The sequence below is a fragment of the Prionailurus viverrinus genome, chromosome C1 (genome assembly GCF_022837055.1).
Source record: "Prionailurus viverrinus isolate Anna chromosome C1, UM_Priviv_1.0, whole genome shotgun sequence".
Lineage (NCBI taxonomy): Eukaryota > Metazoa > Chordata > Mammalia > Carnivora > Felidae > Prionailurus > Prionailurus viverrinus.
Genome location: NC_062568.1, coordinates 143,279,008 through 143,411,829, shown reverse-complemented (window position 1 = coordinate 143,411,829; position 132,822 = coordinate 143,279,008). Strand labels below are relative to the sequence as shown.

General features: G+C 40.3%; 3 protein-coding genes across 7 annotated transcripts; 2 read left to right on the top strand and 1 right to left on the bottom strand.

The window, feature by feature from the left end:
- The first annotated feature begins 11,183 nt into the window (after positions 1-11,183).
- Positions 11,184-53,693, top strand: SAMD13 (sterile alpha motif domain containing 13). Its single transcript, XM_047868875.1, has 5 exons — positions 11,184-11,220; positions 13,221-13,382; positions 18,128-18,212; positions 36,426-36,537; positions 52,552-53,693. Exons 1-5 carry the CDS (start codon positions 11,184-11,186, stop codon positions 52,693-52,695), a joined length of 540 nt encoding a protein of 179 aa, XP_047724831.1. The 3' UTR covers positions 52,696-53,693.
- Positions 16,679-111,748, top strand: DNASE2B (deoxyribonuclease 2 beta). 5 transcript variants are annotated; one of them, XM_047873575.1, is made up of 9 exons: positions 16,679-16,713; positions 18,128-18,212; positions 36,426-36,537; positions 70,200-70,263; positions 99,285-99,462; positions 102,809-102,890; positions 105,688-105,849; positions 107,400-107,597; positions 111,273-111,748. In XM_047873575.1, exons 5-9 carry the CDS (start codon positions 99,397-99,399, stop codon positions 111,611-111,613), a joined length of 849 nt encoding a protein of 282 aa, XP_047729531.1. In that variant the 5' UTR covers positions 16,679-16,713; positions 18,128-18,212; positions 36,426-36,537; positions 70,200-70,263; positions 99,285-99,396; the 3' UTR covers positions 111,614-111,748. The 5 variants fall into 5 exon arrangements, with proteins under 5 accessions (XP_047729531.1, XP_047729532.1, XP_047729530.1 ...); XM_047873576.1 differs by lacking the exons at positions 16,679-16,713; positions 18,128-18,212; positions 36,426-36,537 and adding an exon at positions 47,516-48,357; XM_047873574.1 differs by lacking the exons at positions 16,679-16,713; positions 18,128-18,212; positions 36,426-36,537; positions 70,200-70,263 and adding an exon at positions 85,298-85,365.
- LOC125173919 (uricase) lies at positions 64,686-95,119 on the bottom strand. Its single transcript, XM_047873579.1, has 8 exons — positions 95,012-95,119; positions 84,917-85,135; positions 82,072-82,188; positions 81,893-81,971; positions 71,061-71,247; positions 69,225-69,348; positions 66,982-67,065; positions 64,686-64,851 (listed from the first exon to the last, which is right to left on the bottom strand). Exons 1-8 carry the CDS (start codon positions 95,117-95,119, stop codon positions 64,777-64,779), a joined length of 993 nt encoding a protein of 330 aa, XP_047729535.1. The 3' UTR covers positions 64,686-64,776.
- Positions 111,749-132,822: the final 21,074 nt, after the last annotated feature.

Sequence of the window (132,822 nt, the reverse complement as noted above, 5' to 3'; positions counted from 1 at the left end):
TGGGTGGCTCAGTCGGTTAAGCGTCCGACTTCAGCCAGGTCACGATCTCGCGGTCCGTGAGTTCGAGCCCCGCGTCAGGCTCTGGGCTGATGGCTCAGAGCCTGGAGCCTGCTTCCGATTCTGTGTCTCCCTCTCTCTCTGCCCCTCCCCTGTTCATGCTCTGTCTCTCTCTGTCCCAAAAATAAATAAAAGTTAAAAAAAATTTTTTTTAAACTGTTTTTGCAGAGTTTTGCATCTATGTTCATGAATGAGGCTCATTTGTAATTTTCCTCTTTTATATTATTTTTGTATATTTTATTATGTAAAATACATAGGCTTTTTTCTTTTGAAAGAATGTGTTTTAGATTAGAATTATGTTCCTTGGGGGTGTGTGTGTGTGTATATATATATATACATATATATATACACATACAGTGTGTCTGTATATACATATATATACACATATATATGCATACATATCTATATATATACAAATATATATAAACTATATATATGAACAAATATATATGAACATTATATATGTATGAACATATTTATCTATATATGGCTATGAAGCCACCTGGGCCTAGTCTTTTCTTTGTGGTAAGATTTCAAAATTGTTGAACCAATACCTTTAAGGGCCTTCAACTTATTCAGAGTTACTATTTTTTTCCTGAGTCAGTTTTGGTAAGCTGCATTTTCTAGTAATTTGATATTTTTGTCTTAATATTCAAATATGGCATCAAATTGCTTTTACTTTACATTTTTTTGTATCTCTGCATTTTTAAAATTCCTAAAATTGCTTATTTCTGCCTTCTCTTTTTTTCCCCTAAATCAGTTAAATTAGAGGTTTATTTTATTCACCTCTTCAAAAACCTAATTTTCAGTATTTGCCTTATTTTATCTTTGTTTTCTATTACATTAATTTCTGGGCTCATCCTTATTATTTCCTTTCTTCTGTTCTCTTTAAATTCATTCTATTGTTCTTTTTATAATTTCTCATGGATGCTTAGTTCAATAATTTTAAGGCTTTCTTAGTTTTTAATATAAGACTTTATGGCTTAAATTTCTCTCTCAGCCTTGTTAAACTGCATTTAAGATTTAGTAAAGTTGGTGAAGTTTTTGGTTTTATTATTATTTAATTCTAGAGATGTTCTGTTTTCCACTGTGATTTACTCCTTGGTTGATGAGTTATTTGGAAGTGTATTTTTCAATTTTCTAAATGAATGTTTTCTAACATTATCTTTCAGTTAATATCTATATTAATGAATTTTAGTCATAAAATATAATTTTTTAAAAGTCCATTCCTTAAAATTGGTTGAGATTTGTTTTATGGCCTAATTCACAACAAATTATTATAGCATCCCATGCATGACCCAAACTAATTTGTGTACTTTAATTTAGACTGCAAAATTCTATATATTCATTAGGTCAAGCACTCTGTATCACCTAATCATATCTTTAATGCTTTTTGGAATATTTTATCTATCAATCACTGAGAGAGATACATTTAAATGATTCCTTGTAGTGGAGAATTTGGCAATTTCTCTTTGTAATTATGTCACATTTCCTTTTATGATATTGAAGCTACACTATCAGGTATGTAAAAATAGAGTCATTTTATCCTCCTAGTGAATCAAGTCCGTTATAATCACTGAATGATCTCCTTTGTCTATCAAGTTTTTTGCCCTAAAGTCTATTTTATATAATATATAAACTGCAACTCTTTTGGTTAATATTTGCCTAAAATATATTTTTCTGTCCTTTTACTTTCAGCTGTTCTTTATTTACATTTTAGGCATGTCTCTGTAACCAGCATATACATAGATTTAACTTTTTAATTCAATCTCACAATCTCACTTTCAACGGGAAGTTTAGTCCATTTATTTTTATTGATATATTTTATTTTATTTTATTTTATTTTATGAATATAATTTATTGTCAAGCTGGCTAACATTCAGTGTATACAGTGTGCTCTTGGTTTTGGGGGTAGATTCTCATGATTCATCGCTTACATACAACACCCAATGCTCATCCCAACAAGTGCCCTCCTCAATGATATTGATAATTTTAATTTATCTCTATCATCAGTTTTTTTTTTGAACATTTGATGTTTATTTATTTTTTTTTAATTTTTTTCAACGTTTTTTATTTATTTTTGGGACAGAGAGAGACAGAGCATGAACGGGGGAGGGGCAGAGAGAGAGGGAGACACAGAATCAGAAACAGGCTCCAGGCTCCGAGCCATCAGCCCAGAACCTGATGGGGGGCTCGAACTCACGGACCGCGAGATCGTGACCTGGCTGAAGTCGGAGGCTTAACAGACTGCGCCACCCAGGCGCCCCGATGTTTATTTATTTTAAGAGAGAGAGAGAGAACGTGAGCTGGTGGGGGTGGGGGGGAGGAAGGGCAGAGAGAAAGAGAGAGAGAGAATCCCAAGCAGGCTCCAAGATGTCAATGCACAGCCAGACGCAGGGCTCGATCCCACCAAGGGTAAAATCATGACCTGAGCTGCTCAAAGGACTGAACCACCCAGACGCGCCTCTATCACCAATTTTTAAACTATCCAGTTTAAAATTTTTGTTCTGACTTCTCTGTTGCTTTTTTCTCCTTCTTGTCTTGTTTTAATGGATTCAATTTCTTAGTTCCAAAATTTTCCCTTCTCTAGTTTTGGAATTATAAACTTTATTTTTGTTCATTAACTAGTTCCTTTGAAATCAGAGTATGCATACTTAACCTAACAAAGTCAGTACTTGTTATCTTTACAACCTTCCCAAATACATAATGACCTGAGAATGTTTTAACTCTTATCATCACTCCATCTTAAAAGCCATTATTTTTTAATTCTACAAGCTGTACTTTATTATTTATTATTTGTATTTTTTGTATTGTTCAGGTTGACGCAACCATTTGCCTTTTCCTTTACTTGACATTAGTTTTTGTCACTCAAACTTCCCTTCTAGATCATTTTCCTACTTCTTTTTTTTTTTATTTCTTTTTAAGATTGTTTTTAAAGTGATCTCTACACCCAACATGAGGCTCAGACTTACAACCCTGAGATCGAGAGTCCTATGCTCTACCAACTGAGCCAGCCAGATCCCCCTCATTTTCCTTCTTCTTGAAGACATCCTTGGAAGTTCTTTTATTAAGAGGTTATTGATGTTAATTTTTCCCAGTGTTTGTTTATCTAGACTACCTCTATTTTATCCCCATTTTGAAAAACAGTTGCAGCAGAGAAAGTTAGTATTTACTAAAATACCCACGTGATTCTCTTCATTTCTCACTCTCTTGCAGTTAGTTTGGGACTTGGGACGTATTCTGGCCAAAGGACCACGAGGAGAAGTAACATGTTTCCCTTCTAGAAAAAGGTCTTTCAAATCTGTGTTCCTCTATGTCCCTCTTTCCCTCCTGAAATGACCTGATAGCTCCTGTAATTCTGGGAGATGCAGCTAGAAAGATCAGAGCTTCTTTTGGCCTGGGTCCCTGAGTGACCAGGCGGAGCAGGGCACCCTCTGACCTATCCTTGATGCAAAGCGCAAGAGATAAACTTTGATTATGTTAAGCCACAGAGGTTTCAGAGTTAATTTGTTACCACAGCCTAATAACTTATTCTGACAGGTAGTTTTAATGGGTAAATAATTCTCTTTCAGTTACTATCCCTCAGCACATTTAAAATATTTTCCCACAATCTTTTGTCCCATTTTTGCTGCTCAGAATTCACCTGTCTCATTGTCATTCCTTTACAAGTAATCCGTATTTTGGGGGTTTTGGCTAATTTTAGTATCTTCTCTTTGTCTCTGGCATTCTGAAGTTTTACAACAATGTGTTTAGGTGTGTATGTGTCTGCATCTGTTTAAGTTTATGTTTGAGGGTCCTTTGGGTTTTAGAATCTGAGGTTACTATCTTTCATCAGTTCTATACATGCCTCGTTTACTGAGTCCTCAAATATTGCTTTGTCCTCTTCTCTATTATCTCCTGAAATTCTGATTACAGGCATACTGAGCCTTCTCCTTCTATCCTCCATGACTCAACCTCTCTGTCATATTTTCTAGTGATTATCTCTCTATGCTGAGAACACAGGGACATGGTAAACCTCTACAGATTCTATGCTGCATTTTGTGTAAGGTTTTCCAGTCTATGCTTCCCACTCCCTAATTCTCTGTCTATGGTTTCCTCCACTCTAAATTCTTCCACTGGGTTTTTAATTTCAATCTTTTCATCTTTCATTTCTAGAAGTTCTGTTTTGTTCTTTTTCAAATGTGATGGATATTTTTATGGTCTCTTTTTCTTTCCTCAGTTTTTATTTCGTTCATAACTTATTTTACCATATTAAACATTCATTTTACTTTTAAATTTATTCATGCATTTAAAAGATGATTTATATATTTTATCACTTATGTTAAGTGCTTCAGAGTAAGAGAAGTCCTCTGTATATTTTTACTTAATAATTTTATTATTTCAAATTGCTTATACCTTAGGATATAAGAAACTTAATACTGGATCCTTCCCTGCCCCTAGATATTTAATTGTGTCCAGCTATCACATTGGGCCCAGATATCACTATATAACCCCCACTACTGTAGGTAAACCAATCACCCTAACTCTGCTGTTTAGTGTGTCTGTCCTGTCACTGAGTCTGTCTCCAGCTGGCCATATCTCTACTGCAAACTTCCTGATTTTAATTCAGGAGTTTAAGATTATTTCTAACTCTCATGACCTACCCCCTCCTTTCCATATCTCTAGACTGCTGCTGTGTTTTGGAGAATGTCCAAAAGTTTGACCTTTAGATAAGGAGATGAGACTATACAAACTTTTGCTTCTTAATACCATCTGCCTGGGAATAAAAAGTCTCTGGGCAGGAAGAAATAAGAAAGTAAGGAAGACAATTTTCGGAAAGTCTGTATATACATCCTTTCCACTATGGAGGGACATATGTAGGGAATGTGGGGGCAGGTATCCTGTATTGCAATGATGAATTTTCATAATTAGAGGTAGTTTCAACAACAATTTGATCTACTATCTACTCATTGTTATAAATCCTGGCTTATCGATTATGCTAAAATTATCCTGCATTTTCTTTCTCTTTTGAAAAGTTTATTTTTATTTATTTTGGGAGAGAGAGAGAGAGAGAGAGCAATCAGGGGAAGGGCAGAGAGAGAGAGGGAGAAAGAGAATCCGAAGCAGGCTCCACATTGTCAGTGCAGAACCTGATGCAGGGCTCAAACTCACAAACCGTAAGATCATGACCTGAGCCGAAATCAAGAGTCAGATGCTTAACCGACTGAGCCACCCAGCCACCCGCTATCCTACATTTTCTAACTGATACGGCTTGTGATCATGTGTCAGTCCAATTCTTACAGTAAGGGACAGGTATTACCTGTTTTATAAACTTTCTAGACTAAATCATCTCAGCAATTGTTTCTTTATTTCATGTGATAAAACAGATCCCACGTTGTTAAAAACAAAAACAAATTTAAAAAAACACGTGGATTTGTTTTCAAGTGTACACTTGACCCTTCATACAGATAGGTGTTATGGGTAGCACTCTAGGTGTGAATTTCAGGTATAAGAATGTTCTCAAGGAATGTTTACCTTACCAACATTTACAAGTTTTTCATTTAAAGCATATAGACCTATCCTCAATATCAGCACATAAAACCTCCTTGAGTCTCTTAACAAACTTTCTACTGTCTAACACCAAATGTCGATATCCAATCTCAAATTGCCCAATACCAAAAATTGGTTGGGAGAACTAATGTTTATAAAACACCGTTGAACGAAATGCGGTCTATTTGTATTAGCTGCCTAAGACTGCTGTAATAAAATACCACAAACCGGGTCCCTTAAAACAACAGAAATTTATTATCTCATAGTCTGGAAGCTGGAGTCTGAATCAAGGTTTTGGCAGACCCATCTAGGACAGGGTCCTCCGTGCCTCTTCCAGCTTCTTGCAGCCCAGGTGATTCCTAGCTTGAGGCAGTTTAACTCCAATCTCTACCTCCATCTTCCCTCTGTGCCTCTGTCTTCACATAGCACCATCCTCTCCCTGTCTCACTTCTCCTTACAAGAACACCTCCTACTCCAGTGCGACTTCATCTCAACTAATTACATCTGCAATAACTCTATTTCCAAATAAGGTCACATTCTAAGGTACTGGGTATTAGAACTTTAACATATCTTTTGGGGGGGACACATTTCAACCCAGTTAACATCATTTGTTTCTCCAAAGAGAAGATTTTATCTTCCAAATAGGTTTGGATCCCACTATCTTTGAACCAGAGGAATTCACTTTCTCTGGACTCTGTTTAGATGCCAGGTTTTTATCTTTCATTAAACAATGCTACGAGAAATAGCTTAATGAATGCCACTATTGTATTTACTAATCAAGTTCATTAAGAACCTTGCCCCCTTTGATTTTGTTTCCCCGCTGGAAGCAAATGCCACAAAAATTTTCCCCCTGAATAACCCATAGGTTTTCATTTAGAGTCAATGAAAACCATATATCTAATTATGTGGGGGGGGGGGGGGTTGTTTGTTTGTTTGTTTGTTTGTTTTTGCTTTGGTTGCCAGGAAGCTTAAAAATTCAGTCACAATTTCATTTTAACAACTTTGTAGAATGCTGCAGCTACTAATTTTCATTTTTATTTCTCCTCTGGTATTGACATTTTATTTTCATGTGGATATTAAACAGTTTTAAAAATTGCCTCTTATATTATTACAAGGCACTTGAATACTTTGTTCAAAAATGTTAGCAATAAGTAGAAAAAAAAGCCAAAGAAATAAGTAAATCTCTTTCTCTTCCTCCCCCTCCCCCACTTTCTTTCTCCCTGTCTCTCTTCATTCACAGCAGATTTTCCTCCTGTCCCAGCTCATCCATCACTGAATGACTGACCAAAGACTATGAACCATCAACACTCAGTACTCTGGTTTACATTTTCGATAGATGATTCAAACGGTACACAGGCAAAAAGGGAAGGGGAAGCAAGACACTCACTTTATTCTTGAGCAAATCAACTAGATCTCACTGATTTCCTTCAAAGATTAAAAAAGAAAAATCAGAAAAAAAAATACCATGGGACCCATGCAGCAGTAAAAATAAAAGAAATCTGGAAAAGCAGAGGAAATAAACAAGGAGAAGAAACTAAATCCCTGAAAATCACACTAAGAGCAACAGGAGTAGAATTTAAACTAAAGAAAATCGGATATGGAGGGCACGCTATTGAAAAAAATCACATAGAATTTAGTGGAAAATGACACAGAATGAAAGTGACGAGGGAGGAGCTGGAAGAGGCAGAAAACAAACAATAGAGAACCGGCACATGAATGCCTGCTATCTTTGAAGATGTGAATGAATACATGGAACCAAAAAAATTTACATAATAGAAGAAATTTCTGAGATAAAGCAGATCTTAAAATTACATTTTGAAAGGGCTCACCGCATTCCAAGAAAATTTAATAAAAGCTTTTATCTGAAACTTCAAGGACTGTAAAAAAAAAATCCTATAGTCATCTAAGCAGAAGGAAAAAGTCATCCTCAAAAACAAAGAAATCAGACAATATTAGATGCTAGAAGAAAATGGAACTGTGGTTAATGAATATTAAAGGAGAAAAAGTTTCTATACCTGGTGGAAAATTTCTAACCACCTTTCATATGTAATGGTAAGAAAAAGAAATTCTCAAATACATGAGAATTCAAGAAACATAACATTTATGAGTTTCTGGAAAATCTCTCAGGAAAAAATCAAGACAGTGAACAGATGAGTAACAATAATAAGTTCATGAATGAGAAAGACATGAGGTAGAAAAGGTTTAGTGATGAGCTTTAAACCTCTTCGTCCATAAAACTATATTTAGGTAACTAAAATTCTAAGTCATAAAATGAAAAATAATTGCTATAATGCTTAAAGAAAAATTACATAATATAAAGAATAATATTTTAATGATAATAGACAGGGACAAGAATCAATATTTGCTCTCCAAACTAACAGAAAGTTGGGGAGAGAAAAAAAATAGTCTAAATAGATTAATTTCATCATCTTTCATCATCAATTCATTTCTAAGGTAAATTGAGAAATATAAATATATTATTTAATATACTTTACAACTTCTAAATTGCTAGAGTATAGTAGGTGGCCTTCTAAAGGGGCTCCCAATGATCCCCAACTCCTGGTATCATGCCCTCATGTGTAGGCTAGACATAATGACTCCTCTCTAACAAAGAGAATGTGGCAAAGTGAAGGATTTCACTTCTGGAATTAAGCTATTAAAGACTGTGATATCTGGGTCGCCTGCGTGGCTCAGTCGGTTGAGCGTCGGACTCTTGGTTTTGGCTCAGGTCATGATCTCACAGTGTGTGAGTTCGAGCCTCATATTCGGGCTCCGTAGCTGGTATATTGGAGCCTGCTTGGGATTCTCTCTCTCTCTCTCTCTCTCTCTCTCTCTCTCTCTCTCTGTCCCTCCCCCCCACACACTGTCTCTGTCTCTCTCAAAATAAAGAAACTAAAAAAAATAAATAAAAAATAAAATAAAATAAAAAGACTGATTTCTGTCTTGCTTATACTCTTTCTCTGCCTTTCCTCCCATGGCTTGCTTTGATTCAGCCAGCTGCCATGTCATGAGCTGTCCTGTGGAGAGGCCCACATGACAGGAAACTGAGGCTCTCTAGGGCCCATGAGGAACTAAATCCTGTCAACAGCCATGTGGTTAAGCTTGAAAGTGGTACAACACCTGTGAAAACTGAACAGTAAAAATTCTGAAGCAGAGTACTCAGCTAAGCCATGCCAAGATTCGTGACCCACAGAAAGTACAAGGTAAACACGTGCTGCTTTAAGCTGCTAGGGTTGGGGGTAATTTGTTACACAGCAAAAGATAACTAATACCTAGAGGAAGGTAAAAATAAAAACAGAAAAAAACAAAGAAAACAGATTATAAAGCAAAAAAGAAAACAAAGAAACAATAAGCATTCAAAATGTAACACATAACAGATAAGGTTAAACATATCTAATTAAAATAATTTCAAGTAGAATAAACTATTTTTTAAAAATTATTCCATGGGACAAAGACAGACACTATAATGGCAAAGGGTAATAGGTCAGATGCTTCTTTTTTTTTTTTTTTTTTTTTTTTTTAAGAGAGAGGGAAAGATTGAGTGGGGGAGGGTCAGACAGAGAAGAGAAAGAGAGAATCCTAAGCAGGGCTCAATACCAGGAACCCTGACACCCTGACCTGAGCCAAAATCAAGAGTCAGGCACTTAACCAACTGAGACACCCAGGTGCTCCTATAATGGCAAGGGATATACAACTCACAATGAAGTTATCGCTAGTATGAATCTTCATATATAAAATAATATAGTATTCAAACACGTAAAGCAAAACTTCAAGAAATAAAAAAATAAATAAAAGAAATGTTAGGAGACTTCTCCCAAAGTCTCCTTCCCATAAGGTTCCAACATCCCATAATCTGTCTCCATCTTCCAGCCCTCCCCTACCCCTGAAACTCTACCACTGAGCTTTCTGGAATTCATGATTCTTCTCCCATATCAGTTTTCATTGCTATGACTCTGGTCAAGCCACTATTACTTCTTGCCTGGATTACTACAATATCTCTTTGTCTCTTCAGCCTCTACCATTGCTCTATCTATTCTAGATAGAGAAGCCAGGATAATCCTTTAAAAATATGCCTGATTATGTCACTTCTCTGTTCTAAACTCTTGAGCAGCTGCCCATTTCATTCAGCATGAAAGCCAAAGTCCCCGCAATGCCCTATAAGCCCTACATCACTTGTCCCAACCACTTGGTTACCTTTAGTTCTCCTCCTACTCACCCTGGCTCTCTCCAATCCAGCCACAATGGCATCCTTACTGTTTCTTAAAAACTCTAGCCAGACAGCCACCTTCTGACCTATGCCTAACTGTTCTGTCTCCCTGGAATGTTCTTCTCTCAGAAATCCACCAGGTCATTCCCTTACCAATTCCAGATCTTTTCTTGAATGTCATCCTCTCAATACAATTTATCCTGATCACTATATTTAACGTTTCAACCCACACTCTCCTGTATTCCCAATCTCCTTTATCCTGCTTTATTTTTTCAAAACATTTTTGGGGCACCTGGGTGGCTCAGTTGGTTAAGCGTCCGACTTCGGCTCAGGTCATGATCTCGCAGTCCGTGGGTTCAAGACTCGCGTCGGGCTCTGTGCTGACAGCTCGGAGTCTGGAGCCTGTTTCGGATTCTGTGTCTCCCTCTCTCTCTGACCCTCCCCCATTCAAGCTCTGTCTCTCTCTGTCTCAAAAATAAATAAACGTTAAAAAAATTTTTTTAAAAAACGTTTTTAATTTTTTTAACGTTTATTAATTTTTTTTGAGAGATAGAGACAGAGCATGAGTTGGGGAGGGGCAGAGAGAGAAAGAGACACAGAAATCTGAAGCAGACTCCAGCTGTCAGCACAGAGCTTGAACCCATGAAATGTGAGATCATGACCTGAGCTGAAGTTGGACACTGAACCAACTGAGCCACCCAGGTGCCCCCAAAACACTTCCTAACATACCATAGAATTTACTTACATAGTTTATGTTTATTATTTATTGTCTGCCTCACCCACGCTCACATTAGAATGTGAGCTCCCTAAGGGCAGTGAACTTTTTCTGTTTCACTTATTTATGTAGATCAAGCATCTAGAAAGGTGCCTAGCACACAGTAGGCATTCAAAAGACATTTGTTGATGGACCGAATAAATGATTCTTGGCCTTATCAAACCTAACGCCCTTTTTAAATACAAATACGGGGCAATCTGCTCTTTAACATTGTGAAAGCAAGGTTGTAAACTACCTATGCTTGTAAGCTTGTAATTTTTTAAAAAATTCAAAGTGATCCCTTAACTGAAACATAAAGGAAAAAGTAAATGTGTGATTCATTATGGAGCTACTCAGGCATCCCTAAACTAAAAGGCACAAGGAAGTAATCAGATGCTTGCATTCATCTGTAGAATCACCATGAAATGGACAGCCATTAAATGAATCGTATTGGTGATTCAAATTCCAAAAACTGTATTGCCATTCAACGTCCTGCATTCCAGGAAAATTCAATATATCTTAAAACTGTGTGAAAAACACTGTATGTTTATATATAAAATAGATTCTAGGCTCAGATAAATATAAATAGCTTTTTCATCTACACAAATGAACAGGAGAACAGTCAAGCAACGCAGAATGCAGGACAATTCTTTGCTGTGCTGTACTAGCCTGGGTACTGCATGATATCTAGCATCTTTCGCTCCATTGACTACATTCCAGTAGTTCTCCCTCCCCAATCAGGAGACAAGCAAAATCACTCTGGTAAATTTCCAAAACAGCTCCTGGAGGCAGATCCATCCCAACAGACTAGATCTGTCATTCCAGTGGCCCAGTCACTGGCTCCCTCTCTATAGTGTTTGACCTGTTAATGAACAACTCTTCACTTCTCTTTCCTTTCTTGGCTATGTGTCACTGTACTCCTGCAGCTTCCTCTAGTCTCCTTCCACAGCTCCTGCCAGGTGTCACTGTCTGACTCCTCACTTCCCCTTGCCCACCTCGGCTGCCCTTCCTTTTCCCACTCCAGATGATCTTCAACTCCTTCTTCTAAGTCATCCACTCTCAAAGTTCCGTTTCTACACAGGATATCCAAGTCCACACTCCCAACTGACATTCTGTCACTCATACACAGAAAGCCTCAAGTTATACATGTCCAAAATCAAACTAGTCATCTTCCTCGAAAACCTGTTTTTCCACCAGTTGTACCTATTCATGTGAATGACAACATTATTTACCTACTCAGTCTAGAAATGACAACCATCTTTCTTTCCCGCCCCTCACGCCCACGTCCAATTGATTGCACTGCTCTGTCTAGTTTGCCTTGGAAGTGTCTCATATCCGCTTCCTATTACTGTAGTTCAAGCTATCATTACCTGTAAGTTAGAATATGGTCACAGCCTCCTAATTGGTACTTCTACTCCAATTTCTTTCGGTATTTCCACAAAAGGAAGTAATAATAGTATGATTAGTATTATAAATAGTATTATAAATAGTATTATTTACACTTAGTATAGTGCCTGGCATATAATAAGCACTTTATTAATAAGCACTTTATTAAAGGTCCTATTATATGCCAGGCACTATACTAAATGCTTCCCATCTCTTTTAATCTGCACAACCACATCACAAAGTAGGAGTTATTACTATTTACATTTTAAAGATGAGAAAAAAGGGGTTTGGGATGTTAAATAACTTACCTAAGGTCACAGAGCTAGCCTTGAAGTGACACCAGGATGCCAGATCTATCTGGTTTCTAAAATTCCATTGTTTTGCTTTTTTTTTTTATACAACTTTTTCATTTCATTAGACCTATAGTCTAACCACAACCTTCTATTCAGTCTCTATATTTATCCTGTCATTTCCTTCCTACCCTATCCAATATTCAACTACCATGTTTCCATATGACCTCTAGCCTCTATCACAGTCTTCCCTTCTGTCTCTATCCCTATCCCACCTGCCTTTTCTTTCCCAGTCCATTCTTCCAATCCATAAGTTCCTTTGGTCTTACTTATCTCCTTATTTAGTGAGGATTTATTTACTAGCTATTTCAAGAAAGTCCCTCACAGCAGGCTCGTCTTTCACTGCGCCCACCACATCTGCCAGCAGCCTTCCTTCTCCCCACTCTCTTCCCAGCTGCTAAGAGCAGGGTTAGAAGAGGAGATGAATAGAGCGGATACAAAAGACTCCCCACATCTTAAGTTTTCTCTGCCTAATTCAGTGTTGTTTTATGATTCCAACATAAAGAACCAAGGGAGAGGGGCTCTGTAAACTGCAGAGTGCTCTGCAAATGTAAAGTGCAATTTATTCACCCTACCTTTGCATGCCCTAAGTTATTCTGTGAGTGACAGCACAGGTGCTCCAAGCAGAGAACTCCACGTTTGTGTTCGGGGCGAAGGAAGCGTAAGGCCCCATATAATATGAATTTGGCCGAGGAGATGTCTACTTGTCATTACTGCCCAAACCCAGCCTAACACTTCATTGGGACGTGAGCGAGTAAGACAGGGCGGTAATGGTATTAGCCTGAAAACCCCCAATTTAAAACTCTCTCTAGGAATGTTCCCCTCCCCGCCAGCTCCCTGGCGGTTTTTAAGTTCTAGCAAACGTCCTCCCAGGCTTTCGCAGGGCCCCCGCCTAGTCCCCTCCCTTCCTGACCTCTCCGCTTCCTGGTGGCCCCAGCCCTCGGACCCCCGCCCCGCCCGCTCTCCCGCCCGCCCGCGGAGAACTACAAGTCCCGGCGTGCTCCGCGCGCTCGGCCGGCCGGCTGCACCGGGGCTGGGCGCGTGGCGGCCGCCGAGCTCTGCGCGGGGGAAAGCCTCCCGCCGCCGGCCGTGCGGGGAGGTAAGTGATCCGCTCGTGCTGCGAGGGCACTGGGAACGCGGCCACCCTCTCCCCTCTCCAGGATGGAAGGAAGCGAAGAAAACCACAATAAACACCGCCCTGCCCTCCCTCGTCTCTGCTGTGTGTCCGGTGCTCCTGCAGCTTGTTGCACCCATGAGCGTGGAATCTGTCACCCCGGAGTGGAACTGGGGACAGAGAAGCGTGCCGGGCTCCGGCGGAGAGCTGCGGCTCGCCGTGGCTGCGGGGCAAAGCTCTCAGGACGGGACCCGGTGGTGGCACGGCTCGGCTGGGCGCCCAGCGAGCGCCACACCCCCACGCTCCCTTCCCACAGACGGGCTCCCTGGGGAGCCCCCAAACTCAAAGACAAACAGTTTCTTCTTGAAAGTCTTAGAAACTTTTCCCCTCTTGTCGTCGGTGCCACCAGCGAGTCGTTTGTCTATCGGACGGCGCCGTTCGTCCGAGGGGCTTCCTGGCGTCCCCTCTCCTGCCCTCAGTCTTGCCCCCACCGGTCGCTCTCCAGGTCGCTCCCCCTTCTCCCCTGGGACGCCCTTAGGGAGGCGGTGAGCTCCGCCCTGCCCTCCGGCGACTTCTCGAGATTTCTTCTGCAGCCACGTGGACCCAGGTCTGCACTCTGCGATGCGGGCTGGACACTGTGCTGGCCGATTCCCTGACGGGAGGCCAGGGGCGAGTGGTTCCTTTGGGACAGCTCTGGTCCTCGGGGTGGAGGGAAGGAAGGAGTGCTGCGCAATAAAAGAAGCCCCATCGGAGGCACCCGTTCCCCACACTTCCTGACCCATCCTCTCTCCTAAGCCCATGCCCAAGTGTGCCCAACAGTTCTGCTTCAGAATCCCAACATGAGGATCTCCCAAGTGATTCTAGCAAGCACATCCCATAATGTCCTGGATCAGAAGCTCTTGTTTGCAGCTCTATCACCCTACACGTACACCCTACACACACGCGCGCGCACAAAAACACACCACGTACGCTACACACGCCACACACACGCCGTACACCTTACACACAGCATACACATTCATCACACACATACATTACATACACACACTTCATTTAGGCTGTAGGCTACATACACTACATACATACACATCATTTTTATTAGCAGAGAAGAGGGTTAAATCAGTTAGTTGGAGAGAGTGAGGAGGAAGTGGGTGAGAACTAGTGTATATACTTACACCCGCAAATGTCAATTTATTCCTAAGTTAGAAACTAGCTGATAAGTGAAACCTGCTGTGGTTAAAATTTAGAATGCTTTCGTGGCTTTTTCTTTTTTTTTTTTTTTCTTTTTTTTTTTTTCTTTTTTTTTTTTTTTTTTTCATAAAATGGAATTGATTTCCTACATCACCTTCTGAAACCCTTACCTTTGTCTAACAGGAAAACTTTTGATCACAGCAGGGGAGACAGAAGGGGATGTCCTCTATGTATAGGAAGAAAATCTTGGAGAAACTTCACAGAATCCTTCCTCCTGTGAGGGTGTCTAAGGAAAAGCTCGGTGTAACTACATTTTCTTTGCCTCTCCTTTCAAGAGTGCTGAGCTGGACTGATTTTGTTCTGAGCAACTGCTTGAGAGTGCTATGAGACACCTTGCCCCCAGGACTCACAGCCCAGCACCCTTCCATTTGAATTTGCCTGGAGCACATTTCAGGAATTTCAGATCAAGTCCCAAAGCATTATGAAATCTGTTGGTGAAAGGGCTCTCTATATCCAGAAGAGTTCATCATTTTGATCAGTGGTGATAAGACTCCCCTGTTTGACCAGACTCAAAAAATGGTGCTCAAAAATAAATAAACACTTAGGATTTGTCCCTAAATTATTGTTTGCTTTTTCGAGGGAGTAATGGTAAAGATGGGCAGAGAGAACACTTGAAATCTTTCTCAGTGACGATCTTTCAAGAAGCACATTTCTAATATCATTCTTGGAATAAGTAAGGGAACAAATTTTTGACTTTGAAATTCAGGTTGCAAGTTTAGATTATAGTTGCTGATCTAGGGCCCTTAAAAATTACCAAAGAAAAAGGAGACCTTCTGCTTTCTCCTCAATTTTGCCTGAATTTTACACAGTCATACAGCAACAGGTGCCTTTTTCTAGGATCCTTCTTGGGAACCTGTATTCTTTGCCCTGTCTTGAGTGGTTTAGTTGACATCTTGACCTGAAAGTGTCCAAATATTTGTTGGTGTTTGTTTCGATGACAGCTATGCATGCTTCCTGTGTATCTACAGCATGTTTGTGGAATGGGAATGTTTTCCCTCAGTAGTGGTTCCCAGCCATGCAAGGAAACGGAGATTGACCAGGGTATCTTAAAAGATCAAGCCTAGTCTCTCCACACCACCTTCCCATTTCCTGGATGGTGGGAGATTCTATGAATTTGGGGGTTGGCATAAAATACCTTCTTTTTCACATGTAACTAATCTAGTACCTGGTGCTCATAGACAGTGTTAGTTAACTTTGTTGAATTATGCTTTTTGTACAACTGGGATAAACAATTAAGATTAAATCTCCCAGAACTAATTGTTTTATAGAATGAGGTTTGTTTCATTTTGAATTTTTGCTGACTTCATCTGGCAGGTTGAATGCCAAAATAAAAGAATGTAGGTGTTCTCAGGAGATCTGGCCATCCACTTTGCATCCCCTGAAATATGTTTCTTCCTGCATAATGAAGCCAAGGATTTTATGCTGGGCAGTACTTTCCTTATTCTCACAAAGAGATTACTTAAAAGCCAGCCCTGGGAACTTTGTCCATGAGTCTCTGTAAGGAAGAAAGAGTAACACAGGGCGGCAGCTTCTGAGTATTCACTGGGTATAGCCCCTAAACACTAGGGTTTGGTTTTTTTCCTTATTTTCTCTTGTGTTTTTTTTTTTCCTCCCACAGGGGAGAAAAATAGTTTTCGAAACATGACATCTGTGCTCAGAACAACAGTAAAGACATACCATGCAGCAACAATGAAGGGGAGGGGGGAGATAAGAGGCTATTGATACAGCTTGTTTTTCTTTACAAGACAGGTGCAGGGAGAATTCTGCAGTTTTTGGACTCCTGATTCATTCACTTGTACTAATTGTGCCGAAGGTAGTTAGCAAAAGTGAACAGGCACACTGTAGCTTTAAAAAGTCAGCCATGAACCAGAAGGCAGTTGGTGCAGCTTGTGTGTGATTCCTAACGTCATGTTGGCTGAGAGCCAGCCTGGTTTTATTTCACTGTGTCAAATTGTACCTCCTTATTGAATTCCTTTGCCAGCCTACTTTGTGAAAGAAAACATTGGGGTTTCTTTGGCTGTTCTTGATAAGCCTATAAAAAATGACATGTTTTAGTTGCTTCTAGGTAGGTTTTCTTTTTACTCTTCCACAAAAAAGAAAATAATAATAATAATAATAATAATAAGACAATGTGGTATGGTGTTACAGAGTATCATTGTGAGTGTTTTGTTTTGGTTTTTTTTTTTCTGAGATGCTTAGAAAATGGTGAATGTGTAACAGTTTCCAACTGAAGTGAAATCATTCTTTTGGCATGGAGCAGCAGCACTATCTTCTGTCTACTCTGTAACGGTGTGTGAATGTATGTTAATATCTATATGTATATTAAATGTTGGATTTCTCTATGAATGATCTAAGTGGTTTAGCAACTGGAAGTTTGTGTGTGTGTGTGTGTGTGTGTGTGTGTGTGTGTGTGTGTGTGTCAGGAGAAAGATTATCCCACACTTAACAGTATTATTTGTTAATCATCTACTTCTCTAACAGTGATAAAATCTTGTGAATATACTAAATGATGCACTTGTCATGTCAGAGTAATCCCTAGAGAAGGAGTGCCGAAGTATAAAGTAATTTGAGAGGAAATGTATTTAATTTATGGCTTCAGCTGTAGAACAAGCACGTTTCAGAACTAGTTTTTTAAAGCAGTTTTGTTCATAGCTTTTTCATCTTGCTAATTGCATATTAATTGTGGAGGGTTTTTATTTTTTCACAGTCCTCATCCTACTAAACAAAAAGACAAAGTGATGGATGCTACTATATTTCCTTGGATGTTTTGGTGATTTTTACATAAATCTAATGAGCTGCCTCCCCTCTCTTACACACACACACACACACACACACACACACACACACACACCAGCACCACCTTTCTGTGCTAAGGGCTATCTGACATTTTTGTAAGCTTCCAGCTTTACCACAGCATGGCCATCTCACAGACAGGTTTTGAGGCTTTCGTTGAGAATATGTGAGGTAGGGGAATACTTGCTGACAAAAGCTTTAAGTGTTCTTTTGCATTGCAATGAAAAAATAGAAGGTTTGTGAGTGGACAAAAAAATGCAATTAAAAAAAGAAGAAGAAAAGAAAGAAATCACAGCCCGTGGTCTGAAGGGGCAGGAAAAGGGGGATTGTTTTTCTCGACTTTGACTCATTTATGAGTTGCAGTGTCTTAAGTGAGAGCTTGGCACCCAGGGGAAGCTGTGCCAGTTCACACAGCACTTGTTTTGAACGAGGATTCAATTTCATTTGCAAATGCTTATTGTCAAGGCAGGGAGTGCCAGTACAGATGAAAGCACCCCAGTCCGTCTCCTCCAGTGCTTTAGGTTTAATCACATCTCTCCAATCGCTGAGGGAACCGGAGGTTTAAACAAACATACGTGAACTGGTGTGAAGCTGGAAAAAGGGACCATTATATTTCCGTTTCAGAATATATATTCTTCTCTCACTTTCTAAGAATTAAACACAAGCTTTTCTCCCTTATTGATTAGTTGCTGAAGTAAAGGAACCCTGCAGCCTTCCCATGCTATCTGTTGACATGGAAAACAAGGAAAATGGCTCTGTCGGTGTAAAAAAGTAAGTGAAACTGGCTTGTGAGTTCTGCTTCTGCAAACAACAGAGGGACTTGGTTTCTATTTTTATACTTCTTGCTTATCTACTACATTACACTGTCTGGGGGTTGTTTTGCTTGGTCTATACTGGCCACCACACTCCCTTCTCGCCCCAGCCCCAGTTGCCTTTTTCTTTATTCCATTTCTAAGACAGAGATGACTCAGGCATCAAACCGTGCATAAAGGGTTAGTGTATCAGGCTTTGGAACAGGGACGGTGGAGGATCTCAGCCCTGCATTCTGTATATTGAAACAAAACACCGAGCAAACAGACTCTGTCTTCCAAGTCCATAGGCTTGTAAGGTGCGGGTGCAGAACAGAGAATTTGAGTCTTTTTAAGTAAAATCACCTCTGTCAAAACTGAGACCTGTAGTAAAAAAAAAAAAAAAGGAAAAAGCTTTAGTTAGAATACTAAGTTGAACAACTCTGCCCTAACTAATTTTATAAACTGATCCTCGAATGTGAAACATTCCGGCACATAACATAGTGTTCTGTTTTCATGTCCGTTCTCACATTTGAAACTTTATATTTGTTGTGAGTTATAGGCTTGATTGTTTTAAAAAGGAAAATTCCGTTGCATTATGTAGCATATTCTAAAACATGCTACATATTTCAGGGTAACTCATAAGATTGCTGTAAGTATATGAAAAATATGTATATTCCTATTTCAGTGTTATTGTGAAGTTATAACCACTTTGGCTACAAGGAGAAAGTAAGTTCCAAGAGAGTGTTATCTGTTTTATCTTCCTTGTCATTTAGTTTAAAATTGCCCTGAAGTTGAACTTTGGAGGAAACTAATTAAATATAATCCATAGAAGTTATGGTATCTATATGAGGAAGGAGTATGCTATCTATTTGTGAATAGAAGGTATATTTTGCTTCACAGCAAAGTTACATTAAAATAAACTTAATAAAATCTGCTTTTAAAATTCCCAGGTAATTTATGTATCAGTGCCATGCTGGCATGCTTATCCCATTCTTGAAGTTTAAGGTAGATAAATGTAGGAGAAATGAAAGAAACAGATGCACTTTTTTTTTTTTTTTGTATGAGCAGTCCTGTCCAGTAGGACTGGAAATGTTGTACATTTTGCGTCCAAAATGGTAGCCGCTGGCCACATGTGGCTATTTAAAAATTTGAAATGTTACTAGTTACTAGTGTAACTAACTGAACTTTTAATTAATTTTAAAAGTTAACAGCTTTATGGAAATATAATTGGCACATGATAAACTCCATGTGTTTAAAATATAAAGTTTGTAAGTTTTGACATTTGTATACATTTGTGAAACCATTACCACAATTAAGATAACCCCCAAGTTTCCTCATAACTCTTTATAATCTCTTCCTCCTGTTCTTCTCTGCTGCCATATCCCTGGGTGACCACGGATAGGCTATGTGTCACTATAGATTAATTTAATTTTTCTACAATTTTATATAAATGAAACTGTTCAGAGTGTACTTTTTTGGGGGGGGGGTGGGGAGAGTATGGCAGTCTGGTTACTTTCACCCAGGATAATTAATTTGGGATTCGCCCATGTTGTAGTGTCTATCAGTATTTCATGATTTATTATGACTGAGTAGTATTTCATTGTATGGATATACAACAGATTGTTCACTGTTTATCCATCCACTTGCTGATAGACATTTGACTTGTTTCCATTTTTTTGGTATTACAAATAAAGCTGCTTTGACCATTTGTGTACAGGTCTGTGTGTGGACATATGCTTTCATTTCTCTTGGATATATATTTAAGAATGGAATGGCTGGGCTATATAGCAGGTATATGTTTAACTTTTTAGGAAACTGTTTTCTAAACTGGTGGTCCTTTTACATTCCACCAATGGTATGTAAGTGTTCTGGTTGTTTTATATCCTCATGAACTTGGTGTGATCAGTCTTTTTCATATTAGGTATTATATTAGGTGTGGTTTTCATTTTTATTTCCCTGATGACCAAAGATGGTGAGCATCTTATTGGTATGCCATCCATACCTCTTTCATAAGTAAAATATTGTTCAAATATTTTGCCCATCTTTTTATTAGGCTAGTATTTATGTATTATTTTATAGACAGTTTTTGTATATTCTGGGTGCAAGTACCTTATATACGTAATTTGAAAATATTTTCTAGTGGTATGAGACTTGTCTTTTTATTCTCTCTACAGCATCTTTCAAACTGTAGGAGTTTTTAATAACAGTGAACTCCAGTTTATCCATTTATTATTTCATGAATAGTGCTTTTAGTGTCGTGTCTATGAAGTATTTGCCTAACCTAAGGTCACAAGGATTTTCTCTTACATTTTCTTATATTTGGGACTGTGATTTGGGGGTTAATTTCTGTGTATGGTGTGAGATAAGGATTAAATTGTTTCTGGTGGTGGGGGGGATGGTAGGGTTTTTTGCCTATGAATATCCAATTGTTGTAGCTCCATTTGTTGAATTGTTCTTGCAACTTTGTTGAAAAATAATTGATTACATGTGTGTGAATGTATTCCTGGACTATTTTATTCCATTCATAATTTTGCATATATTTATGCCAATATAACACAGTTTTGGTAACTATAGCTTTGTAACAAATCTTGAAATCAAGTACTGTTATCTGTTTGACTTTGTTCTTTTTCAGACTTGTTTGGTCTCTCCTAGGTTCTTTGCATTTCCAAATGATTTTTAGAATCAGTTTGTTAATTTCTACAAAAATCAAAACCAAAAAAAATGGCTGCTGGTGCTTTGATGGCATTGCATTGAATTATAGATCAACTTAGAGAGATTGATCTCTTAACAATATTGTGTCTTCCAAGCCATTGATGCAGTATTTTTGTACTTTTACTTAGGTCTAATGTAATTTCTCTAAGTGGGGTTTTGTAATTTTCCATCTCTAGGTCTTGTACATCTTTTGTCAGATATATCCCTACATAATTTATAATTTCAGGCTATTATAAATGGTATTGCTTTTAAAATTTTAATATCCAATTGTTGATAGTATATAGAAATATAATTGATTTTTTTATTGACCTCATATTCTACAATCTTGATAAACTCATTTATTACTTCTAGTAGCTTTTGGGTAGATCCAATTAGATATTTGACATAGACAATTATGTCTTGTAAGTAGAGACAGTTTTACTTTTTCCTTCCAGATGTGAATATATTTTATTTCTCTTACTGCCCTTATTGCACTGAGTAGGCTCTTCAGTGAAAAGTTGCATAGAAGTGGTGAGATTGGACAAACTAGTTTTGTTTCCTTAAGGGAAAACATTTAGTCTTTTTCTTGTCTTTGGCTTTCTATATATAATGTGCCACTTTTTGTCTGCTTTTAAGATGTTTTTCTTTATCATTGATTTTCAAGCAATTTGAGTATGAGATTTGGTATAGTTTTGTTCATTTTTCTTGTGCTTGGGGTTTTGTTTTGTTTTTCAGCTCTATGGACTTTGTTTTCATCAAGTATGGAAATTTTCCAGGCATTCTTTTTTGGTTCCCCTCACTTCTCCTTTGGTGATTCCAAATATGGTGTATTTGATCACTTGATACTGTGCCACAATTCACTAATGCTCTCGGTTGTTTTGTTTTGTTTCGTTTTTTGTTCTTTTTTCTCTGTGTTTCATTTTGGATAGTTTCTATTGTTTTGCCTTCAAGGTCACTAATCTTTTCTTCTGAAGAGTATGATCTTGTTGTTAATCCCACTCATTGTATTTTCCATTTCAGACAGTGTAGTTTCCATCTCTAGAAGTTCAAACTGGGTCTTTTTTTTTTTTTTATGCCTTGACATCTCTAATTAACATATTCATTGATGCCTCTAGCTTCTGAATATATGAAGTATAGTAACTTCATAATATATGAAGTAACTGTTTCAGTGTCTCTACTAATTCTATCATTTCTCTGTCCATTTCAGTTGATTGATTTCTCAGTGAGAATGGGTTATGATTTTCTGCTTCTTTTCATACCTGGTAATTTTTTTAAATGTTTATTTACTTTTGAGAAAGAGAGAGAGTCGGGGAGGGGCAGAGAGAGAGAGGGAGGCAGAGAATCTGAAGCAGGCTCTGAGTTGTCATTGCAGAGCTGGATGTGGGGCTTGAACTCATGAACTGTGAGATCATGATCTGAACTGAAATCAGAAGCTTAACCAACTGAGCCATCCCAGGCACTCCCATACCTGGTAATTTTTGATTGAATGTCAGATACTGTGAATGTTACCTTGTTGGGTGCTGGATATTTGTGGTATTCCTACAAATAGTCTTTTTTTTTTTTTTTTTTTTGAGAAGAAAGTGCAAGTGTGAGTGGGGGAGAGGGGCAGAGGAAGGGGGAGAGAGAAAGAATCTCAAGCAGGCTCCACACTCAGCCCCACAAGAGACTCAATCCCATGACCCTGGAAACATGACCTGAGCTGAAATAAAGAGTCAGAAGCTCAACCAGCTAAGCCACCCAGGCGCCCCTCTATAAATATTCTTGATCTCTGTCCTGGATGCAGTTAAGTTACTTGCAAACAATCTGATCATATTAAGTCTTGGTTTTAAGTTTTGTTAGGCAGGACAAGGGCTGCATTTAATCAAAGGGTATTTTCCCCCTCTTACTGAGGCATGGCCCATCTTGTACTCTAGCCAATGCTCTTGAATTATGAGGTTTTCCTCTCTGGCAGATGGAGACAAGCACTATTCCCATCCCTGCATGATCGCCAAGGATCATGCTCTCTAATTTTTATGTTGGGTGGTTCTTTCCTCAGCCTTGGTTAGTTTTCTCACATGTATGTGATAATCAGTACTCTGCAAAGCACTTGAAGAAGTTTCTGCAGATCTCTGGGGTCCTCATGCTGAAAGCTGTCTCTTCTCTCGTCTTAGGAACTCTCCTCTGTACACAGCCTAAATTCTCTTCAGGCAGTGATGGGATAGAGCTTATCTTGCTTGTTTTCCATTCCTTGGGCATCAGTGCCCTTTATTACATACGTCCAATGTCTCAAGTGCCATTCTTTCATATACATTTATTTTCCTATTTTTCTAGTTGTTTTAGGCAGAAGAATAAATCTTGTCCTCGATACTCCATCTTGACCAGAAACAGAAGTTCCAGTTAATTAATCCAGCCACAAGTGGCCAGTGGCTAACCTGTTGGACAGAGTAGAGTTAGATTATATAGAATCCCAAAAGGCACAAAACATAGGATCTTATGGTTGTTTCTGAGACCTACCAAAACTGGGGCTTGTGCTGCTCTTATTTCCAGGCATGAAAAATAATAATTGTGTTACTAGGGAGTATACTGTCACAAACGGTCAGTTCCAAAGAAGCCTAAGATAACAGTCCTTGTTCATTGGCCACATGCTTCTGATCAGAGCTTTAGTTTTGCAAGGCTGCTGTTTATGGAGTCCCTACATATATCTAGTACTTTGTGTGAGACTTGTCAGTCCTCACAACCATATTTTGAGGTACTGTATATGTTATTATTCCCATTTTATAGATGAGAAAACTGATGTTCCAGGAAGTTAAAAACATATTACTAACAAGGCATTTTACATCTTTTGTACTCAATTTTCTAAATTCATTTTGTATTTTATGCTTTATATCTCAATTTGGATGCAAAATTTTCATTGGAAGTATTTGATCTGTGTTAGATTTCATAAGATTTACAATTTAAAAAGGTAGAATCACATACCCAAATAATTCCAAACATACTTAAAAGTTCTAATAACTGAATCAAATACCAAAAAATTATTTTTGTATTATATGTATATACATTGACACAACTGGTTCTTCTTTTTTAGAAGATTTGATTTGACTTTGAAGCAAATATGTATCAGTTTCAAAATGTCCAAGTTAAATAAATTTACTAAGACTTTGTCAGTTCAATCTCATTAACATTGAATTCAAAGTGGTGTATACATTTATAAACAACTATAAGTTTATCCATGTCAATATATCATTTTTTCAAATTTTTCTTAAAATTTGTTAGAAAATTACAAAATTATCATTGTATACTTATGGTATATTATTATTGCTCTATTGTATGTATACTCTGAAAGGTTTCAATTTCAAATTTTATGCCAGTTTAGCTTGGTCACAAACCAGCTTTTCCTTTTTTTGGGGGGTGGGGGAGGCAGGTCCAAATTTAGTTCATTCACATGTAGTGTGATATCAATGAAAAAGTATAATATACTTTGCCATTTTTTGGTCTTCATTGAATATTTGGCAAGCATTCATTTGATGTAATAAAATCTTGAATTGGATTTAACAGTATAGTAGATCTTTGTAAAATTCTTCTAGGACTTATCCAACAAGAATTGGCAAAGAACACACATCATTAAATTCATTGTGTTCTGTGTGTGTGTGTGTGTGTGTGTGTGTGTGTGTGTGTTTAACAGTTCCATTATCTGGCATTGATCCATAGCATTTGCAAATATATAATGAATGATTTAACAATGGTATCTATGACATTTCAAGAATTTGCATTAGAAAACTGAACATGGATATCATACAGTAGAATAAAGCGGTGAGGGAAACATCAGTCACTTGTTTTTGAATTACATTAAATCCAGATTTTGTTTTAGTTAACATCCATCAGAATAGAGTTTAATTTTTTCATATCTAGTTGAAATATTTCTTTGACAGATGTAAAAGATTTAAAAATATTTAAAGTATGAGTTCAGTTTTTCAGGCCGTAAATTGACAATATTTCTTCAAAAATTTGGAAGTTTTTTGAGACAAAGCATACTGCAAGTATCAATTGGGCAGTGTCTTTTATGTTGCACTATTTACGTAAAGCTAAAGAAAAGTAATTGTGTTTTTCACATTTTTAACCAGTTGATCTTTGATATTGTTAAAAAGATTTTGTCTTCTTCAGGCAATTGTTGGATGGCTTGACTGAAAACTCTTTCACTTTTTGTGAAGTACCTTTTTAGTCTTTTCTCATAATATTCTAACAACACTAAATATAACCAGATGTCTATGGAAAAATTGTTTTCTTTTTTGTGCAAGAATCCAAGCCGTATATAGCTATACAAATTTATAAGCTCAGATTCTGTTTAAAATCACTTTAAAGCATTTTGTTGGACATTTAATTTTGAATTCAAGTGGCTAATGTCATTAGTTCCTTTTTGGTTGTTGAAAAGAAAGTTACCAAATCTATATGTTCAATGAAAATTCTCTTAATACTGTACAGTCTCTTAATACTGTACATTTTATTATCTTTATCACTTTTTTACACAACAGTCTGCTTTTTCTCCTTTTGCTCTGCTCCAGCAAATTGCAATTGCTATTCATTGTGAAATTTACAATATACTTTCAGCCAGCCTCCTTTTTTCTTTATTCTTCTGGTTCTAATGCTAATTTCTACATCTCCTCTCAATTCTGCATGAGTAGTATGCTACCCTTTTAAACTTTCAAATTTATCCATACCTATTTAAAAAAAATTTTTTTAATGTTTATTTATTTCTGAAAGAGAGGCAGATGGAGTATGAGCAGGGGAGGGGCAGAGAGAGAGGGAGACACAGAATCTGAAGCAGGTTCCAGGCTCTGAACAGAGCCTGATAATGGGCTCGAACCCACAAATTGTGAGATCATGACCTGAGCCAAGTCGGATGCTCAACTGACTGAGCTACCCAGGCGCTCTGTATCCATTCCTATGTTTAACTAAAACATATTTATTATAATTAAAGTAGTTAGGAATGTCAACTTAATTACCAAATGTAACATACAAAGAGATTCTTATAACTTGAGCTGTTTGCATCAAATACATTACAGTGCTACATGCGTGTGTAGGAAAAAATCATTTGAACTGAATCACTCCGTTGATACCAACCTGATTGGTTGTGTGTTTGTGTATAATACTAGAGAGGACGCATGCATCTGATAGGGGAACTTCAGCAAAGTATCCTAGGTGATGCAGCATTTAAAGTGATATGTTGTCACACTAAAACAATGAAGTTGTGTTTAAACATATTTTGTACCTGTTCAAGTTTTTACATTTAAATTTAAACTAATTAAAATTAAATACAATTAATACTTCAGTTCCTTGGTCAAATGGCTACCATATTTCACAGGTATATAGCCAGGTGAAACTCTCGCACATATGTTCTAGGAGGAAGGTTAGGAGGGAAGGTTAGGAGGGAAGTGAGGGGGTATGGATGTAGTCATTGTCAAGATCCTAACTTTTATTTAACCTGGTGGGTTCATGGCTGTTTATTAAGTTTAAAAATAACTAAATAAGAGGGAACCATCTTAATAATTTGGACTAGATCCTATACATTTTGTATACAAATACTTTTCTGATCCCATATGTATAAACATAGTCATACAAGAACATACACGTATATTCACATGTGTTCAGGAATATACACATACATACATAGGGATGTGCACATATACTTAAAGGATACATAAAATAAGCTTTTATTGAACAAGTGGGATTAAAGTATTGTGTTTTTGTGGGTTGTAGATGCACAGATTTTAGATTAATCGTAAACATTGATACATGACACTCTTATTGACCTATGTTTGAACATGTTGGATCCATGTTAGAATTTTTACTAAATTCTAAAAAAAAAAAAACAAAAAGAATTCTAGGTATTTTACATGTATGTGCCTATCTGTACAAATCACAAGTATTCAATATCAGTTTTTTTGTGTCATTTACTTAGTCTTACTCCCTTTTTCAACAGTGAGTCTTTTTTCCCTTCTTTGGTTTTCTTCTAGGATAGAAGAGGAACAAATGTTCCCACACAATAGACACATAACAAGTTAGCAGCTTTTCAACAGGAAGTGGTTTATTTCCCTACCATCACCATGTCCCTCACCCCTCAGTGGAGAACTCTAATGCAATAGAAAATTCACAGTAGCAAAGTTTAGCAAGGATTTTGAAAAGAAGCTATTTCTTATTAATGCTGAGCCTTTTCTTGCACGCATATCTCACCATATCCCCTGCCTTTGTGGTCAGTATATGGTTTCATTTTGAAGCATAGACTTTTTTTTTTAATTTTGAAACTAAAATTCCTTTTATAATTTTAATATGATACTTTTATTTGTGATGAGTGCTATAAAGTTTTAAGCTTGCTTTAATAGTATAATACTGACTTTTGGGAGGCTGTTAACTATAATAACTATTAAGCTAAGCATTAAGTTAAAGAAATTAACATTTTTGCCCATGTGAATTAGGGTTAACAGGTGAACGGTGGAAGTAAATATTAAGGTAGAGTTAGAAGTTATTGTTAGTATTGTTAGAATTTCAAAATTCTGATCTCATTGTAGAATTATCAGAGAGGCTTTTTATATAACAGTAACAACAATGGCTACTATTATTTAACCTTATAAAAATTATCTAACAATGCTTGTGTGTACAACAATCCACCATTCAGGTCCCCATCTCTAAGGGAAGCAGTCACATCTAGGGTTAAATAAATAACCTAATGGGATATAGGATACTTGGTTATTTGTCTGGAACCCTTGCCTGGCTCCTTAGCAAAGGAGGAAGAGGAAACTGATAGAAATAATTGTGTGTCTGATCACTGGTTTCAGCTTTTGCTCATTTGCTCCTAATCCTGTCCATTTGTGGTGCCCCATAAATAATCAGTAGTCCTTAGATGTATTTTCTTTGAAAGCCATGAGGAAATTATATCCATCTGCTGGGTAGTTCCTGGGTACTCTCTCCCCATTAGGCTCCTCTTGTCTGTTTTTACCTTTCCCAGACCCCACAACCACACTCCTTGACTCTACGTGAACACAATGAGTGATGTTTCCCACCATGCTATTCTTTCCAGGGAATAGCAATCTGAAACAGAGGGTCATTATGATGGTAAGATACCTCTATACTAAAAGCAGAGGAAACAGAACTCCTAAAACATTTTAAGTGGCTAAATACCAAATGCTTCTTAATGGTTTGGAAGGACGGAAAGAAGGAAGGATGGAAGGAAGGAAGGGAGGGAAAGAGGGAGGGAGGGAGGGAGAAAAGAAGGAAGGGAAGAAGGAAGAGAGGGAGGAAAGAAGGAAGGAATGGTGAGAAGGAGGGAAGAAGAAAAAAGAGAATAGGAGGGGAGGTAAACTGAGCCCATAATTCAAACTTGAAAAATAACCTTTCTAATCAGGATCTGATGTTGTAACCCTTCTGCAGATATTTTTGGTGGATTAAGTTAGGGTGCTATATGGTTTCTTGAATACAAATAATATATGGGAGTTAATAGTGATACTTGTAACTGGTACAGTTTTATTTTTCTTAGTGAAGCTAAAATTCATTCCTTAATATTTTATGGTGTCTGTTCACTATGATACTCAGATGGCATATTGGCTCAGGCTACCATAACAAAACACCATAGACTAGGTGGTTTAAACAACAGAAATCGTTCTGGAGGCTGGGAAGTCCAAAATCAAGGTACCAGCAGATTCAGTTCCTGATAAGACCTGTGTTTCTGGTCTTTATGTGGACTTCCCACAGTGCATGCATGCTGGCTGATAAGGCCGCCAGTCCTATTGGATTAGGATCTTACCCTTATGACCTCATTTAATCTTAATTGTCCTATCTACTAAAAGCCCTATATTGAAATGCAATCATATTGAGGGTTAGGGCTTCTACATATGAATTGGTAGGGGGGGCACAGAATTCAGTTTAATCATAGTGTCTTATGACAAATATTTGATTATTCCCTTAAATTAAATGATAACCTGAGTTAAGAATTGAGTTTGTTTATTGTGTTTATTTGTATTGTGTCCATTGCAAACAACTACCTTAAAGAAGTGTACATTTCAGGGGCACCTGGGTGGCTCAGTCGGTTAGGCGTTCGACTTCAGCTCAAGTCTGATCTCACCATTCGTGAGTTCAAGCCCCGCATCAGGCTCTCCGTGTGTGTGTGTGTGTGTGTGTGTGTGTGTGTGTTTCAAAAATAAATAAACATTAAAAAAAATTTTTTTAAAGAAGTGTACATTTCAAAAGCATAAAATGCATAAAACCAGAGAGTCAGCCAAGCATGTCATCATTTAAAGCATGAAAACAACAGGAGTTTCAGTCAAATCCAGCAAAATTCACACACATGCATTATATATCTTTCATACGTTAGCGGCTCTGATGGGTTGCTGTTTTCTACCTAGTTTCTGGCACGCTACTGATATCCCTACAGAAGGAAAGCCGAGCTTGTCTAATAATAAAGCCATAGTTAAGTCCTTTGGAATAGTGACCTCTGGGCTGTGGCTCAGAGCAGGGAGGGAAGGCTCGTCTGGTGGTGCTTGCACAGTTGTCTTTAGTGTTGACTGGGATATGAAACATAAGTGTGTTTGTGTTTCACGGGAATTTTGGCATGAATTGTATCTGATAGTGAATAAAAAATTAATTCGTTGCGTCCTCTTGAGAGGAGTGTCCTTATTTACACTTGTTCAGAGGTCTTTATTTGTACAAATAAGTTGAGAACAGGTAGGGAAAGAGGCAGTTACAGAATCCCTTGTTTTTGGAAAGATGGGGTGAGGTGCTGGGGAGACATTCCCAGCAGAGGTATGTCAAAGACAGAATGCCGTGTGATTTTGGAGGAGAGCCATCAGCCTGAAGGAAGAGTCTAGTACAGCGGAAAGAAATACAGGAAGATGCCCTGTCTGTCCCTGGGGTCTGCTCCTGTGTTGCTTCTGATTCAGACCCCCAAAGTCTCTCTCCACACCTAGCACGGCCTGACTCACCTTGCCATGGTGACTTTTACTTCTCTGCCCTCCTTCTTCCATATGTCGACTCCTCCTGTTCCTTAACCACTTGTGGAATAAGGCAGGGATCACACATAACCCTTTTCATCAGTTGGCTGACTTGAGATTTTCCCCTTCGCTAGACAGAGTTCCCAAGGCTCATCAAGTGCCTGGCTTAGAGTAGGCAGGTTAAAATTAATTAATGATTAGAATAAGAGCTTTGGGATATTAGGAATAGGACGTTTAACCAGTACCTTTAAAAAGTGATTAGGATTCTGATCTTTGTCGGCTGAACCAACAGAGCTTTGAATGGCGTGACCAAACTGTGGATATGGGAAAATCCAGGATGTTGCCCAGTTGGATTTCAGTACAAACTTAGAATGGGAAATAAGCCTGGAAAGTTACGTTTGAATCAAATTTCTGAATGCCAAACTAAAGAATTTGAAATATACAGAAGGCTTGAAGAGTTATTTGTTTTTTTCAGTGCTTTCATTGCTTGAATGTGCTGCAGCTAAGTGCAGTCAACTCTTACTTATCAGAGTTTTAAAAAAATGAAAAATGGCCTGTCAAGAAACTTTGAATCATCCTTTTTTTTTAAGCCTTCCTTTTAGCCAGATCCCTGCTAGTTTGGTTGAAGGGAGAGGGAAGAAGGAGTAGAGATAAAACTAAAGCTCATTTAGTTGCTGTGTTGTGAGATACGTCATAGGCAAAAAAAAAATCAATATTAATTTATTATAATCAGAATTATATTGCTTTTAGCCAAAGGCTGTTCTAAGATATGGGCAAAGAGTAGTTTAATTTCATTTTGAAAATAAGTTATAAAGATCAAGGCACTACAAAGTTAGAATGCATTTCTGAATGGAAACATAAGTAACATTGAGAATTAGCTGTATAAAAGGAGTATAAATATAAATAAATATATTACTATATTACGTTGACTACTGTCTAAAATAGCTTTTGCTCTGAACTTTAAAGCAGAAATGCAATTAATGAGTATAATGGGGTTTTGAAATCTCATATGGATTATATTTATGCACAGTTTCCTTTTGGTCTGACCAACCCTCAGAGTCGAGAATATCATGAGTACTATAAAATACACACATGCTAGATTCTGAGAAAGGGATTCAGCTATTTTCCACCTGCCTTCACTAATGTGTAAAGGAGAAATGGAGATTTATGCTGCCAGCACTTAAAATTATAATGTGCCAACATGAAAAAAGCTTATAATAAGGTTTCCATCTGCATGTATGTGCCAAATTTGTTATGTATTGCATTTCTGTCCCAATGATTGTGTCTCTAGATCTCTTTAAAAGTGAGGTGATTGTTTAATTAAGGTATAATTGCTTCCCAGTGTGAATTATCCACGCATGATATAATTTTTATCAATATACGTATGATGTACTTAACCCATATACACAAGGACTAAATGGTGACTGTGTTAAATGATTTGATTAAGTGATGGGATTGTAGAAGATTCTACCCTTCATTTCTTGCTAGTTTTTTGTAATAAGTTAAAATAAATATATATTTTTTTAAATATCCCATGCCTGGAAAAATATTCCTGAATTTGTCATCTTTATACATTATATTTTAAGAAACATTTTGCTATGATGATAGTGAATAATAAATATCAAATGGATAATGGAACTTTTGTATCTGCCATCTCATTTCATCAGCACAAAATTAGCAGCCACAATGGGGACCACCATCTGGGAGGTGTTTTAAACAGCGCCATTTAAATTCCTTCTGGAATTTGACATGCACAAGTTATAAGAAAAGATTTGGAGAGAATGGTCCATTTAAAAGGGAACAAAGTGTCTTAGTTTGGCCACAAAGAGCAGTCCTTTAGGAGATGTATGGCTTTCCTAGTGGGAAGAGGTGACCCTTAAATCCATTGTCTGAAATGTAGTCATAATTTCATGTGGCCTTGGCACTTTGGGTCCCCCAGCCCCCACTTTCATGTTGCCCTTGATCATCTCCAGTTTTCTTCTTAAAACTGTTGCCAGAAAACACTGGAAGGGCCCAGCAAAATTATCCATCATACTCTACCATAAACAACCTTGAAGTGACAACATGTGCCTGCATGTGCCTGCCTTTGCAAGCCATCCTCTCTCAAGGCCTAACTTAGGATGTGTCTGGAGCAATAGATGCCTTTCAAAATTGCCATTGAAAATCTTAAGGTGTCCTAGTCAGGCAGAACTTTCTGGGCCCTCCAGCACGTGTGCCTTCAATAGCACTTGTTTACCTCTCTCTCTATCTCTCTCTTTTTTTTTAAGTGTATGTATTCTATTTTGAGAGAGAGGAGAGGAGTAGGAGAGGAGCAGAAAGAGAGGGAGAGAGAGAATTTCAAGCAGGCTTTGTGCTGTCAGTGCAGAGCCAGATGCAGGCTCTGTCTCATGAACCATGAGATCATGACCTGAGCCAAAATCAAGAGTCAGGTGTTTAACTGACTGAGCCACCTAGGCACCCCACCTCTCAATTCTAGTGTTACTTAGAGTTAGCTGTTTACATGTCTGCTTCCCTCATCAGATTGCTAGCTCTTGAGGGCAGGGACTATGTATTCCTATCCTTGTAACCTTGCATCTAGGCCTGAGAAGTCAGTGGGCTTTTAGTAAATCTTTGTTGCATCAGTGAGTTAAGGAGAGTAGAAAAGCACAGATTTGGAAGAAATATATATGGAATCCATTCCTGATTTATCTACTCTGTGGTTTGGGGTGAGTTTCTTAACCTTTCTAAGCCTTAGTTTCCTAAAAACAGGTTATTACAGTAGCCAGTTGATAAGGAGCTGGGAGGCCGTTAATAGGAAATGTATAAAAAGTGTATTACAGACTCTATGTACTCTCTGGTTCTTAGTCCACAAACGTTTTGCTCTGCATCAGCTGTGCACCTCAGACCTATGCCAGATGCAGGAGAGCTGAAGAGATGCAGATAGATAGGTTGTCCTCTTGGGATGTGAGTAGTCTAACACTGTGATTTTTCTTCTAAGTTATTTGGGGGCTTTTTGCTGCTAGGCCTAAACTGAGGATGGATCCATCACCAAATGCACTGATTGGTTTCATGCTGCTTGTTTCTTCTGTGTGGATCCCCTTGCCCTAAATATGAAAGCACGCCGGTTCTCCATGGCTCCTCTTCTTCGTGGTACGCTACCCACACACAGTGTTGTAAAGTCTTTGTTCTCTGCTGCATTGCTAGTACTCAGGAATATTTCACATTTATGGAAGTGATGATGTCATATCCCAGAAGAATAAGAATCAGGAAAGCCTCCCATCCTAACATGACAACGTAGCATGCTTTTTTATTACAATTAGATAACTATTCTTTATGAGGAAAGGCAGTTAATTGAAGTCAGCCATGGGGAGAGTGAATTCAGATGTTTTCTGGTGCATTTAAAAGTATATCTGATGGGACTTTCTGCTCACTGCTAGAAGTGAGCTCGTTAGAAAACTTAAAAGATTTGTTGGAAAATGAACTCCTTTCTAAACATTCTTCAAACCCACCTTAAGCAAGAGAGGGAAGAAAAATGGTACCTTAAAGGGAGTGCCCACTGTCAGCTCGTGATTGTGTACATTAATGGGATGATGGAAAATCCCAGCATGTGGACAATGTTTTAAAAAAACATTTAGCTTTGACTTTAAAATACATAGTTAATGTTTGCCAAGGTTAGGTTGAAGTAGCTTTTTCTCGGGGCGCCTGGGTGGCGCAGTCGGTTAAGCGTCCGACTTCAGCCAGGTCACGATCTTGCGGTCCGTGAGTCGAGCCCCGCGTCGGGCTCTGGGCTGATGGCTCGGAGCCTGGAGCCTGTTTCCGATTCTGAGTCTCCCTCTGTCTCTGCCCCTCCCCCGTTCATGCTCTGTCTCTCTCTGTCCCCAAAATAAATAAACGTTGAAAAAAAAATAGAAGTAGCTTTTTCTCTGTGTATATTGCCTGTTAAATGGTAGGAAGGTGTGTGTGTATGTGTGTGTGTGTGTGTGTGTGTGTGTGTGCACGTAGTGAGCATGCATGTATATGAGTGCATGTGTACATGGGCATGCAGTGTTTATAGATTCAAAATCTCTAAGCCCCAAAGGGAAAACACTACTAACTAGTAAGCATTGTCTCTAAATGTTTTTTAAATCAAGTGTTGTGTTGATAAATCATTGATCATGTGTGCCATTGATTAAGGGCTGTCTTCTCTTAAGACAGAATTTTGGTTTTTTAATCAAATATTTTAAGTTCCTACTATGGGCAAACCATTATGCTAGGGATGAGGAAGATGTACAGCTTGACTTATGAATATCCAAATGTTTTCAGGAATCCCCAAAGTCTGCGCAATTTCATTTCCATTAAAAGTAACATGAATGCTTTCAACTTGTGCTACATGTTGTTAGTTCTAGGCCCAGTTTTCTTCTCACCCTCTCCCAAGTTTTCAGTTACTCTCTAAATGCTTCTGTCTCCCAAATGTATACCTCTTGCCCACTCATCTGCTTTGACCACCAGACACATATCCCACATTCAGTCTCTGCTTGTATATAGATGGTACTCAAAATTTAGTGTGTCCAACTAAACCTAGCAGTGGCATCTAAGAGAAGTTACCACTGTCCTTTCAGTTCCATGACACTTCCATCTCCCTCATTCTCTATGTCTAGTCCACGACTAAGTCATGCTGATTTTCTTGGTTAAAAATCTTTCATATCCACACGCTTCCTCTCCTGTCCATAGCCACCACTCTAGTCTGGATCACCATGACTTTGCTTGGATGACTCCAGTAGACCACCTCTCACTGGCACCCCCTTCTTCCCCTCTGGCTCCTCTCTAATTCTCTTTTTCAAAATGCGAATCTGATCTGGTCACCCTCTTTTTTTTTTTAACGTTTATTTATTTTTGAGACAGAGAGAGACAGAGCATGAACAGGGGAGGGGCAGACAGAGAGGGAGACACAGAATCTGAAACAGGCTCCAGGCTCTGAGCTGTCAGCACAGAGCCCAATGCGGGGCTCGAACTCACGGACTGTGAGATCATGACCTGAGCCGAAGTCAGACACTCAACCGACCAAGCCACCCAGGCGCCCCTGGTCACCCTCTTTATATCAGACCATTTACCAAGTCCCATTGCTCGTAGACAAAAATCCAGACTCCTCAATGTGGCCTCCAGATCTGCATAGCTCCTCTGACTGTATATATTCCTATGAAAGAGCCTGAAATAATCTTCACCTGACTTCATACAGTTAACTTCTGGCTGCTTTCTAGACCTTACCTCAAAAGAAACTTCCACGGGAAAGTATCTTCTTGCCCTTTAAACTGTCATAGCACAGTGTACCTGTCCTCCATAGCATACAGCTAGCTGTGCATTTAGTTGTATGATTACTGATCAGTGTCTACCCCCACAGAACTATGGGTCCACGAGAGTAAGGACCATGTCTGTTTGCTCATTAGTATATTCCTAGTTGGAGAGCTGGCAGGAGCTTTGTCCTGAGGATCTCCCAAGCCAAGTTAAGCTATTTGAAATTTATCTCAAAGGCAATGGAAAGCTTTTGATGGATTTTAAGCAGGGAAACAATGCGATTAGATGAAGAATCACTTTGGATGAGATGTAGAGAAATCCAGACAAATACTCCTAAAACAGAAATGAGGCAAAGTCACAGTATGAGCTGGTTCTTGCCATTCTACTTTTCCTATCCCTCCTTTCTAAATCCACCGAGGCAGGTTACCCATAGACCCTTTCAGATTCTTGATCATTGTCTAGTCATTGACATTGACTAGATCATTGTCTAGTCATTTGCACATTGGTTGAGTTCCTAATACATGCTTGACACTAAGAATGCTAAAATGATTCAAGCCCAGATGTATATTCCTAGCCCTCATCTCCCACTCTGATGGGAGAGACTGTCCAGTAAGCAGAGAGTATAATCCAGTGTGGAAAGTACCGCAATGGAGTTTGAATGGAGTTCTCAAGTGCATAGGAGATTATAACTAAAACAGTTCCCTGGGGGAGCCAGAAAACGCCTCACAGAGGAGGTAGCATGGGAACTAGGTGGAACCAGGTAGGAATGGCAGATTTTGTCAAGTAGAGACAAATGAGGGGGCATTGTAAGCGGCTGGAAAAGCATGTGAAGGGCACAGAGCTGTGAAGGGAACAGCATATTGGGGAATGGCTTTAGCCCTGCAGTTTCACAGCTGCAGAGAGGGTGTGTGGGGATGGGAATGGGGAAGGTGGTAGGAGATGGGAAAAGACAGGTATGTGGGGCCATCCTGTACAGGGCCTGGTGTGTGTAATCCGGGAGTATAAATATAATTCTGTGAGTTGCCAGAAATCATGGAACCACTCATGAAGGGTCTAATGGTTTATCAGGAAAGCAATGACTGAGCCAGCAAGAGTAATGATCTCCTGAACCCAAGAAACACAAGAATGATTATGGTCCTGAGAGAGGTAAACTGAGATCTGGGCCTCTGAGGGAAGAGAGGGCCATGGTTCTAGCAAGCTGGCTGGGGCCCGCCCCTGGGAGTCTGAGTAAGTGAGCCCGGTCACACACTCTTGCATGTTCCACCATGACAAATGTCCGGATTTGTGTTTTGCAGTTCCATGGAGAATGGGAGGCCACCAGACCCTGCAGACTGGGCTGTGATGGATGTCGTCAACTATTTCCGAACAGCGGGATTTGAGGAGCAAGCTAGTGCTTTTCAGGAGCAGGTAAGTTGGTCTAGAGAGACACAAATGAACACAGTTACCTGTTCCCCACAGTGGGCACAGGGAATGAGGGGGGAGAGGACCAGTGAGCAGTGAGGGATCTGTGAGTCTGTGCGTGTCCTCCACATCACACACTGATCATACCAGACCCTAAGATACTGAGGAGGGTGGGGAAGGGCAGAAGGAAAGTGACAAGCTAATGATTCCTTCCTGCCAGAGGAAGCCCCAAGCCCTGGGACATAGTCACAGCTGCAGGAAGGAGGGCTAAAGCTCATTTACATCTGCATCCTCTGAAAGATGGGACAGCCCTCCCTTCAACACAGACACCCTGGAAAGGAGAAGACAGAAAAGAAAGGAAAATGAGGGATGGATCTGACTAGAGACATGCAGCACCATGTACTACTGGCCTCAGCACCAACTGAGCTAGTAAGCCCCCTCCAGTTTGCTTTCTGGGTGCTTAGCAAGGTAGAGGGGAAAGAGTACGGATTTAGAGTTAAACTCTGCGTGACCTTGGGCAAGTTACTGTATCTCTCTGAGTCTTGCTTTCATGTCCACAACATGCGGCCATCAATGCCTCACTCAATAGGGTAGTGGTGTAAAGATTAAAGGACTGTGTATGCACAGGGCCTGGGGTAGGCCCTGCGCAATGTTTTTGCCCCCAGATTGTTAATTCTCTTCTCTCAGGTCCAGGGTTGGTATTGGAAAGAGGGAAAGAGAAGCAGGGCCCCTCTCCATTGTCTGCATGATTTCGGACTCCATTTTTAAGGCTGTGCCAGCTCTTGTAGGGATGATGCTCAAAGGGCCTTGACCATGAGGAAGCAAATTGAGGGGGCATGTTTGGTCTACACCAGACCAGCCCTGCAGGGAAACAGAGATCCTATCTCCCAATCAGTGAAGGATGCAGTTTTCTTAGCATTAAATTTACTTTTTAAGTATTGTAATATAATTGATAGAATTATAAGTTGAAGAATGTGTCTGGCTGCTTTTTCCATATCTGTTTAGCCATCTCTTATTCTCTACACTAGGTTTGGGTAGGTAAACTTTTCTAATATATTAATATATAAATCTCTAAATCTCCTTCAATATTTTTTTCAAACCTGATCTCTGTCTCTCCCTCTTTCTCTCTTAATCTCTGTCTCTTTCTCTATCCCCCTCCCTCCCTCCTTTCTCTCTACATATGTATATATGTGTGCGCGCGTGTGTGTGTGTGTGTGTGTGTGTGTGTGTGTGTGTGTTTGTATGTGTGTCTATTTGTTGTTGTCATTAATTTGGAAAATTTGCCAAAATAGCTGCTTAAATCACTTCACACTCATCAGAATAGCTAAAATTAGAAAGATCAATAAATTTAAATGTTCATGAGGATGTAGAACAAACACATTCTCCTACAGTGTTGGTGGCGGTGTAAAATACTCAGACATCTACCCCATGATCCAGCAGTTTCATTCCTGAGAATTTACACAAGGGAAATGAAAGCATATGTGCATAAGAGATTTGTACAAAACTGTTCTCAGTAGCCTTATTCATAACTGTCCCAACCTGGAAGCCTAACTGTCCATCAGTAGGAGAATGTAGTATAGTCACACAACGGAATACCACCCACTAACACAAACTAACTACTACTAATGTAGAGCAGTTTGGATGAGTCTCAAAGGATCACACTGAGTAAGAGAACCCTCACACAGGAGTTCATACTGAAGAGTGCCTATCTTAGTCCATTTGGGATGCTATAACGAAAATACTAGAAACTGGTGGCATAAACAACAAACATTCATTTCCCATGGTTCTAGAGGTTGGGGATTCCAAGATCAAGGAGACTGCAGACTGGGTGTCTAATGAGGGCCCTCTTCCTAGCCAGCTGTCGTTTAGCTGTGTCCTTGGATGGAGGAAGGGATGAGAGAGCTCTCTGGGGCTCGTTTTGTGAGGACACTAATCCTTATAATCATATCTCAAGGGCCCTACGTCCTAACACTATTACCAATTACCTTTACTACCCCCTGGAGATGAGGTTTCAACATATGATTTGGGAGACACACAAACATTCAGACCGTCACAATTCCATTTAGATAAAGATTGAGAACAGGAAAATGCATCATTGATAGCAAGAATTAAAACAGTGGTTGCCTCTGGATAGGTGGGAGTGGAGAATGACTAGAAAGCGGCACAAAGGAACTTTCTGGATGATGATAGCATTTCGTGTCTTGATGAGGGTTTGGATTATACGTATACGCATCTGTAGATGCACTGCATATGCACAGGTTTATGATGTTTCAGATTTGTGTGTTACATAGCGTCTACCTTTTACTTCAAAATCAAAAGAACTATATAAAAAAATTAAACAATTTGGAATATGCAAGCTGAAATATTTAGAGAAATATACTGATGCATGCAACTTACTTTGAAATGCATCAAATATGTATTGACAGTTGGATAGAGGAATGAGTAGATGGACAGACATTATAAAGCAAGTATAGAAAATGTTAATTGTAGAGTCTTGGTGATGGTCATAAGGGTTTTCACTATATAAGTTCTTACAACTTCATGTTTGAAAATTTTTATAATAAAATTGTGGGGGAGAATAGCTCAGGTTGAAAAGCGAAGGCTGATTGGCTGGAACATATTTTATTTTCGGTTTTAATGGAGTGATATCCATTTGTGTCATTACAGTTGAATAACTCCCTTCTAAAATTAAATTTAAACAATATTGTGAAAGGTTAACCAAAAAAAGGACTTAGCTAAAAGGTCTCTTGGCCAAATTCCCAGCTGCCCAAAAGTGTTTTTCAGATTGCACTTTTACTCAGACTCCTCGGAGGCAGATGTCCCAGACTGGGGGCAGAGGGGGGTGTCCTTTGGGCCTTCCAGATTCTGTGCAGGACCTGAGAATGGAGCTGGCCAGCTCTGAGTTTGGCCCAGGAGCAGGCCCTTTCTCCCAAGGATGACATCACTGTGGTACCAGCAACACCGGGAGGCAAAAGGGAACAAATTCTCCCAAAGCATTTCATTCAGAAGTCCTTCAAGGGGGAAAGGGCATCATCTTGCTACTGTGCTGAACCCAACTCAGGAGCCTGAGAAATGGTCTAGAAGCTCGAGTTCCTTCATTCTCATGGAAGGGTGGTTGGAAAGAGTCTGCCTTGAATTATTCTCTGGAAGTAATCCCCGTCTTCCTCCTGCGTGTAATTATCGTCATCTTCCCTCCTGTCATTAAAGGAGGTAGAAGAAGGGAAAGGAAGGAATCACTGGTCAGGCCCCGCTGATAAGACAAGTAGCTGCTGTGATTTCCATGAGAACTGAGGATCAGGATCCTTTACTATGTTAGCCTGCCTCTTCCATCATCATGCCTCAGAAGGATTCATGTTGAGGCACCTGGGTGGCTCAGTCAGTTGAGTGTCTGACTTTGACTCAGGTCATGATCTCATAGTTCATGGGTTGAAGCCCTGCATCAGGCTCTGTGCTGACAACTCAGAGCATGGAGCCTGCTTTGGATTCTGTGTCTCCCTCTCTCTCTGCCCCTCCCCCACTTGGACTCTCTCTCTCTCTCTCTCTCTCTCTCAAAAATAAATAAGCATTACAAAATAAAAAATAAAAAGAAGAAGAAGAAGGATTCATGTTTCACCTCCAAGGATCTTCCTGCAGTGAACCTCAAAAGTCAGCAGTCACTCTCCAAGTTCATCCTAGATGGGAAGACTGAGACCACCCCCAGCCCAAACACACGTCCCTTCCAGGTACATCTTCCAGGTCTCAGCAGCTAAGAAACAATAAGAAGCACCACAGTGTGAAATCTCCTGGGGGAAAGCTTTTCTGCCATTGGACAGTAGCAGGACAGGACTGGAGAGTACCCTCTAAACCACTTTGGAAAGAGCAAGTCTGGAAAGGATAGTACAGTTGTCAATAATGTGGGGAGCTTAGTTTCATGGCTGACTGTTATGGACTGAATGTCTGTGCCCCTCCCAAAACTCATATGTTGAAACCCTAACTCCCAATGTGATGGTATTAGGAGGGCTTTGAGAAATAATCAGATTTAGATGAGGTCATGAGCATAGGGCCCTCGTGATGGGATGAGTGCCCTGGAAAGAAGATACCAGAAAGCTTGCTTGTCTCTCTCTGCCATGTGAGGGTACAGCAAGAGGATACCACCTGGCAGCCAGGAAGAGGACCTCACCAAGAACCTGCCCATGCTGGCACTGTGAGCACTCCCAGCCTCCAGAACTGTGATCAGAACTTAGCGCTGGCTAAAATAGTGACATTGATGCCAGACATGTCCACCTTCAGCTGGGCTGACTTTCAGATATCCATCTTCGTGATATGGTCTCACAGTACCATACTGGATATTCTGTTGCTGTAGCAACCAGACACAGATGTGGCTTTCTAGTAGCATGCCTCCTTGGAAGATGTCAGGCCATTGAGTAAGGTTTGTCCAAAGGGCAGAAATGGTGTCCCATGTTCCTGGGGTATGAAGCATCTGGTTAAGCTGGTGATTTTTGCATGACTGCCTTTTCCCTGTGCAGACACATTGCGCTGCCACATGACAATGGTTTCCATTAAGTTTCCTTCTGGTACAGTGATCTCTATCAAGTTTTCTTCTGTAAAATTGTTTTGACCCTTCTGCGTAAGCCACAACTGTAAGCCAAAAGAACTGTCCGAAGGGAAGGTCTAAGCCCCTGCCTAGCCCCTTGCCCCACCCAGGATGACCCAGTGTCAATAGTGTATGTGTGTTTCAGGTTGTTTACTGTTCTGGTCAGTCCCCTTTAAGACCAGTGATATCACTCACTCTTCCTTGGTTCACTGGCCCCATTAACATAGTGTTCCAGAGGGTTCACTGACCTGTAAGAACAGCAGGCAGTGGGAGTCCTTAGTGGAGGACACAGTGATGACAACTCTGTCAGTGCTCTCTTTCCTATGGACACCATGGTGTGGTGACTATTTTCCCAGGTGTCTTCTGGCAGACAGATCTCTCATGCTGTGGTGAAGAGTGTTAGTTAGAGTCATGACTCCAAGTTTCTTTTCTCCTGATTGATATTGATCACTGGAGGATCCTGAAGAGTCTGCCCTTTCTAGGACACAGGTTTCTATAAAGTGAATGTTGATGTAAACAAGCAGAATATTGCTCAAGCTGCTGCATTAATAGTCAGGTATTAGTTTAGAACTGGCCTTGATGAAGCATGCTTTCAATGCACAGCACAGAGCACAAAACCACTTGAGATATTGGGTATACAGTGTTGAATTTTGGTGACTAGATGATATGGCACTTGCCCTTAGATACAAGTTGCCTGGTTTTCAAGAGTCAAAGGTACTTATGAAGTTAAAGGACTTTTACTTTCCTAGCATTAGTTTTTAAGAGAATCCTCTGACTAATCTTACTCAAAAGCATCTCCGCTTCCCTCACAGAACATTTGGGATAAGGTTTACTCTGTCAGACTCTGAAGGCTAAATGAGCACCATTCTCCGGTATGAAGCCATTTCTACTGAGAGTGCTTTTAGTTGCCATTTAAGGAATTCTGGCAGTCCAGTTCATCACCACTCAGACTGGACCCTAATGTGGGTCACAGCCAGCTCTGCCGCTCGTCATGTAGTCACTACACCTCTGTGTCTTTGTCTGTCTGACTCACATAGTCACATTATATATGAAGGAGTTGGAAGACAGCAGTCTGCCACTCAATCAGTGTCCTATAATTCATATTGTTCAGGTTCCTCAAGCTTACAAGTGAGTAACATCGGTGATTCTGTTTCTAGAACAATATGTATCACTGAGATTTTTTTTTCCTCAGAGTATCATAACAATGTAATGTGCAATTCATGGTGACAAATTAATTTTACTCTATTATCTCCTCACTGTCCCCAAACCACATGACTAAGAGCAGTATTTTACTCTGAAATGCCCAACTGGTTGTTTAAACCATTCATTTGGAATGCATTTCTTTTCAGATGGCTATTTGCTAACTTTCTGAAGCCACTGACTTAACAAATATGAATACAAATTCTCACTGCTACAAATTGCCAAATAACATTATTTCCAAATGGAGCAGTCAAGTAGGGAGACCAATCAGAGAAACTCTGAGCATAGTGGCTGAAGTCATTGCCAGATGGATTTCAACTGTAGTGATTCTGGTGGATATTTCTAACTAGACCCAGGACCAATCTAGGTTTTGGGAAGCTTTTTACAATTTTAAGAGCCCTCCTTGTGGAGAAAAATCAGGAAATATGAATACACAATTACTAAGGCAAAAGTTAAGCTTCACTAGCTCCATGGTACATTCAGCTCTGAGTTAGATTAGTTAAGTCCCCACAAATTAGAAATCACTTTTATTACTTGTTAAGCATTTTATAATACCAACTACTGAAAATATTTAAGGTGCTTTGACACCTTAAATTTCTTTACAGTTGGAGGCTCCTGAAATGCTTAAAATATTTTATAACATAATCAACAGAGGAAGTGGCAACTCAGATTCTGCCGCTGTGTCCTTCCAGTCCACGAATATTTGGGAAATAGTTAAAAAGTCAGTGGATGATGCTAACAATAAGAAATAGTCAAGAGAATTGAAAGCAAAACTGATAAGGAAGAAACCATTTGAATTTTTGATTGAAATAGAATATATTTCTATAAACCCAAAATCCCAAATGGTTGTTTAAGTCATTTATTTGAAATGAGACCAGTTATAAGACATTATCACATAGCCAGGTACATTCATGGTGCTTCTTTGTCTCATTCACTTGTTCAGTTGTTTCAATAGTTATTGTAGCTTTTTCTAAGGCTTATTAAAATAAATATAAAACTGTTGAAGTAATTAGTGCTCATCATTACAAGTATTATTTTACTTTAACAAACCACCTGAAATGATTGTAGGTGTGGGAACCATTTGAAGGAAGCACAGAATATTCCTGGCAGGGGAAGATCAAATACAAAGGCATGAGGACACGAGAAAAGTATGATTTATCTTGAAAATTCCAAGTACCTTGTAGTTAGAGGTGTGGAGCAGGGAACATCAAGGGATAAGCCTGAAAGATAAACAGGGGTCCAGGGTACAGACAATCTGGTTTGCCTGGCAGACGGAAGACTTCACCTGAAAGGCACTGGGAAACCATGGAAAGATATTAAGTGGGAAGCAAGTGCCAGGATGAGATTTGTGTTTTTGAAAGATCAGTCTGGTGGCAATGTGGAATGTGGCTTGGAGGACAACTAGATGGAAGTTGGGAAAGCTGGCTGTAATAAAGGAAAGGAAAAGATGGCTTCGAAAATATGGGAAGATGGCCAGAAAAATTTAGTGGATCATTGGCAATAGAGGATGAAGATTTGTCCCATCTCTGTTCTCTGCTGTAACCCAAGACCGAGCTCACTGCCCACAGATGGCAAAGAACGGGACTTGGGTGACTGCCAAGTTTCCAGATTGGGTGGGTTGTAAAGTGGTGCCATTAACTAGGATGTTTGTGGGAGGTAAGTTGTAAAAGGGCTAAAATGAGCACAGTTTGGGACACATTAAATCTGAAGGCCTGTAGTACCTCCAGGTGGACATATCTAGCAGATGGTTCAAGGGAAGAGTAAGACCTAGGGGCAGAGATATGAGGTCATCAACAGTCATAAGAAGGATGAGAATGAGAGAGGCATATAGGAGGGGGGGGGAGAAAAAGGTCAAGGTCAGCACCCTGGGGAACACCAAGGTTTTTAATTGTTGGGACAAAAAAGGCAACTATGGAAAGCAACTGAGAAAGAAGTCAGGGAGGTGAGGAGAGAACCAGTAATGAGGGGTTGTACAGAAACCAGTGAAGGAGGAAGTTTTAAGAAAAATGAAATGATTGACAAGGTCAAATTCCTCAAAAAGGTGAAGCCCCAGTGGAGTCTGCGAATGATGGTGGGGTTTCAGTGGAGTTGGGGGCGGGGGAGTATTGGTGACTATTGAGGTGGAGGACCCTTTCCTCCAAGCTGAGGAATGAACAGGAGATAGGCAAGTGGAGGGAGAACCGGTAGGTGGGGGTAGGGGTGGTGGCGGTATATAGACATGAGAGCTCTTTTCAGAGAGAGGAGACACTCAAACTTATTTACATGCAGGAAAGTAGCCAAAAGAATTAGACAGGTTAAAATTCAATGAAATTGAGGACAGTTAAATAAAGCAAACTCCCCGAGGATAAGGAAAAGGATGGGATGAAAGAGTATGGAAAGGCAAGGATAGGAGAAATTGGAACCCTCATGTATTGCTGGTGGGAATATAAAATTATGCGGCCGCTATAGAAAAGTTTGGTAGTTTTTCAAAAAGTTAAGCATAGAATTACCATATGGCTCAATAATTCCCCACAAAGAATTGAAAAGAGGGACTCAAATAGATACTTGTACACAAATATTCACTGCAGTATTATTCACAACAACCAAAAGGTGGAAACCACCCAGGTGTCTATGAACAGATGAATGGATAAACAAAATGTGGTATATACATACAACAGAATATTATTCAGCCATAAAAAGGAATGAAGTTCTGGCACATGCCACAATATGGATGAACCTTGACAACACTCTCCTAAGTGAAGTAAACCAATTAAATATTGTATGATTCCATTTATATGAAATATCTAAGACAGGCAAATTATTCATAGAGACACAAAGCAACTTAGAGGCTATTAAGGACCGGGGGCAGGGGGAGTTACTGCTTAATAGAGCTTCTGTTTGGGGTGATGGAAGAGTTTAGAAAATAGATGGTGGCGATGATCTCACTACATTGTAAATACATTCATGCCACTAAATTGTACACTTAAAAACAGTTCATTAAAATGGCCTACTTGCTGTTATATATATTTTACCATAATAAGATATAATGTCGGCCATAATATACATGGTTCATTTCATTCAGTTTGGTCGATAAAATATTCAGATATTTTATTTTGTTGTTTTAAAAAGAATATGAAGGGATTAATTCTGAGCAAGACAGGGATATCTTCCCCTGTCCTTCCTGTTCTTCCTCTATCCTTCCTGTGCTCCAGGGACATAGGTGAGGATGTATACCGATCTAGCTAAGATGGCCCTTGTCCCCAGGGACAGTAAGGGAGTTCCTGACAGTCTCTATTTCCTTTGCTAAACAAGAGGAAAGCTCCTGTGCTTGGAGTGGACAGGATGGGGAGAGGTTTAGTAAGGAACTAGAGGAAAGCAGTGACCGTTAAGAGCGACCACCATGGGGAATGGGAGAGAGATCTGATTGAGGATACCCAGAACTGTTGAGGACTTTTACTGACCCAGCTGAGACCGGCACAGTGCCCACATCTAATGTTTCATCTTCACAGCATCTTGATTTTTTTTTCCCAGCTGCACCAGGTATAGGAGTCAGAGAAGCTGGATTGCTACACTGCTTCTGGATGGGGTGCTTGTGGCATGGGCACAGTGGGTGGCTAATAGCCTAAGAGAGCAGTTTGAGAGGGCATATAAAAGAATGGTTCCCAGTGCCAACCGGGGGGTGCAGACTTGATACAAAGAAAGAGCCTGAAGGAGACTCATAACCTTGGAAAAAGTGGATTTGAAATGTGAAAGTGGGTGTAATGAGAGTGAGGAGTGAGAGATAGAATTTTAGATTTTTAAGTGTTGCAGGATTTTGTAGTCTTCTGGTTAGTGACATTATAGAAGGTTCTAGAAGTAAAGGTGAAGTTGTAGAAGTGGTGTATTCTACTAACTGATGTCCCAAGTAGATGAAAACATGTGTCATGGCATAATTATAGAATTTTGTTTCTTTAAAAAAATTTTTTTAATGTTTATTCATTTTTTTGAGAGACAGAGAGCTCACGCACATATACGCACATGAGTAGGGGAGGAGCAGAGAGAGAGAGGGAGAAATAGGATCTGAAGCAGGCTCCAGGCACTGAGCTGTCAGCCCAGAGCCCAATGTGGGGCCTGAACCCACAAACCTCAAGGTCATGACCTGAGGCAAAGTCGGAGGCTTAACTGACTGAGCCACCCAGGCACCCCGACTAGAAGTTTGTTTCTTATTCATGTAAATAGTCCAAGGTGGTCTTGGGAGTGTTCTCCTTCACTATAATTCAAGAACCCAGGTTGATGGAGGCTCTGTCATCTTCAGCAAGATCAGGATCATCCAGGCATTGACATTCAGTTGGCATAAAGGTAAGGTGCAAGGAGGGGCACACGTAGGCGGTTTTATGGGCCAGGTGCACATAGAAACACATCATTGTTTCATCTGTCATTGGCCAGAGCGTGGTCACATGGTCATACCACATTGCAAGGAAATCTTGAGAAATGTGTAGTTGTGTGTCCTGGAAAAAAGAGCCACCAACAGGCCTTGCTACACTTGAGCCTCGAAGTCATTTTTTAAAGCATTTCCTGTTGTGATGCTGCGACTTAGTTTTGTTTTTAAGTCCAGAGATAAGTTTCAAAAAGGCTAACTTTAAAAGATAGCTGAAGTGAAGAAGCCTTATCTGACCATACATGGGAAGCCTTCACTTCTAATTCTGTTCCTTGTATCTATTCTGGGTTTTGTTTTGTTTTGTTTTAAATCTAGGCAGACATCTCTGTAACCCAGTTTCCTCAGTTGATGAAGTGAGTTTCATTCTTTTTCCTTCATCAGAAATGTGTACAAGATTTTTTTTTTGTAATAGAGCCCCTTTATCACCCACTTTGTGCCAGCAGCAAATATTAAATAACACAGAGATACCCATTAAGTCACTGAAGGCATGAGCCCTCACAATGAGCCAAAATGGATTTTGTGTCTGATTTAAGGTCAAGACCCGTTTTGGTTCTATTACTTTAACAAATAAGGGAGACTTCTTTCTGAGCCACATAAACAGTTTTTTTGTTTTGTTTTGTTTTGTTTTTCCTGTAGACAAGCTGCTCAGTGTTGGTTTCTTAAACTAGGTGAAGTCTTCCTAATATGTATATTATCCATCTCAAATTTTCCACCAATAGGAATGCAAGGCAAGCACAGCATCAGCTGGGAGTCATTGGCTGATAATATTGAGCTCATAGTCACTCCCCCACATTGAGCTGCAGGATCAGGGCCGATGGAGAGGGTGGAATTGTAGAGGACACCAAAGAGGAATTTCTTCCCCAGAGGAGAGTTTGTCCCAACAACCATGTGATGAGATTCAAACGGTCTTGGTGTAGACTTGAGTAGTTCACCATATTCCTTTCCAAAATTATATGGAAATTCTTCTGAAAACAAACTCTGTGTCTTAGAAAGGAAAGGTCTTTTAAAGAAACATGGTGAATTACTACAAAGTACTAGGAGTGCCTCAAAATGCTTCCCCGTCTGATATTAAGAAGGCTTACCACCAGTTAGCTCTTCAGGTACATCCAGACAAGAACCCAAAAAACAGGGAGGAAGCTGAAGAGAAATTCAAACAAGTAGCAGAAGCCTATGCGGTCTTGTCTGATGCCAAGAAACGCAACAACTATGACAAGTCCAGAGGAAACCTCATCAAAATGGAAGATAAAGGGGACTTCAGCAGGGACAAAAACTGTTTGAAAGAGGAACCAGGGTTTGAGAGGCCACACTGTGGCTTTCAAAATGTCTTTGAAGACAAAGACCACTTCTCATGGGACTATTTTTCCACTGGTCATATGGGTAGGGCCAGAAGATTCCACTCCTCTTTCTTTGATGTGATCCCCATACTGGACACAGGATTTTCCACGTTTGTATCCCTGGGCTCCAGAACAAGTCCCCCTTCCTCTGAAACATTTTTACCCTTTGTAAGCAGTGGAATGAGAAACTTCAGACTGGTCACCACTTGTAGCCAGATAGTGAATGGCAAGAGAGTTGTTACAAAGAAAGTTCTAGAAAATGTGAGGGGGAAGACCGAAGTGGAAAAAGAAAACCTATTTCATCAGATTCCTCCACGTCATTGGTAAGGAGTCTGTGCTTTGTTCTTTCACAGGGAGACTTTCCTATAAGGCTGGTGAGTCTGATGCATATCAAAGACAGAGTTGGAATCTGAGAGTGTGTTAAACAGAATGGACAGAAACCAGCTTAGTGCAAACCCCTCATTTCACAGAGGAAAGAAATAATGGGCCAGATGTTAATGCAAGAAACTAGGAAGCAGCAGAGTTTGGCTTCTAGCCGGGCTTCTGGTCTAAACTGAGCTTTCATTTCCTCTCCACCGTATAGGGGGTGGAGACCACCACCACAAATATGGCTTTCTGAGTTAGTTGCAGGGTCTCACCATCATAAAGCCCATTGACTTCTCTTTGACTTATTCCTTGTCCTTCCTTGCTATTAACCGGTTTGCCTCTTGCTTGACGGCCACTCTTTTTCTCTTCCTAGCCTCTTTCTCTTTTCTCTTCCCACCTCATCTTTCTTCCCATACATTTCCAACGGACCATATCACAATTAGGCTCAACTGAAAAAGCTACCAAGGTGTAGATTAGTGTTCGCAGAGAGAAAGAGTGAACAGTAAATGGGTTAAGATTTTTTTATATACTTTTTTTAATAGCTAGCATTTATTGAGTACTCTGTAGGTATCAGGCATTCTGCTTCACGTATATTATTGCAGTAATCCTTTCAGCAGTGAAATACAGTAGCTACTTTCCCTCCATCATATAGATAAGGAAATGAGGCTTAGAGAGATTAACTTGCCCAGCCCCACCTAATAAGCAATAAAATAATGTCTTACTCTAAAACACATGCTTATCTACTGAGCTGTAACATCTAAGGAGCCTACTCATTTATTTTTAGATCAAGGGTCTTGCCCTCATTGGAAATTTACACCGATCATCTCTAAGCCTTACTTCCATGCAAGAGTACTTGCTCGAGCTTCTTAAGTATGCAGACATTTTTTTTGCATGAATATTATTGCCCAACAGGTACTTGGTTACTCTTTCAGGAAGACAGAAGCAATGTACAAAGCTTCACTGAAAGTGACAAATGATTATCCCTTAACACAGGAATGTAAACAGGATCCCAAAATGTGAATTATCTCTTTGTTTTGACTTTAATCATGATGTATATGCAAAATCATGGGATGTTTTTTAATGTTTATTTATTTAACTGGATCTGGTCACACTCCAACCCCTTCATTTATACTAATAAACAAACTGGGGTATAGAGGAGTGGTTGCTTGTGGAAAATTACTGGTGGAGTCTGCATCAGAAACTCTGTCTTCCAATTTCCAATCTCATGCTCATTCTAGTACACCATGCTGACTGGCAAAATTCGGATTTCATTTGCATCCCAGTCTTTTATAGAAGTTATGTAACAAATGATTTGCTTCCTTAATCAAGGAACTTTTCTGTGTTTGCAATTTTTATGAGACAAAATTTTTTATGTAGTCTTTGAGCTTTTTTAATCTTACCGAATTTTCTGAAGTTGAACAGGAATATGCCTGCATCCCTCTGGCAACGGGTAGCATTCAGGCAGGGAGCATGCTTCCAGAAAGGAAGCAGTAGATGGATTTGGAATTGGAACACATCCTGTTTCTCTCAAAGCCTTTGCATTTCCACTTGGTAGTCATTGAAAATCTCCCATATGTCAGGCACTGTGCTAGGTGCCTTCCATGAATGATTTATTTCTAATCTCTAGAATCCTTCAGGGGCTTATTTCCATTTTACAAGTGAGGACACCGGGGCTCAGGGAAGACAAGTCCTTTACTTTACCAAAGGTCACACAATAAGTTGTGGAGACAGGGTTTGGACAACCGTTTGCTTGACCTGGAAGCTCACGTTCCCATTATGTCGTGTTCCACTGCCGTTCATTTGAGCTGCTGTAGTCATGGCTTAAGAAGAAGGTTTTGTTGTATGTATGAGTTAGATTCATTTCAAATTTTTAAAATGAGGATTGCCAGATGGAGCTTTCTTTTACCGTTGCTAGTGTGAGGTGAACTTCAGTGTGGCTACTGAACAAAGGGAAAATCAAATTGGAGCATGAAACTTGATTTTCTATTTTGTCTTAAATAAAATCCAAATTTCAGCATCTTTCACAGACATACTTGGCTTCTGACAGAAATGCTGAGTTGTAGAAGGAGTTTTTTGCCAGCAAAGATAAAAAAAAAAAAATTCACTTTCAGTTAGTCGAGGAAGTTTTCTTGTTGTGTAGAAATGAAAGCAGTGTCATCTCTTCCTGAGGCCTGTTTAAAACATGTACAAAGTTAAGTATGAGCATTTGCTCATACTTTGTTGTCATTTAACAACAAAGGAAAGTTGGAGAGCAGGAAGGGCTTTGCTGGTTTATACAGCATTCCAAGCGAATCAGTGTTCATCTCCGTCAATCTAAGATAGACTGCGAGCTTTGAAGGAACCTGTGATTCAGATTCCTGTGACCTGACAGAGCCTTCAGAACTGCTACTGTGGTTTCCGCATGTCAAAAGCTCTTCTGCAAACTCTTATGCTTACGGGTTTTACTGAGGGGCAGTCTTTGGGCTTGCTAGCTGCTTAAGGAGAAGAAAATACTTGAGGGTTAGCGTCCATTCCTATGTCCTCATCTAATTTTTCACTCTTGCCCTGTCAACTAACTGCTTTATGCACCATGTTTTTGAATAGTTGTCTCTCACAAATTAATGTGAGATCTTTTTTTTCTAGTAATCGGCAAAATAAAGGTTTTCAGAGTTCAAAAACACCACAGAGCGGTTATAAGTAATTCCTTGTCCTTCTGCTCTGGTTCATGGTAGGTGGTTGACAAATGACATGAGGACCATGGGTCTGTTGAGGAGTAATGACAAGCGATTGTATAACTTATAGCTCAGGAAGCATTTGCGAGAATAGTATCTCATGGAATCCTGTCAGAAACCCCAAATCCCCACGTTGCCAACCAAGGAGACAGAGGAGGAAGGGATTTACCGGTCACAAAGTGAGTGTTTCGTCAGCCCACTAGCCCAGTGCTGTTTCTCCACACACAGAGATGTACAAAGCACATGTTCTTCACAGTCTGGCAAAACACAAGGGAATTTGGAGTTCTAGGGATCAGTGTAGGAAGGAGTCACAGTTTTGTAGAGTTACAGTTATACACCATGTCCCCTTGTCTGTCCATCAGTGGGAGAGGTGGGTACAGACATGTCAGGGCTTACCTAACATGCACACTTGGTCCATCTCTTGGGTCCAGTCCCCTAAGAGCCAGCTCACTTGTCCCCACAATAAAAAGTAACAAAAATAAGGTGGCATTCAGCATCCTTCTCAGTGATCTCTTTCCAAAAGTTCCAAACCATTTTCTGTATTTGGGATCCTCGTGTCTTTGATGGGAAACCTGTTTGTATTTCACCTCCAAGCTTTGTGGTCTCCAGGGCACTCTGGTTGGGTACCTAAAGGGTGTGGGAAGTGGACACCGAGAGAACGGGGGCAGAGCCCTGTCCCTCGCTACCTTATTTGGGATCTTGAGGATCCACTGAGAGGAAGTATGGTAGGACCTGCAACACAAGAGGTTGGTTTTTGGGTTGAGGCAGGATTGTTCTTCTTTTAAAGGACAGGAAAGAAGTTCACCGAAAGTATATCATTTTTCCATTGTCCATTGTTGTGAGTAACAAGATTCCAGAAAACCTAGGATTCTATGGCCCCATTGGTTCATCTATACCACACATATTTACTTGCAAGTGTCAAGCGAAACAGAAAGGAGTTATGGAAAAAACATTGGCTTTGGCTGTAGGCAGATGAGTTCAAATCCTGTTACCTTTGCCTAACTTCTTGATCTTCACACCTTGCTCCTTGTGTTTGCCTGTAAAATTATGATAATCCCTGCCCGTCCTAATTTATAGTTGTTTTAGGAAATTAAGTACACAGAAATTCCGCATAAACTTTAATATATTTTATGAAAGGAAAGTGTCATTATCTTTCAGAAACAATATCTTTGATCCCTACCAAGTATACATACCAAGTCCGCCATCATTTTTTTAAGATGCAACTTTAGCAATGTGGTCTTGACAACCAGATCAGCTATGGATTGCATTTAATCCAAAAATAAAAGTGGAAGATGGAACATAAAAATAGAGGCGTCCATTTTTTCCATTTGGCATAAATAAAAAAATAATGTTTTTAGCTTGGAGACAATCAATACGTCTTTTCTTTTGAACTTTGGATTTGGACTTACATGTTGCTTTCATCCTTTGCTTCCATTGTAGGAAATTGATGGAAAATCCCTGCTATTGATGACAAGAAATGACGTGTTGACAGGACTTCAGTTAAAACTGGGGCCTGCGCTGAAAATCTACGAGTATCATGTTAAACCTCTGCAGACAAAGCATTTAAAGAACCACTCTTCATAGTACAGTCAAGTTGGGGTCTTAGACCTCAAAAAATACATAATGACATAATTTAGTTTCATGTGATGAAACTTTGTAAACAGAATACATACATGTGTATATGTAAAGAATTTCAGTCAAATGAAACGTTATCCTATTGGATAGACTAGGCAATCCATCGGCTGACCTGAATTCAGCCAGGAGGAGCAAGGATAACTTATAGACAGGATGGTTTTCCTGGTGGATCTTGTCAAATTGAGTGATCTTTGACACGATTAGACACCCCTCCCCACCAAAGGGATTTTCTTCACAAATTGCTTTCCCAGAATCCTTGAAAAAGGATTGAATTGAATGATCTTTTGGTTACAGATGTAGGGAGATTAAAAACAAGAACACTTGGGGGAAGGGGAGAAAAGAAAGATTGCTGTCTCCCTTGAATTCCTCTGCTCCTTAGAGCTTGTGTTATTTGGATGGAATTGCCGACACCCTTTTTTATAGAGGGTCCTCCACTTGACCTTATTAAGGTTTCACTGGGATATACTGCGATGTTTGAGACGATCGTGCGTCATGGCCCCTACAGGAGCAGAACCTCTGAAAAAGAGAAACTCTGTTGTGTCTTCGGGATGTCCCTCCATCTTCAGCTTCTTTCATAGGGGTAACGGTATTTTCTGCATAGATTTACTTTCAAATTGGCTCTTTGTTTCCGAAGAAGAAAACATTTTTTCACTTTATGGTTTGTATTTATACGAATTTGTTTCTGAAGGAATTTGCCAAGAGTTATAGATCAAAAAGCCTTGTTACTAGTACAGAGTATTTTTATATATATTCCTTCATGATGGTGTAATATTTTTTTAATTGCTCTGATGCTCTGTTGGATTCTTGGTTTGAGTACTTGTTTTTAAGAACTTGAAAAAGTGGGCTTGCTACATCTCTGTTCAAAGAGACATTGGTTCAAATCTCTGTGTGTCAATGCCTTGTTGAACTGGTGCTTTGTGGTCACAATAAAGCATTGCTTCGGTTTATTCCCAGTGTATGTTTGATCTTTTCTGTTTGGTTGCCTCTTCAGTTGGGATTAAGGATTAAGGTCATTCCTTAAAACCATGGAAAGAAAGTTAAGCCTAAAAAAAAAAAAAAGCAACTTTGGATATATAAAACATTTAGATTTGTTTGTGGGTTTACCTTCTTTATGAACTACATTGTCCAAATAGGCCTTGTTCCTTCTCTTACCCCCATCCAACAACCAATTTTAGGTGTCATTTTAGCCAAAGTTTTTTTTTTTTTTCTGTAGGCCACTGAGGGTCATGATTTTCTGGAAATTTGGATGAAAGCCATGTACTTTCCCTCCAGACCAAAGCTCATATTCCCACATATAAAACTTTGCAGAGTTGATGGACTCCCTGAAGTTCTGTCTTCCCCCTCCTCAAGTTGAGGGCCACTATTTTAGATAGTGTTATAATTCAGTCCCCTGCAAAGATCATTTCTGTAAAGACCAGAAAGTCTGAAGATGAGCGTGAAACAAAAACAAAAACAAAAACACGGGAAGTGGTATAATGGGTGGGGTTCAAAATGCCTTCCAAATTAATTGTTATGGAGTTTATGGAGTGTCTGAAATTTAAATTCTGCTTTGTTTTGCATAAGTGGGAGACGGGGCTGCAAAAGAGACATTTTCCATCCCCACATTCTCACAGTCTACAAAGCATGTAAAACTAAAAGGCAGAACTTAGTTAAGTATTATGAGGAGTGGTAGTGATAAAAAGTGAGAGGTGCACCTGCTGGAGACCCAGGTGGGAAGGAAGGAACATGGGATCCAATAGATAGAAGATGGGATGAAGAACTGAATTAACCTCCCTGCAGGAATTTCCCACAAGTGAAATAGTAATGACGTTTGAACCCTCTCTGCCTCAAAGGGATAGCATGCAAATGTCCCAGCCATGCTTCTGTGTATCCACCTGATACCTTATGTATGCGTCTAGAAAAGATTTGGCTGTGAGTAATAAAACAAAAACTGTCTCATATCGGACAAAGGGCTAGTATCCAAAATCTATAAAGAGCTCACCAAACTCCACACCCGAAAAACAAATAATCTACTGAAGAAATGGGCAGAAGACATCAACAGACAATTTAATAAAGAAGACATCCAGATGGCCAACAGGCACATGAAAAGATGCTCAATGTCGCTTCTCATCAGGGAAATACAAATCAAAACCACATTCAGATACCACCTCACGCCAGTCAGAGTGGCTAAAATGAACAACTCAGGAGACTATAGATGCTGGCGAGGATGTGGAGAAACGGGAACCCTCTTGCACTGTTGGTGGGAATGCAAACTGGTGCAGCTGCTCTGGAAAACAGTGTGGAGGTTCCTCAAAAAATTAAAAATAGATCTACCCTATGACCCAGCAATAGCACTGCTAGGAATTTACCCAAGGGATACAGGAGTGCTGATGCATAGGGGCACTTGTACCCCAATGTTTATAGCAGCACTTTCAATAGTCAAATTATGGAAAGAGCCTAAATTGTCCATCAACTGATGAATGGATAAAGAAATTGTGGTTTATATACACAATGGAATACTACATGGCAATGAGAAAGAATGAAATTTGGCCTTTTGTAGGGACGTGGATGGAACTGGAGAGTGTTATGCTAAGTGAAATAAGTCATACAGGGAAAGACAGATACCATATGTTTTCACTCTTATGTGGATCCTGAGCAACTTAACAGAAGACCATGGGGGAGGGGAAGGAAAAAAAAAAGAGGTTAGAGAAGGAGGAAGCCAAAACATAAGAGACTCTTAAAAACTGAGAACAAACTGAGGGTTGATGGGGGGTGGGAGGGAGGGAAGGGTGGATGATGGGTATTGAGGAGAGTACCTGTTGGGATGAGCACTGGGTGTTGTATGGAAACCAATTTGACATTAAATTTCATATTTAAATAAATAAATAAATAAAATTATACCAATGGGGGAAAAAAACTGTCTCCCCACTCTCACCCCCACATTGCCAGGTAATGTAAACAAGACAGAAGGTTGTGTCTTCTCTTCATTTAAATGTACAGCCAGGGGGACCAGAGATGATACAGCCCTCTATGATGTCAGACATTCTTCCTACCTTTTTGTTCCATCATGCATGCTGTTTATTCCCAGAATCCTTTCATGGCCCAAGATGGCTGCTTCAGCTCCCCCCATCACCACTTGACTTCCAACCAGCAGGAAGAAGAAAAGGGAAAGGAAGACACCTTCTCCCTTTAAGGAACTTCCAAGAAATTGTACATATTACTTCCTCTTCCATCTTGCTGTCCAAAATTCAGCCACAGTGTCATACCTAAGCTGGAAGAGAGGCTTGAGATACTCTTAGAGCCCATGGGCCCAACTAAAACTCAAAAGTGCCATTATCCTACCACTATGGGAAAAGGAATATTAAAGGACAATGTCCTATCACCACTGTCAGCTGGCAGTTGAATACTTTGAGCAAATGAAAGTATGTCTTTAGTTGTATTTTTCTCTAGATTTGAACTTGGGATTACACTCCATGCAGTCTTTGGATGCTCTTATCACAGTCGCCTTGTTCACTAACCCCAACCTAACTCAACTAAGCTTTCGACCTGGACTGCTCTATAAATGCTTGTCATGAAGAAAAAAAAAAAAAGGGAAAGGAAAATATCTTAATTGAAAAGCAAACTGAAAAGAATCAATTCATTTCTTAGCCCTCTGTTGACAGCTTTCAGGCAAAATTGGGAAATTAGTCTGCCTCTCTTACACCCAGAATAAAGGCCTACAACGGGCTGGCCTAAGTGCCTTGGCAATAACTGAGGGTGCTTTCTCCCCACCCCCCGATTCACGGAAAGGAAGTGTTATCAAAACAAGGCCATAGGGAGAGGCTGGAAGTACTTGAAATTCAGCAGGTAGGCAGCCTTTGTCTCCAAACAGCTGTAAAACCAGAAACGGCTGATTCCTTTCCGATCACACCAGATTTCTGTTAATGTGATCCAGGTCTGCAGCTAGGAGCAAACACACACACACACACACACACACACACACACGTGGGGAAGCACTTCATGAGCGTAAATGGGAATGAGAGTGCCTTGATGCCAATATGTTTTATGTGAGAATTGTTTGATGTGGAATTTGATTATTCTCAACCAGAGGGGCAGACAGGATATCAGAATCATGAAGGATTTAAAAAAAATAATAATTGCCACTCCACCTCTCCTCCCCACCCCGCATTTGAGCCTCCGGTTCAGACTCTACAAAGGACTATAATGAATTGATTTAAAGGCAAGGTCACAAACTGGTCTCTTTTCAGTGGAATCTAAGCTGACATGTTGTCCTTTGGCTAGTGCAGTATGTTTGTGTTCTTACAACTACATCTGCAGTCTTCTAGGTGAGCCTGAAAACTCTAATTTATTACAATCTTTTTAATTCCCTAATACCTTGCAGCCAGCAACTGCACACTTTTACATTGTCATTACAAGGTATATGAAATTTAGACCCCTGATGTAAAGCAAAGAACACACAGAGAGCCTCCTCAGAGTAAATTAATTCAGGAACTAGAGCTTATAAGTAGATTTGGTTGAAAAGAAAACAAGGTGGCACACACTGAGCTGGAATGTGCAGCAGCTTTGAGCGTCATTTTTGATACTTAATGGACATGGTGACTATTGAATAATCTTCATATTCAGAGACCAGTTGGTGGCAGTCTCCTCGTTCTATCCTCAGTAAGTACCCTATGAGAACATGGATTTTGTCTCTCTAAGCTTAGCATACACGGTCAGGGGCACATGCTGTCCTTGTGTTGCATTAGAGAAATAGATCTTTGAAGGAATTTAATTTGGAAAAGTCTAATGACCCTCAGTTGCCCAACCACTCCTATATTTGGAAGCCAAATGCAAAGAGTACTTACTGGTGGTGACCCATCTGCCTTTGACGGTCATTGCAAATGGGATCTGCAGGGGTCAGGCCTGGGCACAGAGCCATTAAGTGTTTTTTGTAATGACTTGGAAGATGAAGTTAAATGTTCAAAGAGCAGACTGCTGTAGGACAGATATGCTTCTTATGAGAAAACTTGTTAATTCTGCTTCTGAACCAGGAACAGAAGCCACAGGAAGGAAAGAGAGAGCAATGGGTACAGTAATGAGCAGCTCGTTAGCTTCATGCTGTAGCTCCATAGGCAATTAAGTGGTTTGGGTACCATTGCTGGCCAGTGGTGGCCGTTCTACATAGAGAGAAAGAGAGTAAAACGATCACATCTCATTCTTTGGTGACTGCGGCCGTGTTGTATCTTTTCGAACCTCAAGAAAAGAGTTGCATCTTGCCTAGCCCTGGGGCAGAATAATGGAGGACCCTGTGAATAAAAGCAAGAGAAGTCTTTGACTACCCACCAGAACATAGCTAGGTTGATGTCTCTTTACCGCAGTTGTGCAGGGTTTTCCTGTCCACCATTATCTTCAGGGAGAAATCCGGAAAGCTGGAGGTGCCAGGCAATCTCCAAATGGAAAATGTGCCGGACTTCCACAGAAGAGGTGCCTGGGCAGAGCTACTACCTTTATCATAGCAGAGGTGGGAAAGAGGTCAGTGAATTAAGGTGTAAATAATACTGATGCCCTTGGTAGCTGTGGAGCAGGCCATGGCCTGGGGAAGCCAGACCTATAAACAACAAAATAAGGGAACGTATGCCACAAGATAGAATATGCTATCATCTAAGCATCTGAGATCACAGAGCTTAGAGGCCTTAAGTTTCCAGAAGAGTCAGGTAAAGCAGCAAGGACAGACCTTCCACAAGATTCTCCAGCTCTGTCATCTGTGGGGCAGAGACATCTACAGCAACGTTGCAAGTCAGACGTCTTCTTTCTAAATTAAACACAGCAGACTCATTTGGTAAATTGTGCTTCATTTCCTTTTTCAGTGGGTCACACTCTTACTTTTCTGTGCCAGGAAATACACAACTTGAAAATAAGACTATAAAACTCACAATTACAAACATTTTGAAGGACGCTCAGGAAAACTCTTCAAGCAACCAGCAGTTCCTGTTTTTAAGACTTTGTGTTTGGCACTACGTGTTAACTACACTGGAATTAAAATATAAATAAGTAAATAAATAAAGAGGCAAACAAACAAATAAATTCGTGTTTGGGACTGTGTTCCTCTCCTGTGCCGCAACCCAATGACACGGGTTGATCTACACCATGCCGCAGTGGGTGGGAGGACTGAGGCTGCTCCTATAGACCTGAGCTTGAGGCCAGCCCCACCATTTACTTGAAAGGGGAACTTGGGCAGTTATACGGCTCCCCTCAGCCTCAGGTACTTCACCTGTTCTCTACTGCAGCTACAGACACAGAGCAAAGCAACACTAGGTCAGCACTGTCCAATAAATATATAATGTGAGCCACATGTGTGACTTAAAATTTTCTAGCGGTCACATTTTTTAATGAAATTTTCTAGTGGTCACACAAGGGAGCAGGAAAATCATCTAACATATCCAAAATATTACTGTTTCCATGCACAATACCAAAATTATTGACATACTTTACAATCTTTTAAAAATACATTTATGGGGTGCCTCGGTGGCTCAGTTGGTTGAGCGTCTGACTCTTGGTTTTGGCTCAGGTCCTGATCTCAAGGTATATAAGTCGGAGCCCCATGTCCGGCTCCGCGCTGACAGTGCGGAGCCTGCTTGGGATTCTCTCTCTCTCTCTCTCTCTCTCTCTCTCTCTGCTGTTCCCTCACTCTCTCTCTCTCTCTCTCTCTCTCAAAATAAATAAATAAACTTAAAAAAAAAGGAATGCCCTTTCAAGTGGATGCATAACTTAAAAAAAATAAAAATAAAGAACAAAATAATAAAACACATCTTCAAAAGCCACTGCACATTTCATACTTACAGCACGTCGCCATTGGGACAGAACAGCTCACATATACCATTTAGGGCTGGTTTCGGTTGAAAATCTAAATAACAATGACTTAGACAAATAAGATTTCCCTACTGTATATATGAGGTCTGAAGGTAAGCAGAGCAGGGTCAGGCAGCCACCCCGCAGTCATTGGGTCTCAGTCTTCTCCTAGTGTGTTCCTCCACCATCTTCAATACATAGCTTCCTATGTGGTCCAAGATGGCTGCTTAAGCATCGTTTATCACAACTGTATTCCAGCCAAGAAGGAAAGAAGGGTACCTGTTTTGAGAAGTTGCATCCAGCACTAATACTCATATCTCTGTAACAAGAACTTCAATCATTTGGCCATACTTAGCTATAGGGGAGATTGGGAACTGTAGTGTTTATTTCAGATAGCCAAGTATTCAGCTACACAAAGACAGGAGGATGGATGCTGTGGGGAAAGTAGCAACCCTTCCATAATACCAGTCTCATAAGACTGATGGAGAATTGAATAAGAGTACATAGTACAGATATTAGTATAACAGGAAAATTACATTAAAGTATGATTTTATTACTATGCTCTCACTCCATATCAAGCCCAGAAGAGTCACAGAATTAGCAAACATATGCTCAGTCCAAATACTGTTCATTTGATACATTCTAATGCTGCTAAAAGATAAAACAATTACTTTCTTAGGTCCTTGGATTTGGGGTGGTTTTAGATACTTTATCTTCATAAGGGCACATAAAAGGAAAAAAAAACTTGCATTATTTAAGCTCCATGAAAAATTGTTATGCTGAGTTAAGGGAAATGTGCTGAGCAAAATGCATATAAGTTTTTATTGGTCCCCAAAGACCTAAGTTAGTTGAGGCATTTGGTGAATTCTAAATACATCTCATCCCTAATTCAAAATGAACATTCAATGACATTCAAAATGGTTTTGTGAGACTAATGAAAGGGAGCCCTCTGATACGTCTGTGATTTTTTTTTTTAATTTTTTTTTCAACTTTTATTTATTTTTGGGACAGAGAGAGACAGAGCATGAACAGGGGAGGGGCAGAGAGAGAGGGAGACACAGAATCAGAAACAGGCTCCAGGCTCTGAGCCATCAGCCCAGAGCCCGACGCGGGGCTCGAACTCAGGGACTGCGAGATCATGACCTGGCTGAAGTCAGACGCTTAGCCGACTGCGCCACCCAGGCACCCCGATACGTCTGTGATTTTAATGAAGATGTGTGTGGGTCAAAAACAAACATCAACAAAATTTTAAAGATAAAATTTTAAAAATCTAAGTAGATCTGCATTCATTAATTTGAGGCAATTAGGTTGACATCAGTCTGTTTAATTATCTATTCAGGCAGATTTCCTAATTAATTTTTAATGCTAAGGTGACTTCTCCTAGCTACCCTAATGTCTGTAGGTTATTCATCAACCTTCTGTATGGTGTGCACGCAGAATGCGGAGTAAGTTAACATTAGCCTAATTTACACAGAGTTAAAAAGGAAAACTTTGAAGCTATGGATCCACATTGGAGGAGGAAAGGGACCCTGGACTACGGGTTAGCAGATCTGGGTTCTGATCTGTTGCTGACTTTTCTGTAAAACCCTGTACCAGTCTCTTAACTTCTGTTGGTTCAATTGCCTCCTATGTAAAATAAACAAATCCAACCAGAAGTTTATTTCAGCATTCAATTTCTATGATTTTCTAAGAATCAAATAATTTGAGTTACATGTGTCACCGCTCCCTCCACCATTCAAGTAAAACTCACAACACTGTCATGTCCTACAATGTCTTTTCCCCTATATATCTGGGGTCCTTCTCTTTTATCCTAAACACACTGTTTTCCCTTTCTCATACAAGGGAATCAGTGTGCCTTCCTTCCAAGTTTATTTGAATATATTCCTTATGTGTAAATTTCCAGTGGAATCTTTTACACTTTAAGGATTGAGTGTAAATGACCTCTTTGGCAGATATTGAGGTCCCTGTAGAGGCATGAATGAGCACTTTGCTGGGAAGAAGGTCCATAGCCACTCTTTCTCAATGGGATATCCATAGAATCTAAAAACCTTAAGAATTCCTGAAAAAGAGCCCAGGCAAATGGAAGAACAAAAGGCAGCCGCACTCTGACAGAAATGGGAACAAAGACTATGAAAAATTCAAAGAGAAAAAGTTTCCATTATTTGGAAGCAGGAAGAACCCAGTGAGTTAGAAGGCTTGAAATCCATGACTTTAGAAAGAAGCTCTGGTTTCCTCCAAAATGCAGCTAAGGAAGCAGAAGTTAAACAAAGGTTTTGCAAAGGAGACTCCAAAAGGCAAAGTCCATCCAGTCCCTAGTCTGGAGGGGAAAAAAAAAAATCAATGCTCTTTCTGAACCGAGGCCTAGGAGGTTAGAAAGAAGTTCAGATTTCTGTAGTTAAATCTTTGCACATGGTTGAAAAAGCTAAATTCTGTTTCAATAACAAACAAGTAAAAACACTGTTTCCAAAGAGTGATTTCTATTGTATTGAGAACAAAGGGAGAAAAAGCAGGTTACTAAAGGGGAAGAAAGGTGTGAACTTAAGTCTGACTAAAAAGGAAAAGGAATGGAATGCATTTTCTGAGGCTGTTTCAATGAAAGTTCTGAGATGAAATTTAGAGGATTTCGACTAAGTCTTAGAATTTTGGCTGCTGAAACCACAAGCCCCAGATGACAGCTGCTCTGTTGGGTGCCAGGCAAACTGCCTCCAGGCAGCAAATGGGCTGGAGTCACCTGCTTTATTCCCCCAGGAAAGTACTTGAGATGGGGCCGGGGTAAGGATGGGGGGAAGGGAAGAGAAAGCACTGTAGAGCAAGTGGGTTCCCAGTAAACTGGAACAGAGAGCCTGTAGCCTTCTATAACAAAATTACAAAATGTTTTGATACAAATTACCTGGCCGGTGTTTGTAGTTCAGGCTGGCCTGCTCCTCTGCCAGCACTGACAAAACCGGGTGAAACCCAAAGCCTGTTTTTCAGCATAATTTACAATTTTAAGCACAAGAAAACATTCTTCACAAAATAGGATTCTGGCCCTTGAAAATTTCAGACTCCAGGCTCTCCTGCCTGGGAAATAACACCTGGGATACAACATCCAATAGCTCATTTGCAATCGACTCAGGAGAAGCACAATGCATGTATGTTCAAAACGGGCCACAACGTCTAAGGATTCTGCTCTAACATCAATTTCTTCTCTGAAGCAAATACAATGTTTCTAAAACTTTCCTGACCAAGATAATAGCTAGTAAGAAGGGCCTACGTTTTTTGTTCTTGTTGTTTGTTTGTTTGTTTGTTTTTAGAAAAAATCATGTTAAATTCTAAATTCCTCTTTAAACAGGATTATCAAATCATCAGAGGAATAAAATGTACTAAGCAATTTGGCCACCCAAGTGACATGATATAGAAGCCCATTTTGTAACATGAGTATTCAGTGTGGCACAAAACTTTCCTTATCATATTGTTTCATCCTGCTTATCTCGTGTTCTTTCCCAGCAGGCACTAGCTTGTGTGGGGTTTCCAGCATTTTCTAGGGCTTGCTGCTCTCCGGCCTCCCATCTCTCACCTCACTCATAAAGTCCAAAGAAGATTTTCTACTTGGGTCTAATAACACACGAAAAGAAGACAAGATATTTCATTTAACAAACACATACAGAAATTTCTTTTTTAAAAAAATATTTATTTATTTTGAGAGAGAGAGAGAGAGTGCATAGGAGGGGCAAAGAGAAAGGGAGAGAATCCCAAGCAGGCTCCATGCTCTCAGCACAGAGCCATCTCACAAACCGTGAGATCATGACCTGAGCTTTCAACCAACTGAACCACCCAGGTGCCCCGTACAGAATTTTCTGTGTGTCAGCCATAAACATTATCACAGCACTTTACAAACATTAACCCATTTGATGCTTGAAATACTTCTGAGTTAGATTCTATTTCACCTCTATTTTACAGATGACGATACTTATCATATAGCTAGAAAGAAGTAGATCCAGGATTTAAGTGAGTTTGTGAAATTAAACACTATACCATGCTAGCTTATGTAGTATTACAAAGGGGAATGAAGCAGAATTATCAAATAATACTAAGTACTTATATGTAAGCATTTATAAAAATGGAGATTTAAAAAAGTTAATAAGTGTAGATTTTTTAAATGGAAGAAGGTTCCATGTTCATGTGGACAGGTTTTCATCATGGGTTTCTAAAATTACAGTTTAATTATAGTTTATGAAGCTCTATGGTATATGATATATACCATATATGTATATTATATATAGTATATATATATAACATATATATATAGTGTTACTCAACTGATATAAAGATAATCACCAGTCAAGTCTGTATATATCTTTAAATCATCAATTATATTTATTTCTCTGATTATAAAAGTAATAAATGTTCAGATATGGAAGATTCAGAAAAGCACATGGCAAAAAATAAAAATCACTCCTAATCCCACAATCTAGAAATCATCACTGATATTTGTATAGAGTGTCGTCTTCTTTCTATATGTATATTCATTGATTGATATATTGACTCAGCACTTATTAGATGGGTTCTTTGTGCCAAAGTGAGACCTTATTCAAAGAAAAATAAGTTATACTTTTTTTCAGTGTGTACTATATATTCTCTAAGAGTTGTAAAAGTCATAAAACCAATACATTAAGATTATAAAAGTATTTTTAGAGTATAAATAAATTCCCAGTGATACATATGCTAGAGCATTCTTAGAAATCCAAATATTCAGTCCAATTGAAGTCACAATGGTGAAAGTTTTCAAAAGATGATTTTGTCGTTATATTTTCTGCAGTACCCAAAAGCAGTTTTTGCATCAGTAGGATGAAAACAGTGCTTACTTTTGAACTTGTGCACAAAGTAATTGATATGACACATCCATTAATTCATGATTATTTTCTTAGTGAATTGGTTCTAAAGCGTCTCCAAGATAGGAAGGCACAAGACAACTAAAAAGAAATCTTGATTTATGACTGTTCTAATACCGTGTAGCATTTGTAAAGTAAACTGCATCCATAAAGCATGTTATAATTACTAATCACAAAACACCTTGCTGAGCTAGGAGCAGAAGAATTCTTTCATACAGGAGGAAAATTAACACTATAAATCAACATACTAGTTTGAAAATTTGCATGGTTACATGCTATGATTTCCAGCATCACAAGAGGCTGAAGGAAATCCTCAATTGAGAGTAGGCTCCTGGAGATGGTAGCTACTTTGTCACAGCTTCGAAGTCAGCTTCCTCTTGACGGTTCCAGTAATTCTGCCGTAGGGATTGTCTAATGGTAGCAAGACCTGTAGAAAAACCACATGGCAACTTCAGAAGCATTAAAATAGACCTCTCCTGTTTTCTATGAATCAATATTAAATCAAAACCAAAAACAACAACTCACTAAATAGGAAAAACGTATATGCACTAAAGTCAAGTTATTTGAAGCAGGGTAGTGCTTTATTTTTCTGGCAATAGTGGAGGGATGAGTTGATTGTCCAGAAAATTTAAGAGTGTTTGAAAGATTTTAATCACTGGGATATAAATGTTTCTCAAATGCATTATCTATCTCTGCTTTTTAAACAGAATGTGGTGAACATAATTTGGCCTTTGCTTGAGAATTCACTTTGAACACCTATCAATGTCCAATGCGATCATACCACGCCTTCAGGAACATCTGAGGTCCTCAGGGCTGTTAGCCCAATACTAAGTGGTTTCAGACAGCTGTAAATTTAGAGATGTTCTGTCTTCCCACCCTGTCATTTGTCACTTCTCTGCTGTTGTCAGTGCGTCCTGACTCCCTGCTTCTCATGTGTTGCCCTCACTCTGTACACGCCTGCTGGCTGAGGGCCTGAGAGCAGCTCCCACCCCCCAACCCCAAAGCACAGACACAGAGTCAGGACAACTTGTGTGGCTTCTCAGGTGCCTTCACGCGGACCCCTGGCCCCAAGGATCTGGGCCTTCCCGTCTTGGGGCCCCCACGCAGGCTTCGGGTGGGAGCTGAGGAAGCTGCAAGTCTGACTTCTTGGATATAGGGACACACCTGGCAAGCCCTGCGACACATCTTTGAGCTGGGATCAGTGCAGGTCACAGGTGTTTGGGGGCCCTGAGGAGACCTCGTTTCTTTGCTGGTTCCTCAGCTGAGCACTGCTCCAGTCATGACCTTGACCCTGTTCTGTTTGGGGCCCATTTGTTTTACCTTTGGTCGACATGGCCAAGATTACTTTCAGGTCCCTCTCTTGCCCTTTAGACGGTAATTATTTTAAAGGGCGTTAATTCTAATTAATGGTATTCTGGTAATCGACATCCTTTCCTTCCAGTGACATAAACGATGCTGCCTCCCTGTTCAGTTGAATGAACAGTACCTGGGATCAATGTTGCTCTCGTCTGTGACTCACAGTTCTCTGGAAGCTATCCCAGGTGCCTAAGCCTTTGTTTCCCAGTGCTGTTCCCCAGCCTCCACCTACAGCTGTGGTAGCACAGCCTGATGGAGCCCATTAACATAATTTGCAGGACAGAAACAGGAATAGAGAAATCCTACCATTCTGAAAATGGCTCAAGAGGGGAAAGACAGTTCCAATCTCCCAGGACACACTACTTCAGGCTGTCTAGTCAGACACACTTGGTTTAACCTTCTGCCATGGCTTAAAACAAGTCAGGGTGTTTTTGCAAAACAAGGTTTCCTTTCAAAAAGTGCATTTCCTCGTCTTTCTTTCTTTTTCTCCTTCCTTCCTTCCCTCCCTCTTTCTTTCTTTCTTTCTTTCTTCCTTTCTTTCTGTTTATTTATTTTTGAAAGAGAGAGCATGCGAGTGAGGTAGGGGCAGAGAAGGAATCCCAAGCAGGCTCCATGCCATCAGTGCAGAGCTTCACAAACCATGGGATCGTGACCTGAGACAAAATCAAGGGTCAGATGTGTAACGACTGAGCCACCCAGGCACCCCCTCATCTTGCTTTCTATAATTACAGTTGGAAACAGTCTTTCTTCCTTTCTGTTTACATTTTCTGTTTATATGCTACCTAAATTGACTACTTAGTCAAAAGTTAAAGATGATGAAAGAAAAGGGAAATAGAATCTTTTTTTTCTCTTTATTGCCTCATGATGGAAGAATAACAAAGCTGTGACCCTGTGCGGCACTTTCGAAGTACATCTCCGAGCTGTCTCCTCTGGCACACTCTGTTCTTTCTTTGTCTTTTAATCTCTCTAGCTTCCAACCCTCCTCCATAATCATTCATCCACCTCTAAGGCATTCCAGCCCCAGGTTTTGAAAGGCCCAGAATCTAAGAGGACTCTAATCAGTGGCAACTATAAATATTCCAAAAGCAACAGCTGTTAAGAGTTTGGGTTGGTGATATTATCATCCCAATTTTATAAAGACAGGTAAGGGTGCAGGGGTAGGAGGGTAGACGTTCTTTAAATAGTCTTAAAGTTCTCTTACCTCTTCTTTGTTGATCAATCCCATTTTGGACATGTCAATATTAAAGTAGTGAATGTTTGGCAGGCTGATTTCCATATCTTCTATCTGGAATCCAAAGGAATATGGATCACATTGGGCAACTGTGAATCTATCTCTCTGTCACTCCTCCCCAGTAACCCAACTGCCCGTGAGTCCATTACTCAAGTTCCACCTCCGTCTCTGAGACACTTTCTGATGTTCCTCTACTGCGTGACACAGTTGTCTCCTGCTAGTCCCATCATTAGATGGTGGACGCATTCTTTCCCCCTCCAAGTACAAAATCGGTTTTCAGAAAAGTAAGCGTTCCTTGGGTCAGAAAACAGTGAGAACTTCAGGATATTAACTGGCCTCCTGGTGGTGGCCAGTCAACCTCCTAAATTCTTCCTCAGTCTGTTTCCTCCTCTCTAGCCTATCCTGAACATTTACAGACCCTGGGGTAAGAGTACAATTGTAGGCCCACATGCCAGATGTTTAAGGTTATGAATCAGGCAAGCAACATTTTGGTTTTTTTGCAGGGAGGGAGGAGAGGGAGAGGGAGAGGATCCCAAGCGGGCTCTGCACTGTTCGTGCAGAGCTCTATGTGGGGCTCAAACTCATGAACCATGAGATCATGACCTAAGCCACAACCAGGAGTCTGGCCTTTAACCAACTGAGCCACCCAAATGCCCCCAAGCAAGAAATTTTTAAGTGAAATATGTTCTATCCTTTTTACTTGACAAATATACCTTCATAACAGCCTGGAAAGCCAGAACCTAATTGAAATTTCTCTGACTGCTTGCAATGCAGGATGTTGTAGTGTGGGAAGAGCCAGACCCCAGCCCCTGGCCCATCCCTTCCTCTCTTTTGGCCTCATGTGGACATGCTAGCTTGAGTGTTTGTAAGCAGTTTCCACCCTTTTGCCCACTCGCAGGCCCAAGGGTATACACACTGATGGCACGATCTGCCTCCGGAGGGTGGATCTGGGGAAGAGGTTTGCACAGGTTCTAAAAGTGGTCTCAGGGTTCTTTGGGCAGTTAATTCTGGGGTGCAGGTATCCAGAGAAACTGTAAAGGGATGTGTGCCCCTGTGAAGGATTTGTTGCCTTGGCCCCACTGACTCTTCATCCAGTGGAGAAAGGACAGCCAGAAAACATCCTGGAAAGTTCCACGTCATGGCAGGATCCCTCTTGCCCATGTCTAAGACTGGTACTCTTTTTCTCCACCCATCATGGCTTTACTTACTTCAGACCCTCTTTGCCAGATTTCTGCCTCCCAATACCCTCCCTGCAGGTCTCCTCATCTGTGGTCTGCTGTCCTTTTAATTTACCACCCTTCTTTTAAAGTGATCTTTCTAGAGTGCAAATTCGGTAGTGCTACACCTTGGTTAAACCCCTCCGTGGCTCCTAAGAGCTTTGAAAATAAAATACAGACTATAAACAAGCCCACAAAGATCCTCCTGGTCTGATCTCTGCCTCATCCTTAGGCACATGGAAAGATGTTCATTCCTGGCACTTCACATATGCCAAAACCTCAACAGCAAATGATTATTCCATGCTGCTCCTGTCTTATACCTACCATGCTCCCTCACCCTTGAGTGTGAACTCAGATAACCAACCCCTACTTGACCCTTAAGACTCAACTCAAACACCTCTCCCTCCATAAAGCCTGGCTGGCCCAATCTTCCATACCTGAGTTAGGTGCCTTTCTCTGTATTTCTATAATGCTTTATGCTTTACTGGATCGTTAGTTTACTTATTGTCTTCTTTTACCAAATGATGAACCCTTTAAGGGTAGGCACACTGTCTAATTTATCTTTGTATTCTTCATGTGCTGACAGAGATATAATAACTACTCAATAACATCAGATGGATGGATGGATGGATGGAATCTGTCTGCATCTATCCTTCATTCTCCGGCTACCCTGAAACATAGACTCTTGGCCGAATTATCCCTCCTTCAAGGCATTTGAGTGTCCTGATATGAGGCTTAAATTGTGGCAGGTTGTAAGGACCCAAAGAATTTTCGACTAACTAAAGAACTACAGCAGTGGCCCATGTTTTCAGGTTGGACAGATTTTTCCATTTTTTGCTCTCTTCTCACTTGCTATAACAAGCTTTTGAACAACAACAGATGTCATTTTTCATGTGTCTTCCACTGTCTTATTTTAACTCTCAACTCTTCTGTCAGCGCTGACAGGAGACACAACAAGTTCTCTCAGTCTTCAGAATGGCAAGTGACAAAACATACCTCAGGAACCCGGCTCAAAGAGTGCACCTGGATGTCATAGAGGGTCTTCTGGACAGAGGGCGAGTACTCGCCTTTGTCATAGGGTCCAGCAAATTTCTCCAGGACAATATCCCGAACAGTATTCCTAAAACACAGAAAAAACAACTAAGGACTCATAGGGTGGCCTTTTCGGAGTGCATTATAAAGCTAAGAAGCGGTGACCTTCTCTCCCTGCAGTAAACAATTTTATTGCTGGTTTTAGAACAGATTAATATCGGGGCGCCTGGGTGGCGCAGTCGGTTAAGCATCCGACTTCAGCCAGGTCACGATCTCGCGGTCCGTGAGTTCGAGCCCCGCATCGGGCTCTGTGCTGACAGCTCAGAGCCTGGAGCCTGTTTCAGATTCTGTGTCTCCCTCTCTCTCTGACCCTCCCCCGTTCATGCTATGTCTCTCTCTGTCTCAAAAATAAATAAACGTTAAGAAAAAATTTAAAAAAAAAAGAAGAGATTAATATCTGGTAATGCCCCCTAAAAAACACCTCACTTCCCCCTTTTTTTACCCACACATGTGCATGCATGCACACACACACACACACACACACACACACACCCTATTCAACAAAGGTATTGAGTGTCACTAGGCTATCTTCATCATCTGGAACTAGGGCCCACCGGGCATTCCAGGGTAAATCTCCATCACATTTGATGAACTTATGAAGAGGACCTCCAAATACTCCAACCCTCTTACTGCTCAGACTGGCCAGTTCCTTGAATTATTATGTTTTTAGGGGTTTTGTTCTGTGCCAGGCTCTGTGCTTTGGGTTTTATGTGATTGCTTCATTGAATTCTCTCAATATCCTGAGGCAGGTGCTATTATTATCCCCAGTTTAGACGTGAGGAATCTTGAAAGTTATATGATCCACACTAAGTTCCTTTCCTGAGTGGGTGGCCCAGCTAAGACCCTGACTCTGCCATGTTCAATTTTGTGCTCTAACAGAAATACATCAGCCTGCTGCCAATGGGGAACACGCGGGAAAAAGAAGATTGAGGTGAAGTTCTCTGTAAGTATTTTCAGACACATCACATAATAAAAGGAGTAGAGCAGAACTATACCACTGGGAAGAAGCTACCAGGGGGCAGATACTAGCTCATCAGAAAGTAGCAGATTCTAGCAATGAGAACTTCAGCAGAGGAATGAGATGCCTGGTCAAAAAGCAAACTCAGAGTCCAGAGGCCTAATTCCTGTTTGCCAAGGATATTATAATGATAGGCGTACCTTTACGTTGTTAACACATTTATCATTTATAAACTGCTTCTGTAAACATCATCTCATTTCGAGTTTAGCCCAGAGTGACCAACTGTCCCAGTTTGCCTACCAATCAAAGGGTTTTCCAGGGCGTGGGACTTTTCGGTGTTAAAATCAGAAAAGTCCTTGAAAAATTGGGATGCGTTGGTCACCCTCATTTAGGCCTCTCTGTACCTACCGTGAGGTAGTAAAGCCGAATATCATTATCCTCACCTGATATGGTGGTTCTTAAAGTGTGGTTCCTGGTCCAGCAGCAGCAGCAGCAGCTGGGAGTTTATTAGAGGTGCAAGTTCTCAGGCCCCACCCCAGGCCTACAGAATCAGAGCCTCTGGAGTTATGTCCAGTAATCTGCCTTCTACTAAGCCCCCCAGGGAATTCTGACACACAGTAAATGTTTGAGAACTACTGATATAATCGATGAAAAACCAAAAGGTCAGGGAATTTAGGTGGTCCGTTCAAGGTCACTTTAGCTAATAGCAGCTAAGATTTCCACGTAGGTTTAGTAACGGGAAGAGAGCATAGCCAGCGCCAGGCCTTAGCACACACTCCTACCAGGTAGTATCAAAGTCCACGTCTCTGTACTGATGATAGCGCCACTTGCAGTACACTTGGGTGGCAAAACACCTGTCCTTCACCTCGGGGAGGGTGGTGAACTGGTCCTTGATGAATCCTTCAAATCCAGACTGGGTGGTTTTCAAGACCTTGAGGTCTTTGATTCCAGAATGAATGACTGGAGGTCCTGTTTCAAGTAAAAAGGTAAGAGGCTCTGAGGTCATGGATAAAATAGTGTCTTCTTATTGGACAGCTAGCTCTGAGGATCCTGGTCACTAAACCATGGTGCACCGTTGAACAAAGAGCTACCTCACTACCCATGTTGTCTGTCTCCCTGTCTCCTCTGAAGTTATGAGGGTGGTGTGCCTATCTCTCTATCTGGATTCCACGACTCCCTGCCTTTCTCCTGCCCTGGCAGAACTTAAAGTCAAAGACTAAACCTCTGTCTTGTGTTGAAACCCACAGAAATGAATACCTTCCTCTCAGCTCCAGGTACAAATGATGTCTAGGCCAAATACTTTCTCCTTGTTGGGCTCCACTTCGCTCAATATGTAATCATGATGAAATGAGTGAGTAAGCTCCCCCAGAGCAGTTCTTCTGTTTGCTACTCTGACTCCCTTTACAGGATGGGAGAGGGTTAGTCCTTGTGTTGATCATCTACACTGGCTGATGGCTCCAACTATCATCAGATCCTCAGTTTTCTTGTGTTTATGAGCTCACTGAAACCAGAAAACTTCATGAATGAGTAGCATTGTGGACCTGGCCCAGCCTAAATAGAGACTGGGACGATGAGGCAGTGACCCACCCATAGGGCATAGATATGCCTAGGGGAATACCCATAAGGGCTTTTGGTTTTTGGCTGAAGGAGAAGGAAAGTTGGTTCATAGAGACCTGGGGGAAAGAGGGCAGAGCTGGCAAAAATAGAGGGGATGATATGGTTCTCCTGCAGTCCTTGACATCACCCCATGTGGCAAATGGGGAAGGTGGAGGGATGATAGGCATAATCTGAAGAAGATATTTACTTGTCTGCCAGGCAGTTCTCGCTCAGGGCCCAGGTGACAGATGGGGGAGAGAGTGAGGGGAAGATTCTCTCTTTTTCTATGTGAAACACACTCTGGCAGTTTGGTGAAGCCTGGCTAGAACAGGGCACCAGGTGTCATATTGGGAAGACCCAGGGTAGAATGTTCTGTAGAGAGCATCATTCTTCACAAAGAGCAGGGACAACTAGCACAGCCAGTGCTGAGCAGAGCCAGTGAAGCAGTATTGTATCCAATGGGTGCAAACGTCTCCCTGAACACGTGTGAAACAGACCTCCCGACTGTCAGGAAGTGGGAGAATTTGGCTGGGGAGACCCAGCAGTTTGGTGGTGAGAGAACTATAAGGCCAGGAAAATTCAAGAATTAACATCACCATTCCCTTATTTGTATGTGCAGGCTGATGAGGCTGGAGGTTCAAGGAGTGCTTGGGTACAAACCACCAGTAGCATAGTGCCATGACAGGATGACTAAAGTCATCTCTTTAAAGCTTTGAAGTTAGTCCTGATTAAGACCTATCCTTCTTGGCCTGTTTAGTATATAACTCAAGGGCCAGAGGCATCAGGCATCTATGTTGTACATGGTCTTAGTTGAAGAACAAGAATATAACTCATGATCCTCAATTAAAATCCAGGGAAGCTCTTAATAATCCAATAGTTCACATCATCTATGTGGCTTCAACTGCTGTGGCTAACTCAGGAGCTGTGGAGTTTCGTAAGTAGGTAAACAATGACCACATTTTGATATTTTCCCAGCCACAAGTGTACATCTACCAAAGAGAGCAATGGCCAGTGGTTTGTAGTAGATCTGCTGATTAAATAAGGTGTTCTTATCAGAGTGCTCCAGGATAATGTGTCAACCAAAATGGTATTTAACATTTTGAAGTCCTCTTTGGAAACTATATCTGAAGAAGGACCAAGAGAGACACCAGCAACACCTAATGCTTTAAGTTGCCTTTGTTTATTGGATTCTGGATGTGTGAAGACATGATGCTGCAAAATCAGCATTTCTAAATGCTGTATAGAGCTGACCCAAGTGAGGCTAAGTTTAAAATACAAGAGAATTGCAGAAACAATCAATAAGTGTCTATTGAATGAATGAGTGAATGCATGCAACAAGATTGATTCACATCAAAGAATCAGTATTTCACAGCTTAGTCTCTTTTTCTTTTAGACAGTTCTCCTCCACTCATCTTTAGCATTTCCCTTCTAATACACAGCATGGCAGGGGAAGGGGAGGACATCAACATTAGCTGAAGACTTCCTGATGATCAGCATGCATTTAGTTGCTGCCTTTTTCAATCATTATCTTACTTAATCCTCAAATTCTATTAACTATTTTTTTAATGTTTGTTTATTTATTTTGAGAGAGGGGGGAGGGGCAGAGAGAGAGGGAAACAGAGAATCCCAAGCAGCCTCTGCAGGGCTCAAACTCATGAACTGCGAGATCATGACCTGAGCCCAAATCAAGAGCCGGCTGCTTAACCAACTGGGCAACCCAGGCGTCCCTCTATTAAATAGTCTTATATAGGAGACTTTCAACCATTTGCCCATAGTCACATGGCTAGAAACTGGCAGGAATGGAATTTGAACTCAGCACTTCATTATCTCCTCCTTTTTGGATACTTCCCCATCCCCATGATGTTTTCTCCTTCCTTTAACTCTGTCTTCCCATTTCTTTACAGTTTCTTTCCAGGAGACAAGAAGGTTGCCATCTTCCCTTCCATAGTATTTTTTGAGAGCCTCAGACAGAGCCCCAGCCTGAAAAATACCATCTCCACTAACCTGAAATGGAAACCGAAGCATCATTTTTAGAAATGGCCCCTAGGTGTCTTAAAAACTTTTTATTCCTTAAACATTTCCTATTAAAATACGAAGACCCCATAAAGGAGTGACTTCTGAAGCCTTTATAAACTAATATAATCTATTTCCAACAGTAATCCCTTCTAGAAAAAAACCCTATAGAAATGAAATAAGGAGTTTGCAATATGGAATGAGGTTAGAACAAGCAGGGTTCGTGGAGGGGGAATAAAGAGAAAGTGAATGAGAACCAGAGGCAAATTTTACCTATTTCATTGTTTCCTACATAGCACTATATTGTCATCAGCATCCACATAAGCCAATAAGACTTTGGCTCCTCCAATGGTCTTAATCATAAAAGGATTTCTGGATGCATTGATGCACAGTGGTTGAGACCACAGCCTTGCAACTCAAGATTTCCTGAATTCGAATCTCAGTGTTCTCAGGGCCTCTCCTCCCCTATTTTATGAGCACTATTCCCCTCAGAACATTACTTAACCCCTCTTTACCTTGAGTTTCTCATCTTGCAAACAGAGATGATCACCAATTTGATAGATGTCGGAGATAACGTCCATGAAGGACTTAGTAGAATGGCTGCCCCACAGAAAATCCTTTATAAAAGTTATGACCATGAGGTTGTGATAATTGGCTTTTTCCTATCAACTTTAACTACCCGTGAATATTTCTCATGTTTCACAAAGGCTCATTGGGTTCTGCAAACCACTTCTGACCTGCCGTCTCTATCCACCTCCAGCTCTGGGATGAGATTTATTGCCCTCTGGGGAGTGTCAGTTCTGCTAGGCAACTTTTTAAATGTCTATTTTCTTGCTAGCATCTGAAAATGAAGAAAGAAGTTGCATTTTTATTTTTTAACATTTATTTATTTGAGACATTAATTTAATTTAACATTAATTTAACATTAATATTTGAGACAGAGAGAGACAGAGCATGAATGGGGGAGGGTCAGAGAGACAGAGGGAGACACAGAATCCGAAACAGGCTCCAGGCTCTGAGCTGTCAGCACAGAGCCCGACGCGGGGCTTGAACTCACGAACCGCGAGATCATGACCTGAGCCGAAGTCGGCCGCTTAACCGACTGAGCCACCCAGGTGCCCCAGAAGTTGCATTTTTAAATGTGTGTTGGCCTCAGTTTCACATAGAATAAAATGTTTTATGCTCCCAACGACAATTAACTATGGCCACAGTTTGGGCAGAACATAAACCATCTACTCTGGTGCGCTCATTGTTCTATGAAGAACAACAACAAAAACCCTATTCTCTTTTAATATGATTTGCCCCCCCCCCCCTTGGCACACATTAGACACTCTGGATGAAATCGAAGAGCTTATTTTATCTTCCCTGTTGGCGGTGCCCCAGCTTTCTGAACACTGGTACGAACCTGAGCCTTTCAGAATCATGGACCCATCGACTAAAAAGTACAGTGGCTTACGCACTCTGAAAACAACTTCAGCTTAGACTGGCAGAATTATTTCAACCAAAAGGACTGTCCTTTTCTAGGTTATTTGTCACGAAACCACTTAATCAGCTTTTTTTTTTTTTTTTTTGCCTTTATGCCATGGTTATAGGGTAATGCAAAAGGAAGATTTTCACATTTTACTTTGCTAGAACATAATCTTTGCTAGCTTTTAGTGTCCTCCTACACACTTAACAGATTGTGGTTTATCTCTCAGAGAAGCATACATCCTACCCTTTAGCTCTCTAAGGGGAAGAAACTCACTGTGAATTAATAGAAAATAAGCCCAATTCCTTACCTACGCATCAGGTGTCACAAAGCACAAAGCTTTATTGAGCCAAGGGAAAAAAAAAATCCTGTCATGAACAGGATAATTGCTTCCATGTTTAACACCTCCAAAAAGGACACAAATAGCTAAAAGGAGGATATTTTAAAACCATATTAAATCATTCTAGTAGAAAACCTCAAACTTGTAAAGTGCTAGAAAAAGTGAAAACTAAATATCATTTGCCTTTGGGAGTCCCTTTCACTCATGCGGGGAGAGTGAAAGGTCCCTCCATGCCATTCTGGAAGGGGAAAGATGGTATCAGCCATGTGGGAGGAAGTTAACTGGGCTTTTGTACAGCAAGGTTGTGGTTGAGGTGAGTTTAAAGGACTTGTGTTTACCAAAAACTCTTCTTTTGGAGAAACTGAAGAGTGCTTCAGTTTGACACCACAAAGGGCACACACAGGACATCGAAAAGGTCTTGGGTCTCCCCCTTCCTCCATCTCGCTTTTTCCACCTGCCCAGCTTGACGCCTCTGAAATTACTGTCCTCCAGGACCTCAATTTCATCACTTTTTTTCCCCTTAAAACCACCTCCTATGCCCCCCTGGTCTCCATGTCAATAGATCTTTTTTTTTTTACTACCAGAAGACAATATCTCTTAGTTGAGATGTGTTTTCCATCTACCATCTACTTGGCTCTGTTTTTGCTGAATTTTTTTCTTTTTAAAAAAATTTTTTTTTAAATATTTATTTTTGAGAGACGCAGTGACAGAGTGAGAGCAGGGGAGAGGCAGAAAGAGAGGGAGACACAGAATCCAAAGCAGGCTCCAGGCTCTGGGCTATCAGCACAGAGCCCGACATGGGGCTTGAACTCACGAACTGTGAGATCATGACCTGAGCTGAAGCCGGGCGCTTAACCGACTGAGCCACCCAGGTGCCCCAGATGAATTTCTATACTCAGTGGCAGATTGGGAGGAATTTGATTCTTACAGAATTGTGGGTTATAATTCAAATAATGCAGAGGTTTGGGGGGACCATTTAGTCCAAATTAGTGACTCAACCATCCCAGTGATTTCAAGACTCAGCTATGCTTGTAGTTTAGGGAGACACACGGAAGAAAGAGCTTGGAAGAGCCAGTCTCCTTAGAACACCCAAACTAACAACTTGCATCACATGGACAGCCTAGCTCTTCTCTCAGAGTTTGGCAAGTCACAAACATAACTACAGTCCTCATCCCTTTGCGTGAAAAAATTCGTCTCTCCCTTCCAGATTCTCCCATGGAACTAACAGACTTTGAAACAGGCAAAAGTACACTTAATGATGTAGCTTTCAAATATCCACTAAAAAAAGAGTATAATGGGAGTTTTACAGCAATTCTCAGGGTCTAAAATGGTGCTCGAGATTCAGTAGGCTTTCTATAAATGTTTGTTCAATTGATAAGAAAGAATCCAGTCTGTCAGTTACATATCCTGCTGGGAAAAGTCCCTATTGGGAGCCGCCTGGCTAAATGTGTGATTAAGTACATGTGTTAACAGGGCAGAATTCTCACCAACTAACTAGCCCCTCATCAAAAGCATTGCTTACAGGTTTGTAACAGTCTTTGACATGCGAATTGGGGCTTGTGTGTGTGTGTGTGTGTGTGTGTGTGTAATGATTACTTTCTTCAGTTAAGCCTATGCAAGGGCACTCCTTATGGCAATGCCTGTACATTGACTTACCTCACAATATCTGCAGTTTTAGCTTTTGGATAAAAAGCAAATGAAGAATTAAATTTTGCTCTCCTAAGATCATAGATCTTTACTCTCCAAACAGGGACAGAGTGCAAATGTCATCTTTATATACACAACACTAGAATATACACACACTCATATACATGTACACACATATACTGCATACGCTTAAGGCAATAGATGCTTCTTCTGCTCCCTGATCCCTGCCATCCCCACATGGTATCAGAGAGACTCTGGATTCTAGATGTGTCAAGCTGGAGCTTCTGGGAACACAGCCACAACAACTGCAGTATGCTGAGGCTTTGTGGCTCTCTGCAGAAAGAAAAAGCTTTGGTTTTACTATGGTGACTAGTTTTTCCATTCTGTAGCAAACAGGTGACTAGAATTCAGGCTGATGATAGCTCCTGGTAATTCCTGGAAAGAACAAGGGTATGAAGAGTGGCTTGTATTCTTCTTATGATCAGCAGAGCCCTATACTCTGCCACTCCACAGGGCCCTGCTAAAATATTCTTGTGGAAGTCACCAGTGATCCATTTACCAAACTGCACACTTACTGTTCCACTTTCTTTTAATCTAGACTTCTGAACCTTCCCATAGCAAAGACTGCTTGCCATTTACTAAATCTATTTCTTCTTCCTCCTAGGTACCTGGTTAGACTACATTTCCCAGCTTCCATTGCAGTTGGGTGGGGCTGAGAGGTTAGGTTCCTTCCCAGAGAAGTGTGGTGCTCTATTCTCAGGCCTGGTGTTATGCTGGAGGGGGTTTGTCTCCTCCTTTTGCTCCTCCAAGCTCTTTTCCTCTCCTGGTTGTCTGGTAAGGGGATCTATTCTCAAGGTGACCCAAAAAAAGTAAGGATAAAAATGTTAGGTTGCATCAACCTGGGTTCCTGAGTAACTTCTTGGAGCAGAACATTACCTCAACACAAGTGCACACAAACACACACACACACACACACACACACACACACACTGAACTGGACTTTTACAAAAAGCAGTGAACTTCTTGTATGGAGCCACTGCATAGGATCCTGTGCGTTACGCATCCTGTTATCACAATAACTATCCCTGATTTCTTAATTTATTTTTTCTTTTGCCTCCACAACACCACTCTCTCCAATCTTCCTTCTATCTCTCTGACCTTTCTTCTAATTTTTTGAACTGCCCAACCCGTAAACTGAGGAATTTCCCTTGGGACCTGTCACTTTCCTCTTCTCGCTTCACATGTTTTTCTGGAATGGCTCTTTCTTGCCCACAGCCTTACCTACCATCAGTCTGTTGATGGTCTGCAAATCTATTTCTATCTCTTATTCCCCCAAATCACCAGCTTCCCCCTGAACACTTTCTAATCATACGTGTTCTCCTTAGCCAACTCCCCCAAGCCCTCGACTTTAGGGCAACTTTCTTCTCTCCAAGCTCCACCCCTATCCAATCACTCAGACTCATTCAGTACCCTTCAGAAATGCCTCACATAATGCCCTCCTCCACCTCTGCAGTCATTCTCTCCATCTCTACTTCTCACTGCCTTAGATCTGACTCCATCATTTCTCCATCTCTGCAACAAGTTTCTAAATGTCTCTCTACTGCCTGTTTCTGCAGCCAGATCACCATAACCTTCATCAGAATTACTGAACAGGACACACACACACACACACACATACACACACACACCTACCTTTCCTGGGTCTCTATTGCCATCCTAAATAATAACAATCGTATCTATCATTTAAGGAATGCTTTCTATGTGCCAGGTCCTGTGCTAAAATGCTCTATATTAATATTTATCTCCTTTAATTCTCTGGGAAATTAAGGTGGACACTGTTATCCTCATCTTACAAATGAAAACCACTGAAGAAGCATAAGTAACTCACAGTCACAAAGTTATTAAGTAATGGAGCTCAAATCCAAATACGGTATAGTCTGATCCCAATACGTATGGTTTACTGCCATGTAAAACTACTTCCAAATTATACTCATCTTGTTAGTATGATACATGAGGCCCTTCAAAATCCAGCCCAAACCAACCTCTTCACATACATCTTGGCTCCTTACACTCTAAGAACTAGACCTTTGAACTTGCTACTGTTCCTCAAATGCTTTGCCCTTTCAACACTAAAATCATTTGTCCAGGATGGTGGTTGGCATAAGGCAGATATCCAAATTATGTTAGTTTCCCTCTTCCACTTCTTCATGGCTCCTACCTAGATACATTCTGTCTCTTCCACCTGTAATTTTCTTTCCTCTTCTGTGCCCAGCATATTCTGAATCATTTTTCAAAAGTCAACTGAAATATATCCTCCTCCCCTGTCAAGCTTTCCAGACTCTTCCTAGGAAGACAATTTTTTGCACCTCTTTGCTTCCCTAGCATAACTTTGATGCCCTCGTTGCAGTTTTTAGCCCTTTTATTGCAATAAATCTTTTTATAAGTCTATCTCCTACTATTCATCTACTGCAAACTCACTAGGGCCAGGGAAAGTCTTACTCAACTCTGAATTTACAGCCCTAGGCTACATAAAAAGCCCTCAAAATCCAATTGTTGAATGAATAGTATTTCAACATGTTCTTATTCATTAATTAGCTCTCCCAAAATAGAATTCTAGACCTTATCTAGAACTATTATTTTACAGACTTGAAAGTTGAAAGAGGAATATGCTATGCTAAATGTTGCGAAATCACTTAAAAATGGTTTAGAGCTAGGCTAATCAATATGGTAGCCACTAGCCATGTGTGGCTCTTAAGCACTTGGAATATGGCAAATGTGAATTGAGATGCCCTGTAAATATAAAATATGCACAGGATTTCAAACATTTAACTTTTTAAAAAAGAATGTGAAATATTACATTAGTAATTTATTTTTATTACATACTTAAGGTATATTGTAACTATATCAGATTAAATAGAATATATTATTAAAAGTAATTTATTTTTTACATTCCTAAAGTGACTACTAGAAAAATTTTAAATTACATACGTGGCTTGCATTACATTTCTGATGGACTATGCCAGCTTAGAGTTTATAATTTTACAAACATGATGTGATTTGAGAAGGAAAACACTGACCTGGGGAGTTAGGGAAACTTTCTTTCTCTTTCTCCCCCAAAGTCACATTCAGAAGGAAGGAAGGAAGGAAAGAAAGAAAGAAAGAAAGGAGAAAGAAAGAAAGAAAGAAAGAAAGAAAGATGGAAGGAAGGAAGGAAAGAAAGAAAGAAAGAAAGAAAGAAAGATGGAAGGAAGGAAAGAAAGAAAGAAAGAAAGAAAGAAAGAAAGAAAAAGAAAGAAAGAAAGAAAAAGAGAAAGATGGAAGGAAGGAAGGAAGGAAGGAAGGAAGGAAGGAAGGAAAAGTAAGTTTTATTTTAACTAACAAACAGCTCCATCAGCAAGTTAATATATATGACTACACATTTGGGGGATTAAGAAATCATTATCTTTTCAACTTAATATAACAACTAGTTATTCAGTCTCCTTTATATGGCAAAAATTACATAACTGTTAATCAAACACCAAGACGTCCCTGGCTGTGCCTAGAATTTAATACAGATAGCAAAAAATATTAAGTAACAGCTAATACACTAGAACTGTCTGAGGAAGGGCTTTATCCAATAGAACTCAGAATGAGAAGAGACTTCTATTTTATTAAGTTTATAATGTTTCTATGTTTAAGAGATGCTACCTCAAATTCTTACTGAAGAGAGCTAGAGAAGAAAGAGGAGATACAGAAAAGAAAAGGAATGGAAGAGAAGAGAGGAGAAGGAAGAGAAGAATGATTGAAAAGGAAAAAAGTTCAGAGTCCACACTCTCCATTTATAATGATCGTGAAAGTTCATTTTTTATTAGGATGGAGACCTTTCTACCACATTTGGCTCCACAGTTCCTAGAGGTCCTCTGGCCAGTTATTGCCCCGCCCTGACAATCCTAACCAAACAGTGGAAGACAAGCTTTGGGAATTTTGATATTTGCTAAGTTCAATCCTCAGTACTAATAAGGTCCCTATTGTAATTATGCTCCGTGGTTAAGTTTTAAATTTCTTAGTGAACACAAAGAATTACAGAATTGTCATTGCTATTTAAATGAGGTTCCTTCTATAGTAATTATAATAATATCAGTGGTCTTATTATTATGAAAATAAAATGTCAGGGAAACGTGATTGTTATTTACTATTTCCTATAAAGGTAATGATAATTAGTAGCATGGTATAGTACAAAAAGTACTGGTCAGAACATTCAGAGATTTGGGGTTTTGTCAGCCCAGGCCTTTTTTTTCCCCTCACCTCTGAATCAGGTAATAAAAATGATCTACCTCACTCAACCCCTAGATTTCTGGCAAAATGTATTATTTATTTTTTATGTTTTTACGATAAAGGAGGAGATTGTTTTTAAATATACTCCAGAGTCACAGTGCTCATTCCCATCTCAGATTTAAATGCCTTCAAAATCCTCAACAGTTTTCCTCGATATTAACAAACGGAATTGTTTGGAAGAAAAAAAATATTGAAATTGCTATTGTAGAATCAAAGCATGAAAAATACTTTCTTACCACTCCTCATCTGTTCCACCTCACAGAAGTGCGTTCCAGTGGGAGTGTGAATAAATGCATGGACATGCTTAACTCCATTCTGAAAATTAGGGACAAAAAATCGTTTCCAGTAAAATTTCAGCATATGTCATAAAGCCAATTTCTTTAATTAAACCGAGAGCACAAATAACTGAGCAAACCTTTTCAAGACGCTTCCAGGGGACTTCTTCCACGTAGACTTGAGCTCGGATGACATGGTCAAAAGAGGAAAGGAAATGTTCACAGATGCTCATTGCAAAAGTTTCTATGCTTTTGATCTGTAAAGTGAAACAAAATGCTAGTGATCAGAAATACCTGCCCCACTTAGAAATAATTTTTAAATATCCACGGAGTTCTCTTTCCTGTTCAAATCCTTTTCAGAATCAGAGAAATACACATTTTGAAAGAACCATGAGACATGAATTGGTCCTTATCCCAAATTTTCGTAAGGTCTCCTAAATGTAGTTAATACAGCACCATTACCGGGGTGAGACTACCCTGTTTTTAAAAGAAACCTGTTTTGCAGGAAGAAATGTGTCAATCAATGGATGAGCACAAGAAAACTTAACATTTAGATTCTCCTTTCGGTGAGCTCAGTCATCACCCACGCCAACGACAATACTACAGTGGACTCCAAAACACTCTGGTGTCTCTATGAGGTTGCCAAATGGGCCTCCCAGTTTCCCAGGGGAAAGCATTAACACAGGACCACTTCTGCTTCCTTGCTTTGCAAACAGACCTTCGATTGACTATCCCTCACTCCCACCCCCATGAAGCAGCTCCCTACTTCCACACAAATTCTTCATAATAATCTCTAGACAATACGTTATGGTCTTAGCAGAGTCTACAGATGATTTATGGCTTGCCTAAGGTGGACTATTTGTACAGGTTTCCCCAGGATAGTTCTGTTTTATGCCTGTTGTCCCAGAATAATTATTTAGCATCTTATTTCACTCTCAGAAGTGTCCTAGTTTGGAAAACAAAAATACTAACTCAAAAAGATATATGCACCCCATGTTCATTGCAAAATATGGAAAATATGGAAACAACTTAAGTATCCTGTCAGTGGATAAATGCATAAAGAAAATGTAATATATATTGGTAATATACATAATGGTGTACATATTTATTTATATGGTGTGTGTATATATATATATAGTGTGCGTGTGTGTGTGTATAAATATATATATATATATAATGTATATTCATCTAAAAAGGAGTGAATCTTGACATTTGTGGTAACACAGATCATAGATGAACTTTGATGGGATTATGCTAAGAGAAATAAGTCAAGAAAAGACGAACACCATATGTTCTCACTTATATGTGGAATCTAAACAAAACAAAAACAAACAAACAAAATCAAGTTCATAGATACAGAGAACCGATTGGTGGTTGCCAGGAGAGAGGAGATAGGCAAAGTGGGTGAAGGGAGTCAAAACAAACTTCCAGTTATAAAATTAGTAATCATGGGGATGTAATATACAAGACAGGAAATACAGTTAATAATACTGTATTATGTATTTGAAAGTAGCTAAGAGACAACTCTTAAAATTTCTGATGACAAGAAATAAAAATTTATTTCACCATATACACAAATATCAAACCATCATGTTGTGCACCTGAAATATAAAGTTGTATGCCAATCATATCTCAATTTAAAAAAACAAAAGAAAAAAAAGTGCCACCTTGTTTTAGATAAGAAATTATATGGTCACTCTATCTACAATGAATGAATTTGAATTGTCTTTAAGATCCAGGTCCATTCCTTCACTTTTCTGCATCTCTCACATAGTACAGGAAATATGAGAATCTGTGTTACCTGGCCCTCTTTTGTAGTGCAGTACCGTAGCCTATTTTCAATTTATTTTTTTACGAGAGCAATGCCTTTTTCTATAGCCATGTTTGTGCATGCTGGGCCACTCTGAATAGCAAGAAAAAGGTTCGGGGTGGAGCTAGGCCTTGCAGAAATTATATTTCAATTAGTTGGTTCATTTCATGCATTCTGAGTGTGGATTTCATGCAAAAGCATGAGAAAAGAAACTTTCTAGTCTACATTTCTTGTCTTTTTAGACTTCTTTGAAAAAAGAAAAATCATCTTGAGTTTCCCAGAAATCTGCTGGAGGTCCGACACAGCTTCCCTCACACTTAAACTAGAAGTTGAAGTGCTAAAATATCAGATACTATCAGCTCCAAGACTCTCTTGAAGAATACAGCTACCAGCATATATGGATACTAAGTGGTCATGCAGTTGAGAACATTAGGAAGCCATTAAAAATTGGACCAATAGATTTCAAAATATATCTTATCCTCAAGATTTTCTTCTATAGTAACACCAGGAAGAGAAATGGTACTTTCTTCTATAAATGTACACCATTCTAAAAGAAAAAAAAAAATAGGTAACAGGAATCAAAGAAATGCATGACAAAAAATGTGTAAAAATTCTATTCTGAAATCCTCCCAGGGCTTTGATTTGCCAATGATCCTAATTAAGAGAGAACATGTAAATTTGTCAGATAGGATTCTCTTCCTAAAAGATGTAGTAAGTTGAGAACCAAAAAAAGCAAAGAAATGAGATTAAGAGGGGAAAAAAAGAAAAAAGCTTTTCTGTAAGGCTGAGAATTTTAAAATCCAAAAGAAAAAGAATTAGTGGCCCAAATGTAAAAATAGGGTTAGAAAGTAAAGGGAACTTGCAGTAAGCAAGTGATATACTCATGTTATAGTTTAGTGAATTCTGCATCAAGATAGGTAACAACATAGGGGTGCCTGGGTGGCTCAGTCAGTTAAGTGTCTGGCTTTGACTCAGGTCATAATCTTGTTTGGTGATTTCGAGCCCCACATTGGTCTCTGTGCCGACAGCTCAGAGTCTGGAGCTTGCTTCAGATTCCATGCCTCCCTCTCTCTCTGTTCTGCCCCTACACGCACTCTGTCTCTCTCTCTCAAAAATAAATAAACATTAAAAAAAATCTTTTTTAAAGACAGGCAGCATCTAAGAATGATACATACCCCTTTAAATTTTGCCAAGACGTGAACTGTGTTCTTGATGGTGTCTGTGGGGATGATGTCTGAATTATCTCCATGCAGATAATCTTTTTTGGAGCTCAGAGTAAGTTGCACTGAAGTTGCCACCTCTTTAATGCTGTGATATTTCCCATCTCGCTGAATATGGAGAACTTTTACCATATCCTTCCCATAGCCGGTTCGGACAAACTCCACCTCCTCATTCTGCAAAGAAAGCACTGTCATCGTATTGAAGAAAGATACATGAAAACAAAAAGTCACCTGCAAGTTCTTCAAGCCTTGATTTAATCGTATAATTATAACAGGTGAGCGTTAAGAGTATTCATGAAAGCAAGACCCTATCCTACCTTTGAGGAAAAACGGGAACTTTTATGGAGAAAAGAGAATTGCAAGAATCATATGAAAATATATCAAACTCGCCTGAAGACAGACAGGTAGATGGCTTTCTTGATAATATTAAGTAATAATAATAATAGTAACAGTATCTCCTGGACCAAACTATTTACTCTGTTTTATTTAATAACTGCTAACTGAATCCTTGGAACAGCTCTGAACTAATATTGTTCCCATTTCACAGAGGGAGAACCTGAGGTTCAGAGTGTAAGTGACTAGCTCTACTTCACACAGCGAGTAAAGGATAGAGCCAACAATTCATACTCAGATCCGTGGGCTCCAAAGTTTATTCTCCTAACCACTATGCAGACTGCCATTCTTCTACAAAAATGTGTGACTATGTTAACTGAAAATAATTATATCCTGTTTTTTTTTTTATACAGAGTGATATTCTAGAGAAAATGCCCTATGATCACTAAAAAAAATTTGAAAATTGCTTCCCCTTCTTGCTGCCGGGAAGAAGAGTAATTAGTGACAGGGTCCAGATTCCCTTCAGGAGTGCAGAGCCAGGCCATCTGGCTGCAGGAAAAGCTATGCTTTTAGCAAACAGACACTTAATAAAAGCCTGGTGATTGACTCATTAGTGCCCTTATTTGGAGCTGGCGCTCTCACGAGCAAATACATCCATCTCCACTGCTAGGATTCGTAAGATTTGTCCCTGGGCTTTACTGGTGTTTGAAAGAAGAGGCAAGCATCAAAATTGAACATTAAGATGATAATGCAGAAAGTGACAAAAATGAAAGTAAATGAAAAACAACATGCAGTGAGAGTCTGGGGAGAGTCACAAAGAAGGAACCTCACCTGCTAATTGCACATAGGCTACCTAAAAATTTGTTTACATAAAGCATCACCAGATCCTCTGGGAGGAGTTGTAAAATACTAGCCAACATCAGAAATTATTGTTATGTTCTAAAGGAAAGTGGGAGATATGGGAGGTTGTCTTCAGTCTTGGGGACACAGCATTCCTGGTAGGGCATGCTCCTGATTTAAGGGACAACTCTTGGAAAGGCCCCTTAAAAGCCTCTGACCCAATTTTGGAGGGACTCATCTTCTAAGAAAGGATCAATGAGAAAACTCAAAGAGCAGACTTAGAGGATCTTAATAAGAACTATACCACTGATGGGGAAAGAGTCACTGCTTGTGGTTGCAGGGGCTTTGGAATCAGACCACATTCAAACTCTATCTTGCCATCTACAGCTTTGTGGCTTGCAACAAATACTTTGTTGGCTCTGAGTCCTTAGTTTCCCCAGCTGTACAAATGGAGATAACCACCCCTACTTGTAGGAGTTGCTGGTGAAAGGCCTGACTCAGTTCCTAGTACCTAGCTGCGGTGAGGTCAACCCCAGCAAAAGTGGCCACGTCAGGCCTGGTTGTGGGCACAGCCCCAGCAGAGACAGTAGATGGGACTTTGAGTAAAGACACCGGTTTTTAGAGTAGAGAGCACTGCTGGCAGCAGTCAGAGGAAGACTGTGACGTGTCTTTTGAGCCACAAGGAATTCCACCTGGGGGAGGAAGGCACTTGGCTGGCTGGGGGCCCCTGGATGGCATGAACGAGGATCCAGAACCAAAGGTCTCCGAGATTGTCCATCAGCCCCGGGATACACATGAATATTACTTCTCAGTCCTATCCACTGTCATTAAATACCTAAGCTATGGTAGCTCGGTCTGTGAAAGCAAGTGGTTCCTGCATGGCACATAGATTCAGGGGCACCTGGGTGGCTCTGTCGGTTGAGCGCCTGAGTTTGGATCAGGTCATGATCTCACGGTTTGTGAGTTCGAGCCCTATACATAGGGCTCACTGCTGTCAGTACAGAGCCAATTTGAATCCTCTCTTCCCTTCCCCTGCTGGCTCTCTCTCTCTCAAACACAAATAAGCATTTTTTTTTTAAAGAAAGATTCAGTGACAGCCACCCTTCAGATCCCTAACTTTGCTCTCATCTTGCCACAGCCTGTTTCAAACTCTGCTTCAGCTATCCTGAGCTGATTGTACTTGCCCAGGCTCGGCAGCCTTTCTCTGCCTGTAGGCTTTGAATATGCTATTCCTTCTTTCCTGAACACCCTTTCTCTTCCTTCTGCCCAACTACCGACCCCTTCTGTCACCTGCCTAACTTCTTCTAGTCATCCTTCAGGTCTCAGATGCCACTTCTCCGGCGGGGAATCAGCCAGCCCTTCAAGGTCTGGTGCCCTTTCTGCATGCCCTGGCAATACTGTTATCGCCTTATCACAGTCTTTATCATATTATATTGCAATTGCCTCATCATGTGTTTGATTTGTCCAAAAATGGGAAATTATGAAAGCAGGAACAATTCTCAGTTGTCACGGCAACCCCAGTGCTCAGCACAGTGCCTAGAACACAAATAGGTGCTTAATAAACGCGTTGCGAACGAATGAATGGTGCACCCCCACCTCCACCTCTTGCGTGGTGACACGGAATAGTTCCAGAAACACCCAAAAGATTTCAATACAGGAATTGCCACTTCAGCTCAAACCCCAATCAGGAAGTTCCTCTTCTGGGGAAAGCGGGGAAGGCGCCATCTGCCGTCTGATCGCCACGGCCTGGAGATCACAGGCACAGCGGACTGGAGAACAAAGGCCCAGGAAGGACCAAACTGAGTGTAGAGAGAGTCAGCCATGCGGCACAAAGTGCTCACCCTGCTTAACAAGACAGAGCACTCCGCACAGCGAAGCCCTCCTGGAGTTTCTGCACGAGGTACACAGGAGAGGTCAGCACTCCTCAGCAAGCTCCTGACCGGAGCAGAGCTTGAGTCGTTACACTTGCTGGGCAGTAAGTCAGAAGAAAAAGGACATCACCATGAGGATGGAGCAGAAGGGAACAAGAACGGTGTGGGACGCCCGGAAGTCTCTTGGTAGGACCCGACAGAACAGATAACGGTCCAGACCAGAAATGAGGCTGTCCCCCCAATAAGACTCCCCCCAGTTCTGTAGTCCAAGAAATCAGAAGTAGGTGCCAGAACTGTGTCCTGTATAAAGCACAGTATGGTGCAGAGATCCATGTGCATGATAGCTGCACAATGAGATACCATGAAAGGTCACTCTCATCTGGAGGGTTGGCAGGTGGCTGAGAGGGTAGGCTCTGGGCTCTGGAATGAGGCAGCACAGGTGTGAGTGAGTCTTTGTTCTGCCACCTATTAGCTCTGTACTTGGAGGTCAATGCCTCCATCTATAAAATGGGTATAAGAGTAGTGCCCACTCTCAGGATTGCTGTGAGGATAACATGAGGAAAAAGAAAAAGCACTCAGAATAGTGCCTGACAAATAGTAAGTGTTTAATAAATGTTAGCCATCATTATCATTGATAAATAATAACTAGATGTCGAATTTTGCATCAAAGGGTCCTTCCAATCACTGTTGCAGAGAAATCCCCAGGTTACACACCAATCCAGAAAGACTGCTGCTAGTATAAGGCGTCCTTCTGACTTCATACTTCGGTTGTCCTTCTTTGGGCTTGTGTGGCTTCAGGAAACAAAGTCGCAAAAGGAAAGTCAATTTCCCAGAGTAAAACTCTGGATAGAACATCAGAAGGAATACATCTTTACCAGGCTCTATAAAAGAAAACTCCCTTTTTCTTAGACATGTCTTGAAAGATAAGGGGATGGAAATCATTACTTATCTGCAAGTAAGACTGGAGAGAACTCTCAGAGATTTTAAATTAATCTTATTTTTCACTTCTGTAATGAGCTAGTGAGTGTTCTCTTATCTGCAGGCCATGGTGAAAGTGCTAGTGGTTATCGCTACAGGACGAGAGGTTCTTAGCCAGGAATCTGGTAACTTCTAGAAGGTCCAGTGGATAGGTTTGAGGTGGAAAATATTAAGGAAGATTTTAAAAAAAAATTTTTTTGTAAGTTCAAATTTTATTTTTTTAAGTTTATTTTTATTATTTATTTTGTGAAAGCGAGTAGGGGAGCGGCAGAGAGAGAAAGGGAGAGACAACCCCAAGCAGGTTCCGCGCTGTCAGCACCGAGCCCCACGCGAACCGTGACATCATGACCTGAGCTGAAATCAACAGTCGAACACCTGACTGACTGGGCCACCCAAGTACCCCATGTAAATTTAAATTTTAAAATGACTAGCATTTTCTCTTAAGTCTTTGAAGAGCTTCGGTAAGCCTCGTGTCTTCCCTCCATAACGGAGAGAAATGTAGAAGTGGTACAGCTATTTAGGCCCTATCACACAGGCATAAAAATCAACTCCGTTGCAGCGTGTCCGGATGGAAGAACTGTGCAGGGAGACAAGCCTCTCTCTCTGTCTTTGGAATGTGCTGGAGAAGTTCTTCCAATTCTGTGCCCAGGTTTTTCCTTTGCCTGACGTTTTCTTGGGCATTCATGAACAAAAAGATTTCAGAGAAAGATGCTGAACTAATGTGAGAAAAAGAAACACTCGTCCGAACCATTTTAATATCGCTTTGGTGGATCTTAACAATACGTGAGGATAAGAACAATAACGGTGAATCATAACCTTAGAAGCAGCTGGTATTTTTCTGGCTGCCTCAGATCTACTCAATGTCAGATGGAAAAATATTGATATCTAGCAGAAAATGTCATGTTGCTTTAAGCTGCAGAATGGCTTATTTTTGCTAGCAAGGGGGTATGACTCTAAAAGGATTTGTCAAGCAGATGCTTCAGAAACAGTCTAACAAGTCATATGCATAATGATGGTAGAAAGAAGGTGACCTGTTACCTAATGAAGAATCCATTTACAGGTGCTTAGTTATTTTCATACTTCTGCCTATTACAAAGGAAGAGAAACTCATCACTAAATGTCAGAGGCAATGCTAATTTTCTTGCCGGCCTCTCCACAGCACCAATAGCCTTAGGGCTGGGAACTGAAACAGGGAAACCCCTCAGGAGCCTCTCGGATTGGGGGCAGGAAATTCCACAGCAAAGAAGTAATGGAGACCTCCAAGAATGCAGTTGGAAGAAAATTTTACTGAAATGCACACATTGAAAGATAATGTCTTTCCAAATGTGTAAGTCTTGAAAATAAAAACAACCATTTAGTGAGGGTTTCATATATGTCAGGAACTTTGCATATATTATTCCCTCTAGTCCTTTGTAAGAACCTGTGCAGTGGATATTTTGATCCAAGTTTGACCGCGGGAGATATGAGGGTTAGGTGTCCTGCCAAGGTCAACTGTTACTAGGTGACAGAGGTAGGAAAGGAGAGCCCAGTCCATTTGCTTCCAAATGACACGCTCTTTCCCACTACAAGCAGCATCCCTATACCCGCTTGATGGTTAGCCCACTCTTTAGAGAAAGAAGGGAACCATTCTGATCCCAACAGGAGAGAAATGGCCATGTTACTGCAGAAACTTGAATTCCTATGCCATTTTTTAAATTCTACTCATTGGAATCTACATTATCTTATCTACTCCACACACACACACACACACACACACACACACACACACCAAACAAACAAACAAAAATCCCTGCAATTTAAGAGGAAGAACGCTATTTTAAAAGAAACTAAGTCAGAGATGGTAAGTGAGCTTCCCAAAGCCACATAGCTAACAGGCAGGCTGGTACAGTGGAAAAAGAGCCCTTCTGAGACTGAAGAGCCTTATTCTGCTTACTCTGTACCAGGCTGAACTTACCCAATGCCCAGAGGTACCCCCTGCCCAAACCACCACTTTTTCTGGAACTTTAGTCATTTGTTAAAATTACAGGGGAATTCTAAGCTCACATGGACTCCGTGGGTATGGCAAGGCTGTTCACATTGCAAAGTACGGGGAGAATGAAAGGCTGACTGCCCTTTGGGGCAGAATGAAAATTCAGCTTGGTGTCTTCAATAACAAGACGCTACCTTTGAGTCAAACACTGACTTTTATCTGGGTAAGGACTACTGCAAACATGAGCGATATAAGTTTATTTGTGGTCTTTAAAACCACATCGCCAAAGGACCCTTTTTAGTCCATCTGCAAAGATAAAGAAATAACTGTGCCACAGAAGAAAAGGAAACAAGGTGGGAAGAATGAGCATTTAATAAGCATTAGTCATGTGCCACAGGCTATGCACACAGTATCTCACTGAATCCTGAGAGCATATGCTATGAAAGTACAGATCACGAGCCACCTTTAGAAAAGGAAGTTGATACTGTTGAGGTTAAGTAGTTTGGCGTGAGGTTAACTACATGGCGTGTAAGAGGTAGGGCCAGGCATGGAACCCAGGTCTGCCTGATTATTTTCACTATACCCAGCTGCCTCCTTGACAAAACATTATAATAACGTTCTTTAAAATGGGATTTTACCTACCTACATACTCATTTTTATTTATTTATCTGATTAGATTTAATTCATCCTAAATTCCACATAACCCCAAAATAGAAATCTCTGAAATCTTTTTCATTTAATCCATTCATTCATCTATACTTATCCAGCCACTTCTAGGTGATAAGCACCATGGTAAGTGCTAGAGATACAATAGCAAACCAGTCAGACATTGTTCTGCCCTGATACAGGGCATTATACACTAGATAGGGGTTATACACTAGAACAAACTTTCTCAGTAAAGAATCAAAAACTTGGTATTTTAGGCTTTGCGGGCCATATGGTCTCTTGCGGGCCATATGGTTGCAACTGCTCAACTCTGCCATTATAGCAGAAATAGTTATACGTAATACATCAGTGAATGGGTGTCACTGTGTTCCAATAAAACTTTATAGAAACAGGCAGTGGGCCAGATTTGGCTGACCCTCGCTCTTGAGAGGAAGACTCAGAAAAGTAACCAAGTAATTAGAATACATTGTAATAATTGCTCTAATTGAACAAATACAGCAAAGTCTGGGATACCTAAACCAGATTAAGAGAGATCAAAGATAGTTTCCAGGAGGGACTGGCATCCATAGAGCTATGAAGGATGAGTAGGAATTAACAAAATAAAATTTTCTGACCCTCTTCCTTTAATTCTACTTACAGCTTCCTTTAACAACATTTTTCATGAACAATTCTTTGTTTTACAAATGCCTGAATCATGTTGCTTGTCTCATCGATTTTCATCAAAATAATTCAAGTCCCCTCCCCTTCCTCCTGCAACAAGAGTATCAACTTTTTCCTTCGGTTTTTCACATTCTAGATTTTATCCAGTATCTGAAGTGGTCTTGTAAAAGTTTGAACATTAAGGTAAAGAGATAGACTCTCTGGCATGTAAATCACACCTCAAAAAGCTATTGAAAATAACTAAACACAGCCGGCAGCCTGACTTCCAGAAGTCCTCACAGGATGACTAAACTTTGATGAAGCCAGCATAGACCAGGGTGTGGAAAAACCCAACTTAATCTCAATCTCAAAAAGTTCTTACAGATAAAGCTTCAAAGAATACGAATTCACAGCCAAAAATAAAAAAAGCACACAGGGTAGCTTTCAAGGTGTCATGAGAGAGAGCTGCAGAAACAACAGACAGTGAAGTGTGACCTGCAAAGGCTCTAGATACTGGAATCATCAAACACAAAATATAAAATAATATCTTTAATATCTTTACAGAAATAAAAAGAGAAGACTGAGCATATCTCTTTTTTAAAAAACGTTTATTTATTTCGAGAGAAAGGGAACACAAGCAGGGGAGGGGCAGAGAGAGAGGAAGAGAGAGAGAGAGAGAGAGAGGAAGAGAGAGAGAGAGAGAGAGGAAGAGAGAGAGAGAGAAAAAGAGAGAATCCCAAGCAGGCTCCATGCTGTCAGCACAGAGCCCTATATGGGGCTGGAACTCACAAACTGTGAGATCATGACTGAGCCGAAACCAAGAGCCAGACGCTTAACCAACTGAGCCACCCAGGCGCCCCTGAGCATAGCTCCTTCTTGAGACAAGGGTGTACCTTCCCTTGAGCAAAAAACAAGAGACCAGAAAAAAGACTAAGTAAATTTGAAGGAAAAAAAAAAAAAAACCAAAGAACTTCTTAATGCATTAATAAGTGCATTAAGGAACAGATTTAACACAACTGAAGAAATAATTAGATATTTGAAAGAGATAGATTAAGTAACAGATTAATGTTGCCTAAGAGAGAACTTGAGAACCGAAAGATAGATAGATCCAAATAAAGAATCAGGATTAATGAAGACACTGGAAACGGAATATATGCAAGAGACATAGAATGTACCAGGACAATATGACAAGAGAGAATGTGGAAGAGGCACAATTTCAAAGAGATCGGGACTGAGATTTTCCAGAATTACTAGATGAATGAATACAAACCTTCAACTATAAAATAAGAAGCCTATTACCAAGTGAAGAACTCTACCTTGTTCACTACACTGGGCCAACTTATAATGAAGGGATTTTCTGCTATTTTTAGAGGTAATCATGTCGTGAAGGTATATGTGGTATTTTTGTAATCTTATGCTCCTCGGGCTTCAAAAGAGGGTAACGTGAAAACCATTCTATCCTGTTTGCATTTTCTCCGTCCACCAAATTCAGTTTCTTTCCATAACAGTACTTTGCCATTTTTAGTGAAAGTCAGGACATACTGGAATCTAGGCTTTAGGGTAATGTTGAAATCCTTGGAGCCCCTCAGTACAGCTTTTGATACCTGGTGATTGCATAATAAAGCTTGTTGACTGACAATCGGTGCCATCAGGTCAGCGACAAGGAGAGATAAGAAGAAAGCTTCCTGAAAGTTACATCTGAAAGAAAGTAACCTAACAGCATTTTTCCAGACTTTGAAATAAAATTGGATTTAGCAAATAGCATCCCAATACAGATGTCCCCCAACCACAGGAAGGGCTCAGGTTATAGTAAAAACAATCTTAGCTATTATTTGTGGATCATTTACTTTTGGCCAGGCACTGTGCTAAGCATACAATGAGGAGAAAATAGGAATTACTTTATATCCTATTCAACAAAGGTTCTTTAGTCTACATAACTGAAAACACGTTGCTTATCTTCTCTAAATGCATCAATAAATCCTAAGCCTCATGTACTTAGTTATTACCATTGTAATACCAAAAGCTATCACAAGATAAAAATAATTTTATTTCATTTTAACTTAGAAAAATAAACCTCATGCTATGAAAATTTTTTAAAATTGATGAAAAGTTTGCAGTTGCTGAAATCTTTTTTCTGAACGCAATAAAAACATATATAAAACAAAATGATACTCATGGAGGAATGATCAGAAAAAAAATGTTGTTTTGTTTTGTTTTGTTTTTTTCTAACTTGATTGTTTGCAAACCTGTCAGATAAGGTACAGCCTTGGCTCAGAGCAGCAAGCCTCAAAGTTTCGAGTGCACTGGCATCACCACAAACTTTATAAAAAATGTAGATTCCTAAGCCCAACTAGGAGAATTCTGAGTTAGCAGGTTTGGCTAAGACCCAGAATTCTGCCCCTTTTGCAAGCACCACAGGAAAATGTGGGTACATGGTCCAGACACCCCAAACAAAACTCTGTCTTAGGAGAAATAGAGCCTCAGGCCCTCCCTTTCCTACGAACCTTGAATCCTGAACAATTCGAGTTCAACACAGAAGTGATCTGAGTTGCAAGATGCCAGTTTGGTGTGGGTCCCTAAGTGACTGGTCTGGATCCATAATCCAAGGGATAGATCAGAGCTATCCTTCTGGTAAAGTGCTCCTAATTATGAGAGCATCTTTAAGAAGTGAGTCAAAAGCATCATACACTTAAGGAAATCCTTTTCATATGCCTGTCTCCTCCCTCCCCTCCTGTAAAAAGAGAATGGTCTCACCTTTTTATAGTCATTGTGGTAATAGGCCATTTTCTCTTGGCTTTCAACTTCAAATTTAGTTTCAAGAGTGAGAAAGAATAGTTTGGGCAAAACAGATGTTTGTAACATTTTTTATTTGACCTGAAGGGTGAGCGGTCAATATGTTTACCCGATTGCATTACAACCAATTGGACACCAAGGCCTCTCAAAAGTAGAGCACCAAGTTGAATGGCTAAAACCAGAAGTGGAGGCAATACGTAAACATCTTTTGTAGAATACAATTAAATTGCTCTTTAAGGCAACCCTTTGAAGTCCACTTTAGGAAAAGTTTACTTAAGATTGAGAATATTAGAAGTGACAGATCCTAATTTTTGCTAAGAATTAAGGTTTTGTCATTTCTGCTTAATGTGTGAACTGCAAGCATTTGCTTTCACTCACAGAGAGGCTAATCGTGAGGGGAAAACATGAAATACACTTAATTCAACCTCTACTTATCACCATGGAGTTTCCCTGCCCACCGAACTTCATAGTACATGATGTTCCCTCAGAAGAGTTAACTGTATATCCCATTTTTCTCGCTGGGACTTTTGATGACTTTGCAAACTAGTCAGCACAAAGGCATCCGGAGTCACGCTGGCATGTTGTGACAGAATCACACAATTACATGAGGTTCGCCCCATTCTGAAAATGCCCGAACAGCGAACAGCAGAGGCAAACGGAAACAAAACATCAGAGCCAGCACAGCCTGAGCGAGACCTGAAACTCAGACTCCTCATCCGGGGGGCAAGTTTCCTGCTGTGGTGTGGAATATAGGTGGCAGATAAAAAAAAAAAATGACAGCCAGACTTCTAAGAACAGCCCTTCCTTTGCTCTTCTTCGCCCTCTTTGGGGTCCTGGAGGCGACAACAATATCGTGCAGAAATGAAGAAGGCAAAGCCGTGGATTGGTAGGTAAATGAAATGGAAGGATTTGTGCATGCAAATAGAAAGCCAGAGTATGGGAGGCAAACTGGCTCACTGTAAAGTTCCACAAGGAGTCTTCCCCCTCCCTCTCCCTTCTAAAAAGAAGGGAAATTAAAGTACATGCATGGACCAAATATCCAGAGAGGTCCTAAGTGAAGGAACTTCCACCTGAGAAAGCTGCCAAGCAGTGCCTGGTGGACCTGATTCGCTTCTCCCAGCGGGCCAAGGCCGGTGGCCCCAGATGTGGGGGGCCAGTTGGCACGTTCCTTTCATTGCATTGCGCCTTCCCTAACGGGACCCTTCCAACATCCTTTCAGAGATTTGCAAAGGAGAGAAGGCAGATTGCTTTTTTTCTGACACGGGACGTTGTGCCTCTCCTTCTGAGAATGAGAAAGAGGGCTTGATCGAACACAGCAGTGTTTGGTTAACCTTGTTTATTAGGGCAGCACAGAAGCACAGGAGTGGGTGGTAGGTCCTTGGCCTCCTTCACGCTGTGGAAGAGACTCAACACAGCATTGCATTATGGTTATGGATTCTTCTACCGCTTTGATCGCTTTTTCACTCTTTAATTAGGGTGTTTAGGTTGAGCATTATGATTGGCATCAAGCTTTGTGTAAACTTCAGGCTTGAGAACACAGAGACACTCAGTCTCTCAGCAGTTACTGAGCTCATGCCAGGCCCTGTGCTGAGGTTTGAAAATACATATATGAATGAAACATAGCACTTGCCCTCAAGGAGCTCAATTATGTGGTGAGGGTATAGATGGGGCCTCTAGGGAGCATGAGCCCCCAAGCTAGTTTTGAGCTAAGTTTTAAGAACAATTATGAGCTGGTTAGATTTTTTTTAATGTTTATTTATTTTTGAGAGAGAGAGACAGCAAGCAGGGGAGGAGCAGAGGGAGAGGGACGGAGGATCCCAAGAAGGCTCTGCACTGACAGCAGAGGGCCCAATGCGGGGCTCAAACTCACAAATGGTGAGATCATGAGCTGAGCCTAAGTCGGATGGTTAACCGACTGAGCCACCCAGGCACCCTGTGAGCTGGTTAGAAAAACAAGGCAGATGCAAGGGCATCGCAAGCCAATGAGGGAGCAATGGGGAGGTACAGAGGCAAAAAGCAGTGGAGAAGGTTCAAGAACAGTGTTGCTGGTGCTTCAGGAGAATGGTGGGAGATGGCAGGAGGTAAGCTCAGTGAGCAGTGAGGGCCAGGTCATGAAGGGCTTTGTGTGTTGGGCTGCAGCGTCTGAATTTGACTGTCAAAGGGAGCTACCGAAGACCTTCCAGCAGGGATGTGACGTAGTCAGATTTGTATTTTAGAAAGCTCACCGGTGGTACGGTGCAGGCCAACTGCATGGAGACCAGTCTAGAGTCATGGACTCACCAGGACTTTTGCAGCATTAGAGATGAGATGATGTGTGGACCTCATCAGTTTAAAGTTTAAAGACGCGGTAGTAGAAATAAAGAGGAAGGAACACTCTGGGAAAACTCGGTAACAGATGGGCTGAGGGTCGTAGGAGAGAGGGAGAAGTTAAGAAAGACTTTCAGATTGCTGGCTTCTCTGACTGCGTGGATGTGTTCCCCGTCTGCAGGAGAAGAGCAGAGTTGGAGCGAAATATTATAAACTTGGTTTCAAAAATATGGAGTTGGAAGTCTCTGGGATATCTCTGCATTTAGGCTTATCTGGACCTCAGCATAGAGGTGTGGGCTACAAACAGATTGAGGAAACTTCAGAAGATAACTGGAAATGGTTACTCAAGAAAAATGTTTAAAAGCACTAGTTTTCGGGGCGCCTGGGTGGCGCAGTCGGTTAAGCGTCCGACTTCAGCCAGGTCACGATCTTGCGGTCCGTGAGTTCGAGCCCCGCGTCGGGCTCTGGGCTGATGGCTCAGAGCCTGGAGCCTGTTTCCAATTCTGTGTCTCCCTCTCTCTGCCCCTCCCTCATTCATGCTCTGTCTCTCTCTGTCCCAAAAATAAATAAACGTTAAAAAAAAATTAAAAAAAAAAATAAAAGCACTAGTTTTCAACTGATACGCCGTGACCCTGATGGTTCTCAAACCCTTCACTGGTGAGCGACCAAATTGCGATCAATACATAACATTTGTTTTTGCTGCAAATGAATGGACACATTACTCAGCAATACCCGTCAGAGAGAATGTTGAGCTGAGCAGACGGGGAGGCACAGTCTCGAGCTGCTACAACTCACTGTGAGAGTAAAAGGGCAGAGCAACATCAGGTCGGCACCAAAGAATAATTTTATGTTTCCTGCCACATGTGAGGACCCTGTTCTGAGAGTAAGAACGCATGCACAGGGCAGGAAAGAGCTCGTGTAAATAAATGGAAGCATAAGAGTGAATAGAACCAAGTGAATAACATGAAGCGTTCACGGGCAGTGTGAGATGTCATCGTGTGGTCATAGTGAATGCATTAGAATGTTTGCCTCCCTGTGGGTATTTGATGGTTCATTGTGGGATTTTTGCTATTAGAGAGTATTTGGCAAGACCCGGGTGATTTTGCCCTCTGGGGACTTTCAACATTGTCTGGAAACAGTTTTGATTGGCATAGCTGAGGAGGACTACTGTCATCTGATAGGTAGAGGCCAGGGATGCTGCAATGCACAGGACAGCCCCCACAACAAAGAATGATCTGGCCTGAAATGTGACTAGAGCACATTTGAGAAGCCCCGGGGTTACATGATCCAAGAGTGCCTCCCTGCCATACGGGCCCAACCGCCTCCCCTCCCTGTGAGATACGCAAAGAAGATATACAAGGAGATAATAGTAAGGACAACAAAATGCTTGCTTAATGAGCTGGTCTTGGCCCTGAATCCTCAATGCAGAGCGGTCTGAAAAACTGAGCTAAAGAACGTGGCCTAGGCCAGAGACTCAAGGGAGCCTCTGTCTACTCTGAAAGCCAAACCCAAATCTCGGACCCAGCCAGCCAACTGCAAAGAGATGAGCGTGCCAAGCACTTGGGGCAGAAGAGAAAAACACATCCAAGGCCTTTCCAGTCCAGGCCTGGGCTTCGTCTCTCCCCAGTGCAGCCATATGGCATGTGGAAACAAAAGAGAGCCACTGTCAACCTACATGGGCTTCCACAACAGGGACCCTACCCACCCTAGGCCAGTTGATGTCTTAGGACCCGTCCAGTCAGAGTCACATTCCTTTCTGGGAAGGAGAAAAATAAGGGCGAGAAAAGAGACAGAAATCCTGAGCAAATCCCTTTCCTTAGACCTAGGGAACATAAGTAAAATGATATAGTTAGACGCTTAATACAGTGGCTGTCACCAGAGAAGCTGTCAATAAGTGTTAGTAATTCATAATTATTTCCTTTGTTAGGTTTGCCTTTTATAAGTTACCTAAAAGGCAAGACAAGGAAAGCAGACAGACGGGGTTAGAGTACGTATACCTAGACTCTGCAACCAGGAGCTGGAGGAGGAGTAAGCAACTAATGAATACCACCAACAGTGTGTTGGGAAGGACATTACAACAGCTCTATGAAGCATATGCCTCCGAGGTATGTTACAGTTTATCATTCATCTGAATCACATAAAATGCATAAACAGAATCTAAAGCTTCCAAAAGATTCTGACTTCGAACCTCCCTAACCCCTGATCCTAGCAACTTGAAGTAAGCTAGCACACAATCTAAATCAATCTTAGACCTTCAGGAATATGTCATCAGACTCTACAGCGACGCCAGATTATGGGCACATTCAGCACTATATCCCATAGCATCACCGGGTAAGGTGTGAACTACCTACATATGGAAGCCTTCTGGCTGCCAAACTCTGCCAATTCACTCCGTACTTGCTGTCTTAGACCTCTAATAGAAATAGCAAGAAGCCCTCTCCCATTATAATGCAATACAGATCAGCAATTAATACACCACGAAGCATGGGTTACTTATGCCATGGTGGTGATGAGTGCTGGGGGCCAAAACGAAGGGTTCCACCTGGTCTTCCTTTTCATTTATCATTTTCCAAGTAGTAGGTTGAGAGCTAGGGCTGTAGTTCGATGCCCTAGAACTCACTTGCCTGAGTGGAGATTAAACCTGCTATCTGGACTTGATCAGGCAATGCGCTAACCAGCCAAAGAGGCATAGGTAAGTAGGCCTGCTGGCTCAATGTGGGCAGTCTCCCAATGATCCAGGCACCATCTGCCGTTCAGTGGCAAGATACTGCTTCCCAACCAGGGGTGACAAGGAAAATCGTACAATAATATTCAGTTACACGCATATATGCCTTCCTAACAATCACTGAGAGAGAGGTAAATGTGTAAAATGACTCAGCACTTACGGTATGCTAGGCTGTTACATATGTCAATTAATTGAATTCCAACAATAATGTGTTAGATCCTAGCGCTGCGGCACATGCATATCTGAGTATTTACTCAAAATGTGCAGAGAGCTGTCACCGTGTTCACTAATACTCATGTTTTTATTCGTCTGCCACGAAGACCAGCCTTCAGAGCCAAATTACAAAGTAAAAATGTATTTTAAAAGTGTTTGAGTACATGTGATGGACCAAGCCCTGTTGTAGGTGCTTTTAAAAATTATTTAAACCCAGCAGCAACCCTGCTTTCAATTAATAGATTATTATGTAAAATCCAAACTGCCTGCAGCTGCTTCTGTTTTCCAAGTTTGGGGATGGAGGCTGGGAGCGTAACCCATTAGTGAGAAAATAAACACTTCTGTTGTTCCCTTCCCCACCGGGGAGAGAAAGGAAAGAGCAACATTGTAGAGCCTCTGTCTTTTACCTTAGTTGGGACAGATGGTTCTTACTTTGGCGGAATATAATAATGATCTGTGGAGGCACAAAAGTGGCCCCAGAGCCTAGGAGGGCAAGAGAGCTAAAATGCTCTGCAAATTAAAAAAGAGTGGATGAAAGCTAGGATTTAAAAAGTATAAGAAACCCAGAGAGAGACTAGAGGCAAGGCCAGGTGGTGATGTAAAACCATTCAATGTTTTGTACCTTCAGTGAAATCTGATCACACGTAAGGCCTTCAGTGAGGGATTCTGGGAAGAAAATGACAGGGAAGGGGCTGATTTCCATGTCTGACTGGCATAGAGCCAAAAGAAGAGGACCAACAATAGTGGGGACACCTAAGTGAGATCGGGTGTTCTTTGGAAGCTGGGTCTGTGTGCCAGAAGTGACAGTGAGAACATAGCTCCCCCACCTCCTGGTCTGGGATTCTATCAGAAAGCAGAATGCAAGATCACAGCAACTGGCTTTAAATCTCAAATGTCAAGATGACCTAGGCCAATACGTGGGTTACATTTGGAATTGTTTCCCTTCTTTTGCCTTTGTCAATAAGAACCTTCCATACACCTTCGTGGTAACGCTTATCAAACTATATTGTAGTTGCCTGTGCCTGCCTGTCTACATTCCCTGCTAGACTAGGGGCAGAGATTGTACTAGTCGTGTTCAACATCCAGTAGTCAAAATAGTACCCAGCTTATGTGTTCTAGAAACAAAGCTGTCCAGAAGGACATGCCTAGGCCTACCGATCCTTAAGTCCATGGTCTTTCCCCTGTATCAGAGAGCCTTTCTTCACTAGGGCTGCCTCCCATTTAACCTTAGCTAGCTGTTACACTCCTGGTTAGAATAATACACTTCGTCTATTATACGAATAAAGCTCCTCAAAGATTCTTCCCAAAGCCCCTTCGCATTGCACGCCAAAGGCACACAATGGCCTCATGACCACATTCAACGCCAGCTCATTGAACAACTGTCAGGGTCTTCCAGCAGAGAATATGAATGCCAACAATAGCTATAGTCAGTTGTGAAAATGAGGCTAAGAAAACAGCTTCTTTTCCTGGATATTTCTAAATATAGTAGCCGAGAATGCTACACGGACTATACGGTGCATTAAAAAAAAAAAAAAAAAAAAGGTTTTAGATTACCTCAAATAATTAAGCAGTTGTAAACAACTCAATTATTGGCTTTTTTTTTCCTGAGACAAAAAGAAGAGCCTTTTTTAAGGAGATGAGTTTTCCTTCCTTGCTTTTAATTATGTCCCTGAGATTTTTGTTAATATCAATATTATTGGCTTCAGTAAAAATCATTGCATCGTGACACAAACGAAAAGCAACCACACAGAATAAATACAAGCAAGCTTCCAAAACATGACAAAAGAGATACCATCAAAATAATAGCTTCATTTTTACTCAGAGATTTGGCCAACTGTTTAGAAAATTTACTCATATTTTGCCTTACCAGAGGCAATCCAATATCACACATTCAATTTCACTACTTTTTCCAAGCAGGGAAATATCAAGCAAGAAAGGTGAAGTGACACTAAGAAATGAATTGAAGGGAAATCCTCCCCTGCAGGGAGGTAGTGGGAGCAGAGAATGAGGAATCCTGATTAAACACAAAACTATGACCAAGCTGTGAAGCACAACGTAGGCAGAGGAAAGCAGACCCTGACAGCCAGTTCTGCCATGGTGCCTGTATCAGTGGAAAAAACCCAGGTGTAATCCTAGGCCGATTGTTCCTACACAAATATTTGTTCCTCAACAAATATGTAAGTACTCCTTTATTATACAGTGGTTGTCAAGTGAGAAACGCAGGTCCAAAACAGCCAAGAGAAATAGGAATAGTACCTTCACGTGCACATCATGATGCACAGGGCCCCTGTCACATAGGATGAAACCATGCACGGTTAAGAATGGACTTTCTGTTCCCTCCCTTGCCTGTCACAGAATTCAGTCTGATGGGGAAGCTGTCTATTAGGATAACGGATGATTTCTCATGTGTATTAATGAAAGCTCTGTATTGCAGACTGGGTAGCTGGTAGAAATGTTGCGAGCATTTATGAGCGTAAGATTTACATCATTATAACCCTAATGTGCTCCTGCAGAATAACAACACAGCCTATCTAATATACAATGATGGAGTCCCTACATCTGTGAATTACAGCAGAAAGTATGGACACACTAAAGGTATGACAAAGGCTCTTGGTTTGTCTTTTCTACTGGAAATCAACATTCTCTTAAATATTCTATCTTGAATATTCTTTTTTTTTTCCACACTGAAAAGATAGCTTTTTTTTAATGGTTTATTCTGAGCTATCAAAATTCTTGATTTCTATATCACAGGTTATAATTATATAATTTCACTTGGAAATCTCCTTTTCACAAATTCCACTTTATTTCTTAACATAAAAATATATGCTCTATAGCAGAAATCCCAGAATTCTACTGGGAATACCAGCCAGTCTATATAGTGTTTGTGTGTGTGCACGTGTGCACGTGTGTGTATGTGTGTGTGTGTGTGTGTGTGTGTGTGTGTACACATTTCAGTTAAGTTCATTGAGGTATAATTTCCATAGAGTAAAGTTCACTCTTTTAGTGTATAGTTCCTTTTGAAGTAAACGTTTTTGAAAAGTACTTTTAATAAAAAAAAAAAAGGAAAGTACTTTTAAATATATTTGTTATATTTTGGTAATTTTTGTTATATATAGTTAATATATTTTAAGAATTTTATTATAGTAATTTTTGGCATTTTTCTATAAACTATGTATATGTATTACTTAAAAATTCAAAATGCCAGTAAGCAAAAAAAAAAAAAAATCTGTAATTTTAGCACCCATTAGATAATTCCATTAATCCTTTCTACTCACTTTTCCTATAATATGTATTTTAAAACATTTTTATGAAAATATTGTAATGATTATCTTCTACTGTTTTTCAACTTCATAGATCATGAATACTTTCCCATGGCAACAAATATTTTTCAGAAGACCCCAAAGTCGGGGCGCCTGGGTGGCTCAGTCGGTTAAGCGTCCGACTTCGGCTCAGGTCACGATCTCACAGTTTGTGAGTTCCAGCCCCGCATCAGGCTCCTCACTGACAGGAGGAGTTCCTCTTTCTCTCTCTCAGAATAAATAAATAAACTTAAAAAAAAAAAAAAAAAGAAGGTCCCAAACTCAAATGGCTTCAGAAGCAGGCAAGTGGATGTCAGCAAGCCAGGTGGACTAAACTAGCAGGGAACTGAAGAACCGGAGGGTGCATGCTTGGTGAAAAGGTACAGGTAGTGCTCAGGTTGCTTTGTATTTAAAAATTTTTTTTTTCAATGTTTATTTATTTTTGGGACAGAGAGAGACAGAGCATGAACGGGGGAGGGGCAGAGAGAGAGGGAGACACAGAATTGGAAACAGGCTCCAGGCTCTGAGCCATCAGCCCAGAGCCTGACGCGGGGCTCGAACTCCCGGACCGCGAGATCGTGACCTGGCTGAAGTCGGACGCTTAACCGACTGCGCCACCCAGGCGCCCCGAGGTAGTGCTCAGGTTGCTTTGGAGGGATGCGATTTTTCAGGAGATGTTGAAAATTAGCATTTGTGGAAAATCTCCCCAATTTTTAAATGTTGGCAATGAACGCAAAGTTTTAGAAATATTCTCTGAGAATAATAATATGTATCTGCAGGATAGATTTGGCCAGTAGGCTGCCACTTTTGCCACCTCCAATTAAGAACGTAATTTGTAATGGCTGTCAAATATCATGAGTAATGAAAGCTTTTTATTTAGCCGAGTTGCCCTCCTGATGGTCCTATTTGCTTGGAACACAGCAATTTTGGTAATACACCACATTCTCCAACCTCTCCTCTAACAACCGCCAACCACCATTCTCCCCCCACCCTGTTCGTTGCTAAAAGGGCTTGGGAAAAAGACCACAAAGGGAACGGGACCCCATGTCAAGTGCAGGAGTTCTCTTTGGCAACAGGTGCCCTGACATCCGGTGGCACTGGTACCAGGAGGTTAGGATTTCAGGCCAACGGTACATTCATCTGGGCAGAAGAGGGCCCCTGAAGGTCATCCAGCTCTGTTTGGCAACAGAACATTGGATATTTTCCACCTGGACACAGGGAATGAGAGACCAATAGCGTGCTTTCTTCAAGTGTGTTTTTTGCAAAAGAAATAACTAGCAAGCATGTGGTTTCCACTCTAACAATAAGGTAAACATGAATAATTTCATATTTGCATGGTCATATGCAAACTGGAAAGTCTAGTCAGTGTACCAGAACTATCCCGATTTATTTATAAACACAGAAATAGTCACTGATGCCTGTTGGGTAGGATTCATTTTGCCATGTCACAAAATGAAAATCTTTCTGTTTCCTTCCTTTCCGTTTTCATGTCATTTTGCTCTAGAAATTTTCACTAAACACAATTAGCTGGGTCATTTTGGCATGACTTCTCTTTCATTCTCTCTGTCTCTGTTTTTGGCCTTGTGGAGTTGATTACTCTTCTACACGTAAGTGACCATCAGTGTCTTACAATGAACTATCGCAAGTACATTTCTTCATTTGATACTTTCTCTTTCAATTCTTTTTCAGCTGGCTTTTGAAAACAGCTTAGCTGCTTAGCGGTAAAGATAACTCATTATGTGAAGCTTACCAGGTGACTGTGTAGTTTAACAAGGTCAAATTCCAATTTAGCAAATTTGCATTCCGCCAAAACAAATTCTCCTTGTGGTTTCAACACGAAATTCCTCTTAACTCTTCACAGGGTGGCTGTCCTGGCTCTCTTTTGTGGTGGCTTATTATCAGTAATGGGGCAATGTGATATGTGCCCAAGTTAGTTTTGAAATCTTTGAAAAGCAAGCATGATCTTTGTGATTATTAACAGAGTAAAATATTAGCCTGAAGTACAAATGGGCTTAAATGTTACAGCTTTGAACCCTATCTTTAAAAGGAGCTTTGTTTTTCTAATTTACCTATATTAATTGTATCTTTGGTAGGTTTACTGCTGTGGAACAGAGTGCAGGGATTTTGGCTGATTCATTCTATTCCCAGATTTCCTCCAGCTCCTGAAGAAGGCTATGATTATCCACCCACAGGGAGGAGACATGGACAATCTGGCATCTGCATAACTTTTAAGTACAACCAGTATGAAGCAATAGGTAACATTAGAGTATGTTAAAAAAAAAAAAAGAGAGAGAGAGATAGCAGTGTTAAAGAAGGGATTTGGAAATGTATGAATAAATTTATTACTTCATCCGTTTCTCTATTCATCAACACTCTGTTACCTAGATGCTATTAGATTCTAACATGGGCGTTGCCATGGTGAGACCTTGAGCAGATTCACTTACTAGACCTTTGTTTCCTGATCCACCAAAGAAGTCTTTGAAATTGATCAGGGGTGGTATTTTCAAATGTCTAGCGTGGCCTGGCAGGTAACAAAAATGGGTGAGACAGGCAAGCAACGCTGCATGGGCAGTGGGGACAGAGACAAACAGGGATGTTGACTCTCCCCTCAAAAGCCTCAGCTCTGCAATGTGGCTCTGCAGAAAAGCAGACCTAATGGTTACAGATCTCCATACTTTTCAAGAGAAACTAGAAATCTAGGGTGGGAGGATGTGAGAGAGTTGGGAAGAGAATATGATCTCAATCTTATTTTAAAAAAATAATTGTGGGGGCACCTGGGTGGCTCAGTCAGTTGAGCTTCTGACTCTTGATTTGGATCAAGAGTCTCACGATTTGTGGGATCAAGCCCCACATCAGGCTCTGCCCTGACAGTGTGGAGCCTGCTTGGGAATCTCTCCCCCCTCCCCCCACCCCTCTCCCACTCACACACGGGTGCATGTGCTCTCTCTCTCTCTCTCTCTCTCTCTCTCAAAATATAATGAAGTAAATAAATGTGCTGACTACATGTTGCCTGTAGGCCACCAATCTGACATCTCCAAGTCAGATGATCTTCCTTTAAGATCCCAAGCTGGAATGGCCAAAAATACTTGGATTTGGAAAACTATGGTGGGGGAGAAGGAGAAGTAGAACACTATTTTAATCAGTCACTTTTTACTGAGGAGGCTGCTAAATTGTGGTAAAGAGTGATTTACCTCTAGATATATGAGGTTTAGAATATGTTTTTCATCAAATTTCCATCTTATGGCAAGGATTACTGAGGCTCTCACCCAAGTTAAGTCCTAGTTTAACTAATTGAGTTCCTGTAATGTTTATAGAGCTGAATAGCATAGAGATTAGCTGTGCATGCTGATGAGTTGATTATTCTTTAAGCTGGATGATCAATACATGGGAGGGCTCTACTTTTGTATATGTATGTATACGAGAAAAAAACATATGGTCTCCAATGCCAGACTGCCTGGGTTTGAATATCAACTACAAGTTTTATAACCCTGCATCTGTGACAGAAATTCTCTATTAATTCATCTATATGAAGAGGATAATGACAAAAGAACTTACTTAATAATATAATTGCTATTAGGATTGAGTTAGTACACCCATATAAAACTTGTGGAATAACGCCTGGAAAGTAGGAAGCGCTCAGTTAGGGTTAACTATTTTAACCAAAAGTGATTTGAAGGCTATTGGCTTAAAAAAGAAATACTTTTGTTTTTGTTTTTGTGGTTTTTAATTCACACAAGATCTATAGTATCAACAAGTATTTCCATCTGTATCCTAATTCTCAATTTTTCTTTGTTCCTCCATTCAGATTCTCAGCTCTTGGTCTGTAACCCAAACATTTATAGCTGTTCCATCCCAGCCATCTTTCACCAGGAGCTCGTTCATATGCCCCAGCTGTGCTCCAGATCCAGCTCATCAGAGATCCCTGACCGGCACCTCACTGCACTTCAGTCAGCCCGGGGCCAAAAATTCCTCCATTTTGCAAAGTCTGGTTCTTTTCTTGACGGTATGAAAGACCATGATCAAACAATATATAACTCTGCTGTTGGACTCACTTTGGATTGTATGGCAGAACTATTCTGATTATTTGGGGATGGAGAAGAGAAGGGAGGAAAAAGGAAGGAAAGGGAAAGGGGAAGTCAAATTAGTCCAAACGTTCGCCTGCTCTGCTTGAATAGCACAATTGCTGATCCAACCATGGAAATATCTCACAACCATCCAAGCCAGGAGTCAGTGAAAATTTGCAGTCCCCAGCCTCTGTTGGGCACGGGACCACAGTTGTCTCCTCCTTTTTTCCATTCCCTAAGCAGCTATTTTAAGACTCTTTTACTCTCAAGTCCTTTATATTACGCTGCCTCCTCATTCTCAGCCTCTCTTTTTCCTTCATAGAGAGAACAGAGATCACCAGAGAGAAACCACCTCAAGAACACACTCCACCCAAAAAAGTATGGGGGTTTCTCAAAAAATTAAAAATAGGAATATCATGTGATCCCATAATTCCATTACTGGGCCTTTTCCCAAAGAAACCAAAAACACTAATTCAGGAAGATATATGCAGACTATGTTTATCGCAACATTATTTACAGAAGCTAAGATATGGAGGCAACCCAAGTGTTCATCAATAGGTGAATGGATAAAGAAGATGTGGTGTGTATACACAATGGAATATTACTCAACCATAAAAAGAATGAGACTTTACCGTTTGTGACAACATGGAAGGACCTAGGGGGTACTATGCTAAGGGAAATAAGTCAGAGGGAGATAAAACCATAGATTTCACTCATATGTGGAATCTTAAAAACAAAACAAATGAACACACAAACGGAAGCAGAAACAGACCCGTAAATACACAGAACATACTGGCGGTTGCCAGAGGGGAGGGGATGGAGGGAATGGGCAAAATGGGCAAAAAGGAGTGGGAGGTACAGGCTTCCAGTTTGTGGAATGAGTAAGTCATGGGATGAAAGGTACAGCAGAGGGAACATAGTCAATGGTATTGTAATTGTGCTGTATGGTGACCAGATGGTGGCTCCACTTGTGGTCAGCATAGCATGACATACGGAGGTGTCGAATCACCATGTTCTGTACCTGAAACTAATGTAACATTGTGTGACAGTTATACTTGTATTTTTAAAAATGACTAAAAAGGGGCACCGGGGCGCCTCAGTTGGTTGAGCATCCAACTCTTGATTTCAGCTCAGGTCATGATCTCACGGATCCTATGAACCTTGTACCTATCGAGCTCTGCACTGATAGTGTAGAGCCTGCTTGGGATTCTCTCTCTCCCTCTCTTTTTGCCTCTCCCCGGCTCGCTCTAGTACTCTCTCTCTCTCTCAAAATAAATAAACATCTTTTAAACATGACTGGGGCACCTGGGTGGCTCAGTCGGTTAAGCCTCCAACTCTTGGTTTTGGCTCAAGTCATGATCTCACAGTTTGTGAGTTCAAGCACCACATTGGGTTCCATGCTGACAGTGTAGAACCTGCTTGGGATTCTCTCTCTCCTTCTCTCTCTCTGCCCCTCCCCTGATCCCTCTCTCTCTCTCTTTTCTCAAAACATAAATTTAAAAACATTTTTTTCAGTGACTAAAAAGACCACACACACACACACACACACACACACACATACACACACACACCCTCAACAATCTTATCTGTTTTTATTCCTTTTCACGAGTTTCCCTTTATCCCAACAGAAGCAGTGCACCTCTTGTGCCTTGGAACCTATCCCAGTCTCAGAATACTTTGATTCAAACACTAGATCTCTTCTCCCTCTTCTACTTCAATTTTCCCACTCTATAAGCTCGGTCCCCTTAGCACACAAATATTCCTAAAAATCTTCCCTCAATTCTAGATCCCCTATATCTCTGTTTTTTTTCTTTTCTTCCAAATTTCTTTCTAAAAGTCTCTTCAGGGGGCACCTGGCTGGCTCAGTGGGTTAAGCATCCGAGTTCAGCTCAGGTCATGATCTTGTGGTTCACGGGTTTGAGCCCTGAGTCAAGCTCTGTGCTGAAGGCTCAGAGCCTGGAACCTGCTTCAGATTTCATGTCTCCCTCTCTCTCTGCCCCTCCCCCACTCATGCTCTGTCTCTCTTTCTCTCTCTCTCTCTCTCTCTCTCTCTCTCTCTCTCTCAAAAATAAATAAACATTAAAAAATAATTTTAAAGACTCTTCATGGGCTTTCACTTGCTCAACGCTCCTTCACTGTAGTCTTTGCATCTCTGTCTGTAGACACTCCAATCTCTCCCCAGTCACCAGTGACGCTCTTAGTTGACCTCACTGTCTTCCCTCCTTTCTTGCTACCTTCCTTCCTTTTATACTAGATAAAATTTACTGAATGCTTACCACTTGCCAAGCCCTGTATTAGGCACTAGAGATCCAAAAATCAACAGGACAGAAATAGCCTCTGCAGAATTTGGCACTGTTAAAACACTTTCCTTCCTGAAACACTCTCCCTTCCTGATTTTTGGGAGTGTGCAGTCTCTTGGTCTTCTTCCCACTTCTCTTAAGTCTCTTTAACTAGGTCCTCCTCCTCTGCCTACTCCTTAGGTGACTGGGTTGCCACGTGGTCTTCCACTCTTCCTTATCTCATTCTATATACTCATTCTATGCAATTCCAATAAGCTTTCAGGCGATTCTCAAGACCTCTGGACTGACAGAGCCATCAGTATTCAATAGTGGGTGGGACATTGCCACCTGGGGGTGGTATAGCCATGCCAAATTCAACGTGCCAAACTCATCATTATTGCCCACAAATCTATTCTTTTTCTTATATTCTGCAGAGTCAACTGAGGACTCTAGATCCCTCCTTTTTCTTTACTGCTCTAGCAAGTCATCAAATTCAATCAGTTCTAGGTCCTTAGTAACACTCACATTTATCTTTTCCTCTCCAAGCTTTATGCCACTGCCTTAGTCCATGCCTGTGTTTAGTGTCACAATTATTGTGACAACCCTGTATTTTCCCTATCTCCAATCTAATACACCTTTCTTAATTCATCCTGCACGTTGCCTCCCAACTGATATTTATGATCAAAAATCAGTTTCTATTATCAGTTTTCCACTAACATTTCTCTAAAAATTCTCCCATTGAGGGGCGCTTGGGTGGTTCAGTCTGTTGAGCATCTGACTTCGGCTCAGGTCACGATCTCATGATTCATGGGTTGGAGCCCCACATTGGTCTGTGTACTGATGGCTCGGAGCCTGGAGCCTGCTTCAGATTCTGTGTCTCCCTCTCTCTCTGCCGCTCCTCTGCTCACACTCTGTCTCTCTCTCAAAAATAAATAAACATTAATTTTTTTTTAATTCTCCCTTTGATTTCAGGAAAATCCAAACATTTTGGCATGATGTACAAAGAGCCCTTGAAGCTGGCCCCTGGTTACTTCTCTAGCTTCATTCTGTCTAAAGATCTTCTCAAGACAAAAGCATATATTGCTCTCTTGTTTGTGTGGAACAGAAAACATTTTTAAATGCCAATATCACCTTAGTGATAAGAACTTTTATTTGCATAACACTTTAGCACTAACAAAATGTTCTCCCATCTACTATCTCAATTATGTTGTTATTATTGTGCTCGTGACATCTATATATCAGGGGTGAATGATAATTTCCATTGCTGAGGATATTTTCAGGGACTTATCTAAGTGTAAATACTAACCTCACTATCTTTCTCCCTGTAAACCCTAGACATCTTTGCAGCCTGGATGGCTCAACAGTTGAAGACACATTTGCTAACAGAAACCTGGCAGCGAAAGAGACAAGAGCTTCCTTCAAACTGCTCCCTTCCTTACCATGTCTACAATGTCAAAGCAATTAAGATATCTGGACACTCTTATTTCAGTTCTTACCAGGATCATGCCAAATGGTGTGTTTCCCAAAAGAGGACCAAAAATCGCTGGACCTGCATTGGAGACCTAAATCGGAGCCCATACCAAGCCTTCAGAAATGGAGGATTCATTTGTACCCAGAATCAGCATATTTACCATGCATTTCAAGGACTGGTTTTGTATTATGAGAACTGTAACTAAACTTGGTGAAAGGACATACGTACCATTATTTTCAGCACTGACAATGGGTCTTCTTCCATTAGATCCATTCTTTATATACTAAAAGCCTTTGAATATACTTATAGTCACAAATCATCAAATAAAATGCTTTTCTACCGTGGTCGCCATTTTATCTTCCATTTAGTGAAAATTTATCTACTTGGCAATTATATGCCATAAGCATAAATCATTATACATAGCCAAGTGAGAATTGAAGAAACGGAAGAAAAAAATCTTCTTGACTCTTCATGGATTGACTGAACATCTCCTAGATTAACTTCATCTCCCTCACAAAGACTTCTCTGACTCTTCTACTCATCCCTTGTTGAAGAAAAAAAATCTCTTTCTGTACCTCATGCTACTCAGTCATATTCCTCTTAGAGTTCTTTCACTGGTTTATGGTTAAGTCTTATTTATTATTCTTGCAGTTGCTCCTTACTAATCATATGATCTTAGGATATTCACTTGAACTCTCTAAGCCTTGTTTTTTTCATCTATGAAACAATGTGTAGATATTTTTAAGCACCTAGCACAAAGCCTGGTGTGGTTGACACTTAAAAATACTGGTGGAATTTGAATATGAATCTCCCTCCCAAGTTAGAAAAGACAAGAGGAAGTTTAGAAATGAGTAATATTTTTCAAAAAAAAATTGTTAAGTCAGATTAGGAGAAAGAAGTAAAACAACCCACCAAATTGGGGTCAATAAAGAAGCCATAATCAAATCTAACAATCTTAATTCTAGTGTGTTTCATTTTGGGAGTTCTTATCCCTAAATATGACTATTATATAAATAAACAGCAATAAACTTGTATTAAGAACTAACTGCTTAAGAAAATTTGAAATATATTTCTCAATTTCAAGAAAATTGCAATTTAACAAAAGAAATCACAATAATTAAAGCCAACACTTATTAAGCATTTACTATGTAGTAAACAGTCAACCCACATCTTCTTATTTGATCTTCATAACAATGCTACATAGTAGGAATCATTATCCCCATTTTACTGACAAGGAAACTGAGGTCTACAAAGCTTCAGTAACTTACCCAACATTATAGAAGGTCTATCTGACCTCTAAGGCTATGCTCTTTACTTATATTCCAAGAGACAATAAATGAAAATGATGCATTATAGGATAATATATATGTGATGTCTTAATACCACCAAAATTCATGGGACATGATGGCACTAGTTCAATGAAAAGCAGAGAAAAAGCTAAGTTTGTCTTCCCGTCGGAAGCAAAGATAAGCTAAAGAAAGGCCTGTTGAATACTAGCTGGCTAAATTACATGCTTGAATGTATGAAGAGATTTGAAAAATATGTTTTATTCTCACATAAAGTATCTGAGTATAAATAATTCCAATAAAATAGGATTAAAAGAGAAACTAAAAATATAAGATCCTGGGGTGCCTGGGTGGCTCCATCAGTTGAGCATCCGACTCTTGATCTCAGCTCAGGTCTTGATCTCAGGGTTGTGAGTTCAAGCCCCCCTTTGGGCTCTGCTCTGGGCAGGAAGCCTACTTAAAACAAACAAACAAACAAACAAACAAACAAAAAGTACAAGATCCTGACTTTAATGGTGAAAAGGGTCATATCTTAATCCAACAGCACAGATAGGAATTAATGAAAATGAAAAAAAGAAAGCAAAGGTCAATTGAATAAGAAATTCTATTGGACTGAAAATATACACTAAGGTATGAGCTTCCTCCAAAAGGTAAATCCAGTCCTTCTAGAAAAGTGGTTTTATCTCAAGCTCAAAAGAAGAATCTAAAGAAGAGGAGAATCAAAATCAGAATCTGTACAATAAAGAGTATAAGAATGTGACAGAGAGAAAACAAAGAAGTTGCTGGCCCACTGGCAATGCACACTAACGATGTGCTTTCCACTGAAGCGGAGCAGAGAAGTGACTAGACCTTCCTTGAGGAAGGAAAAAATGCTGGAAAGGAATTGAACAGCCTCAGTAGTTCAAGAATATCAAATACTGACCTTGGGAGGAAAGAATGTGTCTTGCTTGGTGTTGGTAGTTCCTCTAGTCATTTCTTCTCCTCTTTGGGAGATAAAATAGTGTATTTAACCACAAACTAACCAAAAATTGGTTTAGCTGAATGAGACTCTTAGTAAATGTCCAAATATTTGAAACTGTGTCAGTACTCTTTCTTATTCTTTCCCATCAAATCCTTCCTATGGCTTCCTGTGAAAGTACATTTACCACGCTGTGCTACAATTGTGTGTAGCATGATTGTGATGTGCTAGAAGCAGCTACAACAGACTAAAGAAACTAGTATCACTATCTTTCTCAAGCATATGCCGAGGCTTGTTACCCAGTCATGCTGATTCCTATAGAGACACTGGGGAGTATCTTCAGAATTATAATGTCATTGGAAGGAAACTGAAACATTTGAGATTATAGGGGATGTTTTCATTGATTCCCTTTGGGAGGAAGAGGAGGATATGGGAGATAACGATGAATGAAATTTAAATTCTAAACCATGGTTTAAAATACTGGAATTAAAGACTCATGTCTAAGATGGGAGTGTGCTTTACAAACAAGTGTTAGGTTGTGTTTGGCTGGAAACTACCTAATGTAATTCCAGAGAAAAGAAATTGAACACAGAAATAGACATATGGCAATAATTAGGGTGGAAGATGGCAATCCTGACGTCGAAATTCTAAATAATGTCTGCTGTGCCTTCCCATCCTGGTTAGGTGTGAGCTTCTTAGAAAAGCTATTTTCCCCAGTCTATATCATGCAACCCTTTCCTCTCCAGCTCCAAATGACTGGACTGAGTGAGCTTGTGACACAAAAGAAAATAAGCCTTATGGCATTCCAAGGCAATATGATTCAGAGAAGAGTTTGAAGTAGGGGTATCAAGACTGAGTGTTGGGGTATGAGCACTTGATCTGGAGGGTCATGTCCATTGGAGATCAGATCACCATTGTCTGCCTTGTGCTTGCTGAAGCAGAGAAGGGTGCAAATTCACCTCGAGATCAAAGGAGCACAGAATGATATCAATTCCAAATGTCCAGATGTCAGATGAGTTCCTTGTGGAGCCCAGCTCTTCTCCCAGTCCCATATTCTATGACATATGACTCTGTTCTCCCATTAACTAGCCCATTTTTAGTTTAAGTTGGCTTGAATATGTACCTATTTCTTGCAGGCAAACAATTCTCATCTAAGTTATATAGAAATAAGAATGACAGTTGTGAATGTAGTGTCAAATCATTTCAATTAAAATAATGACTGAGAAATGGGTCATTAAACAACTCTCAAAGTCCCGCAATCTCAGATGTTTTACACACTAACACAGAAGCTGGGTTACAGAGGAGGTACACTTGAGATTGTAGCACGACATGACAAATGTACATTCACAGGAAGAATTAGGAAGGATTTGGTAGGGAAGAATAAGAAAGAGTACTGATTATAGTTTCAAATATTTGGACATTTACTAAGAGTCTCATTCAGCTAAAACAATTTTTGGCTAATTTTTGGCTAAATACACTATGTCATTTCCCAAAGAGGAGATGAAATGACCAGAGAAGTTTCAACTCAGAACCTAAGACTGGCAAGCAAGGAGGAGTTCACTGGTGAAATGAAAGTAATGGTGCCCCAGGAGAAAAGTGTCCCCAGATGATCATCAGGGAAAGAAAAGTTGAATGTAGTTCAAGTTTAGGTAGTATGAGATTGAGGTACAGAAAATAATATGGTTCCATGGCAAAAGATTCTAAAAGGATATATAGCTCAAGAGATTGAGAAATCATCAAAAAGAAATTCTGACTATGTGATTTCTCCATGAGGAAGAAAGGGAGAGAACAATGTAATTACACAGCCTGCTTTCTACCAATCTCCTCTATAACAGGTACATCTAAAACATGGGAGAAAAAGCCCATTGAACAAGAAAAATTCTTTAAAGTGGCACCAATCTGTTCACTGAATTATGTGAAACTGTACTATGAAACTTATTGCAAAAAAAATGCTAAGGCTAACAAAAAAAGTTTTGTACTTACATTTAATCACAATTTACATTGGAATTAACAGGAGTTTGTGAATGCCAAAAACAAAAACAAAAACCTTTGTCTCTTTTATTTCTGTCTTTTTGGTAAAGATGCTTAGTTTGGTATTCAAACTAAAAAGGTAGAAAAAAAAAAGTGCTCAGGGAGAACTAAGTCAAGACCTCTGCAAAGCAATCTTAAGAGAGCACACAGCTCCCTACAATGAGTTCATGTTTCCAAGCTCAACAAATCACAGTGAAAATGACTGAAAGACCAGAGAACATTAAGTAAACACAGAAGACAGACAAATGTCACTTTAATATACAAAATCAGATGGAACATGTGTTCTTAAACATAATCCCCGGAATGTTTCCGTGTGCCTCTTTAAAGGGCCAAATTTTAAGCACTTACAAAGCCATCAACTAGACAATCTGCAGGTGTGAGCATGCACTAGGTTCTCTGTGGGTCATTTCCCTTTTCTACAAAAGTTCTAAGGCCAGTGGATAATAAGATTGCAACAGGTATGATATACGTGAGCAGCAACAAAACAAAGGTCGCTCTTGATATCCTTATGGTCAAGATGATAACATTGGGTGAATGTGAATACAGTCCATTGAACTTATGCATTATTCAAAGGGTGGTAATAGTGGATTTGTGTCAGTGTGAAAGGAGGTTCATGGTGTTATATCCAAGCACTTTTCCCAATTTATTCCATCAAACATACTCTGTACTAGATCCTGTGATGAGCAAAAGGAACAATGAAGAAGACAGTCTCTGCCCTTATAAATATTATACTTTAAGTCTCTGCTTAGCCTTGCTCCATAAACATTTTTAGATGAATTTGGTGAGTATTCAGAAAATACATTTATTAAATTGGTACATGACCAGCAGGTAAGAGGAATAGCAGATCCAGCAGATAAAATTGCCTCCCAAGGGGCCTTGAAAGGTTGGTGTAATGGGTTAAACCAAGTAATACTAAACACAATAAAGATAAATATAAGACTCTTCCCTTGAATAATAATAATAAAAAAAAGGGGGGCACCTGGGTGGCACAGTCAGTTAAGTGTCCGACTTTGGCTCAGGTCATGATCTCACAATCTGTGAGTTCGAGCCCCGCATTGGGCTCTGTGCTGACAGCGCAGAGCCTGGAGGGTGCTTCAGATTCTGTCTCCCTCTCTCTCTGCCCCTCCTCTGCTCACGTTCTGTCTCGCTCTCTCTCAAAAATAAATAAATATTAAAACAAATTAAAAAAAAAAACAACCCTGCACGATGGCCATCACAGAGGTATAGGTTGAGGGGAGGTACAGTTTAGTAGCAGATGATATAGAAAACGATCCAGGGTTTTGGCCAAAAAGTCATTATAACTGGCTGCAAAGAGAAAAAGAAGCTAATAAAATCTTGAGATGTGTGAGTAGAACATGTATTAGAAAGGATAAGGAAATAGACAACCTCTATCATGTGTTGGTGACCTAGATAATCACTGTTATAAGGAATACAGAGTGCAGGATGAGTAGAAGACGTTGGTCAGAATAGTATAGTTCCTGAGACAGCAGAAAGAACAGTGGAAGGAAATGGGAATGTCTATCCCTAAAAGGACTCACTGGGGACAGGATAGATTTCTTCAAATATATATTCTGTGGAGGATAGTCTACATTTGTTCCCTATGACATTTAGAGGCAGAGTCAGGACAAAGGAATAGAAAATAGAGTGAGCCATATTCAGCTCAAATTAAATACAAGCTGTGTTATCCAAACCTCTTGCTTTGACCCATGAGCTCTACAGCATACACCCCAGGCTCACTCTCCAGCCAGTCTCCCACCTTTCCCCCACCCACTCACTGCACTTCACCTACTGCCATTCTTCCTCTTCCTCAAACTCTCTAAACTCACCCCCATTCCTCAAGGCATGCCTTTACTGTTCCTGCTGTCTGAAAAACTTTTCTCCCATATGTGCACATGGCTGCCTTTTTCTCATCAGTGAGGCCATCAGCATTGAAGTAATTTCTTAGAAGAGGCCTCTTCTGGCCACCCTAAGTTAGCATCTCTAATGCAACACCCTTTATTTATTTTATTCTGTCACTTGTCACTATATGATATGATCTTCATGAGGGAAAGTGGAGTTTTACATCCAGTTCACTGTCGAATTCCCAGTCTTTTATGCCCTGTCTGGAGCACTGGGTGTGCAGTAAATATGAGTTGAATGAATGAATGTAAAGATGGCAAAATCTGCCTAGACATGCGTTTGAGTGCAGAGCAAAAGTTTACTGGGAAGGCTGTGATAGAGGGAATCACACACAGATTGAGAGGTAGAACTGGATGATCTTAAAGTCCTTTTCAATGCTGAAATTCTATAATTAAGCACTAAGTCAAGGGATGCATTATAATTTCCCTAACAGTTCAGAGAAGGGTAATTAATGAAGATTAGAAGAGTCAAGAAGGATTCATTGAAAAGGTGGAAATTAAGGGCTCTTCAAGGACAGGTGGAATTTCGACAGCTGGAATTGGAAAGAAAGATGTTCTAGGAGAAAGGAATAGTATGAGCAAAGTCTCAGAGGCAGACCTGAGGAGAGAACCACGAGGAGTTAGGCTCAACTCAAGAAGATGATCTGCTTTGGGAACTTGAGAAAAAATGAAGTTAGTCTCTGATAAGATCTGAGCCTTGAAACTGACTTAGACTAAATGATGTCCCTTCCATTCTAAAACAGTTTATTTCTATTCTATTCCATTTTAGGAGGATCTGACAATAATCCTGATGTGAGAGATGAGGTCCTGACCTAAGATGGTAACAAGTGAAACAGGAAAAGATCAATGTGAGAAACATTAAAAAAGAAAGAAAAGAACAATCTACCAGGAATTCGTTTCTAAATTAGTAGGTACTCAATAAATATTTGCTTCTGTACCATGAAAAGATCCCGTCACTGAACACTGGCAAGATAAATACAAGCCTTTGTGTAATGATGATCATGGATTTACACACAGTCTCTCACTGAGATTCCTTTGTCACCACTATCCTGCAGGTGGCCAGCTGATCGTGGTCAGGTGCAAAAGATGTCTTCTATTACAAAAGGGCCTATATGGCTATGACCTTATTAGAATCACGCTCCATCTAGACCAGTTGTTAAACCTTCTGTGACCAGGCCTATATGAGACAGCACCATAAAGGGATTAAAATGATTTCTTATCCATCTTGCCAGCACTTAGACATACAAATGAATGCCATTCTTTCCAATTAATCACTTTAAAAGCCCATCCCTTAGTATCATTCTTCCCACCCTTCCTGACATTTCTCTTTACAAAAGTCTTTCAGAAGCCACACACCAGCCAAACAATTAAAATGTCTCATCAGTCTCTGTTGAATCTCCTTTGAAGCATCAATACAGTTCCCTGCTTTAGGCAGTGATGGTTAGAGATCAAGATCCCTGCTGGCCTAACCCCTTTTCATGCCCTTTTCCTTGTTAACTGGTCTCCCTTTCTTCTCTTTGCACTTGACTCATTTATTTCTAACACTGCTTGATTTTTGTTGTTTTTCCTCATTTCTTCTGAAGCTTTTTGAAAGAAATATTAAATATGTTAGCGTTATTGAATGAATTCAGGATGCTACCCCTTCAGAGCCCAGTCAAATTTGGGAAGTAGCATAGTACGGTATAACAGCTCGGAAATCACACAGCCCTGGTTTGAAACCTGACTCTGTCGATCTTGAGCAATTACCAGCAGTGTGACCTTGAACAAATTACTTAACCTCTCTAAGCCACTTTCTAAACTGGAGAACAAGAATGTTGATAATAGGAATGAGATAATCTATGTAAAACACTTAGTGCCTAGCACATACAAAATTTCCCCATTTTCCATTTTAAACTATCTGAACAACAAATATTAACTATATTAATTAATCTTATTACTCCAGAGGTTGAGGGAAAAGCAAAAGCTCTGCCTGTAGTGCATTCAAACCACAACTTGGTTCCATGAAGAAATCAGTTTAACAGGTTGGTGTCAATAGAGTAAAGGAATACAGAATGCCATTTATTTGAATTGCTCCCTTTCTCCATGGTGATAGTGTTTTTTCAATAACAAATAGGCAAATAAAAGCCAGCCATTTTTTACTTTATCTCACACTTAAGGAAATCAGGAGGAAATGAATGCAATATTCTCAGGGAAGGGGAAGTACAGGCATAAACCCTACCAATGTGCATGAAAATTCTTCGCAAATGCTTTCAGTGCAACATTAACAAGCAGACTAAAGGGCGCTGCTGCCATTATTTGCAGAGTAAACAGGCATGAGGCCCTTCAGGGGAGCAGGGCTTTGGAGGCTTAAATTCCAGTTCTGCCACTTTCCAAGCAGCCTCGGGGGATCTACTTAAACCCTCAAAGCCTTGATTTCCTCATCTGCGAGATGGAGAAAATTAAGAAGAGTAGTAATATATGTGACATTGTTACACAAGGAAAGCAGGCAGTTGACATTGTCTCCCTACTCCCTTAAGGCAATGTTAACTAAATAAAACTGGGTGCTCTGCTCAGGGTTTCTAGGCTGCATCATCTGAAGCGTACGTGGTACTTTGGTACAAAGGAAGACTTTGTATCTGGATATTAGGCAGGCAGGTGTTCAATAAATATTTGATCATTTGTTTTGGCTTTAATGGAAGTGCCTTGTGTACCCCATAGCTAGTCTAGGATCTTTTTTATAGCATTTGTAGGCAGGGAAGTCACCAGCTTCCCAGGTCTGCACCATATTCCCCTAATCCCAAGATCCTGTCTAGTTCATTCACTACTGTTTGTCATTTTCCCATAGTCTCAAAATGTTTGGTGTGGTTCGGCAGGAGAGACATTCAGGAACGCAATCTCTTTTCTATGTTTGGACTGTGTGAAGCTTCCACTATGTTTAATTATCACTCTATGACTGGAAGGTATTTCAAACAGAATTGAAGGAGAAGGAGTAATGTAAATGATTGTCCTAAACAATCAGTTGGTAGGAATGTCACATATGTACCACCTTCTGAAAAAGGGGGCTGTCTCACTTTTCTCCATTTGGAGTGAAAAGATTGTTGTAACCTCTAGAGGCTACTGATTCACGAGGGGAAGGGTAAGCTGCTGATTTGGGGGAAATGGGTTGTTCTGAGCAACTCTGGGTCAGCTAAATGACTAGGGTGTGTGTAGGTGGGTGGATGAGGGAAATCCTTTAGAGTTCAGGGAGCAAAACAGGCAATGGAAATCCCATACTTTGATGCATATGTTATGGGGGAGAAATACAGCCATCAATTTTGAAATGACTTCGCCTTATAGATAATTTTTTTTGGCATTTCTTTCCTATTTTCAATCAGAGGCTTAATTTTTTTTTCTTTTTTTAACTTTTTTGTTTCAAATTTTTATTTAAATTCTAATTAGTTGACACATAGTGTAATTTTGGTTTCCGGAGTAGAATTTAGTGATTCAGTTTTAAATATTTTTACTTTTAAAATACATTTTTGCAGCACATACTAATACATTTGAAGCTTTGTGTTGCCCTCTGACCACATTCCTCATCCTCCGCAGAGGTAACCACTATCCTGAATATTGGTTAATCTTGTGTTTGTTTTTCTTTGTTTTTACCGTATGTATATACTCTTAAACCATATAATGATTTGTTTTATGTGGTTTTGAACTTTGTTTCTTCTGTTTGGGGTTCATTGAGCATCTTCAAACGTTTACAGTCTTAATTAAATTTGGGAATTAAAAAGAATAGAAAATAAAATAAGTTTTTTCTTTATTAAAAAAAGATATATGTTCACTGAAGCACATTCCAATACACAGATAAGCAAAAGGAAGAAAGTACAAAGCGCTGCAAAAGAGCAGTTGGGGGAGGTGGTATTGACTAGAAGGGGCATGAGGAAACTTCCAGGGGGAGATAAAAATGTTTTGTGTTGATTGGGCTGGTGATTACAAATGTGTATACGTTGTCAAAATTCAAGCTGTATGCTTAAAATGAGTGTATTTTGTGTGAGTGTATATAAAGTATTCCTTATAAAGCCAGTCAATATTTTTCGAAGTACTTCTGTCCTCACCCATACAAAACTACGATTAATACCCTTACGTACATTTTTTAAAGGATTTTCTATGTATCTATGTATACACATATCTATGTATATCTATATGTATCCATATATCTATATATTTGTTTGTTTACACAAAACATGGTATCATTTTTTTTAACAAATGTAAGTGGTTCTTAGGAATTTTAATTTTTCACTCTCCTACTTGGAAGTAGATTTGACCACCATAACCAACTGCTCCCATAAAGCTTTATTACGTAACACCCAAGGGAAGAAATTGCTTTGGGGAGAGAGAAACAGGAAACTATTTTCACTTTTACAGGCTCCAGGATCTCATTATTGACGATTTAACAATCACTGCACGCATTGGCTAGCAACACTTGCCATTGATAATTTAATGACAACTGACTGCCGAGTAACCCACTGGCAGTTGCTACCAATAGCCTTGATTGCATCATAGGTGCCTCTGTAAGTGTGATTCCACTTACATGTTTGTGCCTGATGTGCAACTATACAAGCCTCTGCATCTAGAGTTTTACTAGATATTTTAAAGGAGATGACAACAGAAAAATCTGACCACTTCCTCCAGAGGCAAAGGAATCATATTCCAGAGGTAATTGAAAGACAGGGAAAACTTTATCTCTACCCTCCCAGAGTCCTCAGCTGGGTCTAAGAATTAAACTGACATAAAACACATTAACAGGAGAAAATCACACACATTTTATTTAGTATGTTTTATGTGACATGGGAGTCCTGGCAAGGAAACAAAGACCCAAAAAAGTGGCAAAACCTAAATGCTTTTATACTAGGTTGATCATTAGAGACAATTGTGGAAGAGTTACTAAGAAACTATGGGAAGGTTAAAGGAAGGAAATAATCATTTTAACAATCTGTACAGAATTCTCTCAGCTTCGACTACCCAATTCTGGTGATAAGAATGTTTCTTTCCTCCTGTTCCCGGGAAAACATCTTTCACATGCGAGTTCATCTGCTTTTAGGAAGAAAAGGGAAGGTCAGAAGCATCCTTCCTGCACTTGTTGTTTTTCAAGTGCCTTTAGCTCGAAATAACCCTCTGCCAAAATGGCATATTTCAGAGTGACGTTGTGGTTTCCTTCATAATTCTGAAACCCTGACTGCCAGCTCCTTCTTATCTATGGGAGTCCTCAGGAACAAGGAAGGAGCCAGAGAAAAGAGAGTCAAACCATCCCTGCAGTTAATATGGATGTCAACGTACGGACCCAATTGCAAGGGAAGCGGCAGCAATGAGCACCTGCCTCTATCTCCGTGCGCATGTGCGCGCAGGTAGGCTGCTCCGCCAAAGGAAGAGGAGGGTTAGACAAAGCTTCTGACTCAAGGGTAATCTGCCAGGGGTTAACGGGTTCCTAGAGAGCTGGAAAAGAAGCTATAAAAATCTAGCCACTTCTACCAGGGACCAAATAATTTGGCCCCGTTGACAGGAAAACAAAAACAGAAATAAAACGCTAGTCATTTCGTGACTCATCTACAGCAGGGCCCAGTCGCTCAGGACCATATGCAGATGAGGGTTTCATGAGAGCCGCCTGATGACTCAGGTCTATCTCTCCACCTCCAGGAGGAAGAAGAGTGCCTGGTGACCAACGGGAGGCCGATCCAAGCTGCGGGGCTTGCCAGGTGTGTCCCTATATCCAAGAAGTCAGACTTGCAGCTTCCTCAGCTCCCACCCGAAGCCTGCGTGGGGGCCCCGAGACGGGAAGGCCCAGATCCTTGGGGTCAGGGGTCCGCGTGAAGGCACCTGAGAAGCTACACAAGTTGTCCTGACTCTGTGTGTGTGCTTTGGGGTTGGGGGGTGGGAGCTGCTCTCAGGCCCTCAGCCAGCAGGCGTGTACAGAGTGAGGGCAACACATGAGAAGCAGGGAGTCAGGACGCACTGACAACAGCAGAGAAGTGACAAATGACAGGGTGGGAAGACAGAACATCTCTAAATTTACAGCTGTCTGAAACCACTTAGTATTGGGCTAACAGCCCTGAGGATCTCAAATGTTCCTGAGGGCATGGCAGCATTATAGCATTGGGCAATGACTGATGTTCAAAATGAATCATCAAGAAAAGGTCAAATTATGTTCAGAACATTTTGTTTAAGAAGGCAAAGTAAAGCATTTTGGAAAAATCAGTTTTCAAAATAAAATGTTTAAGTCACCATGTAAGTTTGGGTTGTGCTATGTGGCTATTAATAGTACCTCCACTTAAAATATTAGTTATATTCTATGTTACCATATTAAAAATCCCACGTGGAGAGAGTTGATTTTTATCGTATATAGGCTTACTGATATGCAAATATATATACACATATATACCTATTTCTTTTTTATTTATTTATTTTGAGGTAGAGAGAGGGAACCAGGAGGGAAGGGGCAGAGAGAGGAAGGAGAGAGGATCCAAAGTGGGCTCTGTGCTGACAGCAGTGAGCCCAATGCAGGGCTTGAACGCACGAACTGTGAGATCAGAACCTGAGCTGAAGTCAGATGCTTGACCTATTGAGCCACCCAGCTGCTGCTATACCTATTTTTAAATATAATCCCATATCTTTCTACCTCCTTTAGAACCTGATGCCATTATTTATCTCCTCCCACGTTATCTGTCAGCCACGTGCTCGCAACTAGATCTTTCTCCTCAGCATAGAAGCATGTTTAGCTCTCTCCCACTTTGAAAACAAAAGAAACAAACCTGCCTAGGCCCTACATCACCCCACGCTCTTCCAGAATTGACCTATGCCTTGCCTTTCCTTCAGAATCAAACTTTTAGGAATGGGCTGAATCTCCTGGCCACTTGTCCAAGGAATCTTCTCTTACTAATTTCCAGTGCACTCTACTTAAAGTTTTAATCTTATCTTTACACATTTTTATTTGCACATTTCACTGTGCCCCCCTTCATAAGCCATGATTTCCTCCAAGTCCCTGTGATACTGCTCTGCTTTATTTTCTTCCTACCTCCTTTCAAGTTCCCTTTCCACTTCAGTGTCAATATTTCTCAGGGTTCCATCTCTGGATCTCTTTTCACTTGAAACATTCTCCCTAGGCAGTCCTATCCACTATTGCTTTGATGACACCCATATATATATTATTGACAAAGTTCTCACTTATGTGTGTGTTTATGTGCAGGTGAGTGTGTAAAACAGTGCAGTAAATATCTCTATTGGAATGGCAATATGTCCTTAAAATGTCCTATATTCAAGACTCTTTTCTGCTCATCATACCTGCCCCTCTTTTGTTTTTCCTGTTTGGGAACTGCTCATCCAGTAACCCAACTTTGGAGACATTAGAGATTCTTCTCTTTCCTTCCTCTACTCATCCAAAGGATTACCACTTCCTCTTGATTCTGCTTCCTTAATACCTCTTATATCTATCTCCTCCAGACTGCCTCCTGTGTGCTGCTTTACTGGATGTTAGATCAGGGTACTGCTTCAGTACTCACCTTCACACTTCAGGTCTTGATTCCTGAACTTTGTGCTATACTCCTGGGCTTCTCTTTGGAATTTTGCATTTGGTAATCTGGATTTATTCTCATTCACTACCCAAGACTTGAGATCCTGGTCCTGTTGTGCAGGCCAAAGACCATCCCTCCCTTTCTCTTACCACCACCCTACATAAGGGGCAGAGAAACAGGATAATTTCTCTTGATGGAGGACACTCCCTCACAAATCATAGCAAAATCATAAATAATTTGTTGTTCTGTATTGGAATTGTTGATTCCTGTGTTGTCTTCCCCTTTATGCTCTGAATTATTTTACAGTTCTTGACTGCTATTTTCAATATCCAGATAATCAGTGGGCCTGGTTCTATTATCTGTCTTTTCCCTTGATCATTACCCACATTTTATTGCCTCATCACGTCTATTAGTTTTATATCCTATACCAAGGATTAGACACAAAAATATCCCAGAGAGTCCAAGTGTTATATTTCATGAGGGAAGGTCCCCCCTTTTCTCTGTTAGGCAGAGAGGGTAAGGGCTTGGCTCCTTCAGTTACACGAGAAATTGGGATGTGTTGGGCCCGTGCTGCAGTTTAACTAAGCTTGCTCTACCTGTGACCAGCCCCTGTTCCTTGGGCCTAGCTCTCCTGGCCTTGTATTTCTGAGCTTAAGAGTCTTCATCTCGTTAGCCCTGACAGATTGTAGGAGATCCTGCTCTGTCCTTCAGAAGTTCCAGACCAGCTCTTCAGCCTACCTGTCCCCCACAACTTCAGCTGTTCTCCGGTGAATGTCTTGAGAGACTAGAAGCATTTTGAAACAAGGTTCAAAGACCCCAAAGGGTCTTTGTTTCCTAAGCATTTCAAGAGTGAAGTCTGTCTCTTAGAAGCTTTTACCCTAGCTCTGTAGCCTCCTGCAGAGTGCCAGAATTCCACAAATACGTTATGGGGGAAATCAGCCACGTGTTTGAATCTTCCTCCTTATCTGTCACACCATCCCTATTTGTCATATCATCCCTTTATAACTGCAAAGACATTTACTGATTTTTCTTTGCCCCAGCAGAGGTTCTCTGCCTAAGCAACATCCTCATCAAACACTCTGAATCAGCAAAGGCCCTTCGGAAAAAATATCAGATGGTGTCATCTCACTTTGGAAAGCATTCTACTCTCTCTGGAATTTTAGTTTATGTAATCCTCAGTGATTCCATAGCAACCCGATGTGTTTAAAGTACAATTTTTTGCCAGTTATACATTATCCTAGTTGTTGTACTAGGAGGAGTGTTGATCTTCTGTGACCTATTACATTTTACCCAGAAAAGAAAGTCCTATATAAGACTTTTTGATACCTATCTCAGTATTTTGTGCATAATACACCATAACATGCCAAGTGACTTTTAAATTAATAAAGAAATCATTTAAATTTTCTTAGCATCATTTCCTTTTAGTAAGAGAGTAATACCTTCCATAAATTTAGTGTTTAATACTATACAAAATATTTTCAACCCAAGAAAGAACGTGGTCCATATTCCATATTCATTTAATTCTCACAATACCTCTTCAGTAGGATTTATACTAATGACGAGAAGGATAAAGATAGCTACTAGTTACTGACTACTTATTTTGTGCCAAACCCTATGCTAAGTAGTTTACATACGCATACATTATCTTATTTAATTCATATAATAAACTGGGAGGTAGGTATTTCTCTCCCCAATTCCAGAAAGAAATCAAGGCTGGAAAATGTTAAGTGACGTGTCTAAGTGCTGAAAAGTGATCAATGAAAGAGTTGGATTCAAATACTGCATGTTTACCTCCCAGTCCTGGATATTTTCCACTGCACTTTAGCTTTTTGTCTGGTATGATATCAGTTTTCCTATAGGGTTCAACTAACAAACCTAACATTCTTCAACCTACGATCTTTCCTAAGTACTATGTAAATATAAAATATAATTATGAAGAGCTGTCCCAAGATGATACTGAAAACAGTTAGAGTTGGGTGCCTCTTATTGATAGAGATGGTTTTTTGCCTTCTTCAGATGACGTTTCATTGTCTGGTCTCAGATCTGGACAGCAATAATAATTGGTAGGATGAATGAATACTTAAGATTAGAGATGTGTCTGTGGCCATAGTAATGAGTAAACCTAACCTCTCAGGTTAGGTTAACCTCTGAGTTAACCAGCCATAGATCAAATGGCTCAAATTGCATTCTTTGGTAGAAGAACATATTGGTAAAAATAAAAGCTGTTCTATTTGTTTCTTTAAAATTCACTACCTTCAGAAATAACAATCTTAATGTCATATTGAATTATTTGTTGTCGTTTGGGAAAAGAGAAAGATTTACTGAAAAAAATCAGCCATTTTAGCAACTAAGTGAATAAAATATATGCTTTTTTATCATATTGAACTAGATTTCTCTTTATTCAGAATCATGTATATTTTTTGCCACTTATTTCCCTCAAAATGCTTACAAAAAATTTTGATGCCATGCTTCTATTCAAGGTACAAATAAGACAAGGGAAAAGTGAACTGACACAGTGTTTTAATCAGGTGTATTATTAGATAAGGATGGGTGTGTATTATAAGCTTTAGTTGAAGCATCATCGTTAATTCTTTCCTTATAAATTGAGCATGGGAAATAGGAGATACAAACTTCTTCTCACCAGATAAGAATTTTAGAAAGTAAATGCTTATCAAGAGTCCTGGATTCTTTATTATTTCTGCCTGTAAGCTATTATTGTTCTTAGTGAGTGGGTGGAATGAATAATTATTATAAACAGTGTAACACTTTCAGAAAAAAATTGTCTTCACCTGTTTACTTTCTGTGTGTATAGATTGCATATACAGAAAGAGAGATTTCATATTTTTTATTATAGAGATATAAATATATCTATTTAGCTATATGTATATATATACACACACATATACACACACATATACACATACACATGCATGTACTCACACACACGTGGAGTGCACATGCACTATACATGTCAAATGAGATCTTTAGTGTAAATTATTGCATAGCTATTTCTTGATCTTTCAAGATGTTTTCAAATCTATTATATCATTTCCTCTTCATAAAACGTTTGTGAGATTAATAAAAGAAGAAATCATAGTACAAAGAGTTGGGTGAAATATATCATCCGTGATCACGAGCGGAATCCAGATGAGAAGTTGGTCTGACTGTTCCTTTTCACGGCACTGGCACCCTTGCTTGATAGGATTCACTCCAGCTGAGTGTGGGAAGGACACCGCGTCCCCATTGCGATCTCCTTGAATCCATTCACTCAAACAAAAGGTCATTTTAGACAAAAATCTGGTTTTGACTGATTTCTTTCACTGTATTGGCCAGTTTGAGCAAATCAGTGTCTGTTTCTGTGTCACATAGACACTGCCTAAATGCTGACCAGGTGCTGTAACACTAGCCTCCGTGACCCATTTAAAAGCCTATCTCCTGGACTAAATAAACACCTCTCTCTCTCTAATTGGAATGTGACCGAAAGGCAAGACAGAGAGGATGAAAAGACAGCAGATGACATCTTCTTAAGCAAACACTATTGAATTACAAAGGCGAAAAAAAAAAGCTATTTTTAACAATTGCAACCACGAGGGAGCAAATGTATTGATTGTATCATTGTTTTTTTCCTTCTCGTTGCTAGGATGTGGTCTATATTAAAGATAGTTGTTGCCTTGGTAAAAATCTTGCCAGAGCAAAGTAGTAGTGCTCCCCCTGCTGACCAAGAAGCCAGGTTGTTTTTTTGTTTTCTTTTGTTTTTTCAAGCCAAAACAAAACCAAAAAAAAAAAAAAAAACCACTAAAAACAAAGGCGATTAGACATCTTTAGTAAAAAGATTAAGACTTTAAATGCAAAATTGGTAAGGATATTATAAACTTACTGAAAGAACACTGAATATTTTCTTTCCTGCTGGGTGTGACCAGAGGAGGCAAATTTTGACCAGGTGCCAGATTTCTCCCTGCTTGGGGCTATTTCTTTGTTTCATCTCTAACTCAGAGTGAGTCTGGAAAGTAAGACCTTTTTCACCGTGATAATTTCAGCTCTTTGGGTGACATCTGAGGTTCTGAAAAGGCCTGAGGCAGGGAACTGCTTATAAAATTAACCAGTAACTTTTGCTCATCACCAGGTGATTGTAATAGAGGAAAGAGGGCAAGAAACAGAACTCCACAAAGGTTTTAGTTTCTTTCACCATGGAAATTACTGAAAGCCCAGACAAATGATAAGTGGTAAGGATTGGGTGGTCAGATTATGGAGGGGCAGATGCCCCTCACTGAATTTGAAAGGCCTGTAACCTATCCAGTCAGTGATGACCAGAGGGACTAGGGTTCAAGAGAGGGGCTGGGAAATGAAGTTACAGACTTGAAAATCATCAACCTTTATGTCAGAGTTGAAGTCATGGGTGTGGGTGAGGTCATCAAAAGAGAAAATAGAATGAAGAGAAAAGGGCTCAGCATGGGAACTTGGGGAACATCACCAACTGTTAAAGAATGGGCAGAAGAGGAGAGCCATTAGTGGAAACTGAGACAGAATCCTCAGAGATTTTGGAGGAAAGCCAAGAGAAACTATTATCAGCTTGACCAAGGAGGAGAAAATTTCAAGAAGGGAGAAGTCAACAGTGTCAAAAACCAAAGGGAAACCAAGAAGTATAAGAACTTAAAGAAACCATTGGCTTTGTTATTTAGGAGGTCCCTGGTGTCCCTGAAAGAGTACGGTGGTGGAGGGGAAGACCCCATTTGAGTGACCATTTGAATGATAAATGAGGAAGTAAAAGTACTGAGGACAAACAACACTATGGAGAAATTTGGCAGTAAAGTAGAAGAGAGAAACAGGGTGGTGCCCACAGGAGAGAGTGGGGCAGGAAAAGCTTCCCTAAGACCAGCTGACTTGAATATGTGTGGAGGTTAATGAGGAAGAGCCGGTGAAGAGGGAAAGACAGAGGAGAGAAGAATGAATGGTTCACAGATTCAAGAGAAGTTGGGAGGGGAAAGGATCAAGAGCACAGACTGAGTCTTGGAAAAGAGTAGAATACATCTTCTTCTGGGACAGCTGGACGGCAGGAAAGGACGTGCCTTCTGAATGGTGGTCAGGAGTGGTGATTTCCAGAGGACCACACTGAGATGAGGGTCTAAGGAGACAGGTAAAGGTTCTGTGCTAGAGCAGTTGCTATATGAGAAAAGGAAAATCAAACCTATTAAAGATTTGTAAAAGACACCCTGGGCAGTACAGAGGGGACAGTAGGACAGCAAATATAAACTGAAGGAGATGAGCATCAACACAGTTGAGTAGCATTTCTCCAGCAGTTACACGTAAACCAAAGGCATGAGAAAAAAAAATAAGTAGGATGATTCAGAGTTATAGGTTGCCACGGCCAATGCAATGGACAAAGAGTATTGTCTTGGTGAGATTGTGGCAGTGAATATTTGGCTGTGGTATGCAGGAGGAACATGAGAGGAAATGAAGATGGTGTGAAGAAAAGGGATAGGGTGGAGGGTGGAGGGGTATGGCTGACAGTTTGGGAAAATAAGATGAGATCCAGAGACCAGAGACGTCAAAGGGACAGAAAAACCCATTTAATGGGAGAGTAAATTTAGAGGTTAAAGGACAGAAGCTGGAGTCTGAAAGGGGTTTTGATAACTTGGGATCTCTGGGATAAAGCAATTGTTGGTCTATGAATTACTGGAGGGCAATGTTCCTGAGTCTCTATGAGGCAGAATGAAACTAAGAGCCAAATACCAAAACCCTCAGAGAATTTCTCATGGAATGTTGCAAGATGAACCTAAATATCAGGTTATAGTGATTACAAAGATGGGAATCTATAATAGGCTCCAATTTTTTAAGCTCCTACTATGTACCAGGCACTCTGTGGAGGTAATTTGTATATATTATCTCATTTAATTCCCTTTTAATTGTTGCTACTCTGTGAGAAGTTACTCCCATTTCACAAAAGATGAGACTGAAGCTCAAAGAGATTAAGTGATTTTCCCAAGAATGCTCAGGAGTAAATGGTAAAGATGGAATTCGAATCTTCCCCAGGCTGTAAGCACTATAAAGTATGATTTAGTGTTATGCCCCCGGCAGCTAACAACACCAAGCACGTTTTAGGAGCCTAAAAACAAATTGTTAAGAAAAAGAAAAGGAAGGAAGAGAAAGCATAAGTTAATGACAAAAAAAGAAATGAAAAAAGGACTTGAAAGTTCACGTGCTTTCTCCACTACCCCATTGCCTTGCCAGAAGGGTGTGGTCTAATGGGATGACAATATCTAATTACAAGCACGAAAAAACAAAAGAGCCCTCCCCTTATTCCCTTCCTCTTCCCTCACCATTAAACTTAAGATTTCATTTTATTTCTTTTTTAAGTTTATTTATTTACTTTGAGAGAGAGTGTGCATGTGTGCAAGATGGGGAGGGGCAGAGAGAAGGAGAGAGAGAAAATCCCAAGCAGGCTCCTTGCTGTCAGTGCAAAGCCGGATGCAGGGCTCAAACTCACAAACCCTGAGATCATGGCCTAAGCAGAAATCTGGAGTCGGATGCTTAACCAACTGAGCCACCCAGGTGCCCCTTATTTTTAAATCAGAACCTAAGCTGAAGGAAATTGCCTACAATCAAGCCTTCCTGATTGTCTTCTATCTGTCCTAAATTGTCATGTGGACCACGCAAATAAAACAATATGTTCTTCTCTAATGTGGACCTTTCCAAAAGCCCATCACCACTATCAGCTTCGTGCCAATCCTCCCTCCACTTCCATTAAAGTAATGAAAATAAGCTTAGATTCCTCCGAGGACAAAGATAATTGATCTGAAAGGAAATGCAGCTGGATTTTGCTGGTCAAAAGCTGAGGTGAGAATGTGAAATGTTTGGTGTCTTTGTAAACTCACAGGAAAGCGCTTTCCCACCAAAGTCACTGGAAAGGAGGACATTTTCACAAGTCTCTGTTTTTGCTTAATATTTTTAAGAGTGCAATGTTCTAATGAGTGAAAACTTAGCACTGAGGTGCAGGCTCCTGGAATAGTTTCAGGGACCCTTCTCCATCAAACCTAGCCTCATGACGCTCAAGAAGGGTGTTAAGCCTGTGACCACTAGGGGGCTGGCCCCTCGCTCTCCAAGTAAGTTGGGGGCAGGTAAGTAACAGCCTCAGTTTCATTAGAACAGAGATCAGACCTCCAAGAGGCTGGAAGAAGTACAAAATGAAGCTCTTGGGCAAGCCCCATCTAGCATACCAGGCCATTTTCAGAGGTCTTTGTGGCAGAGTGTTTCAATGGTCTCTGGGCTGCTCTGGGATGTGGAGGGGGAGAGGCTGGGGGAGGCCAGGGACTGATTGCCATTCTGTCTGGCACGGCTCTATGCTTACTTGTTTTTATACACTAGATTTCCAAGTAAGGCTTCTTTTAAGAAAAGGTCGTGCTAATTAAAAACAAACAAACAAACAAAAATGGAAAAGCTGTAAGGTTCTTTCTAGTTTTATTTATTTTTTTTTTTAGTGATTATATTTTTTTAAATAAGAAAGTCAAACACCCAATAGGGAAATGGGCTGCAGATGAGACCAGGCATTTTATTTTATGTTATGTTATGTTATGTTATGTTATGTTATGTTATGTTATGTTATGTTATGTTATTTTATTTATGTTTATTTTATGTTTGAGAGAGAGAGAGAGTGCAGGCAGGGGAGGAGCAGAAAGATAGGGAGACAGAAGATCTGAACAGGCTCTGTGCTAAAAGCAGAA

Bases quoted from the DNA above. Each gene is read 5' to 3' on its own strand.
- SAMD13 (XM_047868875.1), top strand. From the start codon at position 11,184: ATGCAGGACAATTCTTTGCTGTGCTGTACTAGCCTGG. The intron at 13,383-18,127 runs GTAAGTGATCCG...CTTATTGATTAG, and splicing joins GCCGCCGGCCGTGCGGGGAG to TTGCTGAAGTAAAGGAACCC. The intron at 18,213-36,425 runs GTAAGTGAAACT...TGTGTTTTGCAG, and splicing joins GGCTCTGTCGGTGTAAAAAA to TTCCATGGAGAATGGGAGGC.
- DNASE2B (XM_047873574.1), top strand. From the start codon at position 85,331: ATGAAAATATATCAAACTCGCCTGAAGACAGACAG. The intron at 99,463-102,808 runs GTATGTTACAGT...GTGCTCCTGCAG, and splicing joins ATGAAGCATATGCCTCCGAG to AATAACAACACAGCCTATCT. The intron at 105,850-107,399 runs GTAACATTAGAG...TCCTCCATTCAG, and splicing joins CAACCAGTATGAAGCAATAG to ATTCTCAGCTCTTGGTCTGT.
- LOC125173919 (XM_047873579.1), bottom strand. From the start codon at position 95,119: ATGTTACAAACATCTGTTTTGCCCAAACTATTCTTTCTCACTCTTGAA. The intron at 81,972-82,071 runs GTTTGCTCAGTT...CCTAATTTTCAG, and splicing joins CCTGGAAGCGTCTTGAAAAG to AATGGAGTTAAGCATGTCCA. The intron at 69,349-71,060 runs GTAGGAGTGTGT...TCTGTGTTTTAG, and splicing joins GTGGACTTTGATACTACCTG to GAATACTGTTCGGGATATTG.